The sequence below is a fragment of the Heloderma suspectum genome, chromosome 4, assembly GCF_057233095.1.
Source record: "Heloderma suspectum isolate Gila_16-S chromosome 4, 16-S_ref, whole genome shotgun sequence".
NCBI classification, from domain to species: domain Eukaryota; kingdom Metazoa; phylum Chordata; class Lepidosauria; order Squamata; family Helodermatidae; genus Heloderma; species Heloderma suspectum.
The window spans coordinates 291,182,197-291,326,375 of record NC_139461.1 but is presented as its reverse complement, the minus strand read 5'-3'; the positions used below and the strand labels follow the sequence as shown (position 1 = coordinate 291,326,375).

Sequence of the window (144,179 nt, the reverse complement as noted above, 5' to 3'; positions counted from 1 at the left end):
ATCATACAGAAGTTCTTTTACTTTTTACTTGAGCCTTGAACCATTAGACCATGCTACGGGTCTGCCATAATACGCAGAATTCAGCTTTCAGCATGCATCAGCAAAACAGCAAATCCAAGAAAAAGTTATATTTGCTTGGGATCCCAAAAAGCTGAATTTTGTGTGTGGAAGCAGATGAACACAACTAGCTGACCATGGCCTGGGATCTGTCCCTTCCTGGGATGGAAGGTTTAACTGGCTGTCATGCACCCAACAGTTGTGTGAATTGTCCTCCATGTGCTTATGAATGCATAGAGACTGCAAAAGTCAATGCTCATCATCCAGATCCATCCCGTTATTATCCTAGGATGGTCCCAGTTCTTCTGTATGATGCCTGTTTCTTTATTTACTTTTAACGTGCAATGATGCTGCAAACCACCCCATCCTTTCCCCCCCCTTCATTGACTACCTCATCCATCATTGTTATACACACAACAGCCTGCATAACCCATATTCAGCTGGTAAGAAGCTGTATACTCCCAATAAGTGACTGTTATTTTGCTGAAAGTGAATATATTTCTGAGCAGACAGAGCTGAACAAATAAAATAAAGGAGAGCAAAAGGGACCCAAAACAAACAGAAAGCTTAACACTGACTATGAAAATGAAACTCTAATTAAATGCTCCATTCTCGCTCAGAGCAACAGATCACACAGTTTGAAGCATTTCTCTTATGAGGGCTCTGCCATCACATGACGCAAAGGGAAAGTGACTTTGGATTGATTTGGTTTCATGCTGTAAACAAGCAAATTGAATAATCCATCAGCAAAATAAATGTTATTAAAATAACCAGACCCCAAATAGACCTCAGCGGAATGTATTTTCTGTACTGCTGCCCAAGGTAAGCTCCATTTTCTATCGATCCTTATCATCTTGCTGCAAAAGGTCATCACAGGTCCACCTCAAGACTTCTTTGTTCCCATAAATATTTTCTGCTTCTCTTATCTGCAATGAAGCTGTATAACTGCATGAAGTGCTAGATGAGTCTTCTCCCCAGCCCCATCGCCTTACCTTCCTTTCTTGTTGTTGTTCTGAGAGAAGATAAAATCACCACCAATCAAATTAAACTTTCCATTCCTTTGGGCAGATTTTTGAAAGTCTTTTCCAGACTAAACTGGAGGGGGTGGGGGGACAGCAGGCCATAAAGCTTGTAGCCCTATTCAATAATTCCCCCTTATTCAATTGGCTGTTGTGTTCCCTGCTAGTCCCAGCATGTGGGGAGGGGTGCTGCTGTACACACATAGGCTCACTTCTGCTACGCCATGATTTACAGTCCTGAATTATCAGTTTTCTAAATCACAGGAGGTGAGATCCTTTTAGCTTGGAAAAAAGGAGAGTAAGGGGAGACATGATAGAGGTCTACAAAATTATGCATGGTGTGGAGAATGTGGATAGGGAGACATTTTTCTCCCTCTCTCAAAATACTAGAACCAGGGTCATCCCATAAAGCTGATTGGTGGGATGTTCAGGACAGATAAAAGGAAGTCCTTCTTCACACGGTGCATAGTTAAACTATGGAATTCGCGACCACAGGATGTAGTGATGGGCACCGGTTTGGATGGCTTTAAAAGGGGGTTAGACAAATTCCTGGAGGAAAAGACTATCAATGGCTACAAGTCCTGATGGCTATATGCTACCTCCAATATCAGAGGCAGTATGCCTGTGTACACCAGTTTCTGGGGAATATGGGTGGTAGGGTGCTTTTGCACTCATGCTTTGCTTGTGGGTTTCCCATGGGCAACTGGCTGGCCTCTGTGTGAAGAGAATGCTGGAGTAAATGGACCCTTGGTCTGATCCAGCAAGACTCTTGTTATGTTCTTATATTAGGGGAAGGGGAGGCTGGTGGTTCCAGTTTTGGAGGGGCAGTGATTCTATTCTGTGTTTTAGTTAGAACCAACCAGAACTCTGAAGGTGCTATCCAAGGTGCTTCACCCTATCTGCAAAATGGGTTCAGCACCTTGGATAGCACCTTTAGAGTTCTGGCTGTTTCTAACTAAAACCCAGAACGGAATCACAGCCCCTCCAAAACTGGAGCCACCTGCCTTCACTGGGCAGGGGTAGATGTTTATTGGACTATAACTCCCATCGTCCCTGACCATTGGCCATGCTGCCTGGGGCTGTTGGGCATCACATAAAGTGGATTCCAATAATTCATTCATTTATTACATTTCTAATCAGCTCAATAACTAATGTTCTCTGGGAGAGTTACAAACAGTTTTTAAAAAAAACTAAAATGCCATAGAACAACTTAAAAATATAAAATACAATACAAATATTTAAAAGAATAAAATACAATATAATGCAAAACAAGAAACAGTACAAGAATCAACAAAACAGCCAAAATAACCTAGAACTAAGTCTCCAAAATGCCTGGGGAAAAACAAACGCCTTTGCCTGGCACTGAAAAGAGAACAGTGTAGAAGCCAGGCAAACCTCTTTGAGGGGTTTATTCCATAAGCGGAGTGCCACCACTGTGAAGGCCCGCTCTCTTGTAGCCACCCACCTAGCTTCCTTTGACAAGGGCATCTGGAATAGGGCCTCTGAAGATGACCAAAGGGTCTGGGCAAGTACATGTGGGAGGAGCCATGCCTTTAGATACTCTGGTCCCAAGCTGTTTAGGGTTTTAACTTTGACTTGGGCTCCGAAATGGATTGTAAGCCAGTGCAGCTGATGCACTGGCATCACATGATCATATCGGCCAGTCCCAGTTAGTAACCTAGCAGCACTATTTTGAACTAACTGCAATTTCTGAACCATCTTCAAAGGGAGCCCTATGTACAATACATTGCAGTAATCCAACCGGGAGGTTACCATAGAATGGATAACTGTCACCAGGCATCTTTGTCCAGTTAGGGTTGCAGTCGGTATATCAACCTAAGCTAATAAAAGGTGCTCAGTCACAGAATTTTCTTTTCCCTTAGATATATCTTAAGCACGACTTTATGTTAGGAAGCTGGAATGGTACCCAGTTAAACACACACACACACACACACACACACACACACACACACTTTACCTCCCATAGTTTGGTCCATAGCACCTCATTCATGTCTGAAGACATGAGTAGGGATGCACGTACGGTGTAAAATCTGCTCCGTCTGTGTTTCATGGATTGCCAAGTGCCTTTTGTTCCATCATCCACCCACAGACAGATGAAGATGATTTTTTTTGTCATGCAGAAAAATCTGCAAATAACGACGTAAGTATTTACATAATTTACCTCAGTACATAATTTACCTCAGTACATAACATTTAGCGTATTGTCCCCCATTCCATTCACCATTTCTTCAGCAAGAACTTACATACTTTCCTACAAATATATATCCATACATTTCGGGAAAGTAAAAAAAAAAAAAATCTGACAGTCCACAGACTCCGTGCAGCCTGAGGGGGTCGCTCTGCAGCAGATTCCGCAGGTCGGATTCTTAGAAATCTGAGTTCATTTTAGTCCATCTCAAATTTCTCCAGCATCCAGTCATGAGTCATTTAAGCCCAATGCAGGTGTTTGCCTGCTCATGTATAGGGCTAATGTCTGGAGGGGGATCTGGGCATACACATAAGCCCTGTCCCCAGCATTTCTGTGCACCCAGCAAAGTTCCCATGATCGGAAACCCTAAGGCAGATTTCACAATCACGGGCACTCTGGTGCTTACAGACCACTTTTCAGACTTTTGTGCTCAACTCATGAAGGTCTAGATGGAAGCCAGGTGTGCTGGGATGCTGGAGGCTTACCTCCTTTAGAGTTCTGATTGATTCTGACTGAAACCCAGTGGGGATACACTGCCCTAGTGACATTGGAGCCACCAGCCACCAGCCTCCACTATCCATGTCCCCCTACCTGGTTTAGCCATACATGGAAGCAGGCAAACACCTGAGTAGGGCTGGCATAATGTCATGATTGAGACTAGCTCTGTGTGCAGATGACCTCTCAGAATTCTCCACCTTATTTGTGGACAGACGACAGAGCAATCTGAGACATAATTTTGCCAAATTTATCCAGGGAGAGGAGAAATTCTCAATAGTCTCTTGCAGGTAGGGCTCCCCATTGGCAGGGCTTGTAGCACAGCTTCTTTCATTTTTGGTAAGGATTTGGGGGGGGGTCATGCTGCAACAGCATCAACTGTGTTGGCAGGCTGGCCCACATTTTGCATCCACCACAATGCAGGTGTGTGTTGGGGGGAGTGTTGTGTCAAGCCCCAGGGGTGAGGTGGAGTTAGTCCTCCAATTTCCAGAAAGTTTGCTTCCCCCATGAAAAGGGCTTCCACTGTTCTGCCTCATTGTCAGGACAGTTTATAATTTCAGTTGGATTTCTTTTGGTGGTGTTTTTGAGCGTACCTCGTCACAGCTAGCCTCCCGGCTGCCTGCACTTCCTGATCTGAAAAAGCCCTGTGGGAGGAATTACCTCACAGTGCCTTAACCTGGGCTTTAATTGAAGTGTAGGATGCTGAGGGGGCTACAGGCTGCCAAAGAGATGATTGCACAATGAAAGACAGGACACTTGTGCTCATTCCTCGGCCACCTCTTAAGTAAGGCAAGCTCAAGAAACCCAAACCCAACCCTTGAGATTTTCTTCGAAATTTCTTCACCATTGAATGTATTTATTTTTTTGAAAGAAAATTCTCTTCTATCAAATTGAATGAAAATGGCCAAAAAAATGTGGGAGAAATTTTCGGCACAGCACTATCATAGAATCCTAGAATAGCAGGGTTGGAAGGGGCCTGCAAGACCATCGAGTCCAACCCCCTGCTCAATGCACAAATCCAAGTCAGAGCATCCCTGACAGATGGCTGTCCAGGCTTATCTTGAATGCCTCCAGTGTGGGAGAGCCCACCACCTCCCTAGGTAATTGATTCCATGTTTGTATTGCTCTAACAGTCAGGAAGTTTTTCCTGATGTTCAGCCAGAATCTGGCTTCCTGTAACTTGAGCCCATTCTTCTGTGTCCTGCACTCTGATCAAGAAGAGATCCTGGCCTTCCTCTCCATGACAAAGTTTTAAGTACTTGAAGAGTGCTATCATATCTCCCCTCAGTCTTTTCTTCTCTAATTCATACATAACGGAGGGAACATGGCGAGAAACTACAGAAGAATACAAATAAGTATGAAACTGCCTCAAAAACACAGGCTTTCAAAATCTTGCTGGTCTTTTTGCTGAATACAGAATGCTGATCTAGACGAATCTTTGTTTTAACTTAGCAAAGCAATTCTTATACACGTATTCTATGTGCTGCCACTGCTCGTGGTAGTAGGAATAGCACACAACCAGGAGTGTGGAAGCAGGGTCAGCCTTAGGGGTGGGCGACCTGAAAGGAGGGCCGTGCTGAGCTTGGTGACTCAGTGATGAGTGTATTTTCTTTTCTTTTCTTTTTTTTCTTTCTTTCTTTTTAGTGTACTTTCTGTGGTAAGCTAGGTTGAAAGAAAAACAATAAGACTGCAATCCTACACAGACTTACCTGGGACTAAGCCCCATTGAACTCAATGGGGCTTATGTCTGATTAAACATGGAAGGTATTACAGCCTATTGGATTTATTTACTTACTTACTTACTTACTTACTTACTTACAATATTTGTATAGCATTCCACATCCAAAGATTTCAGAGGGTGAACAGCCAAAAGGATAAAGAATAAAAACACCATGTTGAAATAATAAATATTTTTAAAAAGAAACTGAGTTCTTATAAAACTGAGTTTTGATAAACCACGGCTGGTCACTCGAGGAAGGCCTCCCGAAATAACAATGTCTTCAGGAGGCGCCAGAAGCAACACATCGTTGGCACCTGCCTGACCTCCAAAGGCAGGGAGTTCCACAGGAAGGGGGCCACTACACTGAAGGCTCTTCTCCTGGTGGACTCCAGTTGGATCTTCCCTGGATCTGCCCTGGGTACTTGTAAGCATCCAAACTCGGAGGCTTACGTGTACCCAATGCAGAGTGGGAGAAGCATTGCACCTCCTGTGCTGCACTTTAGCTAGACGCGTGCTTTTGCCCATCTAGAGGAGGCTTCAGGGAGGGGGAGGAAAAGAGGCGAGGGATGGATGGGATATCTCAGATACCCACGTCCCACATCCCTTCCCCTCCCCACTCACTGACACACCCCTTTAACTCCTCTAAAAGCTTGTGTTTGCGAGCTCATAGAAGCAGGCGACTCAGTTCTGACCATGCTGGTTGCGAAGGGGAGGGGGCGGGGAGCTCAGTTTCCTGTCTCCAAGGTCAGAGTGCTGCCTCCAGCCCTGGATCCAGGATTCCAAAATATCCTATGTCCCCCAGATGCTGCCTCGGGGCCATAGGATTGCTCTCTAAGTGCCTTTAATTGCTTTTTCAAAGTACTGAAGTTTGGGTACTCACTACAGCAATAAATTTCCATGAATTTGCTTTAAAGTATGCTTCTTTTTCAGTTTCTTGTGTGATTTCATTCCTTCCAGATAAAAATCTGCAGAACATAGTTTACTTTGAGGTGACATGGTTAAGCATCATCATCATCATCGCTATCATTGTTTATAATTGTAGTGTAGCCAGTGTAGTGTAGTGGTGAGAGTGACGGACTGGGAGCCGGGAGATCCGGGTTCTAGTCCCCACTTGGCCATGGAAGCTCACTGGGTGACTTTGGGCCAGTCACAGACTCTCAGCCCAACCTATCTCACAGGGTTGTTGTTGTGAGGATACAACGGTGAGGAGGAGGATCATGTAAGCCGCCTTGAGTTCCTTGCGAGAGGGAGAAAGGCGGGGTATAAATGCAATAAATAAATAAATAATTGTCTGCATTTTTATCCTGCTATTCAGACAATTATTGTCTCCCAAAGCAGCTCACATCAATAAAGAGAGGGAGGGAGGGAGGCCCTGCCATCAGGCTTACAAAATAAAAAGACAAGACATGCATGGAAAGGGAAGGGAAGGGGAGGGGAGGGGAGGGGAGGGGAGGGGAGGGGAGGGGAGTGGAGTGGAGTGGAGTGGAGTGGAGTGGAAAGGAAGATGGAGGGAGATCCCTCCAGAACAAGGCCAGAACAAGGTGGTGAGCTATAAGAGGGCATTTTTGAATGATAACAATAATTTGATGATGCTGAAGGTGCTCCACACCACAGGTGCTCTCTGTGTGTGAGAAATGTCCCTAAAAAAGGGAGGTGCTATGTAGCATGTAGGCCCAGTCATGTACTCCTCACGGGTCACATGCTAATCATGGTGTCAGGATTCCAATTCCATCATTGACCTGGACCCCCTGAACAACTCTTGGACCCCCCAAACAAGTCCTTCCTTCTTTTACCTTCCCCATTCCAATAACGTGGAGTTTAGGCTGTTGGTGTGGGATGATTGACACTCTGGACACCTGGGTTTTAACTAGGGATGTACGAAAGTCACTTACCGTTTTGCGGATCTGCTTCATGGCAGGGGGGAGGTGCTCGGTCCCTCCCCCCAGAATCCTCGATGGGGGGGGAGGTGCTCCATCCCTCCCCCCGGAATCCTGCCTGGCCGGCTCTGCTCCACGGGGATTCTGCAGAGCCGCCGGCCAGCTCTGCCAGCAGCCAGACATCCGGCCACTGGGCAGCAGGGACGCAAATGGCGGCTGCCGTAGCTGCCGCCATTTGCGTACGCTGCGCCCAGCCACAGCTGGCCAGGAGACCAGCCGCCCCCGCCGCCACCCCCGCCACAACTGCTGTCTCCGCCGCCGCCCCCACCGCCACCGCATGTGCCGCCCCTGCCACCGACCCTTCTGCCACCGCCGCACCTTCCGCCGCGACCGCCACAACTGCCGCCCCAGCCGCCGCTGCACCTTCCACCACCGCAGCACCTTCCGCCGCTGCTACCGCACCTTCCGCCGCCACTGCCACGCCACCGCCGCCACCGCACCCGCCGCATCCGCCCCAGGTAAGTGCCATCCCGGGGGGTTCTGTGGGGCAGGCAGGGGTTCAGGACGCTGTTCCGCCACAGATTCCGGGGGGCTGAATGCCAGTGCATTCGGCCTCACTGGAATCCGTGGCAGAATTCTCCGCCATCCCTAGTTTTAACCACAATTTACTGAGAAACTAAAGCAAGCAATTCACAACTAAAGGTATTTACACCATAGACCTGAAGCGATACAAAAGCCTTAAGAGAAAACAAAAGTTGCAACACACAAGTTCCTTTACCCCAGCTGTACTTAGACTTCTCCAGGCTGCTTCTTCCTGCTCTCTCTTCAGGCTCTGGTCTCCCCAACTCTCTGATCTTCCTCTCCTCTGTTACCAGCAATCTCTCCCTTCATATAGCCTTCTTCCACAAAACTGAAAGTACTGTTTCAAACCTGAAGAAATTAAACTTAATTGGTAAAATGAAAATGAAACTTTATCAGGGAAATGAAACAACTTCTCTCAGGAATACCCCCATACACACCAACAACAACAACAATAACAATAACAACTCCAGGCCTCAAGCCTTCACACCTGGTCATAAGTATGGACCAGCAGGGAATAGCACACACTGAAGCATCTATCAAGTCTGCACTGTGAGGGGCAGGATTGCTAAAATCCTGGTCCTCAAAACAAGAGCCACATGGACAAGCCCTAACTAGAGGCAGTTGTGATCTAAAAATAGCAACTTAAAGCTGTAAATAATATAACATCTGTTTCCCAAGGCTTAAATAAAAACACTACAGGATATGGTACATTTAAATGTCTTAATGTATGCTCAGTGTAGGTGTCTTTCTCTCTGCTTTGACTAAATGATGCTAAAAATAGAGATCATCCATCATTTAAAACCATGCAGATTTCATCTGGGTCATTGTGTGTTTGTGAAGAAATGTGTTTATGCCAATAGCAACTCTGGTTTTAGAGGCAATATATTTTGCAAAGGATGTTTTGCCTTTATCACATAAAAGGGAACAGTTAATCACTGCATTTTGCATCCCTTTAATCTCCTTATATAAAATGAAACAACAGCCCTGTGCAGACTTTCTGTGAATACAGTGAGGAGGGTGGAGATTGGAATACATTGTGGAGGGTGGAGGTCTGTGCTCCTGACCTCCATGGGTTCAGCTGAAGGTCTGAAGAAGACTACATGTATACAACAAGGTGTCCATATATATTGACTGATTGAGGATATGGCAACTTCATATTTTTTACATACTTCTCACATCCCGAGTGGGAAGAACTGGGGCAGTGAAGTTCAACTTCCTTGGATGAGAGAGAGCAATGATGACTTCTGGCATCTCTATAAAATCTGTATTGTTTACACACACACACGCACACACAAGCAGAGGATTTGGAATTGGAAGCGTGCAGATTCCTAAAGCAGGTAGCAAAACAATTAATTGCAAATCGAATTCCCAAAGTAACAGTTTGGAGATGTACACACACACGCACACTAAGGCCACTTCTAGTCCAGCTAAAACCACATCTCTCTGACTGTCTAACCCTATTCAGGCATTCTGTACCTGAACAGAACATGGATTGTCCAGCATTCTGGCTCATATGTAGAGCCTCCAGAGATACAGGAGTCTTTCCTCTTCAGACTGTTAGCCTCCACATGTACAGGGCAATGGAAACGTGCAAGGAGGGGGCAGGGCTGAACTGTTCCCTCTCATTAGGGATGGACGGATTCACCTGTGCCTGCAAATGCCGGCACTTGCCGAATTGCTGCTGCCACCCACCCCTCCTCGCTGGGCCGCACAAGCCCTGTAGGGCTCTGCAAGTGGTTCAAGAGCTTCCCACAGCTGCCCGTTCTTCTCTGCAAGCTGCCATTTTTATGGAAGATTGGGGATTTGTTATTTCCATATATTTAATGTTGCATAATTGCCGTATATTTAATGTTGCATACAGGGCCATCTCCACAACATTAGAAGCATAAAGAGGCCCTTTACTCCTCTAATGCTATGGAGATGGCCCTGTACAGCTGCCATTTTGTGCAACATTAAACATACAGAAATTACGGAGCCCTGATTTTCCATAAAACTGGCAGCTCGCAGCAAGGAGCAGGTGGCTGAGGGGTGCTCTCAGGCCATGCAGTGCTCAGCGAGTGCATCCATGAGTGCCCCATGGGTCAGCAAGCATTGTCTGGGGGGCCAAGTGGAGTGGGGAGTCTGTCGGACTCCACCCCACTGTCGGGCACTCGTGACATCCCTACCTCTCATGGGTTTGCTCTATTTGGATACAGAACACCTGAATAGAGCTTCTCCAGTTCCAGCTGCATATCCCTCCCCCACTTCTTCTTCCTCTCTCACACACATATTGTCTAATGCAGATAGGTCACACATTAAGGAAAATCACACCCAACTAATCCCCCTGAATATGAGCAAACAGTCAGGTTTAAAAGGGTAGTCAACTGTTCTTGACAACCAGGACAGCATTCTCACTTATGTGTTCAAAGATGGGAAGTCTAACAATGGGCAGTTGCATTGCTAGGTAAAGAGCTACTGATGAAGGACACTGATGAATATTTGCTTTCAACATGTTCCTTATCCAATTCTCCCCCCCCCTGCCCCAAAAGATTTTGGAGTGACAAATCAGCTGCTCTTCCTTTTTGGTTGAAAACCAATGCATTAGGAATACTTCACTATTCCATTTTTGTTAACTTCCAAATTTTGTACTGATTATGGTGTTGGCATAAATTGCCAGTGCTTCCCATTCCTTTCATGCCTTCCCCTCCCCAGAGTACTGATGTGTACACTATTACTGAAAAACACTGCTGTGAAGGTTTGAGGCCTACAAAGGCAAAGGGAAAAAAGGTCAAGCTTAGAGGCCTGGAGTTTTCTGTTGGGAGGGGATAACCCTGAGAGGAATAGTTAAGTGTCGGTTTCTTCTCTCCACTTAAGTTTAATTTCTTCAGGTTGGAAGCAGTACTTTCAGCTTTGAGGGAGGAGGGTATAAAAAGAGATAGTCAGAAAGACCAGGACAATAGCGCAACAGCAAGGGCAGAGACAGCTAGAGCCTGAAGTGAGAGCAGAGTCTGAAGAGTGAGCAGGAAGAAGCAGCCTAGAAAAGTCTAAGGACAGATAGGTTAAAGGAACTTGCATTTTGCAACTTGTATTTTCTTTTAATGCCTTTTGTATCATTTATTTATTTATTTATTTCTATACAGTCCAACAGCCAAAGCTCTCTGGGTGGTTCACAAAAATTATCACAAAAAGTATCACTCAGCTCTATTGTGTAAATACTTTGAGTTGTAATTTGTTTGCTTCAAATCTACTAGTAAATTGTTGTGGTTAAACTCTGTGTCTAGTGTGTCAGTCACCCCATATCTACAGCCTAAAACCCATATTACTGGGAAGGGGAAGTTTAAAAGAAGGAAGGTGAGACTCTTAAGGAGGCAAAAGATCCTTAAGGAGTTGCTCAGGGGTGAAACCTTGACAACTGTCCCCCCAAAAATCCCCACTATCTCGATGGGTTTGTACATATAGCTGTATAAAGACTGTTTTTGTATGTTGTTTTACCAGTAGTCAGGACCATATGTGCACATCAGTGAAACTCTGCAGGAAATGATACAGTCATATTTATACATCTGATGCTCCAGATAGCAGGACTAGACCCAATGGGAGGACCTTTCAAAGAAGTAGATTTCAGCTATACATTAGGAGAAACGTCATTATGGTGAAAGCTGTTTGTCAGTGGAACAGGCTGCCTTAGGAGGTCATGACCTCTCCTTTACTGGGCGTATTTATCTGTCAGGGCCCAGGGTACTGGGGCTGCATCCTGCACTGCAGTCAAGTCCCCCCTCCACCAGGGGGTAAGTCGCGGGCTGCTTACCGAGTATGGAGGGTAGACCCCACTGCAGCCTGGAGGGCCAGTGAGTGGGGAAGAGCTCAGTGGGCACAGCTCGGGGGGTGCGGGCGCCAGCAGTCTGAAAGATTTGCAGACCGAAACGGGTGCCTGCACCATCCCTACCTGCTGATAAGATAATGTCCTTACTCAACCCTAGTTGGGCAGGGGAAGAAGTAGCCCTGAGCACGAGCAACAACTGGGAGAAGGTGTTTGGGTGGATATGACCAAAAATGGCCAAAGATGACCGGGTGTTCAAAGAAGATATACCAGGGAGAAATGTGTCAGTCAAGATAACATGCCCAGGTGGCAGACTTTGGGCCATGTTTGGGGACTTTTCAAAGTAGCCCATTCATTTGGTGCCAGATATGTTCCCCAAACACATGAAATTGTGGGAGATAGATGAGACACCTTATTTCTGATTGGTGAGCAAATGCTCTAACCATGTGCACCCCATTTTGATTGGAAGATGGTTGTCTCATTGCTCCTTGGGGCCCCACCTTTGACCAGAGCAAGTGTATAAATGCTCTATTTAGGTAATGAGAGCTCATTGCAGTTCTTGTTCCTGCTGCTGCTTTTACTTCACTTCACTCCTTCTGCTGCACAAGCAGACCCAAGGATTTGGTCCTCTTTAGAATCCAGAACTTAGAATATTTTCTGAAAGTAGAACTTAGAATTATTTCTGGGTTTGGGACTTATAATGATTTCTGAGCTTGAGACTTGGAGGTTATTTCTGAGGATGGGATTTGGAATCCCATCTTCAGAGTTGACATTTGGAATTATTTCCAGGTTTTCCTTTCACTTTAACTCCTACCCCTATTCTTCACATGCCTAGAGGAACTTAATGCTTTAGCATAGCTTTTATATTCAAGTAAGAAGCAGGAGGAAGTAACTGGAGGGTTAACGCTTAGTTTAGTTTGTTTTAGTTTAGCTTTAAACCGCAAGTAGTAAACAGGAGAAAGTTGGAGTCATAACAATGTTAGAAGCTCAAGCCATTATCTCATTAGCCAAATTCATAATAGCAGCTTTGGCAATTGCGGTTATTTTAATTAATCTTCCAGTTTTGTTGCATTCTCTTTCCCTGTGATTATAGAGAAAGTTTCTAATGCTCACATAACCACCAGGCCACTTCCTTTATATTTTGTATTTTTCTGAAATCAAGCCTTAAATAGATTTCCATTTACAGTTTTGTCTGTAGTGATGTTTGTCTTTTGGGATTAGCTTGGTTACCCACCAGGGTGCTTTGGACCCATGTGGTGCAGGTTCTGAGGGTAAACAGGACCGAATTTACAGACAACTGCTTTTCTGCCTCTTTACTCGTCTTTCTCTCCCACCTTCTTCCACAATACAGAGGCATTTCCTCAAGCTGTGTGCACTGCTGTTTAAACTGCAGAATGGTCCTACAGCCATCCATGACAGAAGAACAGGCAGCGTCTCAAGACAGGATTCCCTGTTCAAATCCCACTCAGTACTGTTCATGCTCAGTAAAGCTTTGCTGGCGAGCTGCTGCATTCACAGACAAGACAATTGCAGGTCTTCCACCTTCCCATTTACTCTTTTATTGTTTTGTCCATAAGGTTTCACCAGCAAGATCCCATTTAAAATAACCCAGGTGCCTCATGCTGGCACTATTGCTCTATAAGCAACAGGGGAGGTAAAGAATATAGGCTTGATACAGCAGAAAATGGGGAAAGTTCCATAAGTCAGATAGAAGAAGAAAAAATGTAAGATATTTTGACTTTATTAGCTATAAACCTCAGTTTAGCAAGGGATCAAAGCATGGAGTAGGCAATGTTAAAGTAAATAAAGTTGCTAGCATTTTTTCTCTCTTCCTCAGAGATGGCAAGAGGTGGACATCTAGTGGTTAAAGAAGAAAAATCTAAAAAAAGGAAATTAAAAAATAAAGCTGAGGCAAAACAAAAACATATTTAAGGGGAAAAAATCTATTTTTCCCAGTTATTGCCTTGTTTTGGGGGGGGAGGGAGCATACATCCAGCAGCTCTTTGGAAATACAAGTTTATTTTCATCAGCTGAGTTCATCAGTCCTTCAGTGATGTCTTGATGTCACGTGTTGTGACATGATGTCATTCTGCTTGCTGTAATCACAGAGCCTAACTAGCCAATATTAAATACATGATCGCATATACACATATAACCAACTCAGAGAATTTGGACTGGGGACAGTGCACAGGGAGAAGATGTAACCCCCTATGCTTTTCCTTGATGAAAACCCCTCTCAAGCTGCTCTGTGTCTGGGGGGAAGGGACTGCTATGTGCACAAACAAAAAAATAATTGCTGGAATTCGATGTAGAAGCAACAGAAAGGAACTTTGGTGGATTTAGCAGTGGGTGACAGCCACGATTCTCTCACATGGCCTACTTACTGCCTTACCCTTTCACTATATACTCCAGGGTGGGCCCCAAGACATTTTGCTGCCTGAGGTGAAGAACAAGGTAGCACCTACCCTCCCCATTCCATGTACAGAAGCTGGCTGGCATTTGAGGCTTACTGGTGATGGGGTAGTGTCCTCCACTCCACCTAAGGCAACAGGCTAGTTTAGTGGGACCAGGAGAAGTCATGTGGCATATGCAGCTCTATCTTTCAAATAATAGAGGGGAACAGCTAGAGAGTCCAGGAGAGACAGCCAGGAGGCTGCCTCCATAGCTCCCACACCCAGCATCTGCTGTCTGAAGGAATTGCCTCACTCTGCCTAATGGTAGGGCTGGCCCTTTGGTAACTTCAGCCTTACATTTGATAAGTGCTTTTAAAAAAGTGGGACACACTGTTAAAATCGTTGTGAACAATCCATACCATGCCCCAATGTGTGTGTTTATGTGTGTGTGCCATAGCTCAGAACAAGCAAGAAAACAATATGTCTGCTTGATAATAAGAAGTTACATCTGTCTCTCTTCAGAATCCATTAGAAAAGTCTAGTAGATTTAAAAGAACTAAGGGTTGGAACTAGGTGCATTCGATATGGAATCTGCCTTCCATTGATGGAAGGGCTCTGCTCACAGAAGGTACCTCTATTTTCGGGAATCCTGAACCACAGATCACCCCTTTCAGCTTGATCCCCTGACTCTCTGTGTAACATTTCCAGAGGGCTGAAAGACTGTCATGGGGAGGAAGGCTGGGAAAGTTCATTTCTGCCAGCCCAGTTGCACCCTCCTAAATCTGGATTCAACCCGAAATATTTATTTAAAATCTAGGTGCGTTATTCAGCAAAGGAAATCTTCCCATTTGAAAAGGCAAATTTGAACAGGAAAAATCAGTGCAATCCAAAACAAACCATACTTAGAGGGGGTTTTTCTCATTATAAAGGAAGACTGGTTTTCTAGGTCAGGGGTGGTGAGAAGGTAGATCTCCAACATGGCAAATGGTCAGAATAGCTGGGAGTTGAAGTCCAAAACATCTGGAGATCTACTTTCTGCCCACTCCTGTTCTAGGTCATACTATGGATACACCTCATCATCCTTGTCCCTTTCTTGAAATGGCTCCAGAACATTTGATCATTATTATGCTGAAGGGCTACTGGTTGTTATTATTTTAAGCCAAGCAGTCTTGGCACACAGAAAAGAAGAAAAAAAAAACTACCCACGTGTGCGCAGGGGGGGGGGAGCTCCCTTAAGTGCAACTGATGCAATGGGAGATTTTAGAGCTTGGATCTAAAATTTTGCAACACAAAGAATGATAAAGAATTATATATTGTCAGAGTTACCTGCACATTTCTTGACTAATGAAGGAAAAGGCAGTCCTTATTACCTTATCCCTATTAAAGCAGAGCCAGATCTACACCTTGTGTCATATCATATGAACCCATCATGGTAATGCTATATCCCTCTTGCACATTTTTACCTCATAGGACACACAATCACATTTGTTGTGGTATATTGGATAATGTGGAATAAAAAGCAGGAAATAACGCTAGAAAGGCAGTACACAGAATATGTAACGGGCCCCAGCAGTAATACCACTATAAAGCAGTATAAAGCTAGCCCTGGTGTTGTTTGGAATGGAAGACACAATGAAAGCCAGGAAGTCTTTCATTCCTGTTTGGAGCAAAGGAAGATCAAGGTGCCCTTGTGTAAAAGAAAGAACAGAGTGACCTCTGATCCTGGGACCTTTACAGTGCAGTCCTGTACATATCTACTCAGAAGTGAGTCTCAGTGAGTTCAATAGGACTTACTCCCAGGTCAGTATGGATAGGATTGCAGCCTTGGCCATAGAATCCTTCTGCACGGTTTTGAGCCATAGAGTAGCAATGTGCAACCCTTATTCCCAAGCAATCCTGTTTATGCACATCATGGCTATAATTACTGGTAAGCTGGAGTCATAGTTCTGAGTAGGGATGTACAAAAGGTACTTACCTTTTGCAGATTATGTTTATGGTTGGGGGGGAGGCATTCCGTCCCTCCCCCCAGAATCTTCGCCGGGGGGGAAGGCGCTCTGTTCCTCCCCCCCCCCCCGGAATCCTGGCCAGCCGGCTGTGCTCCGCAGGGATTCTGAGGAGCCACCGACCGGCTCCTCCAGCAGCCGGACATCTGGCCGCTGGCTAGCAGGGACGTAAAAGGCGGCGGCCATAGCCGCCGCTGTTTGCGTCCCTGCAGTCAGACGTGATAGGCTACGTAAATGTTTACGTAGCCTATCATGGCTGACTTTTTTTAAAAAATGCGTGTACGCAAATGGCGGCGGCCACGGCCACCGCCATTTGCATTCCTTATTTTGGCACATCTTAGTCTACGTAAACATTTACGTAGACTAAGACGTAGATGTAGATGTAGACGTAGACGTAGATGCTACGCTATTTGCGTTCCCCTTATTTTCGCTGTCTTAGTCTACGTAAATGTTTACGTAGACTAAGACGTGCCAAAGTAAGGAACACAAATGCGTACGCGCGTTTTTTGTTTTTTTTTTAAGAAGTCAGCCGTTATAGGCTACATAAAGATTTACGTAGCCTATCACGGGTTTTTTTAAAAAAAACTAGCCGTGATAAGCTACGTAAATCTTTACGTAGCCTATCAGGTGTTTTCTTTTTTAAAAAAACTGGAAATGGCGGCGGCAGCCAGTCGGAAGACTGGCCGCCGCAGCCAAACCACCACCGCAGCCGCTGCCGGAGCTGCCGCCGCCAGGAAGATCCGCCCAAGGTAAGTCTCATCCCGGGGGGGCGGGGGGGCAGGCAGTTCCACCACCGATTTCGGGGGGCCAAATGCCCTGGCATTCGGCCTCCCCGAGATCCGTGGTGGAATTTTCGTACATCCCTAGTTCTGAGGTGTTTAAAGGCATTGGCTGTATTCCAGCGCAATGTTCTAATCATACCTTATGCCTCATTGATTTCATATTCCTGATTTTACTCTCCACGGTATGTATGAAAAACACATGGCAAACATTTGTGAGGGTTTGACATGGATAAATAGTTAAAGTAGCTATTATATAGGGATGGCAGAGAATTCCACCACGGATCTCGGGGAGACCGAATGCCAGTGCATTCGGCCCCCCAAAATCTGTGGTGGAACGGCCTGCAACCCCCCCACCACTCCCGCGGATCCCCCCGGGACGAGACTTACTTGAGGCAGTTCTTCCGGGCAGTGGCGGCTCCGGCAGCTGGTCTTATGACTGGCTGCCGCCGCCGCCGTTTGCAGGTTTGTTTGGGTTTTTTTACACCGATGTGATAGGCTACATAAGTTTTTATGTAGCCTAAAACGTCTGGGTAAAAAAAAAAAAAAAAAAAGGCATACGCAAATGGCAGCGGCTACAGCTGCCGCCATTTGCATTCCTTATTTTGGGCCATCTTAGTCTACGTAAATAATTACGTAGACTAAGACAGCGAAAATAAGGGTAACGCAAATAGCGTCCACTACGCTATTTGCGTTCCCCTTATTTTCGCCATCTCAGTCTACGTAATTATTTACGTAGACTAAGATGGCCCAAAATAAGGAACGCAAATGGTGGTGGCCACAGCCGCCGCCATTTGCGTACGCGGTTTGTTTGTTTTTTTCCCAGAGCCCTCCGCAGCTGGAAATCTGGCTGCGGACGGCTCTGGCCTGGCTGGGCCTGGCCGGCTGCTCCGCGGAGCTTCCGCGGAGCACAGCCGGCCAAGGAGGATTCTGGTGGGGGAGGAATGGAGCGCCTCCCCACCCATCCAGGATTCCAGGGGGAGGGACGGAGTGCCTCCCCCCCACACCATCAGCATAATCCACGAACAGGTAAGTGATTTTCGTACATCCCTACTGTTATATATAAATAGTGAGTTAGACTATTTGTACATCTAACCCAACATTGTCTACTCTGGTTGTCACTCTCTAGTGTCTCAAGCAGAAGTCTTTTCCATTGCCAGCTACCTCATCTTGTTAACTGGAGATGCAGGACTTGAACCTGGAACCCTCTCCATGGAAGGCATGCACTCTACCACTAAACTACCACTAAGTTATGGCCGCACCCTGACACTACACTTTTGGCTCTGTGTCATCAATTAGCAGCAGTAGTAATAATCTCAACATAGGGTTGCATATTTTTTCATGCAGGATGCTGAGCTTAGAAGCTGGACAAAATTCCAAATGAAATGGGAAAAGATTCAAAGGATTCCCACTGGAAAAATAAAAGGTAAAACACACACACACACACATCCTAGGAGGAAAAGCAAAAGCAACTGAGTATGTTTAATCTATTACTATTTAAAATCAGTATGAATTTTACTTATTGGTACTTCTACTCTGCCCCTACTCCAAGGAACTTACTCCAAGGATCAGCTGACACAGGTCCAGAGCTAGTCTCCCATCCAGGCAGTTTGCAACAATAGCCTCCAGGATAATAAGGTCCAAGACTTAATCCCAACCTGCAACACAGGACCCAGTTCAAATGATTTGTTGAAAATGTCCGTCTTTCTCCTTTTCTCTCTAGGATGACCAGATGCAAAGAAGGACAGCAGGGCTCTTGGAGCATCAGCAGGTAGCCATGAAGCAGTGAGACAAAAAAAAGCTACACCTGATAAAATCACTTCTATAAAAAGAAGCACTGCCCTACGTTGCATCTGGTAAATCTTTGGAGGTGATCTTTTCCAACCTCCTGCTCAGTGCAGGAATCTTGCAGCTACAGCATTCCTGACAGATGACCACCCAGTCTCTGCTTAAATACTTCCAGTGAAGGAGAGCCCACCACTTACCAAGGCAGTCTGTTCTACCATCACACAGCTCAGCATCTCACAGTTAGGACATTTCTCCTAATAGTTAGCTGAAAATCTGCTCCTCTGCAATTTCCAACCATTGGTTCTAATCCTGCCCTCTGCAACAATTGAAAACATGCCTGATCCATCTTCTACAGGGCCATGTTTCCATGACAATGGAAGGAGAAGCTAATGGAGGAGTACTGGTGTAGCAGCCATATCGGGGGTCAGACTAAGTAGCCTCATGCAGTCTCATGCTTCATGTTCTTGCTGAGCTCTTTCTCCCTTGAATATATTGTTGTAAGCTGACGAGACACAGGAATTCCTTATCTTGTCAAAGGTCATACAATTGTATATCTTGCTCACTGCTGTTCTCTTCTGTTCTCTCCTTATCATGGCTACCCTATAACCCAGTTCTTGTATTATAAACAATGGTGCTAGGAGAAGAAATGTTGAGGACTGCAACCCCACGTGGGAGGGGGAGGAGGAGCAGTTTCATATGTGTCACAATGTCTATAAAAACAATGTGCTGGTGTATTTCGGGGCTTCTGGCTCTTTGGAAATGATTCCAGCCTTAAGCCCGCGCGTTAAATAAAGAATCTCTTTTTCCTTCACTCCGTGGTCTCTCTGACTCTGGGTTCTGCAACACTGGATTTTTTAAAAGGAATCAGCTTTCCTGCAATGTGGTCCATACAGGGCTCCATGAGCAGGTTCTCTGGAACAGTAAAAATCACTTCACAGAACATACTTTCTGGTGGGGGTGGGGGTGGCGGTTGGAGTGAATGTCATCTGACTGGCAGGGGCTGCTCAACCAATAAGTGGGGCTAGCATACCTGAGGTCAATGCGGGCATTGGGGAACCCAGCAATTATACTGGGGAGAAATAGGGATGTACAAAAATCACTTACCTGTTCGCGGATTATGTTTATGGGAGGGGAGGCGTTCCGTCCCTCCCCCCAGCCTGGACGGGGGGGAGACGCTCCGTTCCTCCCCCCCGGAATCCTCCACGGCCGGCTGTGCTCCGCGGCAGCTCCGCAGAACAGCCGGCCAGGCCCAGCCAGGCCAGAGGCATCCGCAGCCGGATTTCCGGCTGTGGAGGGCTCTGGGACGGGGGGGAAAGGTGTACGCAAATGGCAGCAGCTACGGCCACCGCCATTTGCGTTCCTTATTTTTGTCGTCTTGATCAACGTAAATATTTACGTAGACTAAGATGGCAAAAATAAGGGGAACGCAAATAGCGTAGTGGACGCTATTTGCGTTCCCCTTATTTTCGCTGTCTTAGTCTACGTAATTATTTACGTAGACTAAGATGGCCCAAAATATGGAACGCAAATGGCGGCAGCCATAGCCGCCGCCATTTGCACACACCTTTTTTTTTTAACCCAGTCCTTTTAGGCTACGTAAGTTTTTACTTAGCCTAAAACGTCTGGGTTAAAAAAAAAAACGCATACGAAAATGGCGGCGGCTCCAGCCACCATTTGCGTTCCTTATTTTCGCCGTCTTAGTCTACGTAATTATTTACATAGACTAAGACGGCCCAAAATAAGGAACACAAATGGCGGCAGCCATAGCCGCCACCATTTGCGTATGCCTTTTTTTTTTTTTTACCCAGACATTTTAGGCTACGTAAAAACTTACGTAGCCTATCACGTGTGTGTAAAAAAAAAACTGCAAATGGTGGCTGCGGCAGCCAGTCGGAAGACCAGCCGCAGAAGCTGCCTCCACCAAAGTCGCCACCAAAGCTGCCGCAGCCGCCGCCATCTGGAAGATCCGCCCCAGGTAAGTCTCGTCCCGGGGGGATCCGCGGGGGGGCGGAGGGGCAGGTCGTTGTGCCACAGATTTCGGGGGGCCAAATGCACTGGCATTCAGCCTCCCCGAGATCCATGGCGAAATTCTCTGCCATCCCTAGGGAGAACCTGACTTGTGGAAAAGAACTGGACTTTAAGCAGTCTCAGGAAATCCCGTTTTTCCTTAATAAGCTCCAGGGTGGTTGCTGGATGGCCACAACATCATCTATCCCTAAGAACCTCAACATGCAGCCAGCTCAGAGTAAATTGCTGATGGAAACACCCCCCATGACAGCTTTTCAGATATTTCTAAGCTTCTATCATGTCTCCCCTTAATATTTTCTTATCCCAGCTAAACATCCCCAGCTCTTTCAACCATTTCTCATAGGACTTGTTTTCCAGATTCTTCACAATCCTGGTTGCCCTTCTCTGAACATACTAGGGATGTACGAAAGTCACTTACCTTTGATGAAATTTGCTTCTTGTTGGGGGGAGGTGCTCTGTCCCTCCCCCCTGAAATTCTGGCCGGGGGGGAGGCGCCCCGTCCCTCCCGCCACGAATCCCGGCCGGCCGGGAACACAAATAGTGGCGGCCGTAGCCGCCGCCGTTTGCGTCCCTGCAGTCAGCCGTGATAGGCTACGTAAATGTTTATGTAGCCTATCACGGCTGACTGAAAGAAAAAAAAACCCGGGCGTACACAAATGGCGGCGCCCATGGGCGCCACCATTTGCGTTCCTTATTTTGGCACATGTAGTCTACATAAACATTTACGTAGACTACGGCGAAAATAAGGGGAACGCAAATGCGCTATTTGCGTTCCCCTTATTTTCGCCGTAGTCTACGTAAATGTTTACATAGACTACACGTGCCAAAATAAGGAACACAAATGGCGGCGCCCATGGGCGCCGCCATTTGTGTACATGCGGTTTTTGTTTTTGTTTTCTCACTCAGCCGTGATAGGCTACGTAAACATTTACGTAGCCTATCACGGTATTTTTTGAAAATCTAGCCGTGATAGGCTACGTAAATCTTTACGTAGCCTATCATGTTTTGTTTTGTTTTTTACTGAAAATGGCAGCGGCAGCCAGTTGGAAGACTGGCCACCGCATCCGCTGCCGCCAAACCGCCGCCGGAGCCACCGCTGCCGCCAGGGACATTTGCCAAAGTTAAGTCCTGTCCCGGGGGGGCAGGGGGGCAGACCGTTTCACCACCGATTTCGGGGGCTGAATGCGCTGGCATTCGGCCTCCCCGAGATTCATGGCAAAATTCTCTGACATCCCTAGAACATACTCTAGTTTGTCAGTGCCCTTCTTGAAATGTGGTATCTGGAACAGGACACAGTACTCCATGTATAACCTCATTCCTTCTGTTTTCATTTTTCCTCAAAGCTAATACACAACAAAAAGAAAATGGTGGTGGTTCCACTGGTATGACACAGAGTCAGGCCATGCAGGAATTTGGATTCTTGACCCACCAGTGTCCTGTAACCAATGGCTTACAGGACCAAACCTACTTAGTTTCAGGAGTAGAACTGCATCATGTGTCCGACAAGGATCTGGGTGGTAGAGGATCCCTCATTGCCATACCATGGCCTGGAGTACAGTGTCCTTAGGGAAGTTTTTAAAAGGTGTGTTGCTAAGCTTTCAAATATTTACAAATATTTCAGAAACAAAGGACGAGACTGTTGCAGAGGATGATAGGAAGCAATGGTTTAAAACTAGTAAATCTGGATTTAGGTTAAACATCAGGAAGAACTTCCACCAATAGAAATTTGGGGATAGGACTGGTTGTCTAGGGAGTGTGTGTACATTTTAAAAAGAAAGTATGGCAGGATTCAAATATGCTTATGAGACAGGGTACCCTCTTTGGGGGTTAGAAAACTGGACTAGAAACATAGGTTAAAAAATACAAGAAAACAAACATGTTCTCTTTCATTTCTCTAGATCCTATCAGTTTATGCCTCCTACACTTGATCATGGTATTGCCCAATAAATATTTTAGAACCCTTTGGGATTACCGTGGATGAAGCATGTTCAGTCAATGATCACCTCCCACTCTCATCATTCTCAGCAAGCTCTAAAGTACAGAGAAACCTATTAGAATTCAGATTCAAGCAACCTTTTGGAAGCCTTTCACCCAAAGCCAGGGGCTGTCTGGTATACTGATCTCACTCATTCTGCCTAGCTAATGACCTCCCTAGCTAATTCATCACACAATGACAGAGAGATAAATAGTTTGCCAAATTGATTGTGACCATCAGGAATCACAGGTATGCATTCGTCTAACAGGTTGTGACAGCTCTTTGACATGAAATGTCATAAATGATATTCAAGTCATAAGAGGAATACAAAACATTTGAAGGCAATGTAACTTCTCCAGACTGTTTTTTCGCCCTCCCACAACTCCAGCAGAAGATAGCCAGATATCAGATGCAGTCTATGTAAGGGAACATCATTTCAAGGCCAAGGTTATGGAATTTCCTGTCTTACTTATAATTGAACTGTTCAACTGTACATGAAGTTGTGCCATATCAATCACTGAACACATGTAGTCTGAATGAAGGCATTTATTGAACTGCTACCTTCACAACAGAACAACAGATGCTACCATTAGCCAAAGGGAAAGTGCTGGTGGGACAAAAGTTCCAGATACCAATCTACTTAGTCCCAAATTGCCATTTAAACCACTTATTTATGGGAGAAGCCCAGTCCAGATATAAATGGTTTTTAAAATCTTTGATCCTTATAAATTAAGCTCATAGTAGAGCTGTGCAGAATGTCTTAAACAATGGTGGTGTATTGATTTCCTTTGCTGAGGAATATGGTGCTATTTAAGTTTGCTTTATTTTACACAGGCCCTGTTGCCAAGACAAATAAATTATACATTTCAAGGTTCCAATACTTTCACTCCATAGTTACTACAGTGATTCACTTTTCCGTAACCTCTTCCATCCTGGATTATCCCCAAGATTATAAAGCCCATTGAATTTGAAATACTATTCATACCTATTTCCCAACCATCAAGCTAGCAAGATCCATTGTCCTACAGGAGGTCTATACCAACATTTTGTTGCATTACTATTCTCCAGAGCTAACTTCAGGATATGAGAGAAAATTTAAAATTTCAGCAGATTCTTTTGGCCAAATTTCTTGACATTCTGGCATCTCTGCTGAATATCAGGGCATCATTTTCTTCATTTCCATGCTTTCATGCTCACTATAAAAAATGAATTCCCCATCATGCTCTGTTATTCCTCACAGCCTCCCATTTCATGAGTGATTGCCTTGTGGTACCCCAAACTCTTTTACACTGTGCACCTCACAACTGCAGCCAAACCCTTCACGTCTACTTCTGTATATGCTATCTGATGGCATTTATTCCTCTGTCACTTTCTCTGTATGTTTTAAGATATAACCAACCTAAACTAGGAATGAGAAGAGCTGCATGATTCTTCTCTGATGAGTGTCAAAGAATCCAGTGGAGTAGATTATGGGATCTGAAATGGATTCTGCAACCCACTACAGATGTCTGTCGCTGGGAAATCCAGTTCTTTTAGACTCGACAGAGTTCCACAGCGAGTTTAACTTGATTTGCATTTGCGAGTTGAGCTTTGCAGGCTTTTCCTCGAACTCCAGGAACTTTTGCACATTTTTTTCCACAGGTCCTGCAATTTGAGCAAATTTCTGAGCAATTTGCACACATTCAGACACAATTCGCACAAGTTGCTCAAAAATTTGTGCCAATTGCAGAACCTGCAGGGTGGGCATGCAAAATGCTCGGAACATCTGTGAACTGGCCCAACTCACTGCAAGGAGAACCAGAACAAAGTCCAGGGGAGGGGAACCTAGGAAAACTCACCAGACTCCACCCCACAGATGGATTTCTCCAACATCCCTATTCACATATGGAAGACCATGCACAGATCTGCATCTTTGCTGATGAGAATGATTTGCACTCAACTCATACATAAGCAGAGAGCACGTTGATAAAATGTGTAGTGTTAATGCAAGGCAAATTCTTCTTAACACTACTGCCCGCATGCCTGATTCAGCTGTCAGGGAGAATAGTCTCAGTGCTGCTTCACCACAGGTTGGTTCGCAAAGGGGTTCTAGCCTCTGGTTTAAACACAGCACCAGAAGTGTTAAGACAATTGACCCATTCATCGCCACATTTAAACTGGTTTGCTGATGCTTACACATGCAGTTTTAGAAGACATCACCGCAGGGTATTTCGTCCTGGACCGTGGAGCAATATGCTAAGGTAAAGGATAGGCAAACCAGTTTAAACTTGACACTGGCTGCCTAGAAGCACTGAGTGCATACATGAGTTACATCAGCCTTCCCCAGCCTGCTGCCCTCCAGATGTTTTGAGACTGGAGCTGATGTGAGTTGACGTTCAAAACATCTGGAGGGCATCAGGTTAGTGAAGTTTGAGTTACATCGAGATTTTAAAAAAACATGTCCATCATCACATACCCAAGAGAAACTTCTCACAGCAGTAGACTCTCTTTCTTGCTTTCTCCTCTGCCCCTCACAGCACAAATTTGCCACTGGGGCTTGCAAGGGAGGGGATAGGGAACCAGAGCTTCCCCATCCTATTGGATAAGGTATTATAGCTTTTCTTTTCTAGCCGGGATGGTTTTGTGAACACAGCTGCTGTTGCATTTAGCATTTCTCTCATTTAGGGCCAACATGTTCTGCTTCATCCATATTTCGTAGAGCGTGGTTTTTTCTCTTATTTTGCTGTGGTTTTTCCCCTTTAATATCTTTCCTTTTACTTTCATCACCTTCATATTAAATCTTGTGTATCTACTATTTCACTGTACATTTTGATTTTTGCTTTATTGGTTAGCTGTATACACCCAGCTCCTGTTACAAGAGTTCAGCTTTATTAAAAAATACCTCCAACAAACATTTTGCAATATTGCTTATTTATCTCAGCTTCAGAACTTGAAAGTTTAGCAGAAATGTAATCCTCGGGTTGAAGTTAAAGCAAAGCGCTTGCATACATACTCACTTCTCAATATGTCATTGGGATGTATTGGACTGCCCTTTGTTGACTGTCTGAAAATACATTTTTCTCTATGATTTTTGGTGATGCTGTTGTAAGGAATACTATAAGAAATGGGAGTATTTTCTCACTGAGTCTTCAAATAAAATACAGCTATCTTGTCAAGATGGTCATCACCATCGTGACATTTATTTTTCACATACCTGATAAAATCAAGATGATTAGATCAGAACACTACCTTGGTAATCATACTGAGAATAAGACTGATTAAAAATACCTATCATAAATAAGTATAATAATAAATACCAACACAGCATTGCCATTAGTTGCATCAATCCAGCAAAGGAGATCCATGTGCAGTCGGTGCAAGTGTAGATATGAAGCTGGGTGTGCATTCACGTTGCATCATGATACTCATTTAGGCACCACTGAACTGGTCAGCTGCTTCTTTTGATGAGTATGCGGATGTTAATTCCCTTTGGGGCCCCACTAGTTGTCCCATGTGACTAGGTGCATGAAGCCAGAACTGGACTGAGGACTCTGACTGTATTACCCATGAGCATTGTAGCCAATACAGTTTAGGGATGTATGAAAAGGACTTACCTTGTCCCGCAGCTTTTTTCGCGGTGGGGGGGAGGCGCTTCGCTTCTCCCCCCGAAGTTCATGCGAGCAGGGGGTGTCTTCCCGCCTCGCCCGGCTAAAATTCAGGCCGGGGGGGAGGCTTCCTGCCTCGCCCACAGCCGAAATTCAGGCCGGGGAGAAGCGCCCCGTCTCCCCGGCCGCGAACTTCAACAGAAAAGTTAAAAAAACAAAAAACGCCCCGTGATAGGCTACGTAACGATGTACATAGCCTATTACGGCTAGATCTGCAAAGTCAGCCGTGATAGGCTACGTTAATCGTCACATAGCCTATCATGGGTGACTTTAAAAAAAAAAAAAGCGCGTACGCAAATGGCGGCCCCCATAGGGAGCCGCCATTCGCGTTCCTTATTTGGTCGCTGTAGTCTACGTAAATCTTTACGTAGACTACGGCGAAAATAAGGGCAACGCAAATAGCGTTGCCCTCATTTTCGCCGTAGTCTACGTAATCTTTACGTAGACTACAGCGACCAAATAAGGTACGCGAATGGCGACTCCCTATGGGGGCCACCATTTGCGTACGCGCTTTTTTTTTTTTTAAGTCACCCGTGATAGGCTACGTGACGATTTACATAGCCTATCATGGCTGACTTTGCAAATCTAGCCGTGATAGGCTATGTTAATCGTCACGTAGCCTATCACAGGGGCGTGGGGTTTTTTTTACTTTTCTTGGAATGACGGCGGCGGCAGCCGGTCGAAAGACCGGCTGCCACCCCCGCCCCTGTCGAAGCCCTGCCGAACCGCCGCTGCGACCCGCCACCGGGAGCAACATTCGGGAAAGGTAAGTCCCATCCCGGGGGGGGGCGGGGGGGAGAATTTCTCCCCGAAAGTACTTCAGGGGGCCAAATACGTTGGCACTCGGCCCCCTGAAGTTTCGGCGAGAAATTCTCTGACACCCCTAATGCAGTTGTGAAAAACCTCAAAGATGGCTGCAGTTATGTGGCACAAGGTACTTACACATCAACTGCAATCATGTGTTTGGGATGAAGTCCCATTGAACCAAGTGGGACTTGCTTTTGAGTAAACCTTTATAGGATTGGGCTGCTTTAGTCAGTTCCATCACTTTCAGTGTCCCAGACACTATGAACAAATACATCAGTTTTGAATGTGAACTTGGACAGCAAGCAAGGTTATACAAAATCCAGCCATTTCTCCTCTTTCTGTAGCATCACAAATAACCTAAACTGGAGACACACAATGATTCCAGTCCTACACCTAGTGGATAGGATTTAGGCAGCCTAACTGGAGGCATGGTTACAACCAATATAGCTTGATCGTTGTATGCCTGGTTCGTAGTCTCAGAGTGTAAGGATGAACTGCCAGAATTAATATGTCTGGCTGTCTTTCTAAGCTCTGTTAGAAGGTATTTGGAGCAGACATCTGTAGCTTCTGATTTCAAACCTGCCTTTTCTCTGTCTGGGAATATGTGAGTGTTCCCCTCTTTTGTTGGTATTTGTTCTGATTCTGCTCTGTCACTAGGGCTAGATCTACACTACTGCTTTATAGTGGCACTGATAACTGTTGGGGCACATCACACATTCTATATACCACTACCGTAGGCTGAATTGACACATAGCAGTTATACCGTTATCATAACTATTGGTACACATGACACCAACGGGCACCAATAGTTATGATAACAGTATGACAATGGTATAACTGCTATGTGCAGATTCAGCCTAGGGGTTGCTTCACCACATAAAGAGATAGCAAACAGTGTTTGGGCAACACCTATTGGCAGAAAGATGATCACATAATAATTTATCTTGCAATCATGATAGGGTGGGAGAAATCTCTGCAGTTCCATGGGATCAGACTACATTTGACCCACAGGCAGGCAACCATGGAGAAATGGCAAGACAGGTCAAGTGCATAAGAGGGCTTTCGGTGAAAAAAGGAGGCATATTCAGTCTCATGGGTTTCAGTACAAATATTCACTTGAAAACAGACAAAGTGAACAATGGCATATGGGTCTTTGTAAACTCCCCTTTATTCAGCCCACCCACCACCCAAATATATGACAGCCCCTCAGAGACTCCATAATTCTTTGCTGTCTTCCTGGGAATCCAAAGGGCTGGTAATAATTATGGCAGGCAACAGCTGACAGCTGGGTTGCATTTAGCTAGATATGTATAGGGATGGGCGGATTAATTACCCCGTTCTGGGTGGGGGCGTCCGCTGGGGGGGGAGGTGATCCATCCCTCCCCCCGGAATCCTCCCCACCCGGCTCCACTCTGCAGCAAGTCTGTGGAGCCATTGGAGAGGCCCGTCCGCAGCTGGACTTCAGTCCTCTGCCGGGCTCCGGCCGCAAATGGCGTCCAGCGTAGTGACCGCCATTTGTGTCCCTGTTAGCCATGATAGACTCTGTATGTATTTACATAGCCTATCACAGCAAAGAGCAGGGACGCAAATGGTGCCTGCTACACCATTTGCGTCCTTGCTCTTTTCATGATAGGCTACATAAATATATACGTAGCCTATCACGGCTAATGCAGGGATACAAATGGCATAGAGGCTGCCATTTGTGTTCCTGCGTTAGCCGTGATAGGCTACGTATATATTTACGTAGCCTATCATGGCAAAAGGCAGGGACGCAAATGACTTAGCAGACGCCATTTGCGTCCCTGCCTTAGCCGTGATAGGCTATGTATATATTTACGTAGCCTATCACAGCAAAAGGCAGGGATGCAAATGGCGTAGCAGATGCCATTTGCATCCCTGCTCTTTGCCGTGATAGGCTACGTAAATACTTATGTAGCCTATCAAAGCTAAAGTAGGGAGACAAATGGCAGCCGCAGACCGGGGCAGCCATTCGCAGCCGCAGACTGGGGCAGCGGATGGACCGGACCAGCCGACGCCAGGTAGGGTCCATCCCAGGAGAATTTTGTGGGGTGGCGGGGGGCGTGCTCCATTCTGCCACGGACTCTGGGGGGCGGATTCTAAAGAATCCGGCCTCATTGGAGTCCGTGGTGGAATTCTCTAATATCCCTAGGTATGTAGGCCTCATTTAGTGACTTTTCCTTCACTTACCTCCTATAGCTCATGCTGGATGTCCACATATATCCTACCATTGTGGGTTGGTCAATGTGCTTTCAGATCATGAGCCTGCAAATGTTTGGAAGTTTTGGCCTGTGATCTAAATAGCTATGTAATCTGAAACCTTCTCAATGCTGCATCTAAGGCCGAATATAGCATGTCAAGAGAGACCTTGCTAATGATGAGTGTAGCACTATTATTACTTACAGAACCTTGGATATGGTGTTTCTCATAATGTTTTCAAACTGTGCCTCTCAGAAAACTTGTATACAACGTTGCATATGATGTGGGGAAGAACATTTTATTTTTAAACTTCTAAAACAGATAATTAAACACATGAGTATGAAATAAACATAAACAGACAAGAGAACTGTTTTTTGATAACTTAGATGAGTCTAAACCAGACTTTAATAGACAGGGACAACAGATTCCAGATTCTAAAAACTGGTCACCATTCTGAAAAGTGCTATGTTCAGTGATAAATCAGGACATTAAAATGAAAGAAAAATATACAAAGACTGGAAATTACATTATCTAAGATACCGTCAAAATGGATGAAGTAAATCTTCAACAACTTATAGCACAGGACAAATCATCAACATATCAATTATATTCCCCACCCCAAAAAAGCACACTGCCAGAGGGCTTCTTTCTTCCAGATGAAACTATGAAATATAACAACTTTCCAATGTTATCTCCAGGTTGTATATAATTTGTCTGAAGATTAAAAAAGAATATTGCAGTCTTAATCCAGTCTTCCTTTCTTCTGTCTGTTTCTGTATTGTTGTCCAGTGTCAATGAAAGCCTCTTTTCTGGATCGGTCCATCTCAAGACACACACGTTGTAAAAGTCCTTGGCTCTCTTTTATCAATGCTCTGACCGGTAGGTGGGGAAAGTTTCTGTTCGATGGATCTTCAGTGGACTATCTTCTCCAAATGACATCAAAAGGCATGGAAGGGAACAGCAATATATCAGTCAACTATCATAAATGTAGTGTCTTAAAAAATCAATCTTTCTGGTCATAATTCTTAAGTAGAGCGGTGCCAAATGTTCACACTTCACCATTTGGGGGGCTTGAAGTATACATTCAAGAGATACAAAAAGCACCCAGAGTGGGGGAAAGAACACCTGACCTTCTCCCTTTTTTGTGTTGTTTATCATACCTCTTTGCAGCCAGTGTTACCCTGATCTGCTGCTGCTTTGGTGTCATGTTTTAATTTTAATAGGGCTTCTTTCTTTCTCCTTCAGTCCATGATCCCAGCCAATCTGCAACTACCTAGTTAATATGAAGATACCACAGAGCTAATCAGATCTGGCTCCATGGTGAGGGCAAATGAAGCTGCACAGCTCTCACCCTGAAGACCTGATCCAGGTCAATTCATATTAGAATGTGCACTAGATTGAATATTTGAGTGCATATTGGAATGCACAAACCACATCTTGGTGTAAGGAGCCAGGGGCTTGAACTTGGCAATTCTTGCAGCAGGCCCCAGACAGTTTTGTGCCACCAGGGCAGCTCTCAGGCAGAGGGAGCCATGTGACTGATCCTTCCTCCTCTGTAGCAACACTTGGATAGTGGGTAGAAAGGTGCACTGCAGTTCATCAGCCAAGTCTGGCCACGTGATCAGGCCAGGACAGCCAACAGGGGCCTAGTTGGTCTTATATAACTGCTACCTTAGGCTTACTTCCTCAATCTGAGCAACATGTCAGCCACAGTAAGTGTTCCAGAGACTCCTGTATCACACCTTGTCTCCCTTCCCAGAAACCTGACCACCTGCCTTCACCAGATTATATCTTCTACTTCTGAACATAAGAAGAACACAAGAAGAACAAGGCTGGATCAGACCAAGGGTGTATTTAGTCCAGCATTCTCTTCACATAGAGGCCAACCAGCTGCCCACAGGAAACCCACAAGCAGGACATGAGCGCAAAAGCACCCTCCTGCCCATATTCCCCAGCAACTGGTATACACAGGCTTCCGATACTGTAGGTAGCATATAGCCATCAGAACTAGTAGCCATTGATAGCCTTCTCCTCCAGGAATTTTTCTGACCCCCTTTTAAAGCCATCCAAAGTGGAGGTCATCACTAGATCTTGTGGTAGCAAATTCCATAGTTTAACTAGGGGCTGTGTGAAAAAGTACTTCCCTTTATCTGTCCTGAATCTCCCACCAATCAGTCTCATGGGATGACCCCAGGATCTAGTATTTTGAGAGAGGGAGAAAAATTTCTCCCTATCCACTTTCTCCACACCATGCATAATTTTGTACAACTCTATCATGTCTCCCCTTACTTGCCTTTTTTCCAGGCTAAACAATCCCAGCTGTTGTAACCTTCCCTCATAGGGGAGTTGCTCAAGCCCCTCGATCACTTTGGTTGCCCTTTTACTTATTTATTTATTTACAACATTTGTATACCACTCCCCATCTAAACAGATTCCGGAGTGGTGAACATAAGAGGTACAATAATAATAATTTTTAAAAGATTAAAGATTAAAACACCACATTAAAATTATTAAAAACAGAATGCCAATAAAATCTATGGCTGGTCAGTGAAGGAATGCTTCCTGAACAAAACAGTTTTCAGGAGGCACCGGAAGCAATACAATGTTGGTTCCTGCCTGGCCTCCAGGGCCAGGGAGTTCCAAAGAAAGGGGGCCAGCACATTGAAGGCTCTTCTCTGGGTGGACTCCAGTAGGGCCATAAGGCCATGTGGAACTACCAGGAGCATGCCTTCTGATGACCTCCGTGACCGGGCATGTTGGTGAGGGAGAAAGAGCTCTCTCAGGTATCCTGGTCTGAAGTTGCTTAGGGCTCTGCACATTAGTACCACAACTTTAAACTTGGCGCAGTAGTGAATGGGCAGCCAATGCAGTTCCCTCAGGAAAGGACTTGCATGCTCAAAAAGGGCAGCTCCCAACAACAGCCGAGCTGCTGTGTTCTGCACTAGCACCAGCTTCTGGAGGAGCCGTCAGGGCATCCCCACATAGAGCACTGGTCCTTCAGACTTACTGTTGCTGTCCTCTGGATTTGGCCTCCTACCTGTGTGCTAGACTATGCAACATACTTCTGGCCCCTCTGACTGTCATTCCTGGTAACTGACCCTAGACTATAGTATTTGTCTCTGGCCCCTTCAGCTGACTGCTTTCAGATCCAACAACACTGGGCCCTGATACTACAAAAAACAGGAAGGATCAACCTGAATACTGAGGCAATGGGATGCATTCACCCCACCCCCTCCCCACAAACACTTTCATACATTTTGAATCCTCTCCCAGCCACATGCCAAAAAAGAGAAAGACAATTCTTAAAGGCCATGAAAATACTGGTGAAACTACTCAACTTGCTTCAGTTCAGCTCTAGCCCCTATGTGCCAATTCACTGACTCTGATTCCACCAACGCTCAACCAGACTTAAACTGTACATTTTAATGATTCCAGCAAGGCACAGCTGGGTAGTAAAAGTTTCCCAAGCTACAAAGTTTTATTGGATTAAAATCAGAACTAAATTTCATAAGAACATCTCAGAAACACAAAAGCAATTGCATTATAAAATATAATAATATACTTTGCAAGGACAATGGTTTGTTTCCAGACTCAATCATAATACAGAGTAGACCCAATGAGACTTAGGGTTGATTAATTTTAATAGTCTACTCTAAGTATGACTACATCTGGATCTAACCCAGTAATTATGCTCCAACTATAGCTGTGGCAAGCAGTTGTAACAGAGGCAAAAATGACTGCATTTTATCTTTGCTATCTTCTGTCTGTACCACATTTGATCTTCTTCACTGTTGAGAAGAGGAATGGTCACAATACCAGGACAGGATTTCTTGGAAGGCTTAGTAAGGGGAACAAGCTCATGAGGAAGACTATGGAACAAAAAAATGGGTCAGTAATCCAATAATTCATTAGCTGAACCAGAACATTCTGAATCACAAGAGTGAAAGTTTTGATTCTGCTACAACTGCGAGTTACAACTATAATCAGAGAAGAATGTATTACAGTTTGAAGTTAGCAGAAGAGTGAAGGTGCTTTCCTCAATTTACCTGTTTAACTCATTGCTGACCTTCTTTGAACTTACTTTAAAATATTATACTAATAGGTTTCTGTTCTCTATCAATTATCAGAATTATATAGCTGTTAAGCAGAGATGGGAATTTTCGCTAATCCTCATATTCTCAGCTCTGGGATTTAGACTGCAGTTCTTAACACAGTTACCTGGGATGAAGTCCAACTGAACTCAGAGGGGCTTACTCTCAAGTAGACATGCACTGGACTGCACTGCAAAGCTATGAGCACCATATTTCCTGTCTCTGACAAATGAAAAGCTACATTGGACATCAGTGAACATACTTTTCCTGGCCACTAGATGTCCTTCAGAGATTATAAGAGAAACCCCAGGCTGTGTGATTAAAAACTGCAAAAATGTCTATAATATTCCCCCCACTGGTAGAATAAGTATACAGTGGGGGGGGGGACACTGAGGAATAAAACTCTATTACAAAATTACCTATGATCATGTGTGAAGAGAGATAATCCATCTGCAACACTTTTCCTAATGTCTAGCATAATTGCAGAAATGGAAGGAAGTAGCCATTCTTCCACTGTGAATGAGAAAATATGTGTAGCAAGGCTGCTGAACTTTTGGTTTATTAATAGCCTTGACTGGGTTTGAAGTGTAAGCCTTAATAATTCCCAGGTGCTAATAGAATATTTAAGCTGCCAATAGAGAATAAAAGGGGGAAGATTGAAGAGCAGCTTACAAGTTAGCTTACCATCCTGTTGGGACCAAAGCATGGATGGTTCTTGCCTGGAATAAGGTCAAGATTTATGAACAGGCAGCATCAGATCCAGCACTGTAGTAAATGCCGCTTCTCACTTTTGCTTTTGGCTGGATGCAAATAATATGGCAGCCCCTTTAAATCTGTCTGTGCAGAGACTATTCTGCATGTTGGAAGGAGATAATCACATATAACGGCTCTCTGTGCAGGACCGCCAATTCTCACCCTGCTGCCACAAAGACCCCAGAGAGACAGTTTGCCATAGCTCTGGAGACACATCTATCTTAGCACCCTAGTGACTTTCATCAAGCCATCTGACACAATTAGTGCAGAGAACATATAAACATGACACTCTCCCAGTGGATCAGGGCATGGTCTGAGTAAGCTCCACTTGATCTGGAATGACCACTGAGGAAGCCAAAGGTAGTAGAAACCTAATACACTCAACCTCTGTAATTTGCTGACTCATGCAGATAATTCCATTATGTCAGGGGTGTTTTCTGAGCTCAGGGAGTGGGATAGCAGTTTAGATTTTGAAGAACCATAAAACATGGGGGAGGTGTTTTCCCAGGCTAGTCCAGATATGAGTAGGCCTGCTTCTCAGGTTACAAACATACAGATGGCTGAGCTTGAGGGTCCCTCCTCCCCACACCTGTGAGAGACAGAGAAAAGGAGGTTGACCTAATAGATGCCAGGCGCAGGCTCAGAGCAAAGAGAGAGAAGGCAAGGGCGGAACTTAGACGGTCTACCCAATTGGCCTTGCGTGAAAAGCTGTGCTTAGAGGCCTCAGGACGAGAGAGGGACCTCCCCCCATTAAGTTAGGCTAGCGAGACCACCTCCCTCTTCTAATGGCGGGCAACTCTCGTAAATTCCATTTAGATCTCCTGAAGGCATTCCTTTGTAGAGGAAAATTCTCTGAGAATTTGCATCCGTATGACCCTGTCAAGTAATGGATTAAAAGCTGTAGACTGAAGCCTCTCATCTGTGTATGTTTGGGCATTGAAGTGAAGTGGGGACTAAGGGAATCCTGACACATTTATTATTATTATTATTATTATTATTATTATCATTATTATTATTATTATTATTATTTGGATTATGTACATAATGCTATTCATGCACATAATGTTTTACAGAGTAATGAGAAAATGCCTTTGGGCTGTGTTTTGAAGAGTGAGGAGGGCTGATGACTTAAGGGGTTAAGCCACAGGCTTCACAAAATAGGTATATTTTGAGCAGCAGCTTGAAGAATGGCTGCTTGTACCACTCTGTGGGTGTTCAGGTGCAATCAGTCATTCTTTACAAGTGTAGGTTTTTTAAAAGGAAAATGTGATGTGAAGGCTAGAAGCACATTGTAAATGTCATCTGAGAGTTGACTATATATATCTACATTTTCACTGAGGAAATATCTTCCAATAAACTGATAGACTTGCTTCACATGTAGCAATGGCATTACATGAGTAATGCCAGGATTGTAGGCACCCTCTTCTAGGGATGGCGCGGGTACCCGATTCCATCCAGGAATCTGGCAGAACCGCCCTGAGCCCCACTCACTGAGCCCCTGTCCCTGCTTGCTCCTGCCCCTGCTCAGCGAGCAGCCCACACTCACCCCAGTGGCCTCATCAAGCTCTGAGGTCACCATTTTTAAAAAAATAAAATGGTGATCACAAATATGTGCATCTGCAAAAAGGTGCATTTTGTGCACACACAAATATGCACATTTGCAAAATGTGTATTTTTGCACATATGCAAATAATCACATTCACAAACATGCACACTTTTGTGCATATGCAAATATGTACATTTTTGAGATCTCATTTTATTTATCAAAAAATGGCAACCACAGAGCTCAACGAGTCTGCTGGGGTGAGCGCAGGCTGATAGCTGAGCATGGGAGGGGCTCGAGTGCGGTCGAGTGCGGTCGAGTGAGTGAGCAGGGGCAGGGGCTGGGCGGGTACCTGGAGAACCCGGATGGAAGTGGGTTTGCACATCCCTACCCTCTTCATGCTTGTAGGCACCATCTTCTGCCTCACTCCTCCCTTTGCACTCTCTAATTCTTTCCCTAACCTCCTGGCTCATGGCAAACCATAGCTTGTCACTGCATCCAAGCCAACAAACTGTAGTTTGCATTTGTCCCTCAAACCATAATTGGAACCCATGGTTTGAAACTTGTTTCCAATGCTGGTTTGGAGAGTGAATCAGCATGAAAAACCAGAGTTTACTGACTCAGGTATAATGGCAAATTATGGTTTGCCTGAAATGGGAAATTAAGGAGGGAATCAGACCATATAAAGGGAGGAGGTAAAGGGAGGAGGGTGTGTCCATGTACTGTCAAACCATGGTTTGGCAATACATGTGAATCAGTGCATGGACATATTAATGATATGAATCAGTACATGGTCTTATTAATGATACAGGGGGTCAAATTACATCAGCCTCTTACCTTGTAAGCCAAAGAGCTGTCCGGTGCTGTGTTGCCGTGTGATGTGCTGCCAATAGGCACTGCGGGGCAAGGGGACCATGGTGCCAAGGGAAACAGCTCGGTCACTCATTTTCATCTGTAGCTGTAAGGAAGCCCAAGACACACTGGGATGTTGACAAGGTGATAGCAATCAATCACCTTCAAAACACTGCATCAAAACCTAGCTTAGGATTCCAAAACGTCTCTGTAATGTGTTCAAAGGAGGCACACTTCAAAATGTTTTTGTTAACGACTGATAAATGTAATTTGAGAAAGCAGAGAATGTGCCTGAATATCCACCCATGCACCTTGTTTGACCACAGAATCACCACTTTTTGGACACCCCTGCGTTTCAGAATTTCAGTGGCACATTCAGTGGTGTGGCAGGAGCAGCAGGGCAGGAGCTGCAAAAAAGGCCACCTGTTGCCCATCCCTGCTATTGACCTGGAAGTCAGTTCTACTAAACTCAGCGGGATGTACTTCTGAGCAGGCATAAATAGGATTGTACTGTTATGGCTTGGTTTTTCTATTTTCCTCACTGGCTTTTTCCTCCCAGACTCATAATATGTTCAGTTGAATGCCCTTACTTAACCTTAACCTAACCTAACCACTTGGAGAGGAGGAGGGAAGGGAGACCCAATAGGAAATTGTGCAAAGCAGCTTCCGCAGTCTCCTCCCTTCCTCATCCAGGGACCGCCCCTTTTTCCCCATCTCCATGCTCAATTTCTGAGCGTGGAAATGTAGCCAGCTATGATCGTTACCTTGTAGTGGTGCTGGAGCTTGAGCACCTCAATGTCGTCATGAGCTAAACCGTGAAGGGACACCCAAGATGGGAAGGTCATGGCAGAGAGGTCAGACAAAATATGATCCCTGTGGAAGGAAACGGCAACCCACCCCAGTATTCTTGCCATGAAAACTAAATGGATCAGTACAACCAGAGATATGTCGGTATACCATTGGAAGATGGGACTCCCAGGTTGGAAGATGGTCAAAATGCTACTGGGGAGGAACAGAGGATAAGTTCAGCTAGCTCCAGATGTGATGACACAGCTAGCTTAAAGCCGAAAGGATGGCTAGCAGCCGATGGTGCTGGTGGTGAACGACGAATCCGATATTCTAAAGATCAACACACCATAGGAACCTGGAATGTAAGATCTATGAGCCAGGGCAAATTGGATGTGGTTATTGGGGAGATGTCAAGATTAAATATAGACATTTGGGGTGTCAGTGAATGGAAATGGACTGGAATGGGCCATTTCACATCAAATGACCACCAGATCTACTACTGTAGACAAGAGGACCACAGAAGAAATGGAGTAGCCTTCATAATTAATAATAAAGTGGCTAAAGCAGTGCTTGGATACAATCCAAAAAATGACAGAATTATCTCAATTTGAATTCAGGGTAAGCCATTTAACATCACAGTGATCCAAATATACGCCCCAACCACAGATGCTGAAGAAGCAGAAGCAGATCAGTTCTATGAGGATCTGCAGCACCTACTGGATAGTTAGTCAAAAAAAGGTGTTATTTTCATTATAGGAGACTGGAATGCTAAGGTGGGTAGTCAAACGACACCTGGAATTACAGGGAAGCATGGTCTGGGAGAACAAAATGAAGCAGGACATAGGCTGATAGAATTTTGCCAAGACAACTCACTGTGCATAACAAACACTCTCTTCCAACAACCTAAGAGACGACTTTATACATGGACTTCACCAGACGGTCAACATCGAAATCAGATTGACTACATCTAGTACTTCCCGGGAAGTACTAGTTCCCCTCTACTCAGCACTGGTTAGGCCTCATCTGGAGTACTGTGTCCAGTTCTGGGCACCACACTTTAAGAAGGATGCAGACAAGCTGGAGAGGGTTCAAAGGAGGGCAACAAAGATGATCAGGGGACTGGAAACAAAGCCCTATGAAGAGAGACTGAAAGAACTGGGCATGTTTAGCCTTGAGAAGAGAAGACTGAGGGGAGATATGATAGCGCTCTTCAAGTACTTGAAAGGTTGTCACAGAGAAGAAGGCCAGGATCTCTTCTTGATCATCCCAGAGTGCAGGACACGGAATAATGGGCTCAAGTTACAGGAAGCCAGATTCCGACTGAACATCAGGAAAAACTTCCTGAGTGTCAGAGCAATACGGCAATGGAACCAATTACCTGGGGAGGTGGTGGGCTCTCCCACACTGGAGGCCTTCAAGACGAGGCTGGACAGCCATTTGTCAGGGATGCTCTGACTTGGATTCCTGCATTGAGCAGGGGGTTGGACTCGATGGCCTTGTAGGCCCCTTCCAACCCTACTATTCTATGATTCTATGATTCTAGGGATGTACGAAAATCACTTACCTTTCGGGGATTATGCTGATGGTCCGTTCCTCCCCCCCCCCTGGAATCCTGGCCGGCCGGCTGTGCTCCGCATGGATTCTGGGAAGCTGCCGGCCGGACATCCGGCCGCTGGCTAGCAGGGACGCAAGTAGCCGCTGCCATTTGCATCCCTGCAGTCAGCTGTGATAGGCTACGTAAATCTTTACATAGCCTATCATGGCTGATTTAAAAAAAAAACGCACGTACACAAATGGCGGCGCCCATGGCCGCCGCCATTTGCGTTCCTTATTTTGGCACGTCTTAGTCTACGTAAACATTTATGTAGACTAAGACGGCGAAAATAAGGGGAACACAAATAGCGTAGCGTCTACGCTATTTGCGTTCCCCTTATTTTCGCCGTCTTAGTCTACGTAAATGTTTACGTAGACTAAGACGTGCCAAAATAAGGAACGCAAATGGCGGTGGCCATGGGTGCTGCCATTTGCGTACACGCGGTTTTTTTGTTTTTTTTTTAAGTCAGCCGTGATAGGCTACGTAAAGATTTACGTAGCCTATCACGGTGTTTTTTTAAAATCTAGCCGTGATAGGCTACGTAAATCTTTACGTAGCCTATCACGTTCTTTTGTTTTTTGTTTTTTTTAAACCTGGAAATGGCGGCGACCGGTCTTCCGACCGGCCGCCACAGCTGCCGCCGCCGAACCACTACCACAGCCACAGCCACCGCCGCCTGGAAGATCCGTCCCAGGTAAGGCCCATCCCGGGGGGGTGGCGGGGGGGTGGCGAGCCGTTCCGCCACCAATTTCGGGGGGCCAAATGAGCTGGCATTCAGCCTCCCCGAGATCCGTGGCGGAACTTTCATACAACCCTAACTACATCCTTTGTAGCCAAAGGTGGCGGACATCTATGCAGTCGGTAAAAACAAGACCTAGAGCTGATTGTAGTTCAGATCACGAACTTCTTATTACACAATTTAGAATCAGACTAAAGAGAATAGGGAAGACCCACAGATCAGTTAGATATGATCTCACTAATATTCCTCATGAATATTTAGTGGAGGTGAAGAATAGATTTAAGGGACTAGATTTAGTAGATAGGGTCCCAGAAGAACTATGGACAGAAGTTCGCAACATTGTTCAGGAGGCGGCAACAAAAAACATCCCAAAGAAAAAGAAAACCAAGAAGGCAAGACGGCTGTCTGCTGAGACACTGGAAGCAGCCCAAGAAAGAAGGAAAGCAAAAGGCAACAGTGATAGGGGGAGATATGCCCAATTAAATGCAAAATTCCAGAGGTTAGCCAGAAGAGATAAGGCATTATTTTTAAACAAGCAATGCACGGAAGTGGAAGAAGATAATAGAATAGGAAGGACAAGAGACCTCTTCCAGAAAATTAGAAACATCGGAGGTAAATTCCAGGCAACAATGGGTATGATAAAAAACAAAGATGGCAAGGACCTAACAGAAGCAGAAGAGATCAAGAAAAGGTGGCAAGAATATACGGAAGATCTGTATAGGAAGGATAATAATATTGGGGATAGATTTGACGGTGTGGTCAGTGAGCTAGAGCCAGACATCCTGAAGAGTGAGGTTGAATGCTAATAACAAGGTAGCAGGAGATGACGGTATTCCATCTGAACTGTTTAAAATCATGCAAGATGATGCTGTCAAGGTGATGCATGCCATATGCCAGCAAATTTGGAAAACACAAGAATGGCCAACAGATTGGAAAAAATCAACTTATATCCCCATACCAAAAAAGGGAAGCACCAAAGAATGTTCAAAGTATCGAACAGTGGCACTTATTTCACATGCCAGTAAGGTAATGCTCAAGAACTTGCAAGGTAGACTCCACCAATTAATGGAACAAGAATTGCCAGATGTACAAGCTGGGTTTAGAAAAGGCAGAGGAACTCGAGAACAAATTGCCAATATCCGCTGGATAATGGAGAAAGCCAGGGAGTTTCAGAAAAACATCTATTTCTGTTTTATTGACTATTCTAAAGCCTTTGACTGTGTGGATCATAACAAATTGTGGCAAGTTCTTGGTGGGATGGGGATACCAAGTCATCTTGTCTGCCTCCTGAGGAATCTGTATAATGACCAAGTAGCAATGGTAAGAACAGACCACGGAACAACAGACTGGTTTAAGATTGGGAAAGGAGTACGGCAGGGTTGTATACTCTCACCCTACCTATTCAACCTGTACTCAGAACACATCATGCGACTGGCTGGCTTGATGAAGCCAAGGCTGGAGTTAAAATCGCTGGAAGAAACATTAACAATCTCCGATATGCAGATGATACCACTTCGATGGCTGAAAGCGAGGAGGAGCTGAGGAACCTCATGACGAAGGTGAAAGAAGAAAGTGCAAAAGCTGGGTTGCAGTTAAACCTCAAAAAAAACAAGATTATGGCAACCAGCTTGATTGATAACTGGCAAATAGAGGGAGAAAACGTGGAGGCAGTGACAGACTTTGTCTTTCTAGGCACAAAGATTACTGCAGACGCTGACTGCAGCCAGGAAATCAGAAGACGTTTACTTCTTGGCAGGAGAGCAATGACAAACCTTGATAAAATAATGAAGAGCAGAGACATCACACTGACAACAAAGGTCCGCATAGTGACAGCAATGGTATTTCCCCTAGTAACCTATGGCTGCGAGAGCTGGACCATAAGGAAGGCTGAGAGAAGGAAGATAGATGCTTTTGAACTGTGGTGCTGGAGGAAAATTCTGAGAGTGCCTTGGACTGCAAGGAGATCAAACCAGTCCATACTCCAGGAAATAAAGCCAGACTGCTCACTTGAGGGAATGATATTAAAGGCAAAACTGAAGTACTTTGGCCACATAATGAGAAGACCGGACACCCTGGAGAAGATGCTGATGCTAGGGAAACTGGAAGGCAAAAGGAAGAGGGGCCGACCAAGGGCAAGATGGATGGATATTCTGGAGGTGACGGCCTCGACCTTGGGGGAGCTGGGGGTGGCGACGGCTGACAGGAAGCTCTGGCGTGGGCTGGTCCATGAAGTCATGAAGAGTCGGAAGCGACTGAACAAATAAACAACAACATGAAGGGGAATCATAAAATAATAGGGTTGGAAGGGGCCTACAAGACCATCGAATCCAACCCCCTGCTCAATGCAGGAATCCAAGTCAGAGCAGCCCCAACAGATGATTGTCCAGCCTCATCTTGAATGACTCCAGTGTGGGAGGCCCACCACCTCCCTAGGTCATTGGTTGTTTTGGCGTATTGCTCTAACAGTCAGGAAATTTCTCCTGATGTTCCGCTGGAATCTGGCTTCCTGTCACTTCAGCCCATTCTTCTGTGTCCTGCACTCTGGGGTGATCGAGAAAAGATCCCGGCCTTCCTCTCTGTGACAACCTTTCAAGTACTTGAAGAGCGCTATCATATCTCCCCTCAGTCTTCTCTCCTCAAGGCTAAACATGCCCAGTTCTTTCAGTTTCTCCTCATAGGGCTTTGTTTCCAGTCCCCTGATCATCTCTGTTGCCCTCCTCTGAACCCTCTCCAGTTTGTCTGCAATCCATCTTAAAGTGCGGTGCCCAGAACTGGACACAGAACTCCAGATGAGGCCTAACTAGTGCTGACTAGAGGGGGAGTAGTACTTCCCAGGATTTGGAAGCTATGCTTTTATTAATGCAGCCCAAAAGAGCATTTTTTGCAGCCACATCACATTGTTGGCTCATATTCAGCTTGTGATCTACAACAATTCCAAGATCCTTCTCGCTTGTACTGTTGTTGACTCACGTATTGCCCATCTTGTAACCATGCATTTGGTTTCTTTTTCCTAGGTGCAGAACTTGGCATTTATCCCTATGAAATGTCATTCTGTTGTTTTCTGTCCAGCGCTCCAGTCTATCAAGATCACTTTGAATTCTGTCTTCCAATGTATTAGCTATCCCGCCCAATTTTGTGTAATCTGCAAATCTGATCAGCATTCCTTGCACCTCCTCCTCCAAGTCATTAATAAAAATGTTGAAGAGCACTGGGCCCAGGACTGAGCCCTGTGGTAGTACCCTGCTCATTACCTCTCCCCAGTTTGAGGGAGGGGGAGAAAAGCGTGGTTTCTGGGAACCACAGTCAGAGCCCTGACTCCCACCTTGGTTTCCAGAAACTGAAAAATCCTATGGCCTTCTAGATAGTGTCTAGTGGCCATGAGATTGCAACCTTAATCAATTAAAGTACTTTCTGTTGTCTACTGATGACAAATATGTATCTTTCAGAACATCTAAATTGCTTCTCAATGTTTTACAGATGCGTGTTACAAAGTTTAAAGGATGCAAGGAGAATTATTCAATTTTTGACAGTCCATTAGTAGAGTTTAACATTGTATAATGATCTTTTTTTTCTCCAGTAACTGTGTATAATGGCAATTTGTTAAGATAAATAAACTCTTTGTTGTATCAGTGAAAGTACACTGAAGTTGTTTAGGAGCACTTATTGATGCCATCTTCAATTTCAAATTTGTACAAAGTTCAATCATTCCATCTGAAACACAAAAACAACAAACTCCTTTTTATTCTTGTACTCATTATGGTGGTCTAAAGTACAACACTGCACATGGTCAAAGTATTATTTTTTAATCAGGGTTGGCAAAAAGTTTTGTTGTTCTTGCTGTTTTAACATATCAGGAATGGAGGAGCAGTTGTAAACCATAGAATATTGGGGGAAGGAAGAAAAACATTAATTGTGTGTTTAACAACCAAACTAAGACACATGGCCATCTAAAGGGGACCCCCCACCATAAAACCATTAAGTCCAGGGTCTAAAATTACCTAGCTGCAACACTGAGGTATCTTTTAACACCCACATCTTTGTTGCGAATACTGAATCACTCCATACAATATAGGCTCCCACCCACATTAAATAAATATGGTGCTTCAAGTAATGCTTCACCAGAACTTGCAGTGTTATCCTACATTCCAGTACCATGGAAACAACTCTGAATCTATTTTAGGAATTGTAGCACTCTGTAAGACATTGCATTAAAGAAAAAACACTTCTCAAAGCCCCCTCCCCTCACCCCCCCTCATGTTTTAGAGTTAATAGTACCTCTCCTGTTTTGCGAAAAGGGAAATAAGAGTAATGGTTTTTAATTTGAAGATAACATAAAACTTGGAAATAAGAGAAGTCTCAAGTAAAATAGAAGCGCTGGAAAAAAGCATTTCATCAAAATAAACAAATAGCTTCAAAGAAATCCTATCTGTGAATGCTGAAATACAGAGAGAGAGAGAGAGAGAGAGAGAGAGAGAGATTAGATTCTGGAAGGAAAGTGCAATGCCTTACTTATTTTCATTTACAGATCACAGAGAGGTTACAGACTATGCTGCTGAATTCTATAAGATAATTAAGACTAACGATTATCTAGACCCATTTCAGTCGGGCTTCAGGCTTGGGCATGGGACAGAAACGGCCTTGGTCACCTTGGTGGATGATATGAGGAGGGCTCTGGATAGGGGTGAATGTTCCTTCCTTGTTCTCCTCGACCTCTCAGCAGCTTTTGATACCGTTGACCACGGTATCCTCCTGGACCGCCTGGAGGGGTTGGGCATTGGAGATACCATATTGCGGTGGTTCCGGTCCTTCCTCTCCAGCAGGTACCAGAGGGTAGCACTGGGAGAGGAGGTTTCAGACCCCTGGCCACTCACTTGTGGGGTGCCACAGGGTTCCATCCTCTCCCCGATGCTATTTAACATCTATGTGGAGCCGCTGGGGGCTATCATCAGGAGGTTTGGGGTGCGGTGTCATCAATATGCGGATGACATGCAGCTCTACCTCTCGTTCAAATCTTCACCAAGGTTGGCTGTAGAGTCCCTGTCCAAATGTCTGGAGACGGTGAGTGGCTGGATGGGGAGGAACAAGCTGAAGCTGAACCCTGACAAGACCGAGGTACTTTTGGTGGGAGACAAGAGGAGGCTGGAGGATGTTGACCTGGTGTTGAATGGGGTACAGCTACCCTTGAAAGACCAGGTCCGCAGCCTGGGGGTCATTTTGGACTCCCAGCTGTCCACGGAGGCTCAGGTGTCAGCTGTGAGCCAGACAGCGCTGTATCAACTCCATCTGATATGGCGGCTGCGCCCCTTCCTTCCCGACCATCTGCTCCCATCGGTAGTACATGCCCTGGTCTCCTCTCGTTTAGACTACTGTAATGCGCTCTACGTGGGGTTACCCTTGAAGATGGTTCAGAAGCTGCAGCTGGTACAGAACGCGGCAGCTTGCCTAATTAAAGGCAGCCGCCAGTGAGATCACATCACTCCAGTACTGAAGGAGTTGCACTGGTTACCAGTTGTTTTCTGGCCAAATTCAAGGTGTTGGTTTTGACCTTTAAAACCCTATATGGTTCCGGCCCAGCCTATCTTAAGGAGTGCCTCCAGCAACACCAGACAGGCTGCTTAACAAGATCAGCCTCGGATGGCCTTCTCTCTGTCCCATCAGCCAGGGCAGCTAGACTGGTGGGGATGAGGGAGAGGGCCTTTTCTGTGGTGGCCCCCACTCTGTGGAACTCCCTCCCTAGGGAACTCCGCCATGCCCCCTCTTTAATGAGCTTCCATCGTGCATTAAAAACATGGTTGTTCAGGCAGGCATTTGGGGTGGGTTAAGGTATTTTAGAAAATGTTTTTATTGTAGAATTTTATTGTTTTAAACTGTTTTATTATGCACTGTACATCGCCCAGAGTGGCTGGGTGACCAGCCAGATGGGCGATTAATAAATTTAATAATAAATAAATAATAAATAACAATTAAGAACATAAGAACATAGGAAGAGCCCTGCTGGATCAGACCAAGGGTCCATCTAGTCTGGCATTCTGTTCACACAGTGGCTAGCCAGCTGCCGACCGGGAACCCACAAGCAGGGCATGAGCTCAACAGCACCCTCCCGCTAATGTTCCCCAGCATCTGGTGTACATAGGCTCACTGCCTCTGGTACTGGAGGCAACACATAGTCATCAGGACTAGCCATTGATAGCCTTTTCCTCCAGAACTTTGTCTAACCCCTTTTTAAAGCCATCCAAAGTGGTGGCCATCACTACATCCTTTGGGAGTGAATTCCATAGTTTAACTATGCACTGAAGAAGGACTGCCTCTTATCTGTCCTGAATCTCCCACCAATCAGCTTCATGGGGTCTAGTATTTTGAGAGAGGGGGAAAAAAGTCTTCCTATCCACATTCTCCACACCATGCATAATTCTGTACACCTCTATCATGTCTCCCCTTACTCTCCTTTTTTCCAGGCCAAACAATCTCAGCTTTTGTAATCTTCCCTCATAGGGGAGATGCTCCAGCCCCTTGACCATTTTAGTTGCCCCTTTCTGCACATTTTTCCAGCTCTACAATATCTTGTTTTAGGTATTGTGACCAGAACTGGACACAGTATCCTAAGTGTGGTCTCACCATAGACTTGTATAAAGACAGCATGGCATTGGCAGTTTTGTTCTCAATTCCTTTTCTAATTATGCCTAACATGGAGTTTGTCTTTTTTTTTACAGCAGCCGCAGACTGGGTTGACGTTTTCATTGAGCCCTCCACCACAACCCCAAGATCTCTTTCCTAGTCGGTCACCGCTAGCTAGCTCAGATCCCATCAGGCTATACTTGAAGTTGGGATTTTTTGCTCCAATGTGCATCGCTTTACACTTGCTTACACTGAACCGCATTTACTATTTTGATGCCCATTCTCCCAGTTTGGAGAGATCCTTTTGGAGCTCCTTACCATCTCATTCTGTTTTAACCACCCGATTGTAATTAATCGATTAAAAAATCTTCTGACTGACTAAAAAGGTGAATGTTAAATATTTTCAATACAAGAATTTGGAGGTGACAGGTGCCAAATTAGAACAGGTATAATGACCACACGTGCCTTAGTGACATCCTGTTTGGATGTAAAGCAACATGCGTTACATGGGGCTGCCTTTGAGAAGGGTTCAGAAGTTTCAGCTAGTGCAGAAGGCTGTGACCAGACTGCTGTCTGGGTCTGATTGCAGGGAGCATGTGGTTCCCTTGTTACAGCAGCCCCACTGGCTACCAGTCTGTTCAAAGAGCTGTCTATGACCTATAAAGCCCTATATGGCTTGTGATGAGGCTACCTGAGAAACCACCTTTTCCCAACTGAGCTTGCCCAGGTTTTAAGATCTTCGAGGGAGACCCTTCTCTCAGTCCCACAGCCATCAGAAACAGAGTTGGTCAGAGCACAAGAGAAGGTCTTCTTCTTAGTGGCCACTCACAGCCTCTGGAACACTCTGCTGAGGGAAACTTGGCTCTATATCTCTCACTGCTGTCCTTTTGCCAGTAGGCAAATACTTCTTTTATTCAGGCAGGCCTTTACCAGCATGGAAACTGGTCTACTGCTGAAGAGAGGTTTAGGGTGCAATCCTATGCATGTTTAGACCAAAAAAAAGTCCTACCATTCTCATGGCTGGGGCATGCTGGGAGTTGTAGGATTTTTTTCTGTCTAAACATGCATAGGATTGTGCCTTAAATTGTTGAGTGCTGTCTGTTTCTTTTATAGCTGTGTTTTAAATTGTGTTTTATTTTATTTAAAATATAAATTAATTAAAGCTATGTTTTAATTAAAATTTTGTTTGCCTTTGTAATCTGCCTTTGTTAGCTGCCTTGAGATACATTTTTTGGCAGAAAGGCAGGATATAAATCTAATTAAAAAATAAACGTCTTCTCTCTCATACATAAGCAACTGTGTGTTCTACGATGGTGTTTGCTATGACACATACATGCATCAGCTTTCTTCAGAATTATACTTTTATTCTTATGCAAATTATGTGGATTTAAGCAATGAATTATTAATCGAATAAGGGTGCAGTCCTATGCATGTTAAGACAGGAAAAAAAGTCCTACAACTCCCAGCATTCCGCAGCTAGCAATGCTGGCTGGGGAATGCTAGGAGTTGTAGGACTTTTTTCTTTAAAAATATGATTGACCAAGTTAAGAGTTATTCAAGCAGGTCACCTGGAGCTAAAAGATCATTGTTGTTCAGTCGTTAAGTCATGTCCGACTCTTCGTCACCCCATGGACCATAGCACGCCAGGCCTTCCTGTCCTGCGCTCTCTCCCGGAGTGTGCTCAAGTTCATATTCATTGCATCGGTGATACTATCTAGCCATCTCATCCTCTGCCGTCCCCTTCTCCTTTTGCCTTCAGTCTTTCCCAGCATCAGGGTCTTTTCCAGAGAGTTTTCTCTTCACATTAGGTGGCCAAAATATTCGAGCTTCAGCTTCAGCATCTGTCCTTCCAATGAGCAGTCAGGGTTGATTTCCTTTAGGATTGACTGATTTGACCTCCTTGCAGTCCAGGGGACTCGTAAGAGTCTTCTCCAGCACCACAGTTCGAAAGCATCAATTCTTCGGCGCTCAGCCTTCCTTATAGTCCAGCTCTCACAGCCATACATTACTACTGGGAAAACCATAGCTTTGATTAGATGGACCTTTGTTGGCAAGGTGATGTCTCTACTTCTTACTATGCTGTCTAGGTTTACCATAGCTTTCCTTCCAAGGAGCAAGCATCTTTTAATTTCATGGCTACAGTCACCATCTGTGGTGATCTTGGAGCCCAGGAAAGTAAAATCTGTCACTGCTTCCATTTCTTCCCCTTCTATATGCCAGGAAGTGATGGGGCCAGATGCCATGATCTTAGTTATTTTAATGTTGAGTTTCAAACCAGCTTTTGCACTCTCCTCTTTCACCCTCAACAAGAGGCTCTTGAGATCCTCTTCGCTTTCTGCCATTAGGGTGGTATCGTCTGCATATCGGAGGTTGTTGATAATTCTCTCAGCAATCTTAATTCCGACCTCTGATTCATCCAACCCGGCATTTCTCATGATGTACTCTGCATATAAGTTAAATAAGCAGGGTGACAATATGCAGCCTTGTCGTACTCCTTTCCCAATTTTGAACCAATCGGTTTTTCCATGTCTGGTTCTCACTGTTGCTTCTTGACCCTCATACAGGTTTCTCAGGAGACAGGTAAGGTGGTCTGGTATTCCCATCACTTTAAGAATTTGCCACAGTTTGTTGTGATCCACACAATCAAAGGCTTTAGCATAGTCAATGAAGCAGAAATAGACGCTTTTCTGGAATTCTCTTGCTTTCTCCATCTAGAAATTTCTGGAATTCTCTTGCTTTCTCCATCCATTTTCGATCTAGCGAAAGTTGGCAATTTGATCTCTAGTTCCTCTGCCTCTTCGAAACCCAGCTTGTGCTTCCAGTAGTTCTCAGTTCACATACTGCTGAAGCCTAGCTTGTAGGATTTTGAGCATCACCTTGCTGGTATGTGAAATGAGCGCAATTGTGCGGTAGTTTGAACACTCTTTGGCGTTGCCCTTCTTTGGAATTGGAATGTAAACTGACCTTTTCCAGTCTTGTGGCCATTGTTGAGTGTTCCAGATTTGTTGGCATATTGAATGCAGCACTTTAACAGCATCATCTTTTAGGATTTTAAATAGCTCAGCTGGAATACTGTCATCTCCGCTAGCTTTGTTGTTACTAATGCTTCCTAAGGCCCACTTGACTTCACTCTCTAGGATGTCCGGCTCAAGTTCAGTGACCGTACTAAAATGGCTATCAGGGACATTCAGATCTTTCCTGTATAGTTCTTCTGTGTATTCTTGCCACCTCTTCTTAATCTCATCTGCATCTGTTAGGTCCCTGCCTTCTTTGTCCTTTATCATGCCCGTCTTTGCACACAACGTTCCCTTGAGATCTCCGATTTTCTTGAAGAGATCACTAGTCTTTCCCATTCTGTTGTTTTCCTCGATTTCTTTGCATTGTTCATTTAAGAAGGCCTTCTTGTCTCTCCTTGCTATTTTCTGGAACTCTGCATTCAGTTGGATATATCTTCCCCTTTCTCCCTTGCTTTTCGCTTCCCTTCTTTCCTCAGCTACTTGCAAAGCCTCATCAGACAGCCACTTTGCTTTCTTGCACTTCTTTTTCTTTGGGATGGATTGAGTTGCTGCCTCCTGAACAATGTTACGGACCTCCGTCCATAGGGAGCCACTCTGTCTATCAGCTCTAATCCCTTAAATCTATTCCTCACCTCCACTGTATATTCATAAGGGATATGATTTAGGTCATACCTGAATGGTTTAGTGGTTTTCCCTACATTCTTCCATTTAAGCCGAAATTTTGCAAGAAGCAGCTCATGATCTGAGCCACAGTCAGCTCCAGGTCTTGTTTTGACTGACTGTATAGAGCTTCTCCATCTTTGGCTGCAAAGGACATAATCAATCTGATTTCGATATTGACCATCTGGTGATGTCCATGTGTAGAGTCGCCTCTTGTGCTGTTGGAAAAGAGTGTTTGCTATGATCAGCGTGTTCTCTTGGCAAAGCCCTATTAGCTTTTGTCCTGCTTCATTTTGTACACCAAGGCCATGTCTGCCTGTTATCCCGGTGATTTCTTGACTTCCTACTTTAGCATTCCAATCCCCTATGATGAAGAGGACATCTTTTTTTGGTGTTAGTTCTAGAAGGTGTTGTAGGTCTTCATAAAACCGATCACCCTCAGCTTCTTCGGCATCAGTGGTTGAGGCATAGACTTGAATTACTGTGATGCTGAATGGTTTGCCTTGGATTCGTACTGAGATCATTCTGTCGTTTTTAAGATTGTAGTACCCCAGTACTGCTTTTCCCACCCTTTTGTTGACTATGAGTGCTACTCCATTTCTTCTAAGGGATTCTTGCCCACAGTAGTAGATATGATGGTCACCTGAATTAAATTCGCCCATGCCTGTCCATTTGAGTTCACTGATTCCCAAGATGTCAATGTTCAATCTTGCCATCTCATGTTTGACCACCTCCAGCTCATCTTCTGGTGTCATCTCTTTTAGCCTTGTGATACGTTCCATGGGGTTTTCTTGGCAAGAATACTGAAGTGGGTTACCATTTCCTTCTCCAGTGGACCACATTTTGTCAGAACTCTCTGCCATGACCTGTCCGTCTTGGGTGGCCCTGCATGGCATAGCTTATGGCTTCACTGAGTTATGCAAGCCTCTTCACCACAACAAGGCAGTGATTCATGAAGGGGGGCTAAAAGATAGTAGGCAATAAATGCCATTTCAGCTGCTGCAGACAGTGCAGGCTATTTTTTCCAGTATTGTTGTGGCTAAAGACAATCAGATGGGGCTGCCTGCAATTCATTAGAGAACACATCTGATATTGGACAACTAGACACGATAATAGTATTTGCTCATTTAAGGCTTCTAATAAACTATTAAATTATGGATGAGGCCAATGAGAAGGGATGAAACGAATCGAAGGATATGCAAAAACTACACAATGAATTCTATAAGAATTCTGCTGACTTAGCAGGTTTTCGTCTGCCTTTTCTTTCAGGTGTCAGCTGGTCTGTTTTTTCTGCCATTCCATAATGATCATCATTTGCTTTCTTCCAGTAACACTCCCATGTGTTTTTATGGAAGGGTACTGCATACATATTCAGAGAACATAATGGATCGTATAGTCTTAAAAAAACAATAGTTCTTGTGCAGATGTATCTTCAACAAACTTGCAATGTATCATGGACTTCGTAGTCTTAATGCTGAACAAAGAATACTGTACATTTTGGATAGATATGCAGAATTTGGTAGGTAGGTACATTCCCACTTTTAGATTTTGAACAGAATTTGGCAATGACAGAACTCAGAACTACTGCCCAAATTGTGTTTTATATGGAATGTGGCAGCAATTCTGGATGTGTCTATGCAGATGGGCTACACAGTGTGAGCATGATGGGCCATATTAGACTTGCCACTGCCAGTGCTTTTCCCTGAGACCATACAACAGGCTCTACTTGATTTCCATGCAGCTCATCTTCAAGGCTTTAAGAGGAGCAGAGGATAACAAAAACAGAGCTGACATTAGACTTAAATAAAGCCAATATAGCCACAGTCATAATAGGGGGCAGCTTCTTTCTGTGGATTTGATGGGTCCAGCAGCAGGAGGAAAATGTAATGATCCATAGATGTCATTTATTATAATTTCTTTTTTATTCATTGATACTAAAGTATCCAAATGGTTAAAGACCCATATGGATCTCCTGTCTTTGATAGAAACAGGGACTTTATATGTAAAAAATAAAGATGCCGTTCTCAGATAGTTTCTGAGAACTAACATCTCAAGGTCCAAATCAGCCACATAGAAGTAAAGTAATAGCAGTACATATTGAGGAGCAGCCTAGCAGGTATTTTACAATAGCTCTTGCTGTCCTCTATCATTTCTCTTTGCATTTTCATAGCTGAAGCTCCCCATCTCACCCCTTTCTAACAGAGTTAGATCTGCTGCAGCATCTTCATATAACAGTTGTTGGTTTGTTTTTAAATCCACAAGTCAGTCAGCAAATCTGTGCAAGTCATTTCCTACCATGCTATTTAATTAAAAAGCAAACATGGTTAATGACTTGTCCAATGACCTCATGTGTTAAAAACAGACATCGAACGAGTTAACAAAGACAAAAGGAAGACAGCCCCATGGTCAACAGTGTTTCCTATCAGTAAATTCAGAATCTGAATTCATGCTTAGGAAGGTGGCCTATGGATTTTATGTCATTAATGCTGGCTGCTGGAGGATGACAGGCAGAACTAGTAAGCATACCATTGAATTTTTCACACTCTGTAATAAGTGGTCGTGTTGTTCTGCTATGGTCAGAGCTGCCAAGTGAACCTTCTGATAGATTGCCTCCCCATCTCTCGTCTGAAAGATGAATAGTCCTTCCCCTGTGTCACACATCCTGCCAGAAAGAGAACAGAGCAGGGTTCCATGTGATCAGAATGATTTATAAATGTACATTTGTAATAGCGCCTTGACTGAAAAAAGAATAGGAAAGACAAAGAAAATGACAACAACAGATTAACAGACTTATATTACCATAAACATGTGTGCATATTCATAAGCGGGCAATCTGAGATAGAAGTTGAAATTCTTAACTTCACATTGACTTCTATGTCTGGACAGTCTAAAGAAAATATCGATGAATGCATTCAATGAAAATAATGGCACAGAAGGAGAATTTTGCTCTTGTCCTTTAGTTTTTGTTTCAGAGCTGATCTTTGGACATTCTGGATTTTGAGCTACACTATATCTTGGGTCAGGACTTCTTAAAAGCAATTGTTCCACAAGGAGCCCAAATGTCAGTCTTCTTTTTGTGGATAACAAGAGAATAGCAGAAGATATATTAATCTGTCTATCCATTTTTTGCTAAATATAAATAAATATAAATAAATTTAGCCTATTCAATCAAGTTAAAATGTATAGACAGGATCTGAAGAAATGCTTGTTATATATACGAGAGAGAACCATGAGTTATTAGGGATGTCAAAGAAATCCATTTGGGGGTGGAATTCGATGCGCTTTCCTACGCTCACCCTCCCAGGCTTCGTTTTGGTTCCCGCTGTGCAGCCTGACTCGATCTGCAGTGAGTCAGGCCAGTTCATCATGGATTTTCCAAGCATTTTGCACATTTGGGGGGAGGTTCTGCAATTTGCACAAATGTCTGAGTAATTTGCAGAAATTTCAGCCACACTTCAGCAAATTATGCAAATTTTGGCTAGATTGGTGCAATTTGCACACATTCGGCTTTCATTTGCACAAATTACAGAACCTTGCACATACAAAATGCACAAAAAAGTCCCAGGAGTTCAGGGAACAACCTGCAGCACAGCTCACAGATGCAAAGCAAGTCGTACAAGCTGCAGAACTCCACTGAGCCAAAAAAAAAAAGAACAGGATTTCCTAGCAACAGACATTGCTATGAGCAAGTAGAGTTTCATTTGCTGTTTTCCCCTCCAACAGCTTTCCACTGTTACCCCAGTACCCCAATTAACCATTGAGTAGATTTCTGCAGTACAGCCCCAGTCTAAACCTGATTTATATAAGTGTTTGTTTGTGCTTGTGTGTGTGTGATTGTAGTGAGTGTCTTTCTGTCAGTCTGTCGGTCTGTGTATAATTATCCCCAAGTCAGAACATAGAGGGGGAAGGCCACAACCCAATGCTAGAGCACATGCTTTACATGCAAAAGGTCCCAAATTCGATCTCCAGCTAGGGACGAATGGGGGTGCCCCCCATCTGGGTTCTCTGGGTGCCGCTGAGCCCCTGCCCCCACTCGCACATCCCTGGACCCGCGCTCAACCCTCCCTCATGCTTGCCGAGCTGCCTGCACTCACCAGGGACCCATCTGCAAGAGCCGCAATCTCCATTTTGAGAAAAAAGGATGATTGAAAAATATACGCACATCTAGACTTGCGCTAAATGGTGCCATGAATGGCCCATATACACAAGATTACTGGCATGAATGGCCCGTTTTTTCTCAAAATGGCACTCACAGCACTTGCAGATAAGTCCCTGTTGAGTGGGGGGCAGCTTGACAAGCACGTGGGGGGGTTGAGCAGGGGCAGGGGTCAGCAGGTGTAGCTCAGGGGCACAGGGATGAGTCTGCCAGACTCCCAGACCCAATCAGCCTCCTGCACCATCCCTATCCCCAGCATCTGCAGGTAAAGCTGGGAAAAACCCACCTGGAACCCTGGAAAGCTGCAGCCAGTTCGCATAGATAATACTGAGCATGAGCCAACGGTCTGACTCAGTATAAGGCAGCTTCCTAGGATTACAGTGGCCAGATGACCATTTGTCGGGAGGTTTAAAATATTGGCTTATTTCCCAGGATGAGATGCTGAAAAGCCATCCTTCCTGCATCGCTACAGATTTTAGATGTGATACTGATGGGAAAGAGAACAGTAACTGCCTCTGTAGGTGTCTGTCTGCTTTGTGTGTCTTGATCGTATGGCATATGGGTCTGAGATAGTATGCCAACCTTCCCCAACCTGGGACCCTCCAAATGTTTTGGACTACAGCTCCCAGCACTCCTGACCATTGGTCATGCTGGCTGGGGCTGATGGGAGCTGAAGTCCAAAACAACTGGAAGACACCAGGTTTTTTGGGAAGACGAGAGCATCCCATACAAAGGCTCTCTTGCAGATAGATAGAATGATCTGGGCTGGAGAGCTGCAGAAAGTGCCCTGCTGTAAAGAGTTCACTCACCTTCCAGCTTCAAATGTAAACCAAGTTGAGTCTCGTCCATATCGCCGGAGGGCACTTAAAGGCCAAGAGACAAGCTTTGCTCTGGGGTTCTGGATGTCCCAAAGACAGATATTTTCAAATGTTATCTGCAAGGTACATTCCCCATGCACATCCAAATTAGGTGATGGCATCAAATACACATTGAATCTCTCTGGGAGAAAAACAAACAAACAAAAATTAGACTGAAATCCTTGCAGAATTAAAACACTGCAGACATTGTACATTCGTTATACAATATTCATCACTTCTATGGGATTTTCCATTGTCTGAAGTGCTTTATAATTCTCACACACTTCTCATAATAGTCCTACAAAACAAGAGAGCCATTCTACATGCAGCAGAACAACAGTAGGCAGAGGCACTGAAGTTCTGGATTTTCTGGAAGAGGTACTATTTCAGGGGAACTTATTTTTTAATGTGCACTGCCGTGTGTGTGTGTGTGTGTGTGTGTGTCTATAGAACAGTAGCACATCAGGGATAAAAGTTTAGTATAGTCCTCTGCCTGATGAGCTAGTTTACTCCATGCAGGAAAATATGACAGACCCAGCTACAGTTGTAAAGTCTAGAACTGTAACAACTCAGACTACCATCACTTTATTTTGCAGATCTCTTATACATCATTCCCCCATCTAACTGTTTAGGAATGAAGAATAAGAAACAGGATTCAATCTAAGAACATTTTCCTTTTCAAGAACTCAGGAGCTAGACAATCACTGATTTCAACCCTGGTTTTACATCCTAAAGCAAATCCTGTGGGAAGCTTCTAACTCTATTATTCTGTGTGGATGTCATTGGTTGCCAGTTGTGTACTCGTAACATGGGACGGTAGCGTCAGTTGCATAGACTCAATGTGTCTATTCCAGTGAACAGACAAATCTTGGACAGAGGTCCACCACCCTGCCATCCAGCTCCACAGTAGTGGTGAAGCTGAATCTAACCACAGCAAAGGATACCATATATATATTGGCTAAATAATTTCCCAGCTTGAGTGAACATGGAAAGCCCTTAACACATGTCAAAAATGAAAGGTTTTTTGTTTATTTGAATATTTATATTTTGAATATATGAAAAGAAGTGAATGACCAAACAGAGATATGTTTAACACCGTTTCGTTAAATCTTTTGGCTTATAACTTACTCAGTAACATCGTTGGGATTTATTTTTTTTTAATTGTTTTGAAGTTGTTTTTTGAAGACACAAGCAGAAATAATTAACTAAACAGTGTTAAACCTATCACTGTTTGGTCATCTACTATATAGAGAGGGAGGAGAGAGGTGGGGAGAGAATAAGCTGGTATGTAAGACAGCGAGCAATAGCAACTACGGATCAAAAACACAATCGCATGGAGGAATGTAACACTCTTCTGTGCTGGCCCACAGCCCTTGAGTATTTCTGGATTTTATGAGCCTATTGCAGAGACACCCTAAACATTTCTATTTGTAGTTGTGTATAAGACATATTTACATACCACTTTGTTCCCTCTCTACACCGGAAGCTAGTAGGTCAGGTTCTCCAAGGCTAATATCATTAATCTGAGTCCCCAGGCATTCCACCTGCAAGACTTTGCACCATTCATCCGCTTCAAGTTCTGCATAGAAATTATCAAAAATGTGCATGTTGGGCTGCGTGGTACATTTATAATATTTACAGCCATTGCAAGTGATTTTTTTTAAAAAAGAGAAAAAGAAAAAGAAAGTCTGTGCCACTATACCCACCTGATTCACAAGCAAATGTCCTGGATGTGTCATCATTAAAATATATCCCTACAGCATGCTTCCTTGTGCCTTTTGGCAACCGCAATATATTCTTAACATGATTAAGTTCCGTAACCTGGAGTTAAAACAATTAAAAAAAACACAGCAACTTGCAATTCTCATTAAGATATAGAACAGGCTTGTATAACTTATAACTCAATAACCTGAACACAACCCACCAAGGGCCAATAAACCTTCTGTTTTTGCTTCTGATCTGGGACTGCAAAAACAAGAGGGTTTCTACACACCTGGCAGACCACCGTGCATAGCCAGATGTGGGCTATGTTTGCTTCAGTTGGTCATAAGTTGTACAGGTGTGGTACAGAAAAGAAATGGGAATGGAACGCATTGATCTATGCATGCAATGAATAGAAATGGGTTGATCTGACCAGATGGACTAAGATAGGCCTTACCAAGGGACGTGATTATGAATGTTGAAAGTTCAGCCACTTTGCTGGTGTTGTGTATGAGAGAACATCATGTTTGGAATGCCCTTGGGCAAGACACCCTCAATGGGCCCCTCCCTCAGCGAGTTTACCTTCTCACCACCATTGTCAACAGTTGCTATTGCTCCTCATCTTCTTTCTTATCATTGCTAAACTTGCTTGCCTGACAGGCAGAGAGCCAGTGAGCAAGTAGGCAGTGGCATCGACTGCTCTGGCTTCTTGCCACCACCATTGTCTGGTGTGAGAGGTGGGTGAACAAACACATTGCAATGGTGAAGAGGAGGAGCAACTCCAGGGGGTGCTTGACAGTGGGCTCCTGCTGGAATGTGGGCCATTGGCAGATGCCCGACTATGCCTACCTTTGATGCTGGCCCTGCCTGCACCTCCTAAACTAGCCTGGTGCCCTCAGATACGGTAGAAGATGCTATCCTGTCACCTGTGTTGAAGTGCAGCTTATGTGAAGAATATGCAGCTTTCATGTCCGGTTGGCTCCTGTACTTGGGATGGGGCACTTATCTTGTTCTTCACAGCAAAATGTCTTGGGTAGGCTCTGATGCTGGACACAATAGACCTATGGTCCAATCCAGCAGAGGTGTTTTTTATGTTCTTAACGGTGGGGTACAAAGGTGTTTTTAAATATATCTATAGGTGTGTTACTAAAACCCTACTTTCTTCCATACGTCTTTCTTAATAGAAGACACACATTCTATCATTTATCACTTTGATAACACGTTATAGTTTCCAGATAGCTTAAATCTGAATTCTGTTATTGAACACTTTTTCAAGCTCTTTATGAAAATAACTGTATGTGGATGAGACATGGGCTATTGGCTGCCCATGGTGGCTTTATGGTGTTTGGGAGAGAAAGAGGTAATAAAAGAGAGGTGCTACTCAATTTATTCATGTTATCAATTCATCCTTAAAGGTCAGACAATGAAAGAGCAACTGCTCTGCAGAAATCTGAAAGGTAGAACAATATATTTCAACATACATTTTGCAAGCCTCAGTTCACATCTGAAGCTTCAAAGTTCATCCACCTGAAGAGTAAAATTTGTTTTCACTGGGTTACTTTTTCCTCCTCACATTTGCACTTCATGATGGCATCAGTTCATAAAGCAGACAATGAAGATTGCTCATCTCCCATGCCCATTATCTATAGTGGCAAAAGGCCAGATTTGATACTGCAAATATGAAGAAACATCCATCTATGTGAACACAATTCTGTTTGCTTCAATAACAGCCTGATCCAAAGGCTTGTGAGCCAGGAGATACATACATTAAGACAGCATATAACCAACCTAAACTAGAGAGGAGCTGCCTGATTCTGCTCTGATGCGTTTGGCAGAATCCATTCATTCTATTCTGCCAAAACTCTGGAGTAGATTATGGGATCTGAAATGGATTCTGCAACCCACTAGGGATGTCTGTCGCTGGGAAATCCAGTTCTTTTTGACTCGACAGAGTTCCATGGTAAGTTTAACCCAATTTACATTTGTGACCTGACCTGCTGGCTTTTCCCTGGGAACTTTTTTGTGCATTTTTTCCTGCAGGTTCTTCAATTTGCACAAATTTCTGGGCAATTTGCACACATTTCTGAGCAATTTGCACAAATTATAACCGAATTTGTGCAAATTGCTCAGACATTTGTGCAAATTGCCCAGAAATTTGCACAAGCTGCTCAGAAATTTGTGCAAGTTGCAGAACCTATGGCAAAATGTGGTAAATGCCTAGGAAATGCATGAACTGGCCCGAGTCGCTGAAGATTGAGTCAGGCGCCATTGTGGGAACTAGAACAAAGTCCAGGGGCTGAACCTAGAAAAACTCATCAAACTTCACCCCCCAAACAGATTTCACCAGCACTCTGTATAGTTCCAGAGAGGCCTAGCACAGTCTGTGCAAGACCAGGCTGTGCAAGGCCTTCTTGCATACTCTCTGAGGCCTCCAGTTCTAGCATGACCTGGGAACATACCCAGACCATGCTTGGGCTCAGCTTGCATGTACAGTGGCCTCCAGTCCACAAGTTGCGGGATCAGAGACATCACCAACCCATCACTGTGCCATAGGCCATGGAGCAGGAGCATGCAATTACCATTGCAGTAGTTCTTGGCAAAACTCCATCTTGGGCAGGAGGAAGTAAGTGTGGTGGCAGTGTGGGGTGGGGAGAAAGAAGAGGAAATTCCTAAGGGTTACTAGCAGGCACTGCTGTGCCCATCGGCACCATATTGCTCACCCCTTAAATTGAGGATGTCAGATGACTATTCTCTGACAGCCCTAGGAATAAATTACTTCCACAGAACCTGGAACTGATATTCTCTGGCTGTTTTTTTCCACCTTGTTAAGGACTCTGTTTTGTAAAGTAGATCACCTGCCCCCCCCCATCTGTCATTAGGCCCAGGCATTGATGTCCTGTGTATCAATGAGCCAGCATGCCAAGGTGGAGGTGTCCTGGTAGAGGAGTCCCGCAGATGCTGCTGATGTATTTTTTCTGTGCTGCCTGGCCAGGTAAGGCTTTAAAGGAAGAAGGTGTTTGTGTGGGGGGCTGACATGGTGGGTGTTTTGTGGACTGGAGCAGGTGGAGGAAAGCCAGGATTTTAATTCAAGCCAGAGAAGAAATTCAGGCCTTTAGAGAATTCCCTCTTATATGAGAGCTCCCAAAGTTAATTTCTGATCCTGCCTCAGGAGAACTTCATCCAAGTTCCTATAGAAACTGGGCTGGGACAGATAGGTCTCAAAGCAGTTTGGGAGCATTTGGTTTTGGGAGCATACTAAGAATCTGGAAGTGCCAATTATGGAAAACACAGACCTTGCTAGCAGATTTTTAAAAACCTGGGCAAGCTTGGACTGAGCACTTCATTCCCATGCAAATGCAACTGGGAGTTTAAAGGCAGTAAAAAAAAAAATAGGGATAAAGAAACAACACCTTATGCACACCATTTTTCCTTGACCATAGCTTGGACCCTGAATTCCTTTCTTCATGGAAGGGCATGTGACTGAGCAGGGGAATGCCTCAAGTGGAAGGGGGAGGCAATTTTGCCAGTTCCCCCTCTCCCTTCAGCCTCCTCCCATCCCAGAGGATCCCCCAACTGTCTGAAGCAGATTTTCAGGGACAGACGAGAAATGTCAAAAGGCATCCCTGCCCTTCCAGCAACAGGATCATCCCTGAACTTTGTTCAGAGGATGCTCCCACTGGTGGAAAGAAACAATGCATCCAAGCCCATGTAGCCATAAACAGCCCAATCACAGTTATATGTTAGCATAATACATCACCAAAGCAAGTGAGCATAAGTCAGATGAATTAGCGCAATAAATCACTAAACTAACAAGAAGAAGAAGAAGAAAATAACAGCCAGAGAATATCAGTTCCAGGCTCTGTGGAATTAAACTGATCCTAAATCATTACCTGTGATGCTTATTAGAACAACAGTACTGATACCAATAAGGCCAATAAAAGTTTAGTAGGCTTGATAATTCCTGCATCTAGGAAAAATAATGTGATGGTTTGTGGTGGCACATCCTATATTTCAATGAGCCAGCTTTTTATTATTATAATGGTGGGAGCCAGTGTGATGTAGTGGTTAGAGTGCTGGACTGGGACTCGGGAGATCTGGTTCTAGCACCCACAGAGCCATGTAGCTCACCAGGTGACTTTGGGCCAGTCACTGCCTCTCAGCGTAAGCTACCTCCCAGGGTTGCGAGGATAAAATGGAGAGGAGGAGGATCATGTACGCTGCCTTGGGTTCCTTGGAGGGGGAAAAAAGGCAAGATAATATACATGTAATAATAAATTTTAAAATATGAAATAATATTTGCAAAAGTAGAAGTGCTAGAAAGTCCATAGATACCAGTTGCCATTACACAAACTTTTGTATGGCCCAGGTCCACCACCATTGGGAGCCTAATAGATAATGCTGTTTCCTGGAGGGCCATTCTGAGAAGCCAGCAAAGGAAGTTGGAGGAATGCTGTGACTCCTTAAGTGATCTGCCAAGGAATTCTTGCCACAGACGTTGCTTTCTCAGTGCCGGAGGTCTTGCATCTCAGACATGGGAACCAAATCCAGCCCTCTAGGGATTCTCCAGATGGCCACACACCCTTCCCAAGAAAACAGAGGAGGTGAGTATCCAGAGTAAACCATAAAGAAGAGAAACAGGTTCTCAGGATACTATATAGATAGATGGACAGACAGACAGACAGACAGAGTGGGAAGCCCAGTGCATTTTGGCCTTTTTCTTATTTTTAGGCCTTCTTCATTATTAATACTAGTAGTAGTAGTAGTAGTAGTAGTAGTAGTAATGTTACAGCCCCCTGAAGAAGGCCTAAAAATAAGAAATAGGCCAAAACGTGTTGGGCTTCCTTCAATATATATATATATATAGAGAGAGAGAGAGAGCGCAAAGTGCTGGATGTGCCTGATCTTGTCTGATCTCGGAAGCTAAGCAGGGGCAGCCCTGGTTAGTACTTGGATGGGAGACCGCCTGGGAATCAGGCTTCCTGCATTGAGCAGGGGGTTGGACTCAATGGTCTTGTAAGCCCCTTCCAACCCTATTATTCTATCTGTCTGTCTGTCTGTCTGTCTGCATCCTGAGAACCCGTTCCTCTTCTTTGTGACATACTCCCTTCTCCACATCAACAGGTGGCTCTCACTCCCCTCCGCCACCCCTCCAGACCACCTACTGCTTGGTAGTTTCCCAGCCATTGCATGAAGTCTTCCCCATTTCTAAAGGGCTGAAATGCCTTTCCTAAGGTTTAGTTACTGGCAACAAGGGCATTAGTAGTGGTGGTGATTATGCATGCACTCCTAGGGGGATGGCCATAAGCCTCCAAACGTGGAGGCTTGCAGCCATCCAATGCAGAGTAGGAAGAGTGGCAGAGGCGATCTTCATCTCACGCTCACCCAGCTCTGCATTTTAGCTAGACGGGCATTTTTGCCCATCTAGGTGATGTGTTGGGGAGGGGGAGAGACAGAGGCTTGGGAAGGCTGGGGATATGGCCTAAGCCCCACCCCACCCATCGGCACACCCCCTTCCGGTGCTCTCCAAGGTCGCCTTTGTGACCTTGGAGAGGCAGCTGGCGTGGTTCTCTCTGTGCCGGCCGGTGACGGCGAGACAGAAGGGTGGGGAGCTTGGACTCCTGGGTCTGAGGTCAGAGCACTGACTCAGATCCAGGAATCTGAATCTCAGATCCAGGAATCTGAATCTCAGGAATCTGAATTCAGGAATCTGAATCTCAAATCCAGGAATCAGAGTTTGGACTCTGATCCAAGTCGGAGCACTGACTCAGATCCAGGAATCTGAATCACAGGAATCTGAATCCAGGAATCTGAATATCAGAATCTGAATCCAGGAATCTGAATCTCAAATCCAGGAATCAGAGTTTGGACTCCGATCCAAGTCGGAGCACTGACTCAGATCCAGGAATCTGAATCAGTGAGTATGGAAGCTCACTGGGTGACTTTGGGCCAGTCACAGACTCTCAGCCCAACCCACCTCACAGGGTTGTTGTTGTGAGGATAAAATGAAGAGGAGGAGGATAATGTAAGCCGCCTTGGGTTCCTTGCAAGAGGAAAAAAGGCGGGGTATAAATGCAATAAATAAAAAATAAATAAAAATAAAAGTATTCTATGCCTCCCCTGACTCTGTCAAGGGGGGGCATAGGATTGTTCTCCCCATTTATTAAACCCCTTACTTAAGGGGTAAGTAAGGTACTTACTTTTTTAAAAAAAGGTACTTTTTTTAAGCCTCTTGGAAAAAGACAGGAAACGTATTACAACAGGGATTAAAACATACACAAAATGTAAAGCAATTTAAAACAACTGAAAACAATTAGCAATAAAATACCAAGACCTGAGAAAACAACTGAATCAAGAAACCATCAGATGCCTTGGAGCAGAGGAAAGACATGACCTGGCACCTAAAATTTGACAGCGTGGGCACCCGGTGGGCCTCACTGGGGCCAGCAATCCACAATCGGGGGCCACCACTGAAAAAAATAGCCTACAACATACTGGTATTTGGGGTAGTTTGGCCCCACCCTTTTGCCTTCAGCCCCGCCTGCCACTGCAATACACCCTCTGAGAGCATTTCTGAATTGAATTTGGCTCTGAGGCTGAATGTGGCTCAACGCCTCTGCTCCAACCAAGCCTTTTCCCTCACATTGCCAGTTTTGACCCAGGAGCCTCCAATCCTTAACCCATATGTTAAAGCAATACCCCCTGAAAAACAGCACGAAGGGCAACTGGTCAAATTCGCTTTGCAGGGAAACTGGGGTGGGAGGAGGTGAGAACAACCATTTACCTACCACCCAAAGAGGCGGCTCTAGTAACTGTTTCTGTAAGATTTTAACTCTATTCCAACAATTCATGTGGCTTATGCAGAGCCCCAGTTCACACGCTCAGCTCTGCCAGTACTTTTCCATCTGCGCTGGCTGCCAGTCCATGTATGGGCCTGATTCAAAGTGCTCATATTATCATTCAAAGCTCTAATGGTATTGTGTCTGACTATTATTAGCCTCTTTGAGAACCATTGGTCCAAAAGCAGGATGTTGTGTTTGCTGGAGGATGGCTTGGATCTCCTAAACCTCCTGCTCTTGCCCATAGCACCTTCTCAGATGGCTTAACTGTCTTCTAGATTATGTTGCAGATACCTCAGCAGAACCCAAACAGACTCTTTTTCAAACAAAAATTATGCACAGGGCATGATCACATGAGAAGCTTAATGGGCAGCTAGAGACCCTGAGTTACAGACATCTGCTTTTTCTGAGCATGGCAGACTCTAGCCTCTGGATTATGCATGGGAAGAAAAAAAAATAAGGCCCTTTTTAAAGGAGAAGAAAATAATATTTCAGAGACTCTGATCTTGTATTCAGGCCCTAATTCCCACATCATCCAGAGAGCCATGGATGTACCACTCATGCTTCGTGTTACTATGGCGAGAGAGAGAAAGACATAAGATTTGCATCAATAATTTGTTGGCTCGGTATCATTACAGATGACACACCTTCTGTGCTGAGCTGAAATTTAACTGCTCTAAATATACATTGCACACAATCCCCTACAGGAGATCAAATGAGGAAGAGGAAGGAGTCTCTTCTCATGACTTTTGAAAATGGCCTCATATAAATTTCCATGAACATCTATTTCTAGACACGACAAGTAAGGGAAATATTCCCCAGGGTTTTATGACCAATCCTGCATATATTTTGCATCAGAGAGATGTAGATGGAAGCAAATAGATAAGGAATTCAAATTCAGTATTCCTGTGAGGTTTATTCCTTAAACGCCTCTCAAGCCAAATAAGAATGGATCAGCCACCAAAAGTTTATCTTTTCCCTCCTGGGCTAGTAGACCATTTGCACACCAAAATCCCAATTTTCTAATATATTAAGCTGTTAACTGCCAAAGATTAAAAATTAAATGGTCCATTATTGTTATCATGGTGCCAGAAGTACCTTTTCAGGCATAGTGAAATCAGTATGCAATCCTCGAGTGATGAAAAACAACAGCAAAACTCAGAAGGTTGGTTGGCTGTAGTTGTGCCCAGCAATGATATTTATGTAAATATTGAAGATGTTTAATCAATTTCATTGATATGACACCTGATAGACTCAGGTGTACACAACTGGAGCATCTGACTCTTAAACTTATTTATGCATTTGGTTATACCTCCTCTAAAGTTCAGTGGTTTACAAAGCTGATTTAAATGTTAGTCATGATCCATGCTTCCTTGCATGCACAGCCAGTCATGTAGTATCCCTGGACAGTGATAGCTTGGCCACAGTGGTAACCTCAAGACTGGATTACTGCAATGCACTCTATGTGCCCTTAAGGCTGTGCCGGAAGCTGGAGCTAGTGCAGAATGCAAGAGCTGGGTTGTTGTTGGGAGCTGACCTTTTTCAGCAGGGAAGTTCTTCGCTGGGGGAACTGCACTGGCTGCCCATTCACAACCGGTCCAGGTTTAAGGTGTTGGTACTAATGTACAAAGCCCTAAACAACTTGGGACCAGGATACCTGAGAGAGCGCCTTCTCTCTTACCAACCTGCCTGGTCACTGAGGTCATCAGAGGACTTGCTCCTGGTGGTTCCACATGGACCTATGGTCCGATTGGAGTCCACCCAGAGAAGAGCCTTCAGTGTGCTGGCCCCCTTTCTTTAGAACTAGGAATATGCAAACCCACCCCAGCCTGGGTTCTCTGGGCACCCGCTAAAGCACCACCCCTGCTTGCCCCCCCCCGGACCCACGCTCAAACTCATATGAGCTCAGCAAGTCACCTGCACTTACCCCAGGCCCATCCAGTGAGCGCCCACCTTTTTGCCAACTTTGTTTTCTTTGTGGAAAAAAGGGAGCGCAAAAAGTGTGCATGAAGGCTTAAGATGTGCACTATTACAGGTCAGGCACTGTGCTGCTTCTGGCCTCCTGAAAACAGCTCTTTGCCAGGAAGCATTCCTTAATTGACCTTCCACGGTTTTTACTGGTATTCTGTTTTTAAAAGAACAATTTTAATATGGTGTTTTCAAGAGCAATCCTATCTGGGTCAACGGTCACCTCCGAGCCTGGGGGGTGACCACCTATCCAGTGCAGGGCAGGAGGAGTGGTGAGGAGCAGATCTCCTCCTCGATCCCCCACCCAGCTTCGGCTGTCTAGCCACAACCTCGGAGCATGGGAAGCAGCAGCCCATAGGATGTGTTGTACTGGCATTTCTGACTTCCCCACCCCAACACGCCCCCAGGAATGCTCCATTTTTGCTGCTCCATGCTCCTCTTCTGAGTGCAGAGTGCAGGGCCATTCCCTGCTGCCTACAAGGCAGCACAGGAGGGGGTGGAGGTCAGTTCTCAGGGAACCGACCTCGGAGCACGGGCTCCGAGATTGGTTCCCAGAAACCAACCTATCCTATGACCATCTAGCAGCTGACTAGCAGCCATAGGATTGTACCTTTAAGAATTTTTATCTTTTTATTAGTTTACCTTTTATGTTCACCACTCCAGAATCCGTTTTAGATGTGGAGCAGTATAGAAATGTAGGGATGTTAGAGAATTCCACCACGGATCCCAGGGAGGCCGAATTCCAGTGAATTCAGGCCCCCAGAATCTGTGGCGGAACGGAGCAACCCGCCCCACCACCCCACGAAAGCCCTGCGAAACAGAGCCACTGCCGGTGGCGCTGGCACTGGCGGCGGTGGCGGCGGCTCCAGATGTCGCAGCAACAGCAGCTCCAGCTGCTGCCGGGCTGCAGCCACAAATGGCGGCCACTACGCCGGCCGCCCTTTGCGTCTCTGGCAAGCCGTGATAGGCTATGTAAGTATCTACGTAGCCTATCACGGCTCAGGGCAGGGACACAAATGGCATAGTCGCCACCATTTGTACCCCTGTCTTTTGCCGTGATAGGCTACGTAAATATATACATAGACTATCACGGCAATAGGAAGGAACGCAAATGGCGGCCTCTGTAGCCACCGCCATTTGTGTCTGTGTGTTTAGCCGTGATAGGCTATGTATATATATACATAGCCTATCACGGCTATAGACACGAACGCAAATGGCGGCGGCTACGGCGGCCGCCATTTGCGTCCCTGTGCAGCCCAGCGGCCGGATGTCCGGCTGCGGGCGGCCCCGGCCAGCAGCTCTGTGGAGTCCGGGGGGAGGGTTGGAGTGCCTCCCCCCCACCGCAGATTGCCAAGCGCGGAGCTAGGTAGGTGTTTTGTACATCCCTATAGAAATGTTGTAAATGAATAGATAAATAGCGTCAGAGCTCACAGAGCCAAAGTGCCAGGACGTTCCGATTAGGAGGGACAATGACCTCAACGGCAACCTTCCCTGAGCCTAGCTGCAATCTTCACAGTAGCTGGAAGGAAATGGATTTTCCCAGCAACCATATATACAACAATCCCTGTTGTAATGCAAAACATTGGGGGGGGTGACATCACCTTCAATGGTCAATTAAGACCCATTAAGACAAAGGACCTGTTAGAGGTGAAAACTGCTAGAACCTTGAAATAAACTATTTCTCCCTGGTGCTGGGAAAAGGAACTCCTGGAAAACCTTGAGCTGGTGTTCTTACGCTTTTTGAGTATATGCTGTTTCCCTGTTTCTCTTTCTCATGCAGTCTGAAGTCTCCCTAGCCAAGTTCAACATGCTAACCTCTACTATGGATGTACAGATTGTCTGTGTTTTGCAGGTTGTCAGGCACCTTTCATTCTGTCATCCACCCATCAACGGAATTGGATTTTTTTTTAGTTTCTGAATTTGTGCAAATTCACACATGCAAAAATGTGCAAATTCTCACAAAATGCACAAATTCCCCCAAATGCACATTTTCATGCTTTAGCCTATGGGGGGAAAGTGCATTCTTGTCGTGTGTGTGTGTGTGTGTGTGTGTGTGTATTTCTATGACAAAATTTGCACAAAATGCCTGAAGGTTAAAAAAAAAAAAAAAATCCATAAGTTTTCCCAACAGGGGAAAAACCAGTATGCTGAAGAATCCATGGGTCAGATTCATAAAAATCCGAACTCATTTGGTTGCATTGCAGATTCCTCCAACATCGCTAACCATTGCACTGCCCTTTGCTACTGTTTGGTATGACTGGACCTCACAACAATGTGCCTGGTAGGGGTGTACGAAACCCCACTCACCTGTGTCTGCGGGGGGTCAGCCGGGGGGGAGGTGATCCATTCCTCCCCCCCAGAATTCTCCCCCACCAGCACCTTTCCGCGGCATCTCCACAGAGCCACCAGCCAGGCCCATCCACAGCCAGACCTCCATCTGCTGCCGGGCTGCTGCAGCTACAAATGGCATTCTGTGTAGGGGACACCATTTGCGTCCCCCCTGTAGCCGTGATAGGCTACATAAATGTTTACGTAGCCTATCACTGCAAAGAACAGGGACGCAAATGACGTAGCGGATGCCATTTGCGTCCCTGCTCTTTGCTGTGATAGGCTACATAAGTATTTATGTAGCCTATCACAGCTAAAGGAGGGACGCAAATGGCGTCCCCTATGCAGGACACCACTTGCGGCTGCACACCGGAGCAGGAGACTGCAGCAGCCGGATCTGGACCCACTGGAGGCAGGTAGGATCCGGTCCGCGGGGACTTTGTGGGGTGGCGGGGGGAGCAGTCCATTCCACCACGGACTCCGGGGTAGGGATGTCAGAGAATTCCGCGATGGATCTCGGTGAGGCCAAATGCCAGTGCATTCGGCCCCCTGAAACCCATCGCGGAACGAAGCCCCCGCCCCCCAACCCACGAAAGGCACGCGGGACAAAGTCCCCGCCGCCCCCACCCCACGAAAAGTACGTGAAATGGAGCACTTACCTGTTCCCATCCGCACTGCTTTGCGAATGGCGGCCGTCCTGCGGCCGCCATTCACTTCCTCTTCTTCAAGCTGTGATAGGCTATGTAAATACTTACGTAGCCTATCATGGCTAACGCAGGGACACCATTTGCATCCCTGCGGAGACTGTGATAGGCTACGTAAGTATTTACATAGCCTATCACGGCGGAGGGGGGAACCCCAGCGTACGCAAATGGCGGCTACCACCATTTGCGTACGCTGGGTTTTTTTTCCCCCTGCCATGATCGGCTATGTATATACTTATGTAGCCAATCACGGCGGGGGGGGGGGGAACCAGCATACACAAATGATGGTAGCTGCCGCCATTTGCTTACGCTGGGGTTTTTCCCCCTGCCGTGATAGGCTACGTAAATATTTACATAGCCTATCATGGCTCAATACAGGGACGCAAATGGCGGCAGCTACGACAGCTGCCATTTGCATCCCTGCAGGGCTGCCCAGTGGCCAGATGTCCGGCTACGGGCAGCCGGAGTCGGCTGGCGGCTCCGTGGCTTGGCAGCGGAGCGGAGCCAGACGGGCAAGATTCCGGGGGGAGGGACGGAGCGCCTCCCCCCACCGCAGATGCCCCTCAGCGAAGCAAGGTAAGGGATTCATACATCCCTACTCTGGGGGGGGCGGATTCTAAAGAATCCAGCCTCACTGGGGTCCATGGCGGAATTCTCCGCTGTCCCTGGTGCCTGATCATACTGATCAAGGGAGGCCCTTCCCTGTTTCACATAGTGGTTTCTAGGATCCCAAGTAACCTCTGTACTGTGATTACTGGATACCTCTATGTGAGGTCATATGTGCATGAGACAGAGTTAGAGTGGCCATGTGTCCTCCTTTACAGAGGACAGTCCTCTATTTGAAGGGCCATCAGAGAACAGTCTTCTAATTGAAGGCATCTTCTCTTTGAAGAGTTAGGGATGCTAGAGAAATCTTCTGTGGACTCAAATAAGGCTGAATTCCCATGAATCCAGCCTGTGGGGCCCACAGCAGACCAGCTCCCCTTAACTCCAAGCCCATCAGACTCCATGTGGGACAGCTTCCAGATTGTAGAAAGACAAGGTCCATGAATGGCAGCTGCCATTCATGCAACTTGGGAAAATCACAGCCATAAATGGGGTAATTTACAGCATTTGCAGGCGTAAAACACAGCTATGTAAATTGCAGCAAAAAAGCGCTTTCATGTCTGCAATGTATGTAGATGTAAGTGCTTTACAGCCACAAATGGTGTAAAATACACCATTTATGGGTGTAATTTTCCCAAGGTCCACGAATGGCAGCCATCATTCACTGACCTTACCTTATTAAAATGGGAAAGGTGTCCCACAAAATCTGGTGGGCATGCTCAGGGCTCTGGGGAAATCCAATGAGCCAAAGCAGCCTGGCCTTCCCCACAGTTCACACACACACATATACACCAGATCAGATTTGGGGGCACTCACCCATCCCTGTGAAGAGCTATCCAGTCCAAGCCCAGTTTAAAGATAAAGAACCATCAGAGGGGAGAACATGGACCTTGAAGGTCCATCAACAGCAGAACCTGAACAGCAGACTGAGCAGCAGACAGACAGGTCACCTGGTCATAGTCTTCCCACTATGGTGAGAGATCTATTGTATTGCTATTAAAATTATAGTACTTGTTTTAAAATGTGCATCTATACACATTTTAAAATGTGCATATGCACATGTTAAACCAGTCTGTGTCTTTTTTAAAACATTCTGTATGGTGATGCTTGTCCTTTGGGGGGGGGGTGAATTTTAAATAGCCATCAGAGGCAGAGTAGACTGTGCCAAACAAACACCAAAAAATCAATTCAAATATAAAAGTACAATAATGAAGGTAAGAAGCAGGATCAAGTTTAGGCATCTTGATGCACCAGGCAAAACATTAAATTAGCACCTTTACCCGCCACACCCAACCTAACCACATACACTCTAGAACCTGGAGCATCATGGATCTCAGGCCTACTGAATACTCTCCACTAGGGATGTACAGATTCCCCACCGTCGGTTCCAGTGGGGAATCCGTGGAGGGGGGATGCGATCTGTTCCTCCCCCCTGGAATCCTCGCGGAGTAGCTCCGATTTGCAAAGATTCCGCAGAGCCAAGGGCCGCCCGTTCTGCTGTCCACATGCCCCAGATTCCCCCGTTTTTTTCGGCACCCTGAACTTACGTAAATAATTCCATAAGTACTGCCAAAAAATCCTTTCCACGCATCCACTGTCGGTCTCCGTAAGCCTTGGGTCATAGGCAAAATTCCTATTTCTTTTTGTAAAAAGGGTAAAGCCCTTTGCGGGGATTCCCCATGTAACATCTGGTCATCTGACCTCACCTGACCTCACCAAACCTGTCCTGACCTCACCTCACCTGACCTCACCGGACTTGTCCGGACCTCACCTCACCAGACCGGACCTCACCTCCACAGACAATAAACAGAAAAGATGGAGGATTTCCGTGGACTTTGCGACTCAGCCCCAGCGAAAGAAAGCCTCAGGTCACAGGGAAAATGCCTATATTGTGAAAAGGGTAAAGCCATTCGTGTTCTTGTTCCATTTCCAATTTAAGGATTTCTTTTCTTGATTATTTTTAAAAAATCCGCTGTTCAGCGGACAAAAAAAAAAAGTGTCCACATGAGCTTCAGTCTGGGTCGACCAGGCTGCCCCATTCCACGGGACCGGTTTTGTCAGAATTCGATTATATTTAAAATTCCTGTGGAATTCTCTGACATCCCTACTCTCCACTGTGTTATCTTGGGGATCATTACAAAAAAAATCAAAAACAAGACTGCCAATATTGTGAATTGTGTAATGAACTAATCTATGATGTGACCACACTTGGAATACTGTGTATCGTTCTGGTTACCACAGCTCAGAGGGATATTGTAATGCTGGAGAAGGTGCTGAAAGGAGCGACTAAAATTATCAAGGAACTTCAGCAACTCTCCTATGAGGAAAGGTTACAATGTTTGGGACTGTTTAGCTTGGTAAAAAGGTGAGTAAGGGTGGGGGGAATATGATAGAGTCCTATAAAATTGTACATAACGTGGAGAAAGTGGATAGGAAGAAGTGTTTCTCCCTCTCTCATACTAGAACCCAGAGTCATCCAATGAAGCCAAATGGTGGGAACGGTGGGAGATTCAGGACAGAAAAAAGGAAGTACTTCTTCATACCACACATAGCTAAACAATAGAACTTGCTGCCGTAAGATGTAGTCTTGGCCACCAACTTGGATGGCTTTAAAGAGGGATTAGACAAATTCATAGAGGATAAGCCTCCCAATGGCTATTAGTCATGATGTCTATATATTACCTCCAGTATCAGAGGCAGTATGCCAGCCAACACCAATTGCTGGGCAACATGGGCAGGAGGGTGCTGTTGTATTTACATCCTGCTTGTGGGCCTCCCATAGACATCCAGTTGGCCATTAAGTAAACAGAATGCTGGAGTAGATAGCCCTCTTTGGTGTGATAAAGCATGGTTCTTCTTAACTTCTTATCTTTCTTTGCTCTCTTAACATCCTGATGAAACTGACTTCACTCCCTAGTTCCACAGCCATGACATCCCCAACTCTCTCCTCCTGGGATTCTAGCTTAGTTCCTCCTCTCTGCATTATTTAGTGACTCCAGTCCTTGCCTTAGAGTCTTGAGGAGGTGCTATTCATCCATACATATGCCATCTTGGCCCTTGGCTTCTTTCACTATTCACCTGCCCACTACTGCTTCTGCTTTGGTCCTTGCCTCATCAAGCCTTCTGGGTTGTATGTGCAGTTTCTAGGGATGGCGGAGAATTCTACCACAGACTCGAATGAGGCTGGATTCTAAGAATCTGCCCCCCCCAGAGTCTGCAGCGGAATGAAAGACTAACCTCTGCCACCCGGGGGAATCTGCGTGGGGCCGGATCCTACCTTCTGCCAGCCGGCCCCTGCTGCCTGTCCTGCCTGCTCCTGCCTGTCTTCGGATGCGAATGGCATCCAGGGTAGCGGACGCCATTTGCATCCCTGCCATTTGCCATGATAGGCTATGTAAATCTTTACATAGCCTATTACTGCAAAGAACAGGGATGCAAATGGTGCCCGCTACGCCATTTGTGTCCCTGTTCTTTGCAGTGATAGGCTGCGTAAAGATTACATAGCCTATCACAGCAAACAGCAGGGACACAAATGGCACCCACTACACAGATGCCATTGTGTCCCAGCGGCCAGAGCTGGCCGGCAGCTCTGCGGACTCACTGCGGAGCAGAGCCGGCTGGGGCAGGCGAGGATTCCGGGGCAGAGGAACAGATCGCTTCCCCCCCGCGGATCCCCATGGACCCAAGGTAAGGGGGTTTTGTACACCCCTATCAGTTTCCAAACATAGCACAAGAAACTATGCATGCAGTGCCAAATACAGATGAATTACTAATGTGCAATCCCCATTAGCATTTCATGATGTCCTGTTCTAGGAGTGGCCAAAGCAGGAGAGCAAGCCATCAGCAAAAGTTGGGTTCCAAGGCAAGGTCAGAAGGCAGTCTAAGTCTAAGGAGGCACGATCCAAGCAGAAAACAAGGTAACCAGGCAGGAACAATACCAAAGAAAGGTCTAAAGCCAGTTCAGGCACAGGAAGGTCCAGTGAAGAGCACTAGGTAGTTAGAAGATAGACAAGTAGAGTCCAAAGCTGATGCACAGACATTGCTCCTAAAACTTTCTGCTGAAACTGAGGCCCTTTGTGGAAGTCCCTGGGCCTTCACCCAAGGCTCAGCTGCTGGTCATCAGAGGTACTCTAGAAGAGGGCCTACTCACAATGAGAACTTGCTCATGAGTTGCTCACAAGAAGCTTTCTTTTGCAAATGGGCAATTCTTCATCTGACTGCTGTCTTTGCCTGTATCTTAAAATTCTGATGTTCTCAGGGGCTCGGTGGTAGCTTGACATCTGCCTCTAAATCTCAAGAAATTGGACCCAATGCCATCTCCCCCAAGGGGCCAGGTTCTTCTTTGTCAGCCCCAGGTCCCCTGAAGTAGCCTGTTCCTTGGGGACATCCAGGTAAGGAGGCTCCAGATTGTCCCCTAGGAGGATTTCTCCTGGAGGGCATGACAAGTAGGTGGTACCATCTTTATGGGTGGTACCAGCACAGTACCATCTGGCTTGTGATGACATTGGGAATCTAAATCACTATATTCTACCTCGGACCACAGTGCACAGTAATTATTACCACTACTGTCTTGCGAATTATACAGAACACCTTATCACACATTTCTGGATTGGGATGGGACCTATTGCTGGGATCTCATTCACAGCCTCTTTTGTTTCTCTGTAGGACAGGACTTACATTTTGTGTTCATTCCCCTGCTCCAAATTCCAAACGGTACTAATGACCAATTTTACTTTATACTTAATTATATTAAATGCTTTGCTGATTACTTACAAATGCTTGTGCAATTTGAGACAGATGGATTGCCATTAGAATGTGTTTTTAAGACAATTCTCAAACTTTCTGAAATGTAAAAATCTGAAGTTCCCAAATCATTTTCATTGACTTAAAAAATAGTTCTTTTAAAAATGCATTATATATTAATTCATTTAAAAGGGCTGCAAGCCATTAAACAGATAGGCCCTAATATAGGTAACGTCAGTGATGACTAAGTCCTATTGAAACCAGAGCAACAAGTAAGCTGTGACTAACTTCTGTTCCATTGCTTTCAATGGCAGTTAGCCACAAACATCATTAGCTGGATTGGCGCCAAAGGCTAGATTAACCATGGAAGTTATTTACATCGGATTGCATTCTCAGTAGGAAAATGTGGGAGAAGCCTGTATATTATCAAACGCTTCTTACCTTGTGATAGCATCTGAAGTACGCAGCACGCTCATCTGAAAATTTCTCGATTCTTTTGGGCCCTTTGCTTGATGCTTTCTTGAAAATCAGCCAACATCTCTGATAAATCTAGAACAACAAAATTTCCCATGACTTGTATGCCCCTGATACGTATTTTAAAATATTCCATCTGTGTGTGTGTGTGTGTGTGTGTGTGTGTATGTATATATATTCAATTATCAAAAAACTTGCTGGTTTGAGGCCAGAGTTAAGGCTATCTCATGTTGGCTCAGATTCCACAAAGCCAGGAAATTGGAAGCTAAGGCTGATGTCTTAATTGACTTGCCTCGTGATCCGTGATGATGTTGTACAAGGGCTCAAATTGTGTTTGCTTACATTGTACCTTCCATGCACCCACATGGATGCCTCACATTGTCCTGGTCCTGTATTGCCTTATGAAGCATCTGAGCCTTACTGTTTTTCTACAGGCATCCTCCTCTGAGTTGGCCCATGACTGTTCGTTGCTTATATCAGTAGCTGGCAAGATGGGTTAAACAGGGAGAGGGAGAGGGAGCCTTCTCCTAGCAGTAAGGCAATACAGGGCCAAGACAACGTGGGGCAGCTAACCAAGGAAAAATGTGGAATTTAACCAACAAGTTTTCTTATAATTGAATTTCACTGGTTTTTCAAAAAGAGGTTTATAATTGCGTTGTTGGCAATCCTACCCTCTTCCCGAAGCATTTGAATCTTCTTTCTTGGAAGTTTACGTATATGATAAATGGGATTATAAATACCTAACTAATGGTCATCAAGATTTCATTTCAAGCATCAGGATTCTAAGATCTTAGGGAGAACTCCCATGGAGAGAGGAGCCTACCCATTGCAGACAGTGACCCTCCCCATGTAGAAAGCAACGAGAATGGCGTGGAAGGGGACTGAGCTAGCAAACTCATCCCTGCTTCCCTTTTTCACATGCAGAGCTTACACACAATGAGAATGACTGAACAGGACTAGATTCTTACAACCATCTTAATGAGCTAGGGATATATGAGAATTCAGTTCACAAATCACTCAAAAATGCCCCATTTGCAATCCCGAAAGCTAACAGGAGCACATTTTCTCCAAAAATGTTCACAAATTCCTGGACTTGTTCACAAAATGTGTACTTGAAAAATGTGCAACTTTCTCAAAATGCGCAACTTTCTCAGAATGCACACATTTGAAATCATCCACACTTTCATCTATGGGGGAAAATTTGCGCAAATTTGGGAATTGTTTGCACAACTTTCACGGTCGATAGCTGTTCACTTTGTGCAATTTTCCCATTCACGCAAAACAAACAGTGATTGCAAATGCAAGCACAAATTGCAGAGAGACAAGCAGTGGGCTGATGTTCAGAGAATCTTGGCAGACTCAAACATTGGTTGTTCACCCCATCAGTGCAAAGTGAATATATTCCTAGTATGAGACACAATCCTTGCATGTCCACACAGGAAGTAAGATGAAGGATCAGGGCCCTTGCACCGCATTTCTGCTTTCAGAAAGGTGGTGTGAGGCCCTGATCCTTCCGCTCCCCCCACCTGTACATTCTATCCCCACCTCTCCCAAATTTCTGAGGGTCAAACTGCATGTTACATTAAAGATGTAGCTTGGGGAGGGGTTGCTTTTACTCAAAAGTAAGCTCATGCAAACTCCTAGGGAATAGGACTCTAGAGTGGTGGGCAGGAGGCATTAACCCTTTGCCTATACCTGCTGCAATTTACTTTACAACTGTATGCCTTTTTAGCAAAGTAAATTGGAGGCATGAGTGGCCTGATCCAGACTGGGACCACAGTGGAGGAAGGGGGTGCAAATGATTAAATTCTCCTTCTCCCCTCGCTAGGGTCCCAATCCATGTTGCATTATGTAGTCTCACCTTGTGAGAAGTCACATTCCATAACTAAAGGAATAGGCATTGCACACAGAAGACCTCTGTAAACAAATTCTTCTTATAGCTAGGGATGGCAGGGAATTCCGCCACAGATCTCGGGGAGGCCGAATGCCAGTGCGTTCGGCCCCCTAAAATCTGTGGTGGAACAGCCTGCCACCCCCCACCCCCCCACCCCGCGGATCCCCCCAGGACGAGACTTACTTGGGGCGGATCTTCCGGGCGGCGGCAGTGGCTCCGGTGGCGGCGGTGGCGGCGGCTGGTCTTCCGACCGGCTGCCACCGCCGCCATTTGCAGGTTTTTGTTTTTACACCGATGTGATAGGCTACGTAAGTTTTTACATAGCCTAAAACGTCTGGGTAAAAAAAAAAAAAAAAGCATACACAAATGGCGGCAGCTATGGCCGCTGCCATTTGCATACGCCTAGTCTGTTTGTTTTTTAACCCAGACATTTTAGGCTACGTAAAAACTTACGTAGCCTAAAACGACTAGGTAAAAAAAAAAGGCATACGCAAATGGCGGCGGCTACAGCCGCCGCTATTTGCGTTCCTTATTTTTGACATCTTAATCTACGTAAATATTTATGTAGACTAAGACGGCAAAAATAATGGGAACCCAAATAGCATCCACTATGCTATTTGCGTTCCCCTTATTTTCGCCATCTTAGTCTACGTAAATATTTATGTAGATTAAGACGTCAAAAAAAAGGAACGCAAATGGCGGCGGCTGTAGCCACTGCCATTTGCGTACGCGGTTTTGTTTTTTGTTTTTTCCCAGAGCCCTCCGCGGCCGGAAATCTGGCTGTGGACAGCTCTGGCCTGGCTGGGCCTGGCCGGCTGCTTCGCGGAGCCACCGCAGAGCACAGCCGGCCAAGGAGGATTCCAGGGGGGAGGAACGGAGCGCCTCCCCCCCATCCAGGATTCCGGGGGGAGGGACAGAGCACCTCCCCCCCCACCATCAGCATAATCCGCGAACAGGTAAGTGATTTTCGTACATCCCTACTTATAGCCTTGGGAGTACTGGCAGCATTCTAGCTTCAGAGTGAAACAGAGCATGCCTGACATACCTTTGCCAGCAGTTGCTGCCATAAGCTTTCATGGGGCAGAAAAATGTTAACAACATTTGAACTGCTGCTCAGAACTTCACCAAACCAATAAAAGGCACACCTCCTCAACAAGCCTGAAAAATGTACATCAGTACTTTTCAACAAAATGTTACAGTATAATTTGCTGTATCTGTGGACATTTGTACCAGATTGGTTTGAAATTTTGCACGATTGTAGACCTACTCAGGTAGATCATGATGCCCAGATTCATATTATTAGCTCAACAGGTGTCATTTTTATAAGCACTAGAATTTTGAGAGGTTTAATGATGGAAACTTTTTTTGTGACTCTCCTTAACTAAAAGGGCACTTCTGTACCCCTTTGCTGTACAATGGGTCAGATCCAGACTAAATTAGTTACACTAAGTTCTAATTGTAATTAGTAGGATCAGGCAAGCTACATCATGACTAATTTGTCACATTTACTTCAGTGGGACCTAAGTTTAACTAACTTAAAGTGCAATCCTATGGAGGTAGTTGTCAGCCTCTGAACTCAGAGGCTGATTACTATCCAATGAAGGGTGGCTGGAGCACAGAGGCGATCCTCACCTCCGTGCTCTGGCCACCCTTCATTTTTGGCTAGAGGGGCAATTTTGCCTGTGTAGCCAGGGAGCTTCAGACTGGGAGGGGGAAGGCCACACAGTGCATAGCAGTCTTCTCCCCTCCCCGCCCCCAGAACCACCCCTTTTCCCCATCTCCAGATTCTGTTTCTGAGCACAGAGATGTAGCCAGTGCAGAGAGAACTGTGCTGGCTACAAAGGGGTGGGGGAGGGAGTGGGGAGTGTGGTTTCTGGGCTCCAAGGTCACAGCCCTGGTTCCGACCTTGGATCCCAGAAACCAAAATATCCTATGGCCCTCTAGACAGTGTCTAGTGGCTACGGGATTGCGCACTTAGTCTGGATCCAACCCAGTGATGACAGATGATGATTATTATTATTATTAATTCAATTTATAACCCACCTATATACAAATACTCTAGGCAGCATACAAAGTTAAAAACAATATAACAGAAAATCCAACAATAAAAATAACACAGCTTAAAAGCTGTATACAAGAGTCAGCAAAAAGGAACAAGAGTTCTAAAAAGGGAAGGCCTGCCAGAATAATAGGGTCTTTAATTCCTGCTTAAAAACCTTCAAATAGGGCAGCAGGCACATTTCAACCACCAGGTCATTCCACAACTGAGGGGCAGCAAAGGAAAAGGTCCTCTTGCGTGTGGCTGCCAATCTCACATAATGCGGCCTCAGCAGATAACCCTCAGAGGACCTCAAGTGGTAGACGGACATAGGGGAGAAGGTGCTCCCTAAGGTACCTTGGACCTAGACCATGTAGGGCCTTAAAGGTAAGAACCAGCAATTTGTATTTTACTTGGAAACAAACTGGCAGCCAGTGTAAAGATTTTAAAACCCGTGTAAAATGCTCTCCGTGGGGTGTCCCAGAGACCAAATTGGCTGCCATATTGTACCATCCCACTAATTACAATTAGAACTAAGTTTAACTAATTTAGTCTGGATCTGACCCATTGTACAGCAAAGGGGTACAGAAGTGCCCCTGTAGTTAAAGAGAGTCACAAAAAACGTTTCCATCACTAAACCCCTCAAAATTCTAGTGCTAATAAAAATGACACCTGTTGAGCTCGTAATATGAATCTGGGCATCATGATCAACAAAATGAGTAGGTCTACAATTGTGCAAAATTTCAAACCAATCTGATACAAATGTCCACAGATACAGCAAATTATACGTCAACATTTTGTTGAAAAGTATTGATGTACATTTTTCAGGCTTGTTGAGGAGGCGTGCCTTTTATTAACTAAATATAGAGGCAGCTCCAAGTACAGATCATTACAGAAATCAAGCGTAGAGGTTACCAGCACATGCACTACCATTATCAGGTCCACATATTCCAGGAATGGACATAGCTGGCATATCAGCCGAAGTCGATAACAAGCACTTCTCACCGTTGCCTCCACCTGGGGTGCCAAGGGCAGGGTTGGGTGAAGAAGCACCCCCAAGCGATGAACTTGCTCCTTCAGGGGGAGCGCAACCAGCTCCTTTCCTGGGTCCTATGGACACACGCCGGCAGCCATCTTGTTGTTTTGGAGGGGGTGACCCATTTTTAAAATGGCTCACCCCATCCCCCGGAAAACAGAAGACAGCCGCTGCCACATGTCCAGAGGGCCCAGGAGATGGCAGCGGCAACAGATCTCCCAGCAGCACCAGCAGCGGCTCCCCCAGCAGCAGCAGTAGCTCCCCCAGCCATGGCTCCCCTGGCAGCACCCCCATTCACAGAACAAGGGCCCAGGTAAGGAGCTGGAGGCTGGGCAGTGTGTTGGGGGGGGGAAGTGGGATTCAGATGTCCAAATCCCGCTTTGGTTTCATAGGCTGAAGCAAGACGCGCCCCCCCCCCATCAGCCTGAGTCGAATCAGGCTGGCCTCAGAAGCCCCGAAGCAGCCTCCAAGTCAGATTGGGGGTCCATGAACAGCCCTAGTTGTAACCTCCCTTTTCACAGACAGTAGGCGATTGTCATGGAAGGCTTACAGCAGGGGTGGACAGACCTCAGGTCTGCTGGTTCTACTTAGTTTTTCACTAAAAGCCTGCAGTCCACCAACCAGAATCAAGTGCAAAATAGTGGCTCGGGCAGGGAGGCACATGCTAAGAATTAAGGAACAGGATGTCTCTAGGCTCATATTCATCCCTGGAGTTTGTGCTCTGTACCACAGGCAAGTTCACAAATCCTTTCATGCAAAAACCCACTCCCCACAAGCATTCTTTTTCAGCACCTTAATTTTGTGTGTGGGGGGGTGTCCTATACTTGTGGCTATTGTTCGGCAGTTGGGAATCAGAAATCCTTGCCCATCTACTGCAAATCAACCAGAGAACTACCAGTAGATCCCAACTGAGCTCCTGCCCACCCCTGGCTTATCAGACACCCCAGGTCAGGAAGTGAGACAAGAACTTTACTGCATCTTTTATGCAAGAACAGAATAGCGAGAGGAAACTCCTGACTCCACCCAGATACAAATAAATCCAGTGCCACCTAGTGAGTGAACTATACAATGACTCTATCCACACAGCAATTATAGCCTAAAAATGGAGGCTTAGCTGGCTGGGGCATGCTGGGAGTTCTAGGTCTTTTGGGGGACTGAACATGTATAGGAATGTGCCCTTATACTCGTAAGACACACGATTACACGTTGATGGAGGCTCTTTCTTTGCTGTATTCAATTACTCTGCAACAGCTTGTTTTGCACCAGCTTCTGAAGCCAGCATGTTGGTAAATTGTCAATCATGACAATTCTCTTTGTTGGAAGCCTGAGAATATTTCATACAATGTTTGGTCACACCATTGATATGGTTGTATTTATTATAAAATAGCTGCAACTCAAACAGCATCATTCACTATTTGGGCAGATGGTTATGCGGGGGATAGAAAGGAAGCAGTACACCGTGTTTAGACAACCAAGAAGAAATTCACTTAGCCACCTGGTTTAAAAGCATAAAGGATGTTACACTAGTGAGGAAAAAACCAGAAAATGGTGCAGTAATATATGTCATCATATTTCATGCTTCAAAATGAACCTCACTGGGTGCAACATTTGAAATGAAGGTATGACAGGTTGTACACTAGATAGATCCTTAGTGTTCATGCATGTGCAGTAGAGTGAAGGTTCATTTGTCCTCCACGAAGACTACGCGCATCTCTTCACCAGCCTAAAATCCCACATTTAAAACAGGGCTTTGCTTCCATTTTAAATGCAGGATCACAACAAACTCCCTTTACATGTGCTTCCTTTCCCTGCCCTTTCCCCCCTCCTTTCCCCCCTTATCTGAGTCTTCAATATGTATCATTATATAGCCGCTAAATGGCGCTGTGTCCTAGCTCCTTCTATTGCAGCTTTTCCTCTTTTCCTGAGGGAACTCAAGCAGAACTCAAGAGCTGTAACTTGATAGCTCATTATCTCCGATCTTTTATAAAATGAAGTAAAGGTCACTTAGTGCGGGAGGTGCCCTAGAGGTTGATGACATCGTCTAAAGAACACATAAACGTCTGTGAGTAATCAATCTCAATAGCAGGATAAAAGCTCCATGTGAAGAAGCCCTAGGGAAAGGGAATCTCTGGCCCATAGACCCAAGAAAGCTCACAAGAGTTCTCTATCCAGCCTGGTAGCTTCCTCCTTTGGCCCCTCCCCATCTGCCATGGAGGGAAAAACTCTTTTCTCCAGTCAGCAGCTGATCAGACATAAGTGCCTTTCCCTACTTAGCACTGAAAAAAGGCATCCTTTTTTCTAAAAAAATCACCTCCCAAATCTCCCTCAAAGAAAAAAAAGGGACAGTGATTTAATAAAGACAAGTACTGGAAACAGGTACTGTCCCTTGAAAATAGGGACAGTTGGAGTATACGTTGTGTAGCTTGAAAGGCTACATTTTGCTGAAGCTAGTAAATACCTAGGAGATGAGTGAGAGAATTCTCTATATTTTCCCAGGGGGACAACACTAGGTAAACAATATGATAGCATAAGATTACAAAAAAGCTATATGAACAGTAGCCTTTCTAGAGTCAATTTGGAAAATGCAAATGGTAGATATGCTCAGGTAACATATTGTAGGGTCCCAGGAGACCAGTATCGCCTAAGGAGCCAGCTTTGTTGGTGTTGAGATGCCGTGCAAACCTAATGAGTATACTATTAAAGCTGGCAGTAGCTCTTTCTCTCTCATTATGTACCCTTGAGAAAGGGAATCCAGCACTTTATTTGCTGGACAGTTAACAGGATATTTTGTACTTGGGAGAAGACTGGAAGAAAGGACTAGGCAAAAAGACACAATGGCTGGATGCTTTGACATCATGTTCAGAGAGTTTGGGTTTGTTTTTTGGTGTGGCTTAACAAGTTAGCAAAGCCCCAGCCAATATGGCCAATGGTCAGGACAGCTGGGAGTTGCAGTGCAAACATCTGGAGGGCACCAGGTTGGTGAAGGCTTTCCTGCACTTACTGGCAGCAGCTCTCTAGGGTAGGGATGTGTGAACCCACCACCATCTGGGTTCTCCGGGCACCTGGCTGCCCAGCCCCTGCCTCCACATGCTAGTCCCTGGACTGCGCTCGAGCCCCTCCCGCACTCAGCGAACAGCCCATGCTCACCCTGGCAGCCTCGTCAAGCTCCGCAGCTGCCATTTTTTGCAAAATAAAATGGCGATGGCAAAATGCACAGATTTGCATATGCGTGAAAATGCACATTTTGTGAATGCTCGTATTTGTGTACATGCGAAAATGCAAATTTTTGCAAAAACGCACATTTTGTGCATATGCAAATGTGCACATTTTTGTGATCGCCGTTTTATTTCTCAAAAAATGGTGACCACGAAGCTTGACGAGGCCACCAGGGTGAGTGCAGGTTCACTGAGTGGGGGCAGGGGGCCGGCAGGGGCAGGGGCTCAGCAAGCTGGGCTTGGGGGTGCAGGCAGGGGTGGTTCTGCTGGATCCCTGGACAGAATCAGACACCCGCACCATCCCTACTCTAGGGTTTCACCCAGTGGTTTTTCCAAGCCCTATTTGGAAATGCTGCAGAGTGAACCTGGCTGGGGACACCTACATACAAAACATGTGCTCTACCACTGGACGATGGCCCCTCTCCCCTCTTTGCCAGAATAAGCTGAACTGAACTGAACCGGAGCTTCAGAAAAGCACAGCAGTGGGTTCTGCCAGTTGTCTCTTCCCATCATGATTTACTGGTGCTACTGTACTGACTGCCTTCTTCTGTTGCCCTTTAAATGCAAACTGTTTATAATAGCTCTGAAGCAAACAAATTATAGACTATGCATTTGATGAATTTCCAATTACTGAATTATACTGACACTGAAATTTTGGATACTTAAATTCTGGCAACAAAAGTAGGGTTTGATGAGCCCGTGCTAGACAGGATCTAATCACTCCCACTTATCACTCTCACATTTTTTCTTTACTTCTGTTCTCTGCCTTACAAGGGACCCAGGAGTCCTAATTAGTGTTAGAGACAGTTTAAAATTACTGCCAGCTTCTATATTTTCAAAGGATGAGTAGCTGCTACTGCCCTTTCACCCTAGTATCCCCTGTTGCAACTTGGACAGAAACTAACACAGTTGCTTTGCAAAGAACTACCTGAATCACTGCCTAAAGCAGCCTTCCCCAACCTGGTGCCCTACAAGTGTGTAGGACAACAGCTTCCAGCATCCCCCAGATAGCATGGGTGGATGAAAGATGAGATGCTAGGAGTTGTAGTCCAACTCATCTGGATGGCACCAGGTTGGAGAAGGTTGATCTAAAGACTATGAGATTGCCAGTGGGGCTTCAACCACATGCTCTATCAGGAACATTATTATTTTTCTCCTCCTCCCTCATTGTTAACATCAAGCCTGTGGAAGAGTTATGTGAAACTCAAAAGCTGGTCCTACTTTTATGATGTTTAGTAGGTCCTACTAAATGTATTGTGACAGTGTTCTGGATTGATACAAAAGCCTCTTAAGGTCAAATCAGATGTGATTTGGGAGTTCTGTGAATGGAACTCCCAAAGTCTTTCTCCTTTACAAAATGCTGCTATGAACAGTGGGTGGTCTGGGTCAGGACAATAGCACCAGAGGAGTGTGGTTAACCCTTTCCCCCCCACTGTCATTTTTCCACTGAAAAATCCCTCCCCCGATGCTGTTATTTGCCCCCTTTAATAAAACCTATGGGGGTGCAGGTACATTTACCAATTGGAATTCAACCCCCATTGGTTAAAACCCCTCCATCTGTTTCAGTTCCATCCACCATGGCTGTATTTTGTAAATAAAATGAAAAATGTCAAGGATTCTAGTCACAAAAGTCCTTTGTCATATCTGGCTTGACCCGTGCAGGGTTTCATCAGAGGTAAAATGAACACGCATGGCAGGCAGAGGGTTTCAAGCTCCATTAGAGATGTCAGAGAAAGCTGCAATGGATTCAAAAAAAGTTTGGGCATCTATGAATCTGACCTGCAGACTTGCAGACAGGTTTTTTTCGGGGGGGGGGAGGTTGTACAAATTTGTACTTGCACTAATGCACATTAGAACTAATTTACACTTGCGCTAATATACATTAGCACAACTGTGAATTAGCCCTAAGGAAAATTAGTGCAAGTGGAATGAAAGTCTAATACATGCCTAAAATGAAATCTGACTCCATCAATGACAAGACGATGGAATGAAAAATTCCTGACAATCCACAAAACACAGATGGAACAGATTTAACAAAATTCATATATTCCTAGGCTCCACCCATATGTATTTATTGACCCTTTATAGAGAGTGTACACTCTCCCCAGTAGTGCACTTATGGCTGGATCTTGGGGCTGAAGACCAGGGACCCAGAAATGACCAGCCAGAGAGCAGCAGGTGATGGGGGCAGCAGTTAATTGGTCAGCATCTGGGCTGGCAAACTCCATTTTATTCCTGTAGACATGGCAGTGCTATGATTTAAGTGAGTTTAAAACGTGAAACTGCCCATACTCAGAATATTTTTGTCTTTCTTTCTTTTCTTTATCAAGATTGGTAAACAGTTTCTTTTGCTCTAACATATCAGTAACGCAGAAACAGTTTTAAAGCACAGAATGGAAGATGAGGAGATGTGTTCATTATGTGCTTCACAAGGCGGGGGGCATAAGACCATTAAGGGTCTAAAATCACTGAGCTGTACCACTGGCTCCCCCCACTCCCCTCCCCCACCACATGCATTCATTCTACCCGATACAAATGTCTAGAAGAGGCTACTATGCTGACAGTCCTCTATTATGACTATGTATGTATTTACTATTTTTACATCTGTATTTTTGCTACAGTGTTTTCTCTATGCCTGTCATATTATTTAAATAAATAAATAAACAAACAAACAAACAAATAAATAAATAAGAAGGGCCCTGCTGGATCCAACCAAGGGTCCATCTAGTCCAGCATTCCGTTCACACACTGGCCAACCAGTTGCCTATAAGAAACCCACAAGCAGGACATGAGTGCAACAACACCCTCCCACCCATGTTCCCCAGCAACTGGTATACATAGGCACACTGCCTCTGATACTGGAGGTAGCATATAGCCATCAGGACTAGTAGCCATTGATAGCTTTCTGCTCCAGGAATTTCGCTAACCCCCTTTAAAACCATCCAAATTGGTGGCCATCATTACATCTTGTGGTAGTGAATTCCATAGTTTAGCTGTGCCCTGTGTGAAGAAGGGCTTCCTTTTATCTGTCCATAATCTCCCACCAATCAGCTTCATGGTTCTAGTATTATGACAGAGGGAGAAAACCACATGAAAACCAACACATGAACCATGGCCACTATCCCAATAGCTATTCTATGAGGTTGATGAGGTTTTTTCCCACCTTTTTTGAAGGAGAGTTCCCTGTCCCATATCACAAAATGCTTCTGAATGCTCCTCCCTATGTTTCCAGTGTAGCTTGCCTGGGTAGTGTTGTGATCTACTCTTAGAGAAATGTAACCCAAAAACCTTTCAGTCACGCAGGACTAATCATGTAGTTCTTTGGATCCTAGCCCATTTTTGAAAGTTTGAAAAAGAATTGCCTTCTCCAACCTGGCACCCTTCAGATGTGGGTGTTGTAATCCAACACATCTGGAAAGCACCAGATTGGGGAAGGCTGCCTTAGACATGAAAAGGCATTCATGATACCTCCTGTGAACAAAGCTATCCAATCTGCTGTGTGTTTTTTTGGTTTGTTTGTTTTCCACCTCCCAACCCCTGCAAAAACAAAAACAAAAAACCCTGGGTTGAGTTCCACCTTTAGGATGACAGGCTTGGGTATCAAAGATAGGCATCACCTCAAGAGAAGAATGGTGATGTTTGATTCTAAAATAATGTTACAGGATTAAGAAACCAAATTCCCAAACACTGTGGTCTCCAGGTGGCATTGTGTTTGGCAACTAGGTAAATAAAAAGCATACTAAAGATTTAGGGAATCCAGCTGGTGGATGAACAGTTTGTGTCTTATTAAAATAACCCTAGGATTATTTGCAAAGGTTAAGCATGATTCTTTGAATCTGTAATGCTAGCAGCCAGAAGGTAAACATGCCTATTTGTTGAGTGTAATAACAATACTGCTGAGAAGGGATTTGCCTTCAGTCAAAGTGAAATTAATTTTTTCCCCTCTCTGTAACTCTACAAATCATGACTCAGGGGCCCGTTACTCAGTCTGCATCTGAAAACTTTGTGGTATACTACTGTTTATACTAACAATGGTGTTCATTTGTGTGGCATTTATTGAAAGGTTAGGCACCATGGACTTATTATTCTTTGAGAAATTTATTGTTGTTGTTGTTGTTGTTGTTGTTGTCGTTGTTGTTGTTGTTGTTATTATTAAGTTCCCACAGAAAGTTCCTCCACACAGCCCCTTCCAAAATAAATGGTGGCTTAGAAAGAGCAAAATGATCAAATAATTTCCATTCATTTGAGCGGGTTGGTATAGAGAATAGACCTTCAATCTGTACTCTTCAGTTTGGTTTGCCATGTCTACTCTTTTCTATTCCTTGTCCCACATCCCAGAAGTTCAAGATCAACCTTCAAGGCAACAGAAAAGAGGTCGAACAACAGCATAGTGAATGGCCCAGTTCAGATCTACATGAACTACATGAACAAGCCTGGGAAATCCTTGGCCTCACATGGTTCCACTTCCACCACCACCATCACCACCACCTCTGATGCATCCACAAGGAGGAGACCAGAAGCATCTGCTTCCAGGTTTAAATTCACTGATGTGCAACAAGGATAAATGGTGGTTCTTTTAAACCAGGAGTGGGCAGGACGTAGATCTGGATCTACTGGTAGGTCTTTGGTCAGTTTGCAGTAGATTGGCAAGGATTGCTGACTCCCAATTGTTTAACAATAGTAGTAACAAAAGAAGCCCCCTCCCAGTCCCACCCTAAACTAAACTGCTGAAATGAAGAAAGGTTGGGTTAACCAGGGCTAGATCTACACTAGTGGTTTTTATAAGAGTTGCACACTGCTACTCTGTGGCTCAAAACTGTGCAGAAGGATTCTATGGCAAAGACTGCAATCCTATCCATACTGACCTGGGAGTAAGTCCTATTGAACTCAATGAGGCTCACTTCTGAGTAGATTTGTACAGGACTGCACTGTAAAGGTCCCAGGATCAGAGGTCACTCTGTTCTTTCTTTTTCACAAGGGCAGCTTGATCCTCCTTTGCTCCAAACAGGAATGAAAGACTTCCTGGCTTTCATTGTGTCTTCACTTCCAAACAACACCCGGGCTAGCTTTATACTGCTTTATAGCGGTATTGAAGTGCACTGATTACTGCTGGGGCCCATTACATATTCCATATACTGCTTTTCTAGTGTTATTTCCTGCTTTTTATTCCATGTTATCCAAAATACTGCAACAGATGTCATTGGGTGTGCTACAAGGTATAATTTCGCAAGACGGATATAGCATCACCATGATGGGATCGTATTGATATGACATGAGGTGTAGATCTGGCTCAGGAGTAGGGATGTTAGAGAATTCCGCCATGGCCCCCCGGAATCTGTGGCGGAACAGAGCAACCTGCCCCACCACCCCGCGAAAGCCCCGCAAAACGGAGCCTACCTGGCTGCAGCTGCGGCTCCGGTGGTGGTGGCGGCTCTGGCTGCTGCCGGGCTGCTGCAGACGCAAATGGTCTCCTGAGAAGGGGATGCCATTTGCGTCCCTACGGTAGCCCATGATAAGCTATGTAAATATTTACGTAGCCTATCACGGCTAAAGCAGGGATGCAAATGGTGTCTCCTACGCCATTTGCGTTCCCATTTTCTCCATGATAGGCTACGTAAATATTTACTATCTAGCATGGAAAAAATGGGAATGCAAATGGCATAGGGGTCGCCATTTGCGTCCCTGCTTTAGCCATGATAAATACTTACGTAGCCTACCACGGGCTACCATAGGGACTCAAATGGCGTCCCCTACTCAGGATGCCATTTGTGTCCACAGCAGCCCAGCAGCGGCTGGAGGCCCCTCTGCGGGTTGGCCTGGCCACGGAGCAGAGCCGGCCAGGCAGGATTCTGGGGTGGAGGAACGGATCGCCTCCCCCCCGTCGAGGATTTCAGGGGGAGGGACGGAGCGCCTCCCCCCCACCGCAGATGTCCCTGGACGAAACCAGGTAAGTGTTTCGTACATCCCTACTCCGGAGTGGATTTTTGTATGGCACTACTGTGACCTCCCCCTTCATGGATCACTGCCTTGTTGTGGCGAAGGGGCTTGCGTAACTCAGTGAAGCCATAAGCTATGCCGTGCAGGGCCACCCAAGACGGACAGGTCATGGCAGAGAGTTCTGACAAAATGTGGTCCACTGGAGAAGGAAATGGCAACCCACTCCAGTATTCTTGCCAAGAAAACCCCATGGAACGTATCACAAGGCTAAAAGAGATGACGCCGGAAGATGAGCCCCTCAGGTCGGAAGGTGTCCAATATGCTACTGGGGAAGAGCAGAGGGTATTTCCAAGTAGCGCCAGAAAGAGTGAAGCGGCTGGGCCAAACCCGAAAGGACACTCAGCTGTGGATGTGTCTGGCGGTGAAAAGAAAATCCGATGCTGTAAAGAACAATATTGTTTAGGAACCTGGAATGTCAGATCAATGAATCAAGGTAAGCTGGAGGTGGTCAAACATGAGATGGCAAGATTGAACATCGACATCTTGGGAATCAGTGAACTCAAATGGACAGGCATGGGCGAATTTAATTCAGGTGACCATCATATCTACTATTGTGGGCAAGAATCCCTTAGAAGAAATGGAGTAGCACTCATAGTCAACAAAAGGGTGGGAAAAGCAGTACTGGGGTACAATCTTAAAAATGATAGAATGATCTCAGTACAAATCCAAGGCAAACCATTCAACATCACAGTAATTCAAGTCTATGCCCCAACCACTGAGGCCGAAGAAGCTGAGGTTCATCGGTTCTATGAACACCTACAACACCTTCGAGAACTAACACCCAAAAAAGATGTCCTCTTCATCATAGGGGATTGGAATGCTAAAGTAGGAAGTCAAGAAATCACCGGGATAACAGGCAGGCATGGCCTTGGTGTACAAAATGAAGCAGGACAAAAGCTAATAGAGTTTTGCCAAGAGAACATGCTGATCATAGCAAACACTCTTTTCCAACAGCACAAGAGGCGACTCTACACATGGACGTCACCAGATGGTCAATATTGAAATCAGATTGATTATGACCTTTGCAGCCAAAGATGGAGAAGCTCTATACAGTCAGTCAAAACAAGACCTTGGAGCTGACTGTGGCTCAGATCATGAGCTGCTTCTTGCAAAATTTTGGCTTAAATTGAAGAACGTCGGGAAAACCACTAAACCGTTCAGGTATGACCTAAATCATATCCCTGATGAATATACAGTGGAGGTGAGGAATAGATTTCAGGGATTAGACCTGATAGACAGAGTGCCTGAGGAACTATGGACGGAGGTCCGTAACATTGTTCAGGAGGCAGCAACAAAATCCGTCCCAAAGAAAAAGAAATGCAAGAAAGCCAAGTGGCTGTCTGATGAGGCTTTACAAGTAGCTCACGAAAGAAGGGAAGCGAAAAGCAAGGGAGAAAGGGGAAGATATACCCAACTGAATGCAGAGTTCCAGAGAATAGCAAGGAGAGACAAGAAGGCCTTCTTAAATGAACAATGCAAAGAAATCGAGGAAAACAACAGAATGGGAAAGACTAGAGATCTCTTCAAGAAAAGCGGAGATCTCAAGGGAACGTTTTGTGCAAAGACGGGCATGATAAAGGACAAAGAAGGCAGGGACCTAACAGAAGCAGATGAGATTAAGAAGAGGTGGCAAGAATACACAGAAGAACTATACAGGAAAGATCTGAATGTCCCTGATAGCCATGATAGTGCAGTCACTGAACTTGAGCCGGACATCCTAGAGAGTGAAGTCAAGTGGGCCTTAGGAAGCATTAGTAACAACAAAGCTAGCGGAGATGACAGTATTCCAGCCGAGCTATTTAAAATCCTAAAAGATGATGCTGTTAAAGTGCTGCATTCAATATGCCAACAAATCTGGAACACTCAACAGTGGCCACAAGACTGGAAAAGGTCAGTTTACATTCCAATTCCAAAGAAGGGCAACGCCAAAGAGTGTTCAAACTACCGCACAATTGCGCTCATTTCACATGCCAGCAAGGTGATTCTCAAAATCCTACAAGCTAGGCTTCAGCAATATGCGAACCGAGAACTACTGGAAGTACAAGCTGGGTTTAGAAGAGGCAGAGGAACTAGAGATCAAATCGCCAACATTCGCTGCATCATGGAGAAAGCAAGAGAATTCCAGAAAAACGTCTATTTCTGCTTCATTGACTACGCTAAAGCCTTTGATTGTGTGGATCACAACAAACTGTGGCAAATTCTTAAAGTGATGGGAGTACCAGACCACCTTACCTGTCTCCTGAGAAACCTGTACGGGGGTCAAGAAGCAACAGTAAGAACCAGAGATGGAACAACCGATTGGTTCAAAATTGGGAAAGGAGTACGACAAGGCTGCATATTGTCACCCTGCTTATTTAACTTATATGCAGAGTACATCATGAGAAATGCCGGGTTGGATGAATCAGAGGTCGGAATTAAGATTGCCGGGAGAATTATCAACAACCTCCGATATGCAGACGATACCACCCTAATGGCAGAAAGCGAAGAGGATCTAAAGAGCCTCTTGTTGAGGGTGAAAGAGGAGAGTGCAAAAGCTGGTTTGAAACTCAACATTAAAAAACTAAGATCATGGCATCTGGCCCTATCACTTCCTGGCATATAGAAGGGGAAGAAATGGAAGCAGTGACAGATTTTACTTTCTTGGGCTCCAAGATCACCGCAGATGGTGATTGTAGCCATGAAATTAAAAGACGCTTGCTCCTTGGGAGGAAAGCTATGGCCAACCTAGACAGCATAGTAAGAAGCAGAGACATCACCTTGCTGACAAAGGTCCGTCTAATCAAAGCTATGGTTTTCCCAGTAGTAATGTATGGCTGTGAGAGCTGGACTATAAGGAAGGCTGAGCGCCGAAGAATTGATGCTTTCGAACTGTGGTGCTGGAGAAGACTCTTACGAGTCCCCTGGACTGCAAGGAGGTCAAATCAGTCCATCCTAAAGGAAATCAACCCTGAGTGCTCATTGGAAGGACAGATAATGAAGCTGAAGCTCCAATATTTTGGCCACCTAATGCGAAGAGAAAACTCCCTGGAAAAGACCCTGATGCTGGGAAAGACTGAAGGCAAAAGGAGAAGGGGACGGCAGAGGATGAGATGGCTAGATAGCATCACGGATGCAATGAATATGAACTTGAGCACGCTCCGGGAGAGAGCGCAGGACAGGAAGGCCTGGCGTGCTATGGTCCATGGGGTCACAAAGAGTCGGACACGACTGAACAACAACAACTGTGACCTCCATCTGGTTCTGGTACTCAAAACAAATTCCAGCCTCAGAATTGTTTAAACCTAAGGGTCTGTGTTTTGCACTAGGCTCCAGTTGGTGTATCTTGAGGTTCTAGTAAAAAAAACAAAGCAGATCTCACAAGCCTGAAGTCTGCCTATCCCTAGTTTAAAATAGAATAACTATGGTTTATTGAAACCAGTGGAGATCAACCCATGGTTTCTGATCCTGGCTGATTCAATGAACCATAGGTTATACTAAACACAGTTCCCAGTTCAAATGTAACAAAAAAAAACATATTTTTTCCACATGGAGAATACTTAAGTTGCTGAGTGGTTGGGGCATTTTAATTACCCTTCCAGCAGGCCTGCACATGCTGTGTCTTAGGGTGGCCATGTGTCCTCTATTTGAAGGGCTGCCAGAGGACTATCCTCGATTTTGAAGGCATCCTCTATGAGCTGTCCAATCCAAGTCCAGTTTAAAGATAAAAAGCAATCAGAAGGAAGAGCTGGGCCTTGAACTTCTCCCCAACAGCACCTTGATAGTAGACTAGGAAAGGCACACGGAACACCTGGACACAGTCTTCTATACAATGGTGAGGTGTACTGTACTATCTAAATAAATAATTAACATTTCTAATTAAACGATAATACTTTCTAAATTTACATCTTTATATCTAAAATAGCATATTCAAATGTTATGCAAACCACTGTCATCTTCTGTCCTCCTTTTTGGTGATGCATTTCCTCTTTTTTTGTTGATTCATAAGTGGCCACCCTAGGGATGTGTGAACTCACCCCTGTCCGGGTTCTCCAGATGCCCGCCCAGCCCCTGCCCCCACTTGCCCATCCCCGGACCTTACTTGAGCCCCTCCCACACTCAGTGAGCAGCCCGCATTCATCCCAGTGGCCTCATCGAGCTTTGCAGTCACCATTATTTTGAAAAATAAAATACCAATCGCAAAAATGCATACGTTTTTATATGCAGGAAGATGCGCATTTTGCGAATGCGCATAGTTTTATGTGCAAAATGCACATTTTTGTGAAGACACACATTAGTGTATGTGCAGAAATGTGCATTTTTTGGAAAATGTGCATTTCCACGCATACACAAATGTGTGCATTCGGGAAATGCATATTTTTGCGTATGTGAATGCATGCATTCACAAAAATGTACATTTTCACGTGTGCACAAATATGCACATTTTTGTGATCACCATTTTATTTCTCAAAAAATGGTGACCACAAAGCTCAGTGAGGCCACTGGGGTGAGTCCAGGCCATTTGCCAAGCATGGGCAAGGGGCAAGCTGGGCCAGGGGCTCAGCAAGCGGGGCTTGGGGTGCGGGCAGGAGCAGGTCCGTGAATTCTCAGACTGAATCAGGTGTCCATGCCATCCCTAAGCCACCCTAATGCTGAATGAGACCACATGTGCATTTTTGCTGTTCCAGGCCATTTACAGAGCCCCTGATGTGCCACTGTACAGAGCTGGTGTGAGTTGTTTTCAGCTTGGTGGGTCATGACTTGTGCAGACCTACGGAACTGTAGAGATCACCTTTTCCTTGATGGCCCTATTTTGCCTAGCAAAATACTAGCATATATAATCTACATTCATTACAACATGTCCTTCCATAAAAACACTGAAGCTATTACAAATTGGACCTTATTTTTAAAATTTATGTCAATTCAAATTGTTGCCTGTTCAATGAATCCACAGCTTTTTGACATAGACTCAAACATGGGGCAAAGCAACTCAATACCCTGAGCAAATGAAACAGGTTCACAAAGTCTAACAGCAACATTCTTTGGAAACATTTAGCTCTCTGAATAATAGGCCTGAATAATAAGTGTGCATTAATTCATTGTTTCCCTGCCTGTTGTCATATCTATTCACAACAATTATTCAGATCGGTAACTGGTATTTAAAATAGGCTGTGTGTGCACTTCTGTTCAGTGGAACATGGGGAAATGAAGCAGTGTGAAGAACGCAGCTACAGAGAGGCTTCCCTTGACAAAGAGCTCATGTGGTCCAACTGTTCCTAGACCAATATTGTCAGAGTACCATTTTGAATTCCTCATTCCAGAGCCTCAATGTTGTCAGTTTTTGCTCAAAAAGTATATTGGAAGGGCAAGAGAAACTTCCAGCTTAGCCTACTCTTGTACCTTCCTTTGGGGGAAGGATCATAGATCAGTAGTACACTTGCTTTGCATGCAAAAGATCCCAGGTCCAGTCCTTGATATCTCCAGGTAGAGCTTAGAAAAGACTCCTGCATGAAACTCTGGAGTGCTGCTGCCAGTTACTTTTGACAATACATTGCTACACGGGCCAATGTTCTGACTCAGTATAAGCCAGCTTCCTAAGTTTCTACCTCCTCAGACAGGAACCCCATCACCTCTGAAAAGTGTGTGATGCCACATCCCTTGGCGAATTCCTCCATCTTGCTTTAAGCATTAGCAACCCTGCACATTTCAGGGGCCTTTCACACGTAACCTCACTTAAAAGATGCACTGTTCCACCTTCTCTGGTCTTTTCTTCCATGCTTCCCATTTTCCCCGCTGCAAAAAGAAAGGAAAAGGACAACTACATTTTCCACTTCCCTCCCACAGTGGCCCTACCAGAGGTGGAAAGCAGCATACACTCCACCTAGATAAGTTGAAATGAAGTAAGAGGGAAGGATGCTCCATCCCTCAGGATCAGCTCCAATGTTGAGGGAGCTCTCAGCAAAGTGCCATGTGGTGGTCCCCTGGGGGGGTCTTACTTCAGTGGTGCTCCACAATGGCCTCTATATGCCCAGAAACGTGAGTCAACTTCCAGAGCATTGGGTTGGGGCAATGGCCACCACAAAGCAAACATTGAAGACACCATGTTTTGTGGGCAGCAGCATATCCGCCCCCCCCCCCAATGGTTTAGAACTTGAGTTGTCTTATAGGGCATTGTCAGAAACAAGGATGGCCACTACCTGGAACTGGCAGGGGTGATTTTTTTTAAGGCCCAGGACAACAGGCCATATTGGGCCCTGCTGAAGCACTGATGCCCCAACTGCTACCTGATGATACTGCCATTGATACCAGGCCTCCCCTCATTCACTCAGCTCCCACTGTGCACAAAAGGCATATGCAACCAGAGCTCTTTTTTGCACAGCGAACCATCCCTACTTCGAGTGACAGCAGCAGCAATACCGAGAAAGCCTACCTTTATTTTCAGCCATCCAGCTAAGGTGGCCACGTCCACATCTCCAAAACAGAGGCCAAAAGTGGGTGTTGATTTGCATAAAATTTGCATATGCTAATTGATTTGTAGAATCAATTTAGAAGGAATTACTATCATTTAAATAGAAATGCAATCTATTTCATAATGGCGGGGAAGACTGGGATCAGGTGACTCATGTTCCTGCCTGTTGTTCAGGTGCTAACTGTTGATGGACAACTTCATAGCCCCTGCTCTCCTGGCTTCTTAGTATTCTTTATCTGGTCCACCTGGTTTTGGATCAGACAGCCCTTCAAATAGAGAAAACCTTCCAACAGAGGACTGTTCTCTGACAGCCCTTGAAACAGAGGATTGTCCTCTGTAAAGTAGAACACATGGCCATCCTATGTCTCCTGCCTGAAAGTTGCCTGAGAGTTGCTATCCAAGAGTTGCTATCCAAGACTCTCAGTCTTGCCTGAGAGTTGCTATCCAAGCTAGGAACAGTTACATGCTGCCCAAGCTAGCACAGCCCTGAGTAAGCCCAAATAATCATACCTTTGCATCTGAGGTTCTGAAAAGTCTCACATACCTTGCACAGAGGACCTCAATTCTTTCACATGTAGGAGAGAATTCTCATACACCTGGCTTACCTTGGAGTTTGTACCACCTCAGACTGTAGGTGGGTCTAGGGATGTTGGAGAATTCCTCCATGGACTTCAGTGAGGCTGGATTCTTTAGAATCTGCCCCCCTGGAATCCGTGGCGGAACGCCCCACCACCACCACCTCACGGAATGCCCCCAGGATGGAGCTTACCTGGCAGCTGATGCAGCAGCAGCGGCAGCTCCGGCTGGTCTCCCGGCCGCTGCCAGGCTGCTGCAGCCGTAAATGGCGGCCATCGTAGCGGCCGCCATTTGCGTGGCTGCCTTTTGCCATGATAGGCTACGTAAATACTTATGTAGCCTATCACGGCTTGGCAGCCACGCAAATGGCAGCTGGCATAGTGGCCGCCATTTGCGGCCGCAGCAGCCCAGCAGCGGCCAGAATTCCGGCTGCGGCCAGCCCCAGCCAGCAGCTCCACAAAGTCACCGTGGAGCGAAGCCAGATGGGGAGGATTCCGGGGGGAAGGACGGAGTGCCTCCCCCCCACCGCCGATGCCCTGGAACAGACAGATGAGTGGGATTTGTACATCCCTAGGTGGGTCAGATACAGATATTTGAATCAATATATGTTTAACAAATCGGATAAGAAGAAACAGTCACTAAATTCCAAAGGCTCCAATCTAACTGCAGTTAGTCCCCAAGTCCCATTGAAAGCCACTTGGCTCTTGTTAGTTGCAACTAACTTGATGCATTTATTTGTTGGTTGATTTGTTTCTATACCCCTCAATAGCTGAAACACTCTGGGTGATTTCAGTGGAACTTAAGCTGCAGTCCTACAGCCACATTAGTAGGGATGTTGCAAGCATTAGAATAGGATGCATTAGGGATGTATGAAAGTCACTTACCTTTTTGAAGAGTGACATTCGCGGTGGGGGGGAGGCGCTCCATCCCTCCCCCCAAAATTCTCCCCGGCCGGCTCTGCTCTGCAGCAACTCCGCAGAGCCGCCGGCCGGGGCCGCCCGCAGCCAGACATCCGGCTGTTGGGCAGCCTGCACAGGGCACCATTTGAGTCCCTGTATTTTGCTGTGATAGGCTACGTAAACATTTACGTAGCCTATCATGGCAAAAGAGAGGGGCGCAAATGGCGTAGTGGCCGCCATTTGCGTTAGCTTTTTTTTTTGCCGTGGTAGGCTACGTAAATACTTATGTCACCTATCATGGCCTCCGCAGAGACGCAAATGGTAGGTAAGTAAGTATTTACGTAGCCTATCACGGCTATAATGAGGTATTTACCTAAGTATTTACGTAGCCTATCGTGGCTATAATGAAGCGAATGGCGGACGCAGACACGGCCGCCATTCGCAAAGCAGCACAAATGGCAGCAGGTAAGTGCTCCATTTTGTGTGCCTTTCGCAGGGGGGGGCGGGGGGCTTCCTTCCGCCACAGATTTCGGGGGGCCGAATGCACTGGCATTCAGCCTCACTGAGATCCATGGCGGAATTCTCTGACATCCCTAGGGTGCTGGCAGATGTGAGCACCCCTGTTTGAAAGCTCACAGGCTACATCAAGGCAAGCAGGGCCTTGCAATGTGAGCAAGATGAACAGGGCACTGCTCTCCTTGATACTGTGAGCACCATCACCCCTGCCACTGCTCCTGACCCCAAGGCCCAGTATCTAACCTTATGACACAGAAAACTGGTAGTAGCAGTGTCAGGGCCTCCCCGAGCCCAGGGGAAGCATCTTCTCCCCACAAGGATGGGACTAGGACTACCAGATTCCAAATCTTTGGCATGAAAATGGCTTATTGTGTGTCATTTATTTAAAATATTTCTTAGCCACCTTTCAAGGCAAGAGCCCTCCCAATGCAGTAGTCAACAATAAAACCTAGGGTGGCCATGTGTCCTCTTTTACAAAGGACCATCCTATATTTGAAGGATTGTCAGAGGACTGTCCTCTATTTGAAGGCGTCCTCTGTTTGAAAGGCTGTCCTGTCTAATTCTGGTTTAAGGATAAAGAAGCATGAGAACTGTTGCCCATCAACAGATAGCAATTGGAGAGCAGACTGAACAGGCAGCCACACAGCTCACCTGGTCAGAATATTGTACACTACAATGCAATGTGCTGTGTTTCTATTTAAATTAATGCTGTGCTGAAAATTTCTCCCACAATTTTTTCAAACATTCTCTTTCAATTTGATAGAAAAGAAATTGCTTTCAGAAAGAAATTCAAAGGAGGAGACATTTTGGAGAAATTCTCATGGGTTGGGTTTAGGGTTCTTGTGCATATCTTACTTGTGAGGTGGCTGAGGAGTGTGCATGAGTATCCTGTCCGTCATCATATAGTAATCTCTGTGGAGGCCTGCAGCCTCCTCAGCTTCCCCCACTTCAGTTAAAGCCACCATGAGGAAGACATCATGAGGCAATTCCTCCCATGGGGCTTTTTCAGTTCAGGAAGTGCAGGTGGCCTGAGAGGCTGCAGAGCAATGGAAAGGTGTGTAATAGAGAGAGAGAAAACACACCCAGCACCTTCAGCCACCTTGCAGTGATTAGGTAAGTTCAAAAATACCACCAAAAGAAATTCAAAACTCTGCCTCAAAAATATGAAAGCTTCAACTAGGGATGTAAGAACTCACCCAAGTTCAGTTTCTCTGGGCACTCGCCAAAGCAGCACCCCTGCTCACATCCCCCTGAACCTGTGCTCGATTCACCCATGAGTTTGGTGAATTCCTCAGGCTCACCGCAAACCCGTTAGGTGAGCACCACCATTTTCACGCTTTTGATGTCTGTGTAAAACAGGAAGTTAAAAAATGTGCATATTCAAATATGCACATTTTGGAGCTTGGAAAACTAAATAAGCTCAGTATTAGAGGTATAATCCCTCTAATATTGCACTTATTTAGCTTTCCGAGCTCCAAAATGCGCATATTTGAATATGCGCATTTTTTTCACTTCCTGTTTTACGCAGACATCAAAGGCACGAAAATGGCGGCGGTACTCACTGAACGGGTTCGCCATGACTACTGGGGAGCATGAGCAGGCATGAGCGGGGGGCAAAAAAGGACAGCGTCTTGGTGGGTGCAGTTCGGGAGTCGCGGGCGGGCATTGCTCGACGAATTCCCAAACCCCAAACTATGCTTGCGACATCCCTAGCTTCAACACAGTTGATGCTGTTGCCACTTACAGAAGCAGTGCAGTAAACCAAAACCTCTAAGGAAAAAAGAAAGAAGCTGTGCTACAACCCCTGCCAATAATGAGCCCTGTGATCTGTCAGAAACTGTTGGAGAATTTCTCCTCCCCTCAGAGCAATTCGGTGAAATTGTCCCCAAATTTCTCTGCCCACAAGTAGGCTGGAGAATTTTGAGAGGCCAATTGTGCACAGCTCTAATTTAAACTATAACAATTATTTCTAAATGTGCATGTATACAGATGAATTAGCACATACAAATTTTATGCAAATCTTTGTCCTCTTTCCTTTTGTTGTTGTTGATACATTTCCTCTTGGGGGGAGGCAATTGATAAGTGGCCATCCACTGATGCTCCACTGGAGGTCTAGGAGCACCTGTTGCCTGTGCCACCCTTCCCACCACCACAGGTAAGTTGCTGAGCCCTTGCTGGAGGAGAGGAAGGGATAGCAGGGGTAGGCACTCTGCAGATACTCTGAATCTTTGACAGTGCATGAACTGGGTGCTTGCAAATTGCTCTGCCTTCATGGGTTGAACCTTACAATGCATGTGCACCCTTACTTACTAGGGAGTAAGTCCCATTGAACCTACTGGGGCTTCAATTTGCTTAGAACTGGGATGCACATCATGACTAACTTTAGCTGGATAAAGGCCATACTCATTGTAGTGCAAAAACAAAAGTTATTTTCAGAAGAAAGTTTAGAGCAATATCAATATCTAGAGGGATCAATTGGACACGTTGTCAAGATTTCATTTTCTTTTACATAAGGATTACAGGAAAACAAACCCAGACAAAGACAAAGAGGTTTAATGTATCCCTAAGTGCTGATTTTTCAAAATGATTAATTTGCTACGTTCATTAAAGCAGAGCTGAAGTAACTGCTTCACACTTCTGTATTGATCCCCACACATGGCAGCTATTACAGCAGGATGCTTTTCACAGCCAAAGAGTCAAACAATAGCAATTTGTTCTCAGTGAGGAGGATGAAATATCTGAAGGAACACCAGGATGAGATGAGGTTTGGCTGTTTCTTCACACACACGCGCGCGCACACACACACACACACACACACACACCATCCCCATTCAGACACTTGGCACTTAGAATTTCTTCAGCTCAACATCTGGTTAGACAAACTGCCAATAATCAAGCTAACACAATGATAAAAACTGGCATTTTAGAACATGAGAAAGAAAAGAATTTGTTAACATCTGATAACAGAATCTTACAGGAGGCCCTGCACTGAACCACAGTCATGGACTGCACTGGGTTCAAGTTTCTGCTATTGGCCTCTAAAGCACTTTGCTTCTCTGCCCTTGACTATGGCCAGTGGAGGTTGGTGGCTCCAATTTCAGTAGAGCTGTAAATCCATTCTGGGTTTCACTCAGAACCAGTCTAAAGGAGCTATCCAAGGTGTTGAACACATTTGGGGCCTAGGGTTCAGCACTTTCAGTAGCTTCTTTTGAGTTATAGAATCATGGAATCATAGGGTTGGGGCCTACAAGACCATCGAGTCCAACCCCTTGCTCAGTACAGGAAGCCTGATTTCCAGGCAGTCTCCCATCCAAGTACTAACCAGGGCTGACCCTGCTTAGCTTCCAAGATCAGACAAGATCAGGTACATCCAATGGCTGGTTCTGACTGAAACCCAGAATACAGGCCCACCAAAATCGGAGCTACCAGCCCTCATTGGCTATGGTGGGTGCATGCAAGCAAGGAAGCAATCACAGTGTGTTAGCCACTTTCAATAGGGATGGCCAGGTGTCCTACTTTACAGAGGACTGTCCTCTACTTAAATAGCTATAAGAGTACAGTCCTCTATTTGAAGGTGTCCTCTATTTCAGGAGTGGGCAGAAAGTAGATCTCCAGAGATGTTTTGGACTTCAACTCCCAGAAGGCCCTGCCAGCATAGCCAGTGGTCAGCAATGCTGGGAGATGGTGTCCAAAAAACCTGCTGTTTGAAGGGCTGTCAAGTCCAAGTCTGGCCTAAAGATAAAGATCCATGAGACGAAACCTTGAAGTTGCCCATCAGCAGTTAGCACCTGGAGAGCTAACTGAGCAGGGACACAGGTCACCTTCCCTGCCTTTGTGAGAAGTATTTTATTTCTGTTTAAATATATAGTTTCTAGATTTGCTTCTACACATATGAATTCGAAAAAGTAAATGTTATGAATTGGTGTCCTCTTTTTTGGTAATTCATTTCCATTTTTTTGGTGTTGTGTAACTGGCCACCCTACTTTCAATTACCCTCTGCAGCAACTGTTCTGATAGGCCCAGTCCATATGATCACTGCAGTCCACCATGGCTTAAATGCGGAGCGCACCTGCACCTGTCAGGCGGCTTTTGAATATTCAAGCAGCAATGGCGGCTTGTCGTGCTGTCCCTACCCAGTGAGGGTGGGTTGCTGGCTATAATGGAAATGCGGAAGACCATTGCATATAAAGGAGTCAGTGGTGCATCAGTTTTCCTGCCCATGTATAGAGTGCCTTTTCGTTGAGCTGATGGGGGAGGTAGCTATGCTAGTTCCCAGGGAATAACTTGCTGATGCTGTATTCTGCCAAAGATAAAGACTTTGGCAGAATGTCATGTAGGGATGTGGGAATTCCCCAACGTCTGGTCCTGGGGGATCCATCATAGGGAAATCTATCCCACTTGCGGCTCAACGGATTTCCCTGGAGCCCCTGGCACATCTTCCAGATTTTGGTGAGTTTTTTTTCTCATAAACAAGGCAAAATATGCCAACTGCAGCTGCAATATCTGTATCTTGGGCAAATGATGGCCATAATTAGCAGATTTTATGCAATGTGCAGCTGTAAAGTGCTTAGTTATGTGTGAACTGCAGCTGCAAATTGGTGGTACATTTCCTCTTTTTTGGTGATGTGTAAGTGTATGTCACTCAGTGTTCCTTGGAGGATGAGTAGGATACTAATATAACCAATAACTGAATGTTTGCACCACCATCTATAAAAGAGATGCACCTGTTTCTTCTCTTAAATGTAGGAGATTGGTGGAAGATTCAGGGCAGATAAATGGAAGGGCTTCTTCAACCAGTGCATAGTTAAGCTATGATATTCACTTCTGCAAGATGTACAACCACCAATGTGGATGGCTATAAAAGGGGTTTAGACAAATTAATGGAGGATAAGGCTAGTCCTGATGGCTATTTGCTACCTCCAATATCAGAGGTGGTATGCCTGTGTACACCACTTGCTGGGGAATATGGGCGGGAGGGTGCTGTTGCACTCATGTCCTGCTTGTGGGCAGCTGGTTGGCCACTGTGTGAACAGAATGCTGGACTAGATGGACCCTTGGTCTGATCCAGCATGGCTCTTCTTATGTTCTTATAATGATTTCCAGATTACTTTTTGACATACAAAACACTTCACAATTCTTATCTCATTTAGCCTTAAAATGACAGCTATGGTCAGAGACAGAAGCTTGTCCAAGATCACCCAAGGGAGTCCAGGGCCACATTGCATCCACTGCACCAGACTGATCTTAAATATGCTGACTTTATTACTTTAGCTGCAGTCCTGCACAGTACAAATCTAGGCAGGCTTCAAGGTGCATAGATGACCTTCTGGAAAACAGGGCTTTCATTTTATTTATTTTGCTGCTTCCACCACAAAAACAGCATGTGCCGGGGTTGTAGAGAAAATGTTTTTTTTTTTTTTAAAGAACCCTAAGAGATCTGACAGATAAGGCGTACTGGAGCTCAAGATCATATTCTACATACCTGGCTCAGTGCCAGAAACTTGACTTTTATATACTTAAGATAAAGCTGTAAAAATAGATGACCTAGAGATAGGGTGGCAGCTCATTAACAGGCAAACGTTTCTCACCAGGAGTTCTGCTTCACTAAGATTTTTCTCCCCTTAAAAGAAAAAAAATAATGATAAAATTGCTCTATGTAAGCAATTTTATTTTGTTAAGTTCTGCAACACAATTAGATCCAAAGCATATATTACTTTAAATATGTAGCTAGCAACTATGTCTCTTTTTTATTTTTTATTCTGGAGGAAGTGCTTTGGGGAGAGGGCGGCTTTAATCCTTACATACACACACACACACACACACACACACACACGGGGGCATGGGCACGGGCACAGACATGGACACAGACACTGCAGTGCTGATTTAGATCAGAGGAGGCACCTGCAAGATATATTGCCAAATAGTGATCTCTTTGCTTTAATGGGTCACTCTTTGGCAATAAAAATTACAGGCGTGGGGTCCCCTGGTCTGGATCAAGACTGCATCAGAGTGGAATGGTTAAAGCCTTCTATATATACACCCCATGCTAGGGCCCTGATCCAAGTCAGGACTCCTGCACTTACTCTAAAGAAAAAAATGTGTGGGGGGGAGAGAGAGAGATGTAACGCTAGCTACTTCAATGTGCAATTTGGCTCTTAGATATCACTATCTTTCAAGCTGGGAAGTGTTGATAAGGTAGACCAGTGTATCTGGAAAACTTCAGAGCCGATACGATGGAATAAGCCAGAGCACATGAAAAACCATGAAGAGTTGCTGAAGGCCAGAAACTGCTGTACGATGGAATCATCAAGAACCAGGCTGGCGCAGCTACAGTTGACATTGTTGGTCATTGTCTAAAGTAAAGGTGTCCCCAACCAGTCATGTCCAATTCTAGGGTGCGGTGCTCATCCCTGTTTCTAAGCCAAAGAGCCAGCGCTGTCCAAAGACGCTTCCGTGGTCATGTGGCCGGCATGACTGAACACCGAGGTGCACGGAACGCTGTTACCTTTCCCGCCGAGGCGGTACCTATTTATCTACTTGCAATTTCTTGCTTTCAAACTGCTAGGTTGGCAGGAGCTGGGACTGAAGACGGGAGCTCACTTCGTCACTCAGCACTCGGGTCTCGAACTGCTGACCTGCCGACCTTCCAGTCTGCAGTTCAGCGTCTTAACCACTAAGCACATTGTCTAGCCCCCCCTAATAGTGGGGTGGGGCCGGTCTTCAATATGAATTCATTGAGTTTTCTGTCATAGTGTCAAATAATGTCCAGGACTTCAGACATTGTTCTCCAAAGTTCTCTTGGGGGGTTGAACAGGCTTCAGGTAGTTTAAAACTATCGCATATCCTACTTATCAGCTTATTAGTCAGAATAACTAGGCCTGCTCACATCGGCAGTTTGGCAGAGCCAGGTCCTTTCCAGGTCCTTTCCAGCAATGTTTCCGCTCCAGCTAGTATCTGGATTTCCAGCCCACATGCCAGCTGTGATGGAATCTGTCAGCAGTGTTCCTAATTATTGGCAAGTCGTTCCTGACTTCCGTTTGGCTCTCTTGACAAAAAGAACGGTCAGGCGGTCATTGCCACTGGATGCAGTACAGAATCTCTCCACCTATGCAGCACCATATACATGCAGACAATTTCTAATTAGGATTACAGTTAAACCCAGAAGTAGTAGGAAGTTGTGCTGCTACATTTGTATCCTAAAATCTGTCTGAAATGTATTGAGCATGACACTGTTATCACCCTCCTGCTGCTACAAATGCACTAGCTGTCCTTATTCAACAAGGAACATCCAAGAGTTGCAGACCTCACTGCCAGAAGGTTTGACTCACTTTTTTGTGGAATGCCCATTGTATTCAGATGTGAGGACTTGATACCTTGATCCTCTTACTACTGGTATTACAGATAACTCCCCTTTAAATAAAAAAGAAATATTCTTATTGGCCAGAACATATTATTATGCCTCCTACCATACTGCTAAATCTGTTAACCTGACTTTAGGGAAGAGGAAGCGCTATTTTAATTAATGTAATAATTTTTAATACCCAATCACTTGTTGGCAATTTGTTAAATTATTGTTATCTCTTTGTTGTGTTTCATTTGATTCTTTGGTATATTGGTGTTTTATATTTTCATGTTCTTGTCTTCTTAGGCTGGTGTATATGTAAAGGCCTGGTTGGATAAACTGAACTGAACATCAAGATGAACTTCATATATGAAAAAAAGGATGTATCATAATGTGTGAAGTGTAAAATGAGGGTTTCCACCCACCGCCATCCTGATGGTGGATGGATCTGGGACATGAGAAAAATAGAGCATTAAGCAGCCATTAACCTGAGCACACTCACATTCCATCCATGGGAACTCTGATGTGCCCATAAAAGTTCCATTCACTTCAGGGATGGAAGCAGTTCCATGCAAGTCTTTCCACTATGCATGCATACAGCATCGAAGCGAATGATGAAGCCTGCTTATGTGGGTGATGTGGATAGATGTGTCCTCAAAACTCTTTCAGCGAGGAGTGTTGTGCTTCCACAGTGTCCATTACATCTGAAAATTTGATCTAGTGGTCCTACACTGGTCCCTACTCCTGAAAGTCCCTCTTGAGTGCTTCCACTAATATCCATCCTGCTTCAGTGTGAAGCTGATTGCAGACATAAATTGGATTAGTAATGCTCCCAGTACAGTGACTAAGTCTATAACAACAAACGTGCAGAAAAAAAATACTATTGATTCAGCACAATTCCTGCTACCTGACTGGAGCTTCCACCAGGGCAGGTCAGACAGCCTTTCTTTTAAAAATGAGTCAGTTCATTAATAACATGGGCTGCTTGCCAGTGCAATATATTCAAATAGCCCCTGAGTAGACAGACTCCGTCACTTGGGTCTGCATGGGATTACCAATTATGAAGGAGGCTGCAGCACTTTATGGCTCTCTGTATCCTACTTACTGTCTTTAAACAGGGAGCACAGGTGGGGGGGGGAGTTGTCTTCTGCTACTGTTAATATAGCTCATAAAAGTACACTCAACATATTGCTCAAATAGATTTTGATGGTGTACAGCAGGGATCAGGAACCTCCCACCTGCGGGCCAGATCTGGCTGGTGGGGGGGTTCCCCATCTGGTCTGCCAGCTTTCCTCCCACACCCTGCACCCTCTACCAAGCCCCACTCAATGCTCAGATCTAGAGAAAGGTAGCCTTTCTTGAGCACGGAACAGGGAAAGGCATTCCTTTTCTCCATGCACAGAGAGGCACAGAGCAGAGAAAGGAGATTAGCGATGCTGGGGTGGGGGAGAGAAGGGGCAAGGCCATGGGAAGAAGGGGCACCCCCTGATATCATCCAGCCCCCAGAAGGTGTGCTAGGAGGCAATCCAGCCTCTGGGGCCAGAACAATTCCACACCCTTGGTGCACAGCCTATTTCCTCCTTTTGAGTAATATGAGCTGTGTAGGAGAAATGACTAAACAGCTGGAAAATGCTTTCTGTTTGATGCCACGGGATGATGTCTTCATGTTCCTTTTTGCTTGAGGGCTGGTTCAGACATACACATACATCTCTTGACTTCCAGTCTCTCGGTTATCGGTCAACACTTGAAGCCTTGCAGCAGCAGGCAGGGACCACGGAACTGTTTTTAGGGGGGGGGGGTGCTCCAAGCTGTCATAACGTGATCAATGTTGCCTACTTTTCAGGAATGTAACAACATTTTAATATAAATACTAGTATCTCACATATTAATGTTGTTACTTGCTTGAGCTCAGTCTAAATTACCTCCAGGGGTCTAACTCAGTGCCCCTGAGAACAAAGAGATTGAGGCTGCTGCCCCCCCCCCCCGGTAACTCTTGAATTGGTAACCTTTGTCCTATTAGGCAAAGGGAAAGTACTGAGTGAGGCCCAAGAGAGTAGGGCCAGATCTACACCTTGGGTCATATCATGATGATCCCATCCTGGTAATGCCATATCACTCTTGCACATTTATACCTCGCAGGACACACAATGACATTTGTTGCATTATATTGGATAATGTGGAATAAAAAGCAGGAAATAACACTACAAAAGTGGTATATCAAAGGTATGATGTGCCCCAACAGTTATCCATGCACTTCAATACTGCTATAAAGCAGTAGTGTATATCTAGCTTAGGAAGAAGTGAAGGTGGGGGAGGAAGGGTGAATCTAAGACAAAAAGGTGAGAGCTACTTTTGTCTGGGAGGAGGAAGAGAATCCCTAGGCAGCCGAGGGGAAGCAGGGATCGATTGGCACTGTGATGTTGTGGGCCTTCATTCTGAGCACAGTGTAAATAAACCTTTTATAAAAGAAATGGCACAAGTCTCCAGTGCCCTCCTTCTAGGAAACGGAAGTCTGAGTAAGTGTTGAACCAAGTTCTCCCCTCTCAGGAGTGGGGTGCAGGAGCATAACAATGCTAATATGTTAGATATTAGTATTTATATTAAAAATGTGTTACATTTTTGGAGATACGTAACTTTCCTTCAACCTGCTCTGTTTTTTGTGATTGTAAGTGGTTAAGGACAGAACTGGTTTATATTGGTGCCTACTTTTCAAGGACAGTTTTACATCTCCTCTTCTGAAGAACAAATAATAGCTGTCAGCTATCCCATTCAATATTGTTGAAAAGGGTTTATCACAAGCATGTGTACACTTGAACTGAGGGTGGGGAGAAGAATTCTGAGAACTAGTAATTGAAAAGTAATATTAAAAAAAAAAAAGATTATAGATTGAACATCAACCAGCCTTGACAAGAGTTGCAGTCTTTTTGGCTTGATCATCTCAGGGGGAGGGGGGCATTCAGCCCCATAGAAAATCTTGGGGGGAGGGCTCTAGCCCCTTCTGCCTTCCCCACTTCTGGGATGTTAACTGAATCTATTGAAATACATTGTGTTTATGTATGTATTTGATTTATACTCCATCTTTCTAACAAGGAAATGGTGCTCAAGGCCAATACTGGCTGGGAATTGCAGGATGGGAGTTGCAGTCCATCCCATCAGCAGGGCTCTAGGTTGAGAAACAGTGGTCTAAATGAAAGCAGCCATTCACCAGAACTAATATTCTCTTCATTGACAGAACAGTAACTTCGCTCCCTAGGTAGACCTCAAACAATCAAAGAGTTTGACTATTAATCCTCTGCATTTGGATCACGAAGAATAAAATGCTGTAAACATTCTAATCGATTGATAATTTCACTTAAAACCAATTACATTAACTTCAGTGAAACAGAGACTGAGTCATTCTGGTAGAATGGGCCTCTGATCATATTTGCTGACAACAACACAGGAAAAAGTAAGGGGAACATGAAGTCAAGGTACTCCAAAAATGAGTCCAATCCACAGTTAGTTCAGCAGTTGCTGCTTATACTGTAGAACTGGAGACCCCAAGAGTCATACACTATGTTTCATTTCTAAAAAGACAAATGTCAGTGCTTAAAATTGTGTGGAAGCCACATATTCTGGCCTAGATGTCAGAAGGTGGAAGCTGGTAGTGGCTACATAGTGGTGAACTATAGATAACCTTTATATTTAGAGAGCTCCGGCTATTGGGCAGTATAGAAATGAAATGAAATGAAATGAAATGAAATGAAATGAAATGAAATGAAATGAAATGAATGAATGAATGTTCAGAAGCACACATCGTTAATCACTATGCATGTTTGCATAAGCTATTCCCAAGTGAGATCTGGTTCAAATTAAGCTCTTGCCACCTGATCCTTAGGAGAAAAAATCATCCTAAGCCATGTCCTAAGGTAGTATAGTGTGTTCTCTTGAAGCATTCCTGACAAATGCCTGCTCAGTCTTTTCTTGGAAAGGAAATTCCACAGGCCTCTAAGTTGTTAGTTCCGGTGATGAGCTCAACTTAAATTGCCATTCTATAATATAGGAGTTTTTGCTGCTGCTGCTTTATTCTTAGTGGATCAAGTGAACAATTGCTTTCTTTTATAAGTGTGTGTGTGTGTGTGTGCATGCGTATATATATATATAAACATCTTGTGGCCTGATCCTAAACATGTTGACTTCTAATTGAGTTAGAATCTAATCTCCATGCTTCAAACGGGAATCTTAATGACCTTTGTGAAGCTAAGACCCTAAATTCCTATTTCCGCTTTTCCATGTGCTATTTATCTTCCTGACCTTTTCCATCCTCATGTCTTTCTCGAGTTCATCTCCTGATGCAGAACGTTCATGTAACTGGTACCAACAGGAGCTTTAATTTATATTTGGGATCAACATGAATCCAGAATGATGCATAAGGGTGAAGAAGACAAACATAACATAAAAAGAGAATTTGCAGCAGCGCTTCCTTTAGTCATGGGGGGAAACTGGGCTTAACAACTAAAATGACAGGTGGGCATCCCAGAAAATTGAATGCTAGCTCAGGAATTTGTTGTACCCTTCTTCCTACCGAGCACATGGGCCACTGATGTGTGTGTGTGTGTGTGTGTGTGTGTGTAGGTGCTAAATGAAATGTGCATGTGTTCATTTTTTCCTTCTTTTTTTAAACATAGTGCAAAACTGCTCTAAGAATGGGGAGTGGGGAGATTTCACAGTGAGTCTCTCTGCTCTAAAATATAAGGTCTATCTTGATCTTGACCCTAATATAATGGTTCTCAAAATGTTGGATGAGAGCCCAGGAGGGACACAAGACACCTGTAGTGGCACAAAGTTCCAGGGGGTGAGAGAATTTGTTGGAATGACCACCTGTCATTTTAGTTGTAAAGCCCAGTTTCCCTCCATGACTAAAGGAAGTGCTGCTGCAAATTCTCTTTTTATATTATGTCTGTCTTCTTCACCGTTATGTATCATTCCGGATTCATGTAGATCCCAAATATAAACTAAAGCTCCTGTTGGTACCAGTTACATGAACTTTCTGCATCAGGAAATGAGCTCAAGAAAGACATGAGGTCAGGAAGATAAATAGTATGTGCACAGAACATATGAGTGCATCTGGCCACAACATCTCTTCATGCCTCCAGGCTGGCTGATCAAAGGAGAGGCTCTGCCATGCCATGTTCTACTCCTCTTCTAACTCTAGTATTGGATTAATGCACCCATCTATGGAGCCTTATGCACAGCACACAGCAGTGATCCATGTGTGAGGTTTCTGTGCAACCTCCTCTTGGCTGCCCCTGGCTTAAAATGTTGCAAAAAATTGAGAAATGCTGATATGGAAGGAGGGATTCGCATGAGGGCAAATTATGATCAATATACTATTTAGTGCATTATTACACAAATTAATATACCACTTTCTACAGAGGTATAAAAATGGTGAACGTAAAATATATCATCAAAACAACAATAAAATATAACAAGAACAAAGTCATAGATTATTCTCAGAGCCATGCACATTATCCATCCATTTCATTCAATATGAACTTCTTCCTAGGGAGCAATCCTATGGCTGCTAGTCAGCAGCTAGACAGCCATAGGAATACGTTGGTTTCTGGGAACAGACCTTTCCCCCCTCCCGCGCTGCCTTGCTGGCAGCTCAGAACAGCCCCGTCCTCCACGCTCACAAGAGGAGTGCTGAGCGGCAAAAATGGGGCATTCCTGGGGGTGTCCTGGGGCAGGGAAGGCAGAAATGCCAGTACAACACATCCTATGTGTCGTCTGGCAGCGACTTCCCCCAGTCCGCCTTCCCATGGCTAGACAGCCGAAATCGGCTGTCTAGCCACAAATGCAGGCCCTGCATTGGATAGGTGGTTGCCTTCAAGTTCGGAGGTGGCCACCTATCCTGATAGGATTGCACCCTTGGTGTCTTTAGCTTACTCCATCTTGATCAACTCTTCTGGTTCTCCACCACTGTTCTTTCTCAGTTTGTGCAAGTTATTGGGTTCCTCTACCATTTATCTAGTCACTACTGGTGACATTCATCTCATTTCATCTTTCCCCTGGGTACTTTCCGTTCTACTACAATCTGTTACCCACCTCAACAGCAGTGTTGGTCATCTTGGCTTTCTGATGCCTAGAAGAGTCTTTACTGCATGTACCCTGTACTATGAACTTTAATCACTCTTGTTTTCCACTTGTAGTCAGGAAGACAATGTTTCGATGATCGAACCTTGTGGTTAAGGGCTGAACTTGAAGGCCTTTTGTCTTTATGGTTCTCTCTCTGAATGAGTGCAGTTACAACTTCTGGAAGGTTACAGAAGCATTTTCACTGGATATTCAATGTTCCACTTACTATTGTGCCTCCAGTTTGCCTTGTCACTTGGTGGCCACAATGGAGCAGCAGTGGAGAACTTCTAGCCCTGGACCAGATCCGACCTGCAGGCCAATCAGTCTGCCCCCCAGCTCTCCTCCCCAGACCACACTCCCACACCTTGGCTATGCCTCCTCTTGCCTTTGTTCCTGCATTTAGGGCAATTTGTACTGCAACAAAGTACCCCAATATGTTTCAGCATTCTTTAGTCATTTCCAAGGCAATCATGCCTTCTTCATGACTTTCCAGAGCACACTGGCATGTTTGTGTTGCTTCATTCTTTCCCAGAACCACTCGTGCTTTTCCAGAGGTGTGTGTGCTTTCTGAGGTGACATTCCAGCTCTTTCTGTTTCAGCTCAACCTTCAGCTGCAAAGGGCCCAGCTTTGCTGTGGCTGAACGTTTCGCTACGGTGGGATTGCAGAACAGTAAGGACGACTGTGTCTGTAAGTAAGCAGGATTTGCAACAGTGTTTTGGGAGGGTGGGGGGAAACTGTAGAGAGTTGGAAGTGAATGTGTGTCTGTGTGTCTCAGTGTGTTTCCCTTTGGAATTGGGGCTGTGTTTTGAATGATAAATGCATTATGCTCCCTGGAATTTGATGCAGGGGAGAGAGCAGGAGAAATATATGTATCTCTATGTGTGCATCTGAGAGAGATGGATGACAGTGGATATGTGTGTTATGTGTGGATGTTTATGAATGCATGTGGATGTAAGACAGAAAGTTTACAGTGGCCCTGCCCATGTTTTGCAAGGGAGCTGACCACGTCTGACATGCTTGCTTTGAGAAAGTGGGCCAAAAAAGGTTGCCTACCTCTGGGCTTGAGTGGCACACTGAGATTGGTGAGATGCAGATTTAAGTCTTCCTTGAATCCCGCTGGGCAATCTGGGGCCAGTCACTATTTCTTCATCTAATCTAATTCACAGGGTTATTGTAAGGGTAATATGAGGGGAGGTGGAGAGAGAGAGAGAGAGAGAGAGAGAGAGAGAGAACTGTGCATGCTTTCCTGAGCTCATTGTAAGAAGGATAGGAAACAAATACGTGGGCAGCTGGTTGGCCACTGTGTGAGCAGAATGCTGGACTAGATGGACCCTTGGTGTGATCCAGCCTGGCTCTTATTATGTTCTTATGTTCTTATTAACTTAAGAAACACCCATCTCTTTCTCTTTCACCTCAGTCCTTAGCCCTTAGCTATTAATTCGGGCATTCACTACAGTTGATTTTTTTCTGGTTGACCAGTCTTCTAAGCCATACATCACAATTCCAATTTAGCAAGCTAATTCAAAAATTGTCTGGACCTTTTGAAGTGTGGACCTGGGAGAAGTCATTCACCCCCAGGCCCACCCTTGGCTAAGTCCTGCCCCTATGTCCTCAGCACCATAATGCGACACCAGCATGAATGAAAAAGACCCTAGCTTGCTGTGGCCTAAGAGGGGATATGGAAATGCATGTCTTCCTGAACATGGGCTGCTACCCTGTGGAAGCACCCTTTCACTTTAGCCATACTATCTGGCTCCAGTTCAAAGATAGGAGCAATCTCTATTTTTATGCAAAATCTAATGTTATTTAAAAAGACTTCTCTTTTAATAGCTATGTATTTACTGGAAGTGCCCAAGGAAGTATACACAGTAGTCCTATTAACAGGGTTAAAAACTAAAACACACAGCACACAAACAGCAGAATAAAACCAGATCAGTCATGACGACTTGCAAAATGTTAATGTTTCATGATGAAAACATATCTTACCAAGAAGAAACAAAAAGTATGATCTGAGCACATGTTCCATTCCAAGGGAATAAGAGAAATAAATATCTTTTTCTCTTACAACACATCCTGGAAATATTTACAAAGGTAAATCATTGGATAGAATGTCAAAGATGACCAAAGAATTTCTAACAAAGAATAATTCAGACACTGTCAGATACTGTATGTCTATTATTGCTGTTCTACAATCCCAGGACAGGCTTGACAGCCATGGCCAATTTTAATAATAATTTAGTAATCTTGAACTTCTTTCAAGAGCAAATTTCATCACTAACCTGGCTCATCCCATGCATGAGGCATCATATCTAGCACATGAAAGCCAGAATTTCACAAGATGTTGCTGTAAGAGTATTTAAAAAAAAAAATCTTTTGTAAAACTTCAGTGACAACTAGCAGTTTGTCTTGGCAAATTTTCCTTCATGAAGAGGCAAGAGCATAAATCCATAGAATCTGGGGAAAACATGGCCTGGAATTACAAACTACACATCAACCCACTAAGAGCACATTTGAGCAGGTCGTGAAACAAAACATCTGACAGAAGCACAGTGAATATAAATATCACAGCTTCTCTCTCTCTCTCTCTCACACACACACACACACACACACACACACAGTTGGGTTTCCCCTTGGTTTTCTAATAATTGAAAAACAGGCAAATCAAGCAAATTGCCTGTCAAGAATTTTTGGCAATAGAAGAAAGTACTAATTCACATTCTAAAGATGGTATATGTTGAAACATCAAGAGATAACTAAAACCCTGTACATTAGGGGATTATAAGACAGAGCTGGGGTATCCAACATGGTGCCCATTGACTCTTATTGTGGTCCCTGCCAGAGTCCCTGCCCCTCCATATTTTTATTTTATTGAAGTTATTTTTAATTAAACATATTTGTTTTGTTTTACATTGGGGAGGCTGGCATGCCACAAAGTGAAGGGCTGCCCTCCAACACCATCTTTATTTGGATTCAAAATTGGGGGTTTGTGTTTTGGAGCTCAGATCCGGTGGCAGCTGGTGACTCCAGTTCCGGAGGTGTGGTGATTCCCTTCAGGGTTTTAGTTACAACCAACTCAAACTCTAAACATGCTATCCAAGGTGCTGCACCCATTTTGGGATAAGGCTCAGCATCTTGGATAGCACTTTTAGAGTTTTGGCTGGTGGTAACTGAAACCCAGAATGGAATTACTACCCCACCGGAACTGGAGACACCCGTTGCCACTGCTCAGGCCCCCACCTCTACCTTGTACTTAGGTTCTTTGGCAGGTTACTTTTCTTTTAGTCTCACCACTTTGCCATTTGGGAAATGAGTGTTTTGAGACTGGCCATGCCCACCACAGTAGCCATTTTAAGAATGGGCAAGCTGTCAGGATTGATTTTGAGCACAGGGAGATAGTTAGCAGCTCAGATTCAGACAAGGAACAGCCAGAACTGGGGGATGCATTTTCCCATGCCAGTTCAGATATGGGTAGGCATGCTTCTCAGGTTACTAACTCCCAGGTGGCCAGGCTTGAAGCCCCCCCCCCCTTGCCCCCCTCTGTGAGAAGCTGGGAGGAGGACGAGGAGGACGAGGAGAGTGGGGGCTGTGAACTAAGAGATGTTAGACTGCGGTGCAGAGCTAAGAGGGAAACGTCAGGGGCGGAGCTCAGATGGTCGACCCAGTTAGCGATGCATGACAGGTGACGTAGGTAAGCATCCCTGGAAGGGCAGGACCTCCCTCCCTAAGTTAGTCTAGCCAGCAAACCTCACTTCAAACTGCAGTCAACCTCGGTGTTCCCTTTTAAATCCCCTGGAGGCATTCCTTTGTAGCCTGAGAGTCTTCAAGGATCTGTAATGAACCTGTTGATAGTGAATTAACGGCATGAGATTGAAGCATCTCTATTTGTGTGTGAGAGTGCATCAGGAAAGAGGGGGCCCAAGGGAAATGTGACACAAGCCCACTGATGGCAGCCACTTCGTGAGAGCATCCACAACAGTCTCAAAATTCTAGAAGTGGCCCTCAACCCAAAAACACTAGGGATCCCTGAGCTAGAGGAAGCATGCACAACTTGTGACCCAGTAACCCAAACATAGCCTTCTGGTCATGAATGGTAGGCTGTAGGTGCCTGACTCACATGGAGACTCTGGAAGGCTGCATTTGGCTTGGTAGATCACAGGTGGTACAGCTGGAAGTATGGCTGTGAGAGCTGGACTATAAGGAAGGCTGAGCGCCGAAGAATTGATGCTTTCGAACTGTGGTGCTGGAGAAGACTCTTACGAGTGCCCTGGACTGCAAGGAGGTCAAATCAGTCCATCCTAAAGGAAATCAACCCTGAGTGCTCATTGGAAGGACAGATACTGAAGCTGAAGCTCAAATATTTTGGCCACCTAATGTGAAGAGAAAACTCTCTGGAAAAGACCCTGATGCTGGGAAAGACTGAAGGCAAAAGGAGAAGGAGACGGCAGAGGATGAGATGGCTAGATAGCATCACCGATGCAATGAATATGAACCTGAGCACACTCCGGGAGAGAGCACAGGACAGGAAGGCCTGGCGTGCTATGGTCCATGGGGTCACGAAGAGTTGGACACGACTGAACGACTGAACAACAACAACAGCTGGAAGATACTGGCCAAGAAGGAGGAACCAGATCACTAATGGAATGAAGCTTCAGCCAATCCCATTTTCCCTGGTTTGTTTTGTATCTGGGGTCCAAAGGACATATGGCTTTAAAGGCATCACTCACAGCTATGTCTTTTTTTCTTCTTTTCTTTTCTTTTTACTCTAGAGTAAGCACATGGGGCCTGATCAGGACCCTAGTGCAGGGTGTAGGGGCGTTCACCATTCCCCTGCTGTGGTCCTGATCCCACACACACACCTGCAAAACATATTGCCAAATTTTTGTTGTTGTTCAGTCGTTAAGTCATGTCCAACTCTTCATGGACCACAGCACGCCAGGCCTTCCTGTCCTCCACTCTCTCCCAGAGTGTGCTCAAATTCATGTTCATTGCATCAGTGATGCTACCTAGCCATCTCATCCTCTGCTGTGCTCTTCTCCTTTTGCCTTCATGTGCTTTGGGCCTGAGTGAAGTTCTGGGGTGGGGGAATAGCTTCCTGAGACAGGTATGTGTGCTTTCTCCTCCCACCACCAAGACTTTGGTACACTCTGCGCTTCATAGCAGTTAACACAATTGGATTTGTGGAGGGTGACTGTACCTTTTACTGCCTCATCACCCTGATATAATCTGAGAAGAAGAGGTCTTACAAAGAGCTACTGGTTTATTCTTATGTCCCCTGGCATCTGGCTTTAGGAATATTTTGGAGATATCTTAGGGATGGACAAATCTGTCCAGTTCGGTTCTGCTCAACTTCTAATTTTTCCCATTATTTCTGCAGTTCTATTTCTGCATCAGTTTGTGAATTTGCTTTTATTACATCCGCGTGAAAATGGGTATGTATTTTCATGCACACTTGTCTAAATGTATGCATTTTTATATTCACTTTTCTAATATGCAGTACAGATATGTTTTGTAAATGATTTCTCATAATATATGATTTTGTGCACACTTTTCTGTAATGTAATATACATTTTGTGTGCACTTCTCCCTATCATATGCATTTTTATGTGAATTTTTAAATTTGAGAACTGCATGGCAAAATTCAGGAAACTGCAAATATCACGATAACCTTGCATTCTGGTTTGTGTATAAGTTTGGAGAATGCAAATTTGGTAAGTTTGCATTAAGACGCAAACCTAACCATATTCTCAGCCATCACTAATGTTCAACCCACTGCATAGATCCTCACGTGCAGCAGCAGGATGTATGCATGGCTGAATACAAGCTATCCAGAGTGCTGAATCCTAGCCCCGAAATAGGTTCATCACCTTGGATAGCTCCTTTAGAGTTCTGGCTGGTGGATTCACAGCCCCACCGAAATCAGAGCCACCAGCCTCCACTGACAGCGAGTAGAAGAAGGAACCTTAAGAACAGCCTCCTCTGCTGGGGTATGCTGGTAGTGGGAGAGGTGTTCCTTCCGTTATTTGGGTCCTAAGCCATTTTGGGCTTTATAGGTAAGTACCATTTTGGGCTTTATAGGTAAGTACCAGTACCTTGAATTGACCATAGAAGCAAACAACAACCAGTGCTCCCTTGGGATCCACATAATAAGATTCCATCTAACCACATCCATTAACATTCTAGCAGCTGCTTTCTGCCTTAGTTGAAGTGTTTGGGACACCTCCAAAGGCAGGGCCATGTACAGTGCATTACACTAGTCCAATCGGGAAATTATCAGAGCATGGACCACAGTGGGTAGACTACCCCTATCCAGGAACAGTCATGGCTAGCAAACCAGCTGAAGCTGGTAAAAAGTAATTCAAGCCACTGAGGTCACTGAGGCCTCCAGGGACAAAGCTGAATCCAGGAGTAGCCCTAAATGACACACCTGCCAGGGTTGGCCCTGCCATTAGGTAGAGTGAGACACCAACCTCAGGTGGGAGATGGGGTGGGAGGTGGTGGCAAGCAGCACAGACCTGTTGGTGCCACATGGTTTGTCCTGAACCCCCTAAACTAACCTGCTGCTCTTAGGTGCAGCCAAAGATGCTGTCCTACTGCATCTTCAGTAGGACAGTAGGGCACTGAAGTAAGATTCCACTGTCAGTCCAATCAACTTTTGTACATGGAGTGGGGGGAGGTACTATCTTGCCCAAGCCAAATTCTGGGCTTGGGCCAGCCCAGGCACCTTTTCTTCAAAGGGGAATGCAACCCTGTCTAGGATAGGCTGCACGTGCAATTCCCGGACCTGAGAACCATCTACCTATACAGGACTTCTATTTTGTCAGTGAACGCTCCGCTGCTGCCACCATCAGAAAGGAGGCCCGATATTATGACCAAATACAAAAATGAATGCAGGATAAATAAGTGGATATGTCTAACAAACTGCAGAAGTGAGAACTGGGCATTCATAAGTTATTAAAATGGAAGAAATAGATAATAACAGGTAGAACAATGCAGTTTTTCAGGGAGTGCCCAAGGGGGCAGAAGGTCAACAAACGCTTCATTTAACAGAAAGATGGATATAATTTTTTAGGACTCAGGAAAGAAAACACATGAGGCTGTTTTTCATCTTTAAACTAAAAGCTGGTTAAGATAAATATCCACTTGATTTAACTGTATGTACTACAAAGCTATACATACAAAGAATATATATATTCTCCTGAAACAATAAGAATAGACAGTTAAAAAGTTGTTTCTTGTAAAGGATCAGTCCATTTCTGTTAGGTCTTCAATAGAAAGACAAGGGGGTTTGGATCAGCTGGATGCTAAAGAAGAAAAAGTGCCTGAGGCAGATGTTGCTTCAACTTTTTAATTTTGAGTAGCATTAGGGTTCAATGTTAACAAGAATGTCTTAAGGTGGATGACATGTATGTTTGGGGATTAGTTTGTAGAACAAACAGGTGACTTTTTAAGTCCGTATAAATACAATTTTGGTTATGTTCCCAGCTTTTGTGATTCTCCCCACCCTACTCAAGGATGATATAAGTTGTCAAGGACTCTAACCCCTTCTCAGCTGAAAGAGTGATGAGGAAAGAACTTAGGATCAGAGGAAACACATGTATTGGGATCAGAGGAATTAGGAGCCCTTAGATTCTAATTAAACACTATCCTCAAGGACTCTTTTAGCTCAGAACAGGATAGATTCCATCCTTCCAAACAGCATAAGGATAACAGGGAGGAAGAACTTAAAATATCCTCCTCCCTGGACTATAACACTCAAGTTTGGGTTAGAGGACCACACACAATTTTCTGATTACAACATAAAACTTTTTACATATACAAATGTGTGTGAATCAGTCTTCCTAAACCAGAATGATTTAGTGGAGGGGATTAGAAATTTAAGGTTGAGGACAGGAAGATTAAATTTAGCTCCCTGCACATGGAGCCTAACAAGACCTGTTCTATAGCTATCCCTAGCATCAATTAGGTGTCTGATGCACATGTCTCTGCTATTACCACTTTGACCCTCTGTAGTTCTTTACCTGCCACTGGTCATTAAAAATGCCATCACTGCTAAACCAGCAGGAGGAGGCAGCAGTGGGAGGGAAGTAGTTAGTGAGGTAGTATCCGGAGTCATCAACCAGAAACAGCGGTAGGTGGCTCTAAACCAGTTTGTGAGCACATTTGGTGGCTCATATCCAAGACTGGGCACTGCCAGTTCCAAGCCTTGTCCTCAAATTGCCTCATTAAATAGGATATCAAAGATACAGAACGGAAGTTACTATGGAATGGCCAGGTCTAAGCAGCTCACACTCTATATATAAACTGAAGCCTCTGCACTTGGGATTTTTCTTCATTGGTGGCAAAAGACGATGTTATTTCTGAATGCGATAAAACCTGGGGTATGTGAAGGTGGATTTTGACAAATTGTACAAGATTCTCAGGAAGTCTGCAAGGATTATAAAAAGTCGGGGGGGGGGGATCACGAGGGAGGAAGCCAAAGGAATTGCCTGTGTTTGGACTCAAGCACTGGAAGGGAAAGCTTCTTCTGGTAGTTTTGCAAATTGTGGAATGTATATCAGTATATCAGAATGTATATCAGCAACTCATCCAATCCACTAACAGTAGGACAAGGAGGTAGTGAGCTTGACCTACAGAAAAGGAAATCATCATCTAAACAAGATAGCTGGAAGTGTAATTTTCAATCAGTTTTCATTGCCTAGACTCTAGAACAGCCTTTCCCAACCAGGTGCCCTCCAAATGAGTTGGACTACAGGACCCAACATCCCCTACCTAGCATCTGGAAGGTGCCATGCTGGGGAAAGCTGTACAGCATATTTCAAAAGCAACATACTATTGTGATTAAAGCTCTTTCAATCTCACTATGCAAGAAAAATATGTAGCAATTACAGTGTCTACTCCAAACAACTCAGAATTTTAGGGGAAACCTACATGTGACATGGGAGATCTCCCAGATATACTGCACCTACGCATCTCATTCCCCTCACCACATAAAAGCAGTGGCACAGGGCAAGGACTGGAATGGGATGTGTTTAGTTGCCCCTGTCCCAGGTGTCATTTCCCAATTGAAATCCCATTTTCCATATCATGCTGGTTTTTTCTCCTCCGCAGCCATGACACTGTGTCCTCCACCATGCCACCAGTGTTGTTGCCACCTCTTTCTCATCTCCCTGCCTGTTATGTGTGTGGGGAGGCCCCGTATATCTGTCTGTAGCAAACATTTTTAAGATGGAAGCAGTGGAGGCTGGTCAAAACCAGTCAGAACTCTGAAGGAGCTATCCAAGGTGAATTTGGACTGAAACCCAGAGTGGATTCACTGCCACACTGACATTGGAGCCACTGGTCTCCACTGGTTCTCATAATCCATTTTCATCAGTCAGTTTCCAAAGAACAGGGATAAATTAAACAGGGCAATCCTATGCATTTGTACTCAGAAATCAAACTCATGCAGTTCAATAGCGCTTTCTCCCAGATCAGTAGATATAGGACTGCAGCCTAAGTGTTGTTGTTGTTTTAAGTAACGTGATCCTTACATGTCCAGTATTACATGTCCATCCAGCATTTTGATTGTCTTGGCCAATTGCTAGGATGCAAAGCCATTCCATGGCATACTGCAGACGTATGCAGGAACATAAGGAACATATGGGAAGACACTCTATACAAGCTCAGAAGTATTTCACCTAGAGGTTTAAGGGGAGGGGAAGACTCCCGATGTAAGATTGTATAGGAAAATAATTTTGCACATAATTAGAAAAAGGTTGGCGCACATACTGTTTTACTGAAAGACAGTAAAATCCCATTGAGTTCAATGGGACTTACTCCCAGGTAGGATTTCAGCCATATTATATTTGTTTTTATTGCACTATTTTTATTGTTGGGATTCTATTTTAAACCTGGAAGTCACCTTGGAGGCTTTTTGGAGGGCCAAAAGGTGGTCAGATAAATACATACATACATACATACATACATGTTTTGTCTTGGATAACCAGGGATATCTTTTTAATAAAAGTGTGGTGATTTGGAGTTGTGATAAAATAATTTTACTCCAGAACATATCTTCTTTGACAGTAGGAGGACATGATGTTAATGTTGCTATGGCAACATCTTTTTTAATTAAATAAATATGCTAATTCCCAGTATTTAAACAGCATGTAAAACTGCTCTTTTACTAACAGTAAATAAGCCAAATCAGATTTTAAATTAGGCTTTGGCTATCACTTGGTAATTCTCTTTCCTCTGCATATATATGCTCTGATTGCTATCCTGGAGCGAAGCCTTGTCTATATATTTTCTTCCACTGGTTCTGATTTTAGCAATGTTATATGACTTTGTGTTCTCCTTTGTCCTGGAAAACACAGTGAGATCCCTTCCATTGGCTTGGCTGAAACCAATTGCAATTTGGCTCCTCCCCTCCCAAAACTGCTTCTGTCAGTGGCTATTCTCTAACTTCATTTTGTAACATTTTGGAAGAACATATCCTTATTTTCTTCTTCCATCGCCATTCCTTTTCCTTTGGCACTATGTCTAGACTGTATGCCATTATTTTAAATCGTAAAGCACATTGAGTTCAGATTATAAATATAGTGAATAAATACATCAAGGACTGACATCTAGTTACACAGCACTAGATAAGACAAAAGAGAAAGTAGTGTTTTTGTTTGAAGATTACTCCAGCTTTCATAGTCCTCTTCAGGATATCCCAACAGCCTCAGGGCACCAACATCTGCATCCCTCCCCTCCTGCCAGCCTAACCTCTGGATCATCCATGGAAGTACTTTATAAGGCTATACTCCTGGGCACAACCATGCCTTTTCTACACAAGGCATTTACTGTGCACTCATGATACCTTACTCATGGTTGTTTATGGGGGGTTTTAGATGATATAGTGGCCCTCCAGTTTCACTTTTGTTTTTTAAGAGCACCTTCCCAGATGTGTGGGGGTTTTTAGAGCAGAGTAAATAGGGTATTATTTCTGAAAGCAAAAGAAAAGGTATTTTCCTACTTGTGTATTTGCACAATTCCACTATAGCACAGTGCCACCTAGAGGTTATGCAGCAGAAAAGCTGGAAAGGAAAAGCTCTTTGTGCAGAGCTCAGAGCTCAATTCTGTGATGAAACTGAAAGTAGATACAGTGATTAACAGCCTCGTGTAGAAAAGCTCCATGTCTCCCAAAATCCTACTGAAAGGGCTTTATAAATGGATGACCACAAAAAGTTCATGTGATTTATTATTATCTAAGATAAAAGATCCAAGCAGAGTCTTCATGTTGTGTGACCCTGCTGCCATGACTTGTACTGTCCAGCTGAGCTCAATGATCATTCTTTTCCTCTGCTAAAAAAAAATCTGTCAGCACACTGATTCCATCCTTAAGTATTTACTGTAATATAAACAGTTACTCTAAGCACTCAGAGTCCACCTTGTAGTAAATTCCCAACAGGTAATCCATGCAGAGCATATGTAAATCTGAAAAAAAAATACTATCTGCACCCACAGTGTATTGCTAAGTTATTAACTGCTCTCAGTCTGCAACAAACTAGAGCCCTGTGTAGATGGTCATCCAGAGAACAAATGAAAGCATAGAGGGGGGGATCAGGATCATGCCCACTGACTATATCCCTATCTCCGATTCCCATGTCTTCAAAGTCCTATTTGTACAAGGACCTGTACCCGTACATCTCAGTGCAGGAAAGCTCACTGTACCCGACCCATATCCTGCCAAAAATGGAGAGGATGGATCACATGCTGCATGTTTATGCATGTTGAGGTATGCTTACATAGGCCCCAGTGCATACATAGGACACTTGAATGCATGGAGAGCCCCCCTCTATGCATTAATTTGTACACTTGATGGTAGCCTGCCTGGGGATTCAGTTTCCAGTTGAAAGAGTAACTTGCACTTACCTGAGTGGTTTTCCTCACAGTGTAGTGAATTTGTGACTGTCAGTTTCCATCAAGTCCTCTGGAATTTGAGGAAACTCTTTTTATTGGTAGAATAAATAATAAAAGAAAATACTATTTTTTGGTAACAGCAGTAAACTACTGTTCTGTTATTCCATATCATTAGATTATGAGGACAGAGGGATAACACAATCAACTACTAAGGCCAGGACTTTGTATCTGCAATAATTCCATAGGAGTAAGGGGTGGGGGAGGGGGCCGAATGCACTGTGGGACTGGGCATACTTTCCGAGAATCTTTGCTTCCTTTTTTGTTTCTTTTGTTTCTTTTATCAAGTTTCTTCCCCTTATGGCTATGAAGATATTCTTGAAAGTGTGTAGGCAGTCAGTGAATGCTGAAAACTCAGAAGCCATGAATGAGATTTCCACAATGTTTGGCGGTGGGGTTTTAACATCCTTCATAGCTACTTGCTCTTCCTTGGATAAACTAAGATATGCATTATAGTAACAACAACTGTGGTGTGGGGGGAGTGTTTCAAAATAGGAAAGCAACATGCAGATAGAATTGAGCATTTCTTGACATGCCAGGATTCACAACTGCCGTTCTTTTATCAAAGAGCAAACACAGCTATGACTGTGGCTTGGCATTTCAGGCTAGCAGCCAAGAACGTGTACCATCACTTACTTCAGAAATTCCTCAAAGTTGAAATGCCATCAAACCTCTATATATTTATTGGAGGCACAGCTTGACTGATGTGGCAAAAGAATGGCTCCTTTTTTTCATTCTACCCCCAAAAGTGCAACAGTCTTTTCATTCAAAGATAGTGTCCCCAATAAATTCTCTAGTCAGAACAATTTTTTTAAAATCTCATAATTATTTCCTGAGGTTGCCTTCCTGTGTATTCTTACGCAGATAGATATTGAGTTGAGGGGTTACAGAACCGAAGCACTTCTTTCATTTCAGCCAAGTACATGGCGTATTAGGTCATCCGTGTATGTTCACATGCCTGGAAATAGATGGAGGTCTCCTCAGAAAGTTGACATTGGCATGAGAGATCTGTCATTAAGGCCACAATCCTGTGCATGTTTAGACAGAAGAAAGTCCTACCACTCCCAGCATTCCCCAGCCAATGCTGGCTGGGGGATGCTGGGAGTGGTAGGACTTTCTTCTGTCTAAACATGCATGGGATTGTGCCCTAACCATCACTTAGTGCATGTGCTCACCTCACCCACTACTGGGCAGGTATGATGGGGATTGTAATCCAACATTTCTGGAGGGTATCAAGTTGGGGAAGGCTACTGTAAGGCTACTACCCTAAATATGAATCACAGAATCATAGAATAGTAGGGTTGAACAGGGCCTATAAAACCGAGTCCAATCCCCCGCTCAATGCAGGAATCCAAGTCAAAGCATCTCAGACAGATGGCTGTCCAGCTTCCTTTCGAATGCCTCCAGTGTGGGAGAGCCCACTACTTATACTGTTTACTTAGAAGTATGCCACATCAACATTCGTGGGATTTTACTTGTGAGTTCGGTTAGGTGCACACTTGAAGTCATTCTCTGTGCTTTACTCCTGTTTAGCTGTATATCCCTTTAAACCTACACAAAGTTCTATCCCCAGTTGACAACTCAAGAACCCTCTGATTGTAAAGAGTCTCCACTTCCATTACACTAACAAACAACATTTATGGCCAAATAGAGAAATGAAGCAATGAATGGCGCAATTCCTTTTTAGATACTGCATTCCACTGATATGGAATCTGTCCAAGGTATTTTATTACTTAATAACGAATCACTCTACTTGCTAATGAAAAATGTAGATCACTTGCCTGAGAATTAGAGGCTTTACAAAAGCTACAAGCCCTATTCCACCAGGTGTTAATACCTATAATTTCCAGAGGGATAGCCATGTTAGACAGCTGCTGCAAAAACCAGCAATCTTCTGGCACTTTAAAGACTAAAAAAAATATTGTGGCATAAGCTTTCCTGGAGGAGAGCCCACTTTGTCAGATATAACATTTCCAGAAGTTAATCAGAGCTTTTCATAGAAACCCCTCACATTTATTAACACAGCACTTTTGCATCACTTACATAGCATCTATAAACTATACAGCCTACAGGTTAATTTTAAAAGGGTGGTTATATTTGGTTATCCCCCACCCCCATCAACTTCCCAACCTCTTCTTTATTGCTATTTTCAACACTGTCTTTAAAAAAATTACATTTTAGTATGGATTCAAACACAAGGGCAAGGGGTATAATCTTCACTTTACTGGTTTAATTGAAGGGCTCAAAAAAGTCCTACAATTCCCAGCAGTCCCCAGCCAGCCATGCTGCCTGGGAAATGCTGGGAGTTGCAGGACTTTCTTCAGTCTAAACATGCATAGGATTGCACTCTAAGGAGAAATCCTATGGCCACTAGACACTGTCTAGAGGGCCATAGGATATGCTCTTTTCTGGGAACTGACCTGGGAGCCCGCGCTTCAAGGTCGGTTCCCGGAAATCCGACCTCCCCCCTCATCCACGCTGCCTCAGAGGCAGGGCAGAGAAGCCCCATCCTCCACACTCTGAAGAGGAGTGCGGAGCGACTGAAAAGCGGCATTCCAGGGGGCATTCCGGGGCAGGAAGGGCAGAGCTGCACGCACGACACATCCAATGTGTCATACGGCAGCTTCCTCTCCCAGTCAGCCCCCTCACCACTAGACAGCCAAAAACAGCTCTCTAGCGAAAAATAGCAAGGCAGGAGAGGCGCAGAGGGAACAATCCCCACCCCACAGTGCCTGTCCTGCCTTGCTTAGGATAGGCGGTCACCTTTGAGTTGGGAGGCGACCACCTATCTAGTTAGGATTGCACTCTAAAACTCCAAAATGGTATCCTCTTTCCCCAAAATAATACCTGGTAGCCTTCATGGATGCTAACAGAATGAATATCCTAGTTTAGAAATGTTCTGTTTAATACAAACTCAAAATTCAGCAGCAGCAGCAGCAGCTTTATTTAAAACAGTAATTATTGTTTCATTATTCAATTAAAAAGAGACAAAAGTATTAGGAGAAAATAATCTTCCTAGAAGTATTATCAGACCATTTTCTTTAAATCCTTGTGTGTTTTTGTATCAGTAGAAACTTCCACATTTCAAAGACCACAGGATAGCTAAATTGCTCTGCACAAATGAGTTAGTTAGAAAGTTTTCTGGACAAAACTTAATATGTACCTCTTTCCCTTTGTATAAACCCTAAGCTCTTGTCTAGGCAAGCACTTTTTTCCTTAGACCTGGCACAACATCTCCTTAAATAGTGAAATAACTGCCTGTTTTGCTAAGAGCACTGACCATATACCTTGTCCATTTCAAGCACATTTTAATAATATGACAGTACAAATCTGAACTACGACCCTAAGAATGTTGCAAACGTAATAGCACTGGTGCACACAGACATTAAGGAAAATGCACCCACTTCTGGAGGTAAAGACAATTGAATGCAATAGCTGTTTTGTACCTTGGTCCAAGAGGTCAGTTTAGTATGTTTCATTATAATAACCACAGTGTATCATCTCTATGCAAAATACTCCTAGCAAGCTTTAACTCTTTCCTTCTCACAACGTACGATCTTTCCCATTTTTGCTATCCTAGTGAAAGTGGGGTTTCTTTGGATATCAGAACTCCAGAAATCACCTTGCAGGTCAGATCTGCAAGTCTGGCATCTATGCTAAGCTCTGTGTTGCACAAAGCATGCCACTTGCACTAACAAGCTAGATCTGAGATATATGTTATATATGAACCACTTCCAAGATAGAACAGTGTTCCTATTAGATGGAAGAACCAAGGCAGAGATATGTTGAATTGCATAAGCCTATCAAGGAACTTCAGAAGAAATTTGAATCCAGAATTCCCAGGACCCATTCCATGTGTGTGCATAGTTAGATAGACTGACAGATAAAATCTCTTTTCTACATAAAACAACATGGCCCCAGACCCAGACTACGAAATGAACTGGAAGTGTAAGTAAACAAAATGAATGCTTAAACAAAAAATGAAAAGCCAAACAAGGTAAATTAAGGCACTGATCTGTGTTGAAATAAAAAGGGATCAGAGATATCCCTGAACATACAAATGCCCAAAGTATTTTTTCTCTGCACACACCTTCCATGCTATGTAAACTTATGACCATATACAGGTAACATCTCTGTGCAGTAACAGCTCTCCTGGATTGGTATGGGTGGTTTTTCTCCCCACAACACTCAAACTAAGAATCGATTTGCATGTTCGTTTAGCACACTGTGGCTTTTGTTCGGTGCAAAATGTTGCTAGAATGAAGGATCAGGTAACATACCACCAAAAGTTGGACCTGCAGATGCTTTTTGGTAGTAGGGTATCTCCATGTATGTTTCAGGAAATGACCCTCGCACTTGTATCCATAGTGGATAATAAACACATTTAAAAGAATCAGCTGACATTTATCAGAGTAATGGACAAGTGCATCCTCCCATAGATTCTTTGAGATCTACACGGCAATATCACCGTGTTCCAGAATTGTCATTCTGATTACTCATATGTTGATGTGGATAACAAGATGAAAGAAACATTGAATGTCCCCTGCAGCCAATGTGGATTTTATATTCTCCCTGTAGACTGATTTCTGCCAAAGCTGATTAAGACTGCATATACTCTCTTATCTGGGCGCAAGTCCCATTGAACTCAACTGTGCAGTATTGCCTGTGCAGTATTGCGTTGTTAATCTGCAATGCTATATGCATTTCCCTGGGAGTATGTCCCACTGAAGTCATTTTCTGACCAGGCATGTATAGCATTGCACTGTTAGCCTCGCATCTGAAAACCACCATGGCAGCCCACTCCTATGCAAGTTGACTCAAAAGAAAACCTACTGCCCTAGTTTGCAATCCTACGCATGTTTTATTGAAAATGTGTATACCCCACTTTGACTTATAAAAGTTCAAAGCAGTATACTGGCATAAACAGTAGAGATGTCCGCAAATGGCCTCTCAAAATTCTCCAGCCTATTTGTGGGCAGAGAAATTGAGGGGACAATTTCGCTGAATTTCGCCTAGGGGAAGAGATATTCTCCAACAGTTTCTCACAGATAGGGCTCACCATTGTCAGGGGTTGTAGCGCAGGCTCTTTCTTTTTTTTCCTAAGATTTTTGGTTTATTGCACTGTTGCTGTAAGTGGCATCAACATCAACTGTGTTGAGGCTTCCACTTTTTTGAGGCAGAATTTTGAAAAAATTTTGGTGGTATTTTTGAGCTTACCTAATCACTGCAAGGTGGCCGAGGGATGCTGGGTATGTTTTCTCTCTCTCTATTACACATCTTTCCATTACCCTGCAGCCTCCCAGGCTTCCTGCACGTTCTGAACTGAAAATGCCCCATGAGAGAAATTGCCTTATGTCTTTCTCATGCTGGCTTTAACTGAAGTGGGGGAAGCTGAGGAGGCTGCAGGCCTCCACAGAGATTATTGTATGATGGGAGACAGGTCACTCATGCACATTCCTCAGCCACCTCATAAGTAAGGTAAGTCCAAGAACCCCAAACCCAACCCATGAGAATTTCTCCAAAATTTCTCCTCCTTTGAATTTATTTTCGAAAGCAATTTTTTTCTATCGTATTGAAAGAGAATGGTTGAAAAAAATGTGGGAGAAATTTTCAGCACAACACTAATAAACAGTAAATATGACCAAAGTCACTGGGGAGCTCACTTCTGAAATTAACCTGTCTGGGATTAGGCTGCACATCTCAAAGGTGCCACCATGCTCTTTATGTCCAATCTGTCAGGAAGTTTTCTTGGGCAAGCCCTGCTGAAATGAATGGAAACTGTGCATGAGCACTGAATGGAGTCCTAAAGTCTGTTTGCTCTGACAGACTAACAGGGACCCCATCTTCTGGAATTAGCCAAAGTGGAAAGCAGTGGAGGCTCATGGCTCTGATTTTGGTGGGGCTGTGAATCCACTCTGGGTTTTAGTCAGAACCAGCCAGAACTCCAAAGGAGCTATCCAAGGTACTAAATACTATCCCACTCAACCCCCCCCCCCCCATAGGTTCAGTGCCTGGGATAGCTCCTTTAGAGTTCTGGCTGGTTCTGACTAAAACCCACAGTGGATTCACAACCCCACAAAAATCAGAGCCACCAGCCTCCACTGGTGGAAAGTTAGCGGGTACCTGGTTATTTAGAGCATTCTCAGACAATTCTGATCTCTTGATGAAAACTCCGTTAGTAATGAAAGCATGCTCCCTGCCCAAGCCCCAAGACATACATACACCAGTTCATGCTTGGTCCAACGAGTTCTGTGACATTCAAAAGCTTGCTATTTTATCAGCACAGCTGAGCCCCTGGAATGGTATATTCAGAGACAAACACTGGATCTCATATGCTTCCCACCCCTTTGCATCCGTTAACAAGAACTGTTCCTTGCATTGCATTGCACTGCAAGCTGTTTCTATATTTGTAATGTCCATGACAGCAGAGAGCTGGAAAAGACGGGCTCTTTCCAAGGTAAAACACACACGTACACACACACCAAAACAAGAAACCTTGTTCCCTATTCAGATCCTCAGACAATCGAAGGGCTCCCTCACACACAACCCACGTGGCGAACGCTGCGAACAATTGGCAAAGCAAGCATAACAAACCCAGCAGGCTGTCAAATGAAATACGGTACAGAAATCGGGGGGTGTGGGGGGGGGGGTGAGAGAGAATCACAAACAATACTTACTCCTAATCTTCTGCTCCTAATCTTTACATACCCTTGCTTCACTATGTCATTAAAATTGGAAGCCATCCCGGATTGGAGAGGAAGAAAGGAGTTGGGGCAAAGTTGCAGTGCAAATCCAGCGTGGGTCTGTGCCTTGTTTCGCTTGTTGTGTTGTTGTTATTTGTTGGTTTGGTTTTAAATCGCCCTGCCCCCACCACCACCACCAACCGGTTTTTGGAATAAATCCTCCAGTCCTGACCCAGAAACTCGCAGGCAAGAGTTGTTGGGGGTTTGTTCTTGTTTGGCTTTTTCTTTTCTTTTCTTTTTTTAATCCACTTGGGGAAATGAGAAAAGCGTGAATGAGACAGAAAAAGGCTCCCCGCCTGGATCAGCTGACAGAGGAAAAAGACAGCTCGCAGCTGACTGGCTTGTGGAATGAGATCAGAGAATCAGCCCAGTTTTCCCTCCACCCTCCTTCTTTCTCTCCTTCCCTTCTAGAGGGCGAGAAGAAGATCCGCCCTCACTTGCTGGCTGCTCCGGAGAAGAACAAAAAACAACAACAACCCTGCTCCATTCACATGGAACTATGAGCGACCCTCTCCCCTTCCCCACTTTCAAAGACCAAAAGCTGCAGCAGCTGGAAAATAAGGAATCATCCTATGGCATGAAAGGAAGGGGAGTCAGGACTGAATTTGGGGCTCACCACTGCAGCGGTGCATCTAGGGTTGGGCCTTGGAGGCCAAAGTCGACAGTCCCACGGGATCCCCCAAAGCACAGGGTCCCCCAAATGACCGTGTAGAAAGTGGCAGGTGGTGGGGCCATGGCAAACAAGTGCTTTGCACCTTGGATAGCTCCTTTAGAGTTCTGATTGGTTCTGACTGACACCCAGAGCAGATCACTGCCCCACGGACATCAGAGCCACCAACTTCCACTGACCAGTATCCCTGTGGCAGTAACTTTTCTTCTTCATTTTAGGGTCCTTGTATCGCCAGTGGCAGCCAACCTGGCCTGCACATAACAAGTACTGATGTTCGTTTCATTTTTTTTACTTTAAAATAAATATAACCCTTTTCTACAACCAAATGGTGCTTATTCCCACATGTGTTTAGCATCAGGATAGGAGACACAACATCCCTTTTATTCATGTTGAAATGACAGTGCTATGATTTCAGCAAGTTTGAAATGTGACACTGCACATGCTCAGAGTATTCCTCTTTTTTTTGTTTTTTGTTTTGTCAGGGCTGTCAAACAGGGTTTTGTTTTTGTTTTTCCCTCTAACATTTCAGGAATGTCGAAGCACTTCCGGGGGGATGTGAGTTGTGTGCTTCACAACTGCAATAATACAACATGGCCATCTAAAGGGGGACCTATAAGACCATTACGTCCAGGGTCTAAATTACTTAGCTACCCCACTGCACAAGGGCTCTGTCCCTGGCACTGGTTTTCAATGTCAGGGATGGACCCCCTGATTATATAAAATGAGAATGGATGGATGTGCCCCTGAGCAGATGCAGAGTGCATTTCCTCCATCACTGGGTACTTAAGGAGGGTCACCAGACATCATTGTTGTTGTTGTTGTTGTTGTTCAGTCGTTCAGTCGTGTCAGACTCTTCATGACCCCATGGATGGACCACAGCACGCCAGGCCTTCCTGTCCTGCGCTCTCTCCCGGAGTGTGCTCAAGTTCATATTCATTGCATCGGTGATGCTATCTAGCCATCTCATCCTCTGCCGTCCCCTTCTCCTTTTGCCTTCAATCTTTCCCAGCATCAGGGTCTTTTCCAGGGAGTTTTCTCTTCGCATTAGGTGGATATGTTCCATGGGGTTTTCTTGGCAAGAATACTGGAGTGGGTTGCCATTTCCTTCTCCAGTGGACCACATTTTGTCAGAACTCTCCGCCATGACCTGTCCATCTTGGGTGGCCCTGCACGGCATAGCTTATGTTTTCACTGAGTTAGGCAAGCCCCTTCGCCACAACAAGGCAGTGATTCCTGAAGGGGCACCAGACATCATACTCATCATCAAATTATTTATTTGTCCACTTATTAAAGTGTCTAAAATATATTTTTCTTTATGTTACAACATGCTAGTCTCTGAATCTGAACAAAAATAACATGAACAGGCCCCACTCTGCCCATGGGGATCAAAATCAGAAATCAGGATTTGGGGGCTCCCAGATGATGAATGGACCCTGAAAGTATGGGGAAGGAGTAGAGGTTAGAGCCCCCTCCCCTAACATTGTCAGAAATGTGTGTCTGAGGCCACCGCCCGGTCCCAGGGATGATCAGGCAAAAAGGACTGCCATTGTAGCCAAGGGTGATTGACGTTCTGTCATTCTTACTTTCATCAGTTACTGGGTCTTAGATTTATCTCCTTTTCTAATTTCAAGCGTACAGATGGTTGTGATCAGCCCATTTCAGCAATACTGAATGTGATGGCTTATCTAACATTATTTCCTTATCAAATAAGCAGATGTATAAATGCACCTAAAGGGCAGGCAATATTGACCACTTTGACACCCCACCCCATATTAAAAATACTTGCAGGTTCCTGGGGTTTGGTGGTCCAGAAAGATTTGAAGAGAGAGACAAAAACAGGGAGGAACCTCAATGTACACAACAAAATATGGTTTATTTCTGGAAAAGAACCATTCTGTATGCCCATTGTGTGCTTTTTGAAAGGGATCTAGAACTCAAGCATGGCGGGGGAGGGTACTCTTTGGGGCCCAGAGACCCAAAGGGCACACCCCTAGGCTGCACCCCCATCACTATGATGGGGGGAAATTGGGGTTAAATTGGATATCAGGCTTTCCCAACCTAGCATCCTCCAGATGTGTTGGACTACAGTCCCCATCATCCCCAGCCAGCATGGTTGGGCTACAAACCCATCTATCCTCAGATAGTATGTCCATTAGCCATACTGGCTAGGAATGATGGGGGTTGTACTTGAAGTGCTCTGTAGGGTCCCAAGTTAGGGAAGGCTGTTGTAGATGATATTTCAGGATATTTATGGAAGCATACTTCCCTGTATCTATGCACCTATTATCCAGATCTTGTAAGAGGTTGTTGTTGTTGTTTTTTAAGCAGTGCTAGAGCAGAACAGGCAACATTCAGCACAGTGAGTTGCTGTCCCAGACTCCCAGGCCCTTCTCAAACAGACAGCTGCTTGTGCAGTTAAAAATAGGACTTTCAGTTTGAGAGATAAAAATGTGTCCATACCTGTGTGAAATCTCTTTGAAGAACTATTATTCCCAGAGTTCCTTGTGCATAGGGAACAGAGAGGGACAGTTGGTGGAAGGGGCAAAGCACCATAATAATAATTGATTATTGATCCCAGGGACAGTGGGAGCCAATTAGGGATGCTGGAGAAATCTGCTGCAGACTCCAATGAGGCTGGATTCCCAAGAATTCGACCAGCAGAGTCCGCAGCAGATCGCCCACCCCTTACCTGCACATCCTTCAGATTTCATGCAGGGCATGTTTCCAGCTTCAAAAAAGGCAAGATTCACTAATGGTGACTGCCATTAGCCTACTGTGGGAAAATTACAGCCATAATTTGCATATTTCACACCATTTCCAGCCGTAAAGCACTTCTACACAAATTGTGACCATAAAGCACTTACTTCTATGTAAGCTGCAGTCGTAAAGCACTTTACGGCCGCAATTTACATAGAAGTGAGTGCTTTACAGCTGCAATTTACACAGAAGTAAGTGCTTTACAGCTGTAAATAGTGCAAAAATCGCAAATTACAACTGTGATTTTCCGGCGATAAGCTAATGGCAGCCACCATTAGCATATCTGTCCTTTTTTACAGCTGGAAAGACACCCAGCAAAATTTGGCAGACACACCAGGGTTCTGGGGAAATCTCGTAAGTTTGAAGCAGCCTGGATTTCCCTGCAGCAGACCCCCTCCCCTGGACCAGACATCGCAGGGTTTGGCCATCCCTAGAGCCAGTGATGCTGGTAGGATTTAAAAACCCAACGTGTATGTGAATAAATGTCTAGTTCACATACAAACCCACATACTGTACTGACAAGATAATTGCAAGGAGCTGGGATTACCAGAAGTTCCACCAAGAAAGATGGAAGAAACATAACTTTAGAGCCCTTGAGGAAAACTGGTGCGCCAAAAGGTTCCCGTCACAGAAAAGGTGAGGGAATAAGTGGTCAAGGGAGAAAAGGCAGTTACATAGATTATAGTTACCTAAGGTATGTATCTTGGGAACTCCTCAAAAAATTATTTGTACCCCATAGGTTCCATAAACAAATTTTTGGAATTGGCTCATGATTTACCCTGTGCAGGTCATCTGGGGAGAAACAGGACAAGACAACAGTTAAGGACAAATTGTTACTAGCCAGGCATTGCACAGCAGGTGACTGAATATTGTAAGTTCTGCCAAAGAGTAGGCAAAGCAGAGGGCAAGGGCAAAGCCCCCTTACAGCTTATACCCATTATAGGAGAGGTCTATATTAAAGTGGGAGTAGATATGTGGGTCCTTTTATTAAGCTTACTCAGAAGGGAAAGAAGTATATCTTTACTCTGGTAGACCTTGCAACAAGATATCCAAAGACAGTGGCTTTAGCCTCTGTTGAAGCTCAAGCGGTGCCTAAGGCTTTACTGAGCTTTTTTTTCTCTTTCATCTGGGGTTCCCTTCAGAGATCCTTACAGACAGAGGCACAAATTTCCTATCTGAAGTCAAGGAGTGTCTCTAGAAATCTTGTGGAGTGAAATATTTTAAAAACCACAGCATATCACTGAAAGTGCAGTAGACTGGTGGAAAGGTTTAATACCACCCTGGAGGGGATAATTAAACTTATGTTGATACTCGCTCAAATGATTCGAATAAGAAGCTGTCACAATTTTTATTTGCATAAAGAACCGTTCCCCAAGATTCAACAGGATTCTCTCCTTTGGGGCTAATGTATGACAGAAAGGTGAGAGGGCCTTTGGACCTAGTGAAGGAGAACTGGGAAGAGAAAATGGCAGAACATAAGACTTCTGTGGTGGACTATGTAATAAGTTTTGGGGAAAAAAGATGGAAGAAATGTGTAAAGTACTGCAAGACAACCTAGTAAAAGCCCAAGAGGTACAAACTTTTTGGAATGACAAGACAGAGTGTTTGAAGTAGGAGATGAGGTAATGATCATGAGGTAATGATCTTCCTTCCTTTATGCAAGGGCAAATTAAAAGCTGCACGGGAAGGTTCTTATGTAATTAGAAATAGGATTGACAAGGTGACATGTTCCAGATATGAAGAAACCCTAAAAAAAAAAAAAAGTTGTGTGCATAAATAGGCTGAACACCTATTATCACAGGGAGAGTCTACTTTGGGGTAATAATCAAGATACCTCCTAACCTAGAAGAAAGAAATCCTCAGTTTTGGTCACTTAAGACACAAGGTGTGATTGGGTATAAAACTCCCTTGTGGGACAAGGTAGAGGCTATCAAAAGTTGGGAAGCTAATTATTAGGGTGATGCTGTGATATATTTTATGCTACTCATTTGGCTGTTAGATCTATGGAATATTTTTAAATAGTTTTAATTATTGGAAGTTTTATTGTATCACTGTTTATAATTCTTTGACTGTAAGCCACTTAGAGAGAACATTTTCATTCTGAAAAGCAACATTAACTATCTTAAATAAATAACTATAGCAAATGTGATTTCAGAATTAAAATATAAACTCTTCTTTCAGGACACACGAGATTGTATGTATGGGATGGGATCATGCTATGTGTGTGGGAGGGGACCCATGTTACAAGTTTGTACTGGGCCCCAAAAAATGATGCCTGGACCATGAAGGGCCCTAATCTCCCTGCAGCCCTAATTTTGATGATCTTCCCAGGAAATTCCCATTAGTTACACCGTCTTTCTTTTCTCTGAACAGATTTGAGTCCCTGAATCCCTTTTTCTAGAACTTAAGTGCTCAGGGATGGGAGGAGATAATGAAAACCATAGAATAAGGAAATTGGAAGTATTACAGTCAGTGTTGTGAACAAGGCATTCGTGATCAGAGTGTGAAAGAATAATTGTGTAGCAGGTGTGGGGATCCTGTGGCCTTCCAAATGTTGTTAGACGAAACCTCCCATCATTCCCTGGCCATTGGCCATGCTGGTTGGGGCTGATGGGAATTGGAGTCCAACAACTTGTGGGGGGCCACAAGTTCCCCACCCCTGTTGCATAGTAACAGGGTGGGCCCTTGATAGGTATTTCTGCCAACCTAAAGCCATAGTTCTCAGCTTAGAAAAGTTTGTGTTAGGGTGCAATATTCCTGAGCCACTCTAAACAAATTAAGATTCCCAATGCAAGCTTCTTTGGCAAGGAACTTGGCTTTACTCTGTAAAGATAATGCTGTATAAATAAATAATAACCCGGGGTGCAAAACTTGTTTGCGAAAAGAAAGTTTTCTTGGAGCCAGATTAGAATGAAAGAGAACATGCCAGTGACAGCAAGGCTCTTGTTCTTGGTGTGTTCTTGCCACCACCACACATTTCAAATTGTTGCCACTTTTTAGCCTGCCCACTGTCCTATGAATTCAGTCCAGTATAGGTGGCTAGACAGCCAATGTGATTCTGACCATGGAGACCTGGGTTCAAATCCCCGCTTTTCCATGAAGCTTACTGGAGTAACCTTGATCCATTCACTTCATAAATGAATCTCCTCTGTATTTTATCCTCACAACAACTCCATGAGATAGGTAGGTTACGTTAAACTGAAGACTGGTGATTGACCCGGTGTCTCCAGTCAATTTCATGGCTCAGTAGGGATCTGAACGCTCACTCCTCTTATTACCCTGGATTTCATGCTGTCATTCACCTCTAGGCTAGTAGGGATCAGGAAACGGAGGGGGAGGGAGAGACCCCTGCCTCTGTTCTGGCCCACCAAAGCATTGGAAGCACACGCCCCTATACATGCACCTTTAAATACTTGGGTCCACGCACCCTGGATGTTATGTTACATTACACTTTATTTCTATGCCACGTCCCAGCCAAAAGGCCCCCAAAGCGGCTCACAAAAGTATACAAATACAATATTCAAACAATACACTAAATACAAGTTTAAAACATAAATATCACAACAGCTGTTTAAAACCAAAACAACTAAAAACCCTGCGGCCCAAACACACCTCCTAAATATCCAAAAGCAAAAACCCATCAGCAAAAATGCCAGAGGAGAGCTGGAATAATCCAGGGCTCCTTATAAGGTTTCCCAGGCGGGAGGATGGGCAGAGCAGATGAGAAAAACAATGCCTTGGTTGGAACAGAAGCACCCCACCCCCAAAGCAAAGCTTCCCAAGCTGCAGCTGCAGTCTTGTTTTTAAAGTTGGGCAGGGGGGAAGCAGGTGGAACAGCTCACCGTTGATGGAACAGTGCCTCCCCCTGAAGTTCTCTCAAGCTGCAGCTCCAGCCTTGCTTTAAAGTCTCGGGGGGCGGGGGAGCAGATGGAACCGCATTTCCATGGACTTTGGCTCGTTACATAATTCAACCTCCCAGCTACATTCCTGCCACTTGGGAATCTTAGTAGAATAACTTGGTGATGTCAAACTGTGTTTCCTTTGGTAAGAAGAGGACAAGAACCAGCCTTTTACCAGTTTAGCATTTGTCCATCTCTAGCTCAGTCAGTGGAGCTCTTGTCCTTCAGAGTAGATAATACTCTGGCTGGTGGCTCTGATTTCGGTGGGGCTGTGTATCCATTCCAGGTTTCATTCAGAACCAGAACTCCAAAGGAGCTATCCAAAGTGCTGAACCTATTTGAGGGATGGGGGTTCAGAACCTTGCATAGTTCCTTTAGAGTTCTGGGTGGTTCTGACTGAAACCCAGAATGGACTCACAGCTCCACCGAAATCAGAGCCACCAGTCCCCACCGAGCTCCATATTATCATAGAATAGTAGGGTTGGAAGAGGTCTACAGGGCTATCGAGTCCAACCCCCTGCTCAATGCAGGAATCCAAGTCAGAGCAGCCCCAACAGATGGTTGTCCAGCCTCATCTTGAATGCCTCCAGGGTGGGAAAGCCCGCCACCTCCCTAGATAGTTGGTTCCATTGTCATATTGCTCTAACAGTCAGGAAGTTTCTCCTAATGTTCAGCGGGAATCTGGCTTCCTGTAACTTGAGCCCATGATTCTGTGTCCTGTACTCTGGGATGATCGAGAAGAGATCCTGGCCTTCCTCTCTGTGAGAACCTTTCAAGTACTTGAAGAGCGCTATCATATCTCCCCTCAGTCTTCTCTTCTCAAGGCTAAACATGCCCAGTTCGTTCAGACTCTCTTCATAGGGTTTTGTTTCCAGTCCCCTGATCATCTTTGTTGCCCTCCTCTGAACCCTCTTCAACTTGCCTGCATCCTTCTTAAAGTACGGTGCCCAGAACTGGACACAGTACTCAAGATGAGGTGTAACCAGTGCTGAGTAGAGGGGAACTAGTACTTCCTGGGATTTGGAAGCTATGCTTCTATTAATGCAACCCAAAAGAGCATTGGCCTTTTTTGCAGCCACATCACATTGTTGGCTCATATTCAGCTTGTGATCGACAACAATTCCAAGATCTTTCTCACTTGTAGTGTTGTTGAGCCACGTATCCCCACATCATTTGGTTTCTTTTTCCTAGGTGCAGAACTTGGCATTTATCCCTATGAAATTTCATTCTGTTGTTTTCTGCCCAGCGCTCCACTCTATCAAGATCACTTTGAATTTTATTTCCATCTTCCAAAGTATTAGCTATCCTGCCCAATTTTGTGTCATCTGCAGATTTGATCAGCATTCCATACACCTCCTCCTCCAAGTCATTAATAAAAATGTTGAGAAGCACTGGGCCCAGGACGAAGCCCTGTGGTACCCCACTCATTACCTCTCCCCAGTTTGAGAAGATGCCATGGATAAGCACTCTTTGAGTCCGATTCTGTAGCCAACTGTGGATCCACTGGATCGTTGTTTCATATAGCCCACTTTGAGCTAGTTTGCTCATCAGGAGATCATGGGGCACTTTGTTGAAAGCTTTGCTGAAGTTGAGGTATATGATGTCCACAGCATTCCCACAGTCCACAAGAGAGATTACTTGATCAAAAAATGAGATCAGATTTGTCTGGCAGGATTTTTTCTTGACAAATCCATGTTGGCTTCAAGTAATCACTGCATTGTTTTCAAGGTGCTTCCAGATGGATTGCTTTATCACCTGCTCCAGAATTTTCCCAGGGATTGATGTCAGACTGACTGGTCTGTAGTTCCCAGGTTCCTCCTTTTTACCCTTTTTGAAGATAGGCACAACATTAGCCCTCCTCCAGTCATCTGGCACTTCACCCATCCTCCATGATGTCTCAAATAGAATAGACAGCGGTTCTGAGAGTTCTTCTGCCAGTTCCTCTCTTATTCTAGGATGCAGTTCATCTGGCCCTGGAGACTGAACTCATTCAAAGTATCTACTCTGAGCTCTTCAGGATCTCGGACAGAGGTCTTTCCCAACCCAGCTACTGCATGGAGATGATGCCATGATGATGCCATGGATTGACCTTGATGATGATGGAGATGATGCCATGGATTGACCTTGGGCCATGCTAGAAATTGCAGTCCAACACATCTGGAGGGTTCCAAGTTAGAGATGACTGGTCTGTGCTCTACTACCAAGCGACAGTCCATCCCCCCCATAGAGGGGAAAGGTTTGCCAGCAGAGTATCAGCATCAGGCTTCCTGTGACATTTTATTCTGTGCAAGCTGCAATCTGGAATGGAAATAAACGTTCTTGTAGGTTTAAGCATTTCCCACAATAGTGTTATTACATTGTCACAAAACTATTGTGTTTGCATTTCTAATTGTGAGAGAAGGAAAAGGTCACTTTGAAGTATTAGCAGCCCTGTTATTAATAATTTAAATGAATCATAATTATAATCACATTACAGGAGTGGGAAAAATGTTTCCATGCATGGCACACCTTTGCGTGCTCAGATTTCTTTCTTGGGGGGTAGCGAGAAAAGAGAGGTTGAAACGATTAGACTGAAGTGATGATCTACTTGTTCCAGAGGCAGCTCTGTGCCCAACTGTGTCTCCCCACCTCCTCCTCAAGGTGAATTGATTAATGGGTCTGATCAAACCATCTTTTAACTGTATGAGAAATAACTAAGAGAGAGGCAACCTTCAGATGTTTTGGACTATAAGTCTCCTAACCCCTGAGCATTGATCATACTACCTGGGGGTTATGGGAGTTGTAGTCCAAAACATCTGGAGCACCAGGTTGCCTAGCCTGACATCTCTTGTGAGCATAGGGAACCAAAAGTTGTATCAGGCACCCATCCCACAAGAGTTTCCATGTTTGTTTCAAAGGATGGGGCAACTTTGCATGCACGTATGGATCTTCCACCTCCTTGGAAAAGAATGCAAAAGCCTGCATGTGTGGGAACTCCACTGGTACACATGTAAGATCTCTAGATCAGGGCAATTACATTTATTTCTGGACACTTTTGTTGACAGTAATGAGAGAGAGAGAGAGAGAGAGAGAGAGAGAGAGAACGAGCGCAGCTTTAAGTTGCCCAACCCCGGGTTAGTATCAGGATAGCAGACTGAGTAGGACACACACAGAGGTCACCTGGTCACAGTGACTGGGTTCACATGATCACCACAGCTCCTTGTGGTTTATTTAAGCCACGATGAGCCACGGCACCCACGACTGCCAGATTGCCTATTTGGGTCACAGCTTGTCGTGTCGTGCAAACCCAGAGAGGGTGGGTTGTTGGTATAGTTAACAAACCATCCACAACCCTAAAACAGCCCATGAGTTCTGGGTGGTTGGCTAACCATGCCAACAACACACCCTCTCTGGGTTCGCACGACATGAATGTTCAAAATGGCCACTCACATGCGCCTTAACCATGGTGCATTATTAATTAACCCATGGTGCATTATTAATTAACCCATGGTGGCTTAACGTGATGTGTGAAGAGGCCCAGTCTTTCCCACTATGGGGAGGTGTATTATATTTCTATTTAAATTATGATTTCTCAATCTGCATCTATACATATAAATGAGCATATGAACGTTTTATACAATTTGGTGTCTTCATTTTTGGTGATTCATTTCCTCTTTTTGAGTGAGGCGTGAGTGGCCACCCTATTTTAGAATGACATTTTTAGTTTTCTTTGTTGATTTTTATTGCTGTTCTTTGTGGTGTTAATTTCATATAGTACTTTGTGTGGCGAATATGGCAGAATTGCTGCAAATAAATCCCATAATTAAAGGAATGTTGTGCAGCTAAGTCTTAATGCTCCGTTCACATTTATGCAGAAAAAGGCCTACTGAGTTCAATGGGACTTACTCCCAAGTGCATAGGACTGCAGCCTAGCTGAATGGCTATCAGTTGTCATTATCTCTTTCAAATCATAAAAGGGGAGAAGCTTTCGTTCAAAAGTGTGATTAAGAACACTCAGAATGTGAGTTTTACTTTTAAGCTTGTATGCTGGAAAATGTTTTGGTTCCCAATATTGCAGCAAGATTTTTTTATTATTTTTGCATGTAATTTTCATGGAAACGCACACTACATTTTCTCTCTCTTGTAAATTATTCCAAACTCAGAATTCGTTAACCCAAATGGCTTTGTTTCCTACAAAGCCTCAAACATCTCAGGGGAGTTGGAGAGGGTAGCACACATGCTTTGCATGCAAAAGGTCTCCAGTTGAGCCACTGGAATCTCATGTAACAGGCTTAAGAAAGAACCCTACCTGAGACCCTGATAGTCAGAGTAGAGCCAACGTGGCTATTGGATATTAGTCATTATGGTCATATGCTACCTCCAGGATCAGAGACAGCATGCCTCTCTTCTCGATCATCCCAGAGTGCAAGACATGGAATCATGGGCTCAAGTGATAGGAAGTAGGGATGCCGCGAGCGCAGTTCAGTGTTCGGGAATTCATCGAGTAACCCCTGCCTGCGACCCCCAAACTGCGCCCGCTGAGACACTGTCCTTCTTTGCCCCCCGCTCATGCCCACTCGCGCTCCAAAGTACTCACCGCGAACCCATTCGGTGACTGCTGCCATTTTCATGCCTTTGCTTTCTAGAAAAACAGGCAGTTTAAAAAATGTTCATATTCAAATATGTGCAGTTTAGAGCTGGGAAAGCTAAATAAGTTCAATATGGGACGTATAATCCCTTTAATATTGCACTTATTTGCCTTTCCCAGCTCCAAACTGTGCATATTTGAATATGGGCATTTTTTTTAACTTCCTGTTTTTCCTAGAAAGCAAAGGCTCGAAAATGGCGGCGCTCATCGAATGGGTTTGTGGTGAGTGCTGGGGAATTCACCAAACTCATTGGTGGCTCAAGCACAGGTTTGGGGGGGAAACGAGCAGGGACGCTGCTTCGGCAAGTGCACGGCGAACCGAACTAGGGTGAGTTCTTACATCCCTAATAGGAAGCCAGATTCCGGCTGAACATCAGGAAAAACTTCCTGACTGTTAGATGGAACCAATTACAATGGAACCAATTACCTAGGGAGGTGGTGGGCTCTCCCACACTGGGACATTCAAGACGAAGCTAGACAGCCACCTGTCAGGGATGCTCTGACTTGGATTCCTGCACTGAGCAGGGGGTTGGACTCGATGGTCTTGTAGTCCCCTTCCAACCCTACTATTCTATGATTCTGAATACCAGTTGCTGAAGAACAACAACTGGAACGTGCTGGTGTCCTCATGTCCTGCCTGTGGACTTCCCAGAAGCATCTGGTTGACCCATGGACTAGATATATCAAGTAGGGCTCTTCTTATATTGTTAACATTGAAGTATATGGATGCACTATACAGCTGTTCCATAGGGTCAGATGTCCACCTGCTGTTCTTTCTAGGGGTGCCTGCCTAATTAAAAGAAGGATATATCATTTAAAATATTACAGATCTAAAAATAATATTCATTTGTCAACTAAAAACACTTCCCAGCTAAGCAGTTCAGAAAACTGATGTATACAGAACCAAGCCATCCCTTTTCCGTGTTCTCAGTTGCTACACTGATATCTAATTACTTATTTGAGGCATTTATATAGTGCAACTTCAGGGACAAAGCTCCCAGGGCAGTATAAAAAAACATAAAAATCTCACTTAAAAATTCAGCATCATAAAACAGTCAATAAAAATGATAAAACAACGCATTAAAGGAGCATTTACGTACTTACAATATTTTAAAGGCTGAGGGAGTAGTACTAGTAGTAGTAGTAATAATCAATCTTTGCAATGAATGGGTAAGAATGTATGTCAGGCAAGCCCCTCTAAGGAGGAAATTGAAAAGGTGGGGAACCATAACCAAGAAGGCCCTATCTCTCCTGTTGGTATTCGCCTGACTTCAGATTGTGGGGGCACTCTGGGGAGATTATCTGTCGATTACCTCAGTGCATGGAAGGCTTCATATAGAAGCAGGCATTTTATGGCACAATCCTATGCATATTTAGACAGAAAAAAAGCCTATAACTCCCAGCATTCCCCAGCCAGCTGTGCTGGATGGGGCATGCTGGGAGTTGTAGGCCTTCTTTTCTGTCTAAACATGAACAGGATTGTGCCCTTAATCACAGACCCAGGAGTGGAAATCATTCCAGAAGTCAACATTTATTTCTGTCCTCTGCTGGATTGAAAGATATTTGGCCCCTATTAAGCCTGTACTTTGCTTCTGCTTCTATAATGGAGAAATCAGAGCCTCAAACATCTTTCTTTCTTTCTTTCTTTCTTTTTCTTTCTTTCTGCCACAAATGATTACTCCTCAGGAACACCTATATTTCTGACCAGCTCATGGGTATTTCATACCAATGCCTGGTTCTTACATTGAGTTGAGCAGAGACAGGTTTCATATGATGAAAGGCCCAGTGGCAGCACATTCTCAGGTAGCTGCAGGTACCTGCTCTGGACCCCAGGTGCAGGTTTACCTGTCAGTGGCAGCAGCACATACTCCTGAGTTGTTCAGAGCAGGGCCTTTAGTGTAGTGGCACCCACTATGTAGAATAATCTTCTCCCTGAGATTAGACATGCACCACCATTTTTTTATTTTTCAGTGCATGTTGACAACACATCTGTTTATGCAAGCCTCCCCTGTGTAGTTTAGCCTACCACCTGATGGATATGTAAGTATAACATATTCTATGTATTGGTTTTTATATTTTTCCTGTTTTATGATTTGTGTACACCGCTTTTGAATCTGTAGATGTAAGCATTTTATAAATACTTGTAAATGCATAAATACATACATAAATACAGATATACATAAGTAAAGGTGGCATTCACATGCTGAAATAAAACTGCAAAAGTCCAATTCACTACCACCCCAATACCACCCAGGGTGGCCAGGTGGTCTACTTTACGGAGGACTGTCCTCTATTTTAGAGAACTGGCAGAGGACAGCCCTCTATTTGAAAGTGTCCAAGTCTGGTTTAGAGATAAAGAACCGTAAGAAAGGAGAGCAGGGGCCTTGAAGTTGCCCATCCAATAGTGTCTGGACAGCAGACTGAACAGGTGCAAAGGTCACCTAGTCAGTCTTCTCCACTATGGCAAGATAGATTGTATTTCTATCTAAATTATCATTATTATTTCTAAACTTGCACCTATACATATACATGTAAATTTGTATAAGCAAATGTTATCAAATTGCTTTCCTCTTTTGTCCTCTTTTTTGGTGATGCATTTTCCTCTTTTGGGGGGATATTTAAGTGGTCGCCTTAATCCCACCATCTCTCAGCACAGGAAAGAAATTCAAAAACAGCTCCTACCAGCCTGCCTGAGCAGCTATTGAGACAGAACCAAATACATGTTTCTCCCCTTCTCGTTCTCGACAGCTCCCCATTCCAGGTTTCTAGCAAAAGAAGATTCTTTCCATCTGCACAGACCAATGCAAGCTGCAAGGCCTTTTTTGTCATTTAATGGCCACCTAATCAACTTGAATGGTCTCGTCCTCCTTGGTAGTCAGAGAAGCAGAAAAAAAGTGATACCCCAAGGATATTTCGCCCAAACAGTTATGACATTTCATGCTTTCTTGTCTGCATCAGATAATTGGTTTTATCTGAATTCACAGAAGAACTTCCCGTTCTATAAAAAGCAAAAAACAAACAAACCTCTCACTTTTCTCTCATTGCACAT

At 44.7% G+C, this 144,179-nt stretch overlaps 1 protein-coding gene across 6 annotated transcripts; it reads right to left on the bottom strand.

The window, feature by feature from the left end:
• Positions 1 to 29,207: 29,207 nt before the first annotated feature.
• On the bottom strand, positions 29,208 to 129,539 carry DOK5 (docking protein 5). 6 transcript variants are annotated; one of them, XM_084854182.1, is made up of 8 exons: positions 129,112 to 129,539; positions 74,383 to 74,490; positions 56,762 to 56,876; positions 56,515 to 56,634; positions 55,008 to 55,197; positions 52,569 to 52,704; positions 36,614 to 36,734; positions 29,209 to 30,312 (listed from the first exon to the last, which is right to left on the bottom strand). In XM_084854182.1, the coding sequence occupies exons 1-8, from the start codon at positions 129,175 to 129,177 to the stop codon at positions 30,254 to 30,256; spliced, it is 915 nt and encodes a 304-aa protein (XP_084710308.1). In that variant the 5' UTR covers positions 129,178 to 129,539; the 3' UTR covers positions 29,209 to 30,253. The 6 variants fall into 6 exon arrangements, 4 of the variants coding, with proteins under 4 accessions (XP_084710309.1, XP_084710308.1, XP_084710310.1 ...); XM_084854183.1 differs by lacking the exon at positions 56,515 to 56,634 and having other exon boundaries at positions 29,208 to 30,312; positions 129,112 to 129,538; XM_084854184.1 differs by lacking the exons at positions 29,209 to 30,312; positions 36,614 to 36,734 and adding an exon at positions 42,209 to 43,461 and having other exon boundaries at positions 129,112 to 129,538.
• Between the last annotated feature and the right edge of the window lie 14,640 nt (positions 129,540 to 144,179).

Excerpts from the sequence above, each read along its gene's own strand:
- DOK5 (XM_084854182.1), bottom strand. The coding sequence starts at position 129,177 with ATGGCTTCCAATTTTAATGACATAGTGAAGCAAGGGTATGTAAAGATT. Across the intron at positions 74,491-129,111 it reads TTAGGAGCAGAAGATTAGGA|ATTTATCAGAGATGTTGGCT; the intron begins GTAAGTATTGTT and ends TTGTTGTTCTAG. Across the intron at positions 56,635-56,761 it reads GACATTTGCTTGTGAATCAG|AACTTGAAGCGGATGAATGG; the intron begins GTGGGTATAGTG and ends ATTTCTATGCAG.